The 144,179-nt window shown below is 44.5% G+C and overlaps 1 protein-coding gene across 2 annotated transcripts; it reads right to left on the reverse strand.

Moving 5' to 3' along the window:
* Positions 1 to 6,790: 6,790 nt before the first annotated feature.
* On the reverse strand, positions 6,791 to 73,724 carry Wars2 (tryptophanyl tRNA synthetase 2, mitochondrial). 2 transcript variants are annotated; one of them, XM_048351869.1, is made up of 7 exons: positions 72,012 to 73,724; positions 41,879 to 42,136; positions 29,575 to 29,655; positions 27,276 to 27,361; positions 20,910 to 21,028; positions 18,503 to 18,971; positions 6,791 to 6,801 (listed from the first exon to the last, which is right to left on the reverse strand). In XM_048351869.1, the coding sequence occupies exons 1-6, from the start codon at positions 72,099 to 72,101 to the stop codon at positions 18,523 to 18,525; spliced, it is 1,083 nt and encodes a 360-aa protein (XP_048207826.1). In that variant the 5' UTR covers positions 72,102 to 73,724; the 3' UTR covers positions 6,791 to 6,801; positions 18,503 to 18,522. The 2 variants fall into 2 exon arrangements, with proteins under 2 accessions (XP_048207826.1, XP_048207825.1); XM_048351868.1 differs by lacking the exon at positions 6,791 to 6,801 and having other exon boundaries at positions 18,462 to 18,971.
* Positions 73,725 to 144,179: the final 70,455 nt, after the last annotated feature.

Raw genomic sequence — 144,179 nt, forward strand, 5'->3', positions numbered from 1 at the left:
TATTTCAGTAATGTCTCAGGTTTTTCATGACAAGGTAGAGGGGAGAGGGCTGGGCTGGCCAGGGTGCTAGCAGCCCCTCCTCCAGCTTACCTCCCCACCTCCAGTTCACCCCACCACACTAAGCTGGATACTCAGCCTCAGCAATCCCCCTTCTCTCAGGCTGCACCCCTTCCCCACCTCTCTACACCTTCTCTCCCAGCATTTCTTGGTCAAAGACAAAGTCCAACGTCCCGGTGGGCAAATCAAGCCACCAGATCTGTTAGCCAAGGCTGGGGGGGGGGGGGACCCCTGGCAAAGAGGAACATGCCCAAGCCCCAGCCAACAGATGTGCCTTAGCCCAGGACCGGTGCAGACGCAAGCTGGGAAAGTGTGCCTTACCCCTGCGCTCGCAGAATGACATTAGTTCCCTCGGACCTTATCTTTTGCACAAAAAGTTGAATACATTTTTTTTTTTTGCTTTGTGAGATCAAAGTAGCCGTTTCTCGTGCATCTGGGAAAGTGGAGAGGAGGAGGAGGAGGAAGGAGAGCGGTGCAGTCACGGTTACTCAACTTCAAAGTACCCTCAGCCTCGATCTTGGCCATAATATCTAAATTCTCTTCCTGTCCCGGTCTTCGCCCAGCAAAGAAGTGCACGGCTGCACCCCGTGTTCCGGCCCTTACTCAAAACTTTGTTCGTACTTCCCTGACCACCCGCGGGATTGAGGGCCCTGAAGCGGCCGTGGAGGTACCCGACTCGCGTGGAGTAGGGGATTGGAAAGAGGGAGGAGGGCCGATCCCAAACTATGGAGTTGCCAAGTGCCAGAATCAGATGTCACAAAATCACCCTCTGCCCCCTCCTCCTGCCGCGAAGGGCTTCTCCCTGGCGTCCCCGAAGCTCTGTCCGGCTACGTTGCCCAAAGGACCCGGGAGAACCAGGGATTCGCATGATTCGGAGGATCGGGGTCAGTCCCTGGCCGAGGTTAGCGCCTGGCTGATGTTCGGAGCCCCGGCCCACTGTAGCTGTGCGGGCCAGGTACGTAGGGCCACAGCCCCCACCCTCCACCCACCACGAGGTGGGTTTCTGAACCCCACACTGGCAAGCGCCGGCCACGCCGCCAGTGGGGAGTGCAGCCAGGCCGCCCACGGGGAAAGCCACGAGGAGGGTGCGGGGAGTTCTTGCAGAGAAAGAAGCTCCACGCAGCCTGGGCACCGGAGCCCACGGAAGCAGGCGTCCTCCTAGCGGTCCCTGGAAATGCTCGGGAGCCACCAGCCAGACGCCGTCTCTTTCTCGCGCATGCTGAGCCTGCCTGGCCGAACTAGGGGGCCGGAGGACCGGGTCCTTGCCCCGGCTCCCGGCGACGGAAGGCAGGCCCGAGGGGGAACCGAGCCGCAGGACTCCTTTTTCTCCCGAAGCGCTGCGTTCTTGGAGTGCGCGCTGTCGGCTTCGTGGCGCGGGTCTGACTGGTCCCTGCCCAGCATTGCCGACGCTTCCCATCCCAAGATTTCCACCCACCCACCCATGCCGGCGCGCTTTCGGTTGTTTGCACCCACCTTGCCACACCTCCCCTAGCACCCTCCAGACAGCACCTCCCGGGACTGAGTCCTCCGTCCGGGGAGGGGCTGGGGCACAGGGTGGCATTGTTCTCCTCGGTGAACTCGGTGAACCGGGGTGAAAAAGTCCCCTCTACGTCGTGCCCGGTCCCAGCTTCCAGTGCCACGCAGTTACGGCCTTTTGCCTCATCACATAAACGTTTGGCTTCCTCCCACTCCTCGCCCTCCTCCCGCCCCCGGGGTCGCCGGGCCAGGCCGCGGGCGCAGTGGGCGCGGGCCGGCGCACTGGGCCTCGGCGGGCGCGCCCGGCGTCTCACCTGAGCCGGGCAGGTGCAGAGGTGGCGGCACGGCCGCCGCGGGTCGCGGGGCCGGCAGGGCGGCGGGAGGAAGCTGGGCGCCTCCGGCGGCCCGGTGGCTGGGGAGTCAGAAGAGGGGGAACCGGCTGGGGAAAGCGCCGTCAGCGGGTCCGAGCTCCGCCTCCCGAACACAACGTCCAGGAAAGCTTGGAACTTTCCCCATTGTCTGTCTGAGGCACTTCGCCGAAGGATTCGTCCCCCACCCGGGCTCGGTCGCGGAGAACAGCGGGCCTGGCCGGGCGTGCTGCAGCCCGGACCCACGGCCTGCCTGCTGGGGAGGGAGCCGACCCGGAGCCCGCGGGGGGAAGCTCCGGGGGTATCGAGGCCAACTAGCTCCGCGAGCGCGGCGAGGACTCAGTAGAAAGGGGGTCGGCGTCTGGACTTTGGGGTTCCAAACAGGCAAAGGGTTGGAGTTCGTGAATGCCAGGTGGGACTGCCTTACAAGTCCCGTGTCGGGCCACTCAGCTGCCCATCCCTAGCCGCAGGCTTCCAAGAGACTCAATGTAGCCTGATCAAGCCGGTGGTGCACGCCTGGCATCCCAGCTCCTCGGGAGGCTGAGATCTGAGGATCGGCCTTCAAAGCCAGCCTGGACAAGAGATTGTGTGGGCCTCTTCTCTCCAATTAGCCAGCAAAAAGCTGGAAGTGGAGCTGTGGCTCAAGTGGTAGAGCACCAGCCTTCAGTGAAAAACCTTGAGTTCAAGCCCCAGTGCAAGTACACACACACAGACACACTCATTTTGGCTGCTACACAGACTCCCATGTCCCACTTTTTCTAGTTCGAGGTTCCTGCAGCACGCACCTCTTTTTAACCCCACCTTGGAGGCCTATCCCTGGGGATCCAAGGACTCCACAGATTCAAGACTTCTATTCTCACCACCATGGGTAGGAAACTGAGTCGGGAGCTAACGAACCCTCTATGCACAAGTCTGCTGATTACCAAGTCCACGCTTCCCATTTGAGAACTTGGGGCGACGGGCAGCCTTGGTTCCCGCCAGCTGTGCGCGGCATCCCAAGCACCGAGGATGTGAGGACCCGGCTACATCAGGAGCCATCACCGGCCCACCGCAGCCCTGCCTACCCGGGCCTGTCCACCCCGCAGCTAACTTTCCTTTCCCGCCTTTGCTGCGGGATGATTAACGACCCCAGATAGTGTAAGGAATTCGACTTCTCAAGCTCAGCATTTTCAATTCCTTAATTTGTCCCTGGGTGACCGTTAGGGACCGCAGCTGTAGATCACGTGCGGCCTGGCCAGGTAGAGTGAACAGCTGATTCAACACTGTTGAACCGGGGGTTGGTTTTGTTTTTAAAGGCGACTCCGAAAGTAGTCCCCGGAGAAGGCCCAAGAGGCAGCTAGCAGGCTGCGGGCCGCACTGGCTTGTCACCGCGCTCTTTATTTATAAACAGCAAAGGGGAGCAGATCGCTGGCTGGGGGCAGGGGCGCAGGCTCAGGCTCCGGCTCCCCTGGCCCTGACCCTAGCTGGAGGTCACGCTGCGTTTAGCCACTTTTCTACTAGGATTCTTTTTTTCTGTTTTCTTTCCTTTTCTCTTTTTCTTCCCTCATCTCTTCCTTTTTTCCCCCTTCTTTCCTTCTTCCCTCCCTCCCTCCCTCCTTTCCTTCCTTTCTTCCTATCTTTCTTCCATTCTTTTCTTTTTTTTCTCTCTGTGTGTGTACTGGTACTGGAGCTTGAACTCAGGGCCTAGGAGCTGTCTCTAAGCCTTTTTTTTTTTGCTCAGAGCTAGTGCTCTATCACTTGAGCCACCGCTCTGCTTCTGGTGTGTGTGTGTGTGTGTGTGTGTGTGTGTGTGTGTGTGCGCGCGCACGCTGGTTAATTGAAGGTAAGAATCTCATGAGCTTTCCTGCCTGGACTGGCTTTTTGAACCTCTATTCTCAGCTTTCAGCCTCCTGAGTAGCTAGGATTACAGGTGTGAGCCAGGGGTACGGGGCTCTATGCAGATTCTTGATTACTCTGTCCCCCGACAACTGGGCCTGTGCTGAGGTGAGCAAGGGCTCTCAGCATGACACTGAGGTGAGCATCTTAGTACCAGGTTGGGCTAGAAACAAATGGGACATTGTGGCTACACCTGCTGTTCTTCTGCCCCTGTGACTCCTGACCATCCTTCCATCTCATTTAAAGAAGGGAAATTGTAGTGGACAACCTCCCCCATGCCTGCGATCCTAGCTACTCAGGAGGCTGAGATTTGAGGATGTTGGTTGGAAACCAATTGAAGCACACAAATCTGGTCAACTCTTATCTCTAATTACTCACCAAAAAGCCAGCCCTGAGATCAAGCCTGGTACTGGTGAGAGCACATAAGCACACTAACACATGCACACATGCAGTGCACACTTGCACACACATGCACACATAATTGTCTCTTGACAATGAGGAGTCCGCAACATTCTAACTTGTCCCAACAGCTACTACCATCTTTTTGGCAGTTCTTACTTTATTTACATTTTAAAGATTATCTTTAAGTACTTGTATTGAGGGGTTTTAATTCAATGTGTCAGTTTATGAGTACAGTGCATCTTGATCGGTGTCCCCCATCCATCGCTCTCCCCCATCTCTCCCAACCCAGTTGTGGATTTAGATGGTGCCTTAAACACATTCTCTCCCTGATTTCAGGTCAACTCTCAAGGAGAAGACAGAGATGGCTGCTCTGGAGGCAATACATTTGAAAGGACTCCCAAATGCTGCAGGGAGGATGCGAGAGGGGGAATATAAGAGAGAGCCAAGGGGGGAGGTTAGGAAAGGAGGAGTGTAGGGGAAGGAAGGGGGCAGCTCTGTCCGTGATTTCCTGAGCCTTGGGCAGACGTTTGCTTGTTGTCTTTTCCTGTGGTGACTGGAGTAGTGGTAGGCTCTTCCCTCCAGCTTGCTAGCCATCCTCACAAAGTGATGGGGAGGTGGAAAGGGAAGAATCACCCTCCTTGTGGGTCAGCAGGCCCAGCTTGACTTCCACGGCAAGAGGACTCCAGGAAGACCACTGGGCTCCACAGCTTGCTTTTTCTCTTTTCATTTTCTTTTCTTTCCTGGTACTAGGGCTTGAACTCAGGTCCTGGGCCCTATTCCTTAGCTTTTTCTACTCAAGGCTGGTACTCTACAACTTGAGCCACAGTTCTATTTCTGGCTTTTTGCTGGCTCATTGGAGATAAGAGCCTCGTGGACTTTTCTGCCCAGGCTGGCTTCCAACTGCAAACCTCAGATCTCAGCTTCCTTAGTAGCTAGGATCACATCAGCACCCAGAAAGGGCTCTAAGTCTTGGTACAGACTTCCCTAGAGTGCCTGGATTATAATTTCTTGAAGCAGTTTTATTCTATTGTGATTAAATACTTGCCTTTCTAAGACAGACTTCAAGTATGAAACTAGTCTTAGGTAGAAGTAACTAGCCTTTCTGAGGCTCACAACTGAAAAGGGCACTGCTGAAACTGCTGGCTAAGGCAGTGGCCTGTGACCTACAGGGCAAACCTCCTGGAGAGTGTGCAGGAATGGGGTAGCATGGAGTGAAGTCAGCCCAAGGAGTGATCCAAAAGGGAAGGAAAGACAGGGAGAAAGTCATTCATTTCATTGAGTGACTCAGGCAATGGTAGGTCTGGCAGCTCTACCAAAGGCTGCTGATACCTAAGTCTCTGGTAGGGAGACAGAAGATTAAAAAAATAAAACAAAACCTCCTACATTCTATGCATAGTTATTTGTTACATATATATTATAAATGCATATACAAGAAACACAGCTTGGTCAGAAAAGATAGGCACAGTTCATGCACTCGGTAAGCAATGATTAAATGTGCTCCACGAACAGAAAATTGTATGAAGCTGACCCGCCCCCCCTGCATGAATATATGTGTGTGTGTGTGTGTGTGTGTGTGTGTGAATACAAATTGAACCTGCCCATGCCAGCCTAGGTTTGTGGCAGGCTTGTGAGGCACAGCACTTGGCTGCCAGGGAGCCAGGTCTGATTTGAGAATGGACACACACACACACACACACACACACACACACATTTTGGGTCAGTGTTAGAGGAGGTAGTGAGGCTGCTGGTGCCTTGGGAGTTCACACACATCCTCCTGAGCATGCACAGGAGTGGAAAGGGTCGGTGGCAGCTCCAGCTTCCAGACTACTGCCTTTGGGCTAATTCTGAGAAACAGTGGATCAAAATCCTTTTCAAGAAGGCTTTTCATCCCCAGATCCAGCTCTGTTTTTCTCAGACCCCAGTAAGGAGTTAGGGGGACCACAAGCCTACAGTTGGCCCATTTTTTTTTCAATGTATATGGTAGAGAGAAGGAAAGGTTAATTTAAGGCTCTTTCTGCAATAAGATACCCGTGCAAACAAATAAACAAATGAGTGAGCAAATTCAGTTGTACGAGTGTGATCACACCTCAAAATAAAAGGACACACACACAAAAGAGGGGTTTCCCTAAAGTTCAGAAATCCCAGGCTCCAACCATCATGTTTTTCTGTGGGATAGTTAAAGTTAACGGGCAGAAATTGCACGCTTGTTATGCAAACCATGTTTGGTAATACGCAAACATTCTGGAATGGCTAAATGGAGCTAATTTCTATAGCAATAACTCACATACTTTTTTGTGTGATGAGAACACCAAAAGTATTCCCCCTCAGTAATTAAAAAAGTATTGTTATGATAATGATGTACAGGGGGGTTGCAGTTACATAAGTCAGGTAAAGAGTACATTTCCTTTTGAACAATGTCATCCCTTGCTTCCATCCCTCTCAGTAATGTTTAAGAATAAGATACATTAACTACATCCCCATGCTGTACAATAGATCATTTATACTTATTCTTCCTAGTTATACTTAATTATAATTTCATAGCATTTGAGGAGTCACTCAGCCTTTTCTTTCTTTTTCTCCTTTGTTCCTTCCTTCGTTTCCTCCTTCCCTCCCTTCCTTCTTCCTTCCCTTCCCTCCTTTCTTTCCTCCCTCCTTCCTTCTTCACTCCCTTTTCCTTCTCTTCTATCTTTCTCCCTCCCTCCTTCCATTCCTTCCGCCCTCTCTCATTTCCTCCTGGTCTTCCTTTCTCCTTCCCTCCTTTCCTACCCAATCTTTTCTTGGAGACAGGGTCTTGGTAGGGCAGCCCAGGTTTCCTCTGAACAGACTAGCTCCCACCTTCCAAGAGTAGGGATTAGAGGCACACGCCTCCACACGCGCCATCATTCGCCTTTTTTTTTTTTTTTTTACAATCATTTCCACGTGCTCTCCCCGAGTTATCTCTTCTTTCAGTGCAGACACCTTCCTAGGAATACGGGGCCAACGAACCCCATCTGCTCCAGAGTGGGGGAAACGACTCGGCGTCTTCCAGCCGCTCACACCGGGCCCAGCAGAGCTGGCGAGGGCGCAGGGACAGCTTCGGTGTGCGCGGGGCGTCTCTGCTTACACAGGTTTTTAGAGGGCTACTTGAAATTCCACCCGGCTGGGGGGAAGGTGAAGGCCCACGTGGAGTGCCAGCCAAACTTGTGCAGCCCCCGGCTTAACCCTCAGGTCGGCAGAATTCTCCTACGGCAAGGGCAGTGAGGAGGGGGCATTGAAGACTTTGCTTTTGTGGGTTTAAAGGATGCTCTGGACCGCGCAGAACTCCCTTCGCAGTCCACGGACCTAGCTACCTCTCATAAAGCATGCGATAGAGGAAATAACGCGGCTCTATCAAGCCGAGGACAGTCTCTCTCTCTCTTGTTCTCTCTCTCTCTCGTTCTCTCTCTCTTTTATCTTATTAGTGAACCAAACAGATTTCCCTTTTTTCTTGAACGCCGCTAGTGTCCCTACTCCGTCTGGGGGCGCAGCTACATACGACCGACCGTTCAACCTGCACGGTGACACAGGCGTACCTTTTAGGGTCCCCCATCCTTATATTACTTAACCGGCCGTTAAGACTCTTGGGGAGCCCCGGCCTCGCCCTTCCTCCGCAAGTTCTCAGTGGTTCGGCCCGGGAAGGGAGGCTGGGGAGCTGTGGGCGCTCCGGAGCTAGGCCGGCAAAGCCGCGTCCGCAGACACGATGCAGAAAGCCGGGGTGCCAAATGCACGCCTCACCCCTCAGTGCTTTCCCCGGGTCTCGCCGGGGAGCAGTCTCTTAAATCCTGCTCTAATGGCAATCTGGAAGCCGAGGCCACGACAGGCGGACACACACCCCGCCAGCCGCCTTTGTTCCAGGCGGGCGCCACCGCCGCAGATCGCGGACCCCAGCTCCGTGGCCTAGGGCGCAGGGGTAGAATGGCGGGGCCGGGGAGCGAGTGCTCCTTTTCCCGTTCCAAACGGGCCTAGAGCCCAAAACACTACCGCTAGAACGAGGCCAGTCCCCGGGAGCGGGTGGCTGCGGCCGGCGCGGAGGCGGCGTGCGGGAGCGGCCCGGGCACCGGCGGAGCTCAGGTTCTCGGCCTGATTTCCCTCCTCCACAAACTCCCCGCTTCCCTCCCCTCGAGACACCCGACTCGACGGTCTGCGGAGGGCGACGGGGGACAGCCAGGACGGGGAGGCGAGATCTGGCCCTTGGGCCCAGGGCGTCGCAGCTCGCTCGGCCGCAATCCTGGGCTACCAAGACACACAGGCCCCCAAACACGCAAAGCCCCACGACCCCGGAGACCCTCCGCGGTGAGCTTCCCCCTCGCGCACTTTGATCTTCTGGCGCCCAGGGCATCATCAGTCTCAGCCGGGAAGGTCCAGCAAGTCTCCCCGCTCCACGCTGGGAGCCACCCGGATGGGGTCCGGCTGTGCCACCTCGCCCTCACGCCCTGGGGGTTCGGAGAGGAGGCAGGCGTCTTTAGCAGACTCTTGCTTCATTGTTGGTACCACCAAGGATGCCTGGACCTACCAACATGCCCAGATTTGGGCCAGGGAAGGACCAGGAGCCAACCAAGGAGCGCACACGCCATCCATCCATCCACCCACCCACTCACCACGCATCCACTCACCTACCCAACACATCCAGCCATCCACTCACCCACTCATCCATGCATCCAGCTATCCACCCAAACATCCATCCATCCATCCGCCCATCCACCCAAACATCCATTCACTCACCCACTCATCCACCCACCCACCCACCAAGTCCAGCCATCCACCCAGCCAGCCAGCTACCCACCCACACATCCTCTATCCATCCACCCATCCATCCACCCACCCACCCACCCACCCAAACATCCACCCAAACATCTGTCCATCCACATCTACCCCTACCCACCCACCCACCCATCCATTCATCTATCCATTTGTGGGATTCAGTAGTATCTCAGGGCCAGTTCATGTCTGTGTGCTCCCATCTTGCCACATCCTCAGCCTTTTGCATTTGAAGACCCAAAGGAAAACTATGACCAGTCTACAACTTCCTGAACACTCACGTCCATTGCCTTAAGGCTAAGGAGTGTGTGTAAGGCTTAGTTACTAAGCTGCCTTCCCTCAAACTCAGATAAAGAAATCCATCACAGGGAAAGAAAGTAGTAAAATCCACACTGGTGAGGTAGTGAATTTAACAGTCACAAGGCTGCCCCCTGGTGATAGTTTTCCAAAGTAACACTCTGGGCAGCTTTCTGATACTTTCCTCCGGCCTAACATATCATCTGAGGGTGGAAAAGCTATTGAATCCAACCGTTCCTGCAAGGAAAGGAGGGATAGCTTTGAGAAATCCCCTGTCCACAGACTGAGCATTTGTTCAATTTGTACTTTCAAAATGAAACTCTCAAAAAACAGACAAGGCCCCACCCATGGACTTTTTTTCTTCTATCCTCCCGCCTTTCTTCCTCATTTCCTCTCTGCAACAATAGCTGCGGCTGCTGGAGTCAGTCTGATGATATAATTCTGAAGGCATGCACCGGCAAACCAGAGGCCCAGCCGCCAAAAAGGTTCAGCTTCTTCTTCTTCTTCTTCTTCTTCTTCTTCTTCCTTCTTCTTCTTCTTCTTCTTCTTCTTCTTCTTCTTCTTCTTCTTCTTCTTCTTCTTCTTCTTCTTCTTCTTCTTCTTCCTCCTCCTCCTCCTCCTCCTCCTCCCCTCCTCCTGTACTATTCAGGAAATTTGGTAATTATTTTTTCTCAATGTGTCCATGTAATTGTATTGCTCTCTTCCTTTTGATATTAGATCCTCTATGGACCCCCAGCTTCATGCAGTAGAGAGAGGAGAAAGGTGAAGGGACTGAATTATGTCCCAGAATGTTCTTTTCCTTCATGGTTTCCCTGTTGCTGATGTAACGATGCAACAACTGAGGCATTCCACAGGAAAGGAGTCCAGAAACAGGCAGTATCGGCAAGCTTCTAGAAAGAACAGATGCTCCTGCAACAGGCAGAGACAGAGGAGACAATTCCACTCAGACTCTTGGGGTTTAGCACCTTACTCCACCAATATACTTAATATTTTCATAACAGGATTGAAAAGACACATCAAGAAGGGAAAAGAAATATAACCAATTAGTATTTTTATGTTAAGAAAAAAAACACCTGTTAGGCCGGACACTGGTTCTAGCTACTTGAGAGGCTGAGATCTGAGTGAGGATAATGGTTTGAAGCCATCCAGGGTAACAAAGTCTGAGACTCTTATCTCTTGAAAACCAGAAGTGGAGCTGTGACTCAATGTGATAGAGTGTTATCCTTGAGCAAAAAATCTCAGGGACAATGCCCAGGCCCTGATTTCAAGACCCACAACAACAACAAAAGAACTTTGTTTAGAGCACCTGCACCTTACACTGAATTGGTGGGGTTTATTTTTTGGGGGGGGGAGGAAATGGTGTTGATTAGTTTTAATATCCTTGGCATGATGGTATATTATAATGTTTGCTATGGGGTTTTTTTTTGTACATAACAGGCAGAACTCAACAAATATTTTGCAACTGAGCTCATGCCTTTATTCCCAGCTACTCAGGAATTTGAGATCTGAGGATTGAGGTTCTAAGCCAGCCTGAGTAGGAAAGCCGATGAGACTCTTTTCTCCAATTAACCAGCAAATAACCTGAAGTGGAAGTGTGGCTAAAGTGGCAGAGCATTAGCTTTGAGCAAAAAGCTCAGGGACAGTGCCCAGTCCTTGAGTTCAAGCACCAGGACTGGAACACACACACACACACACACACACACACACACACACACACACACACTATTTTCCTATGGAATGTTTGAAATATATAAAGCAAAAAAAAAGTACAAAAAGGATGAGATGTTTGATTCTATGCACTTAAAAATCCTTCCATAATGCATTTCTTAAGCTAATGGGTTTTACAAAGAAAGACCATTTGTGCCAGATTGTGAGGGGCTGGCTACATTTAATGAGTTAGAGATTTGTCTTTCCTACCAAACTAATGCACTGAGATCAGATATTCAACCTGAATACTCTATAAACTACGTCATACATATTACTCAATAGAGTGATTAGTCATCTTGGAGAATGGTGATGGAGAAGACCCAGATTTAGAGGGACCATGTGGCTGGGCTGCAGTGACTCACCCCTGTAATCCTAGTTACTCAGGAGACTGAGATTTGAGGCTGAAGGTTCAAAGCCAGCCCAGTCAAGAAAGTCTGAGGAACTCATCTCCAAGTTAGCAGCAAAAAGCCAAAAGTGGAGGTATGGTTCAAGTGGTAGAACACTAGGCGTGAGCAAAACAAAAGCTAAGCAAGGGTATGAGGCCCTGAGTTCAAGCTCCAGTACTGGTACACACACACACACACACACACACACACACACACACACACACACACACACTGGAACATATCAAGTGAAAAAGGAATACATAGATGTTCCTTAACTGCCAAGCCTCATACAGATTAGCAACAATGGTCCAGGAGTGGGGAAACTCCTTCAGCCATGGAGGATTTGGTTGCAGCCCCAGTGATCTTCTCCTCCTGCCCAGGTGAGGGTGTGAAGTCATAGGGCAGGGGCTGACTATTCCCTGATGCCTTCGACATGGCTCTTCTAGCTGTGTGTAGAACTCTGTCATGCCTGCTTAGTTCAGAGGGTCACATGGGATCACCTTGAAGGTGCTGTTCACCCCACCCAAGCACTATTTTGGTCTATTCTAAACACACCCATGATAACCTCACCTCTCTAGGTATGCCATGTGACAGGCAGGTCATGTGACTAAGGAGATCCAGAGGAGAGGCATGCTTGATATATGTTGGGGTCAGCTGCACCTTTAAGGGGCCACAGCTGACCTCAGCCTGTCCCTCCCCTTCCTGTCTTTAACAGGAAGAGAATGAAGTCTGACATCACTTGAGGGACAGCCCCTTGGGACCAATCAGGGGCCTCTCTCTTGTGCCCGCCTTTGGAGTATATCTGGGAGGCTCCTCATTTGAATAGACAGAAGCCCTAGAGGTTTTCTCCAGGGGCCCACGTGTCCGTGTCGTTCTTGGCGGTTTTGGGGCACCCTACGACCATACGCCACCGAGGCTACCCGTGGCCATCGCTCCTGCGTGAGCAATAATGGACCACCTAGGAAGGGGCGGACAAGCCCCTTCCCCCCCCAAGTGAGGGGAAGTCGAGAGAGAGAGACACGAGGCTACCTGTGGCCATCGCTCCCATGTGAGAGCGATAAAGGACCACCCAGGAAGGGGCGGACAAGCCCCTTCCCCCCCCCAAGCGAGGGGAAGTCGAGAGAGAGAGAGAGAGAGAGAGAGAGAGAGAGAGAGAGAGAGAGAGAGAGAGCCCACAGATATACACTCACAGAAATTTATATTTTTTAGTAAAAGCTATGCCAATCAATAGTTTCCCATAAGAGCCATGGCATAAAACTGAAATAGACTTGAAGTTGAATTTACCTCAGGGAGTTTCCTGAACCCTCCTTCTTACTTTTTTTTATTTTTGCCAGTCCTGGGGCTTGAACTTGGGGCCTGAGCACTGTCCCTGAGCTTCTTTTTGCTCAAGGCTAGCACTCTGGTCACCTTTGGCCTTTTCTGTATATGTGGTACTGAGGAATCAAACCCAGAGCTTCATGTATGCTTGGCAAGCACTCTACCACTAGGCTACATTCTCAGCACCTCCTTTTCACTTTTAAAACATATTTATTTAAAAAAATATTTATATTTTAAAATATTTATTTTTACTTGGTGCCATATTGGGGCTTGAACTCAAGATCTTGAGTGCTTGCTTAGCTTTTTCACTCAAGGCTAGTGTTTTACTACTTGAGCCACAGCTCCATTTCTGGCCTTTTGCTGGTTAAGTGAACGTAAGAGTCTCAAAGACTTTTCTGTCCCAGCTGGCTTTCGACTGTGGCCTGAGCTTAGATCACAGCCTCCTGAATAGTTGGGGTTACAGGCATGAGCCACAGGCACCTGGCTTCTTTTTATATTTCATAGACTGTTTTCCCCATGGCAAACACAAGCACTGGAGATCAAGTTGGTGCTTCCCAGAGCGAAAATCTTCCCCTCTTTTGAATTGCTATCTTACAAATACCCTGTAATTACAAGTGAGTAATTCCCAATAAGCAACCATTTAACATGCTGATCTTTTAATTTTTAGCAATAGTTCATTGTTTGATGGCTTATTACATGTCTGAATTATTATGCAAAGAGGCCTCACATAGCTGAATTGTATGTTGAATAAATTAGAAATCAGAAAGTACTGGGCTTAATCTTCTATCCAACAAATCAGAAGTGTTTTGTCTCAGCCATACATCCTGTTTATTATCACATAATGGTGAAGAACAACCACCTGCAAGGCTAGGCTCTTGCCTTTGATCAGTTACAAGGTTTTAAAGAATTCAAAGACTGAAAGCTGAAACAGAAAGTAATGGGGCACATATATAATGTCAGGATTTATTTGGGTCAGAGGAGCTGTCCCTCGAGGAAGTTGCCCTGATATTCTAGCTGTTTGGAATGTCTCTTTTGAAAATGACTTCATGGACTGTTGAATAGCTACGTAAGAGACTCTGGCCCCATGCCAGTGGCTCACTTCTGTAATCCTAGCCACTCAGGAGCCTGAGATCTGAGGATCATGGTTCAAAACTAGTCTAGGCAGAAAAGTCTATGAGACTCTTATCTCCAATTAACCACCAGAAGACTGAAGGTGGAGCTGTGACTCAATGTGGTAGGGTGCTAGCCTTGAGCAAAGGAACTCAGGGACAGCACCCAGGCTCTGAGTTTCAAACCCCTTGACCAACAGAGAGAAAGAGACACAGAGAAAGAGACAGACAGGTAGACAGATAAATACAGAGACTGAGCTGGATGCTGGTGGCTCATGTCTGTAATCCCACCTACTCAGGAGGCTGAGATCTGAAAATTGAAGTTCACAAGCAGCCCAGCAGGAAAGTCCATGAGACTCCGGTCACCAATAGCCACAAGTAGAGGTGTGGCCTGCCAGCCAATGGAAGCACATGAGAGATGTGATTCTTGTCCTTGCTGGGGTGCAACAGGGCGGTATGCTGCAGCCTGACAAGGAACCCCTCTCCACTCTGCCCACACAGTTCAATTTACCCCCCATAAAAATGCTATAAAAACCTTGCCTCCAGACTGCTGACTACTTCTGATTCCAGATTATTTGGAATAGAAATCCTGGCTGACAGTGTGGTTTTGGAAAGAACTTAAAGCATCGTTAAAAAAAAAAGGGGGGGGGGAAGAGGAGGAGAAAACGGCATCACTGTCATTTCCCAAGCCTGATGGCAGTGAAGTCACTGTATGTTTTTAAAACACACGAGCCAGGGCTAAAATGATTTTTACCAGGGAACAGCAGGCACCTGGGATAACTTTTGAGTTCCAGTGGGTGAAGGAATTAAATCCTCTCTTCTAACCAAATACACACACACAGTTTTGTGGAAGCTGTAAAGTACTGTCTGCTCCCTCTTCATTTTGATGTCCCGGGTTTGGCAAGGATTCGGAGGCTCCAAACACTTCTCTATGTTGGTTCTATCCAAAGTTTTTAGCTGTTATGCCAGATAGAGGATGGGTTTGCTAGTTTCCTGTGTTAAGCTTCAGATTTGTGTTTGTTTTCGGTTACAGTAACAAAATATCTGTGACAATCAACTTATAAAACAGAGAGACTGATTTCAGCTTATAGTTTCAGAAGTTGTAGAAATAAGTCATGGACTTGCTGCTTTCGAGTCTATTGACAGATGGATACTGCAAAGCTCAAGCAGGGAGACAGACAGGAAAAGGATAGGGCCTGGCTCCCCAATCCCTTCGGGGGCAGGCCCCTCATGGCCAAAAGACCTCTCATTACACTCCACCTCTCATTAGGTTCTACAGATCTGGGGCATCTATCAGGCCTGGCGATCAAGCCTTCAACTCCTAAGTCTTTGAAGACACTTACCAAAACCATAGGATCATCTGCAGATTTCAATCATCTGAGTTTTTTTTTTTTCCTTCTTGCCTATGAGAATAATGGCATTCTGGCTTTAATCCTAAAGCTTTTATAAATTGTATCCATTTTCTCCCTCATTTCCTCTGCCTTTAACATACATTACCTGGAAAGTGTGCAGAGACTTTCATATGAAACACACTAAGTCCACGAGTCTTTATTCTCACACAGTCTACTCATCAGTCCATCACAAATCCTTGCACAGGTCTAAGTCTCGATGAGCCTCCTGTTCTGAGCACTGCAGCTGATGGGTGAGGCGTGTTGACAGAAAAGGTGGCAGCTCCCTCCTATGACACTTTCAGAAATAATTTGAACATTCCTAATTTGAGCTTAATGCAACTTTATGACTTTTTCACTCATAAATTTAATCCATGCTCAGTTGTTTTTATTTCTAGGCCATATAATGCTTTACAAGGTAATAAGTACTGTAATTTTACTACTCACTGTATAAAATCACTACCCCTTCTCATTTCTCTCTCTTGGCTTTAGGAAAGTCACATTAATGCTAATATTGTGATCAAGTCTCTGTCTATTGACAAATGTAACCAATTACCTCCCCTTTTAGGATCTGCATAGACCCAAATGACCTAAAATGTTGTGCTCCCCATAAACAATCCTATCTATAAATAAAAACACCCTAAGCTCAATTACATTTTTATTCGCTTTCTCTCCCTCACCACCCCCCCCCCCCGCCTCCCCAGCACAGTTCTCAAATATCTGGACTTTCAGATACTCTGAAGATCAACAGCAATAGCTAAGCCTAACTGCCAGTTTCTCATTGGGTTGTACCTGGGGGTGGAGCCTGGGGCTGTGCTTATCCATGGGCGCGTAGGTGGCCAGTGCTGTTGGTCTGGGGATGGACAGGGAACCAATGCCTCAACAGCCGAAGGCTCTCACAAAACATTGATTACACTGGATTGAAGCAAGCTGCTGGGGGGGGGGGTGTCATTAACTAAAGTGGCTGGTGTGTTCACTGGGGGAGTAGTGTAAGGAAACTTAAAAGATGCTGTTGCTGGGCTCTGAACTAATTCGAATCAAATCTCTAACTGTGTATCTGGGCCTGTGATCTGAGCTGTTCTCTGCTGCAGTCCTTTCGCTATCACCTTTTCCAGAAGGAAAGAGAAGGTTCAGATGAGCATCTCGTGTGGGAGGCAAACTGCCCCCAGCGAACATCCAGCATTGCAGGAGACCCCTTGTTTTGTTCTGTCCCCACAACTACACGAGGACGCCTCCAAGGACAGAGCCCGAGCTCAGGGTCCAGCAGGCTGCACTGGGACCCAGGACAGTGAACTCCGCAGGCCTTTCTCACCCCACCCAGATTCTCCCCATCCAACCCAAGGCCAATGTCTGCACCCACGGGACTGGTGATGCTCTGAGCGCCGTCTCCACGGCTGCCGTGGAGACAATCTCCTTTCTCCGCGCTTCTCCTTGTCTCTTTCTGTGGCTTGTGGGGCCAGGGCTGGACCTAGCTTGGGACTCCTGGGGTGTGAGGTCTGGGGTCTGAGAATTGAGTTTCAGTGGTTAAGATACTATACCAATGAGAGCCCAAGGAAGTGAATTAAAGATGACAAAAGTCATCTATCATAAAAAGGCAGTGGGTAGTTCAGGGGAGAAAGGTAATATAGTTTGTCAAGTTTGGACACTTTGGCTGGTAGGGCAACTTGGCCAAGCTTTCCCTTGGAACTTCCGGTTCCTGGCTGTGGGGTGAGGAGGAGATCCTCTAGAAGAGATGTGACTTGTTCAATGCACACAGCACTTCTGTACTTACCCCACTGGCTAAGGCTGGGATATGCAGGGTCTCCCTGGGGCTCTGCGTACCACCAAACTTCAGAGTGGGGAAGAAGCCAGGCAGCAATGGCTCAGCCTGTCATCCTAGCTACTCAGGAGGCTGCGATTTGAGGACCAAGATTCAAAGCCAGCCCAGGCAGGAGAACTGGTGACTCTAATCTACAGCTAACCATGAAAAAGTCAGAAATGGAGCTGTGGCTTACTTGGTAGAGAGCTGATCTTGAATGAAAAAGCTAAAGGGACAGTGGCCAGGCCCTGAGTTCAAGCTCCAATAACAATACATAATAAATAAATAACCAAACAAATAAATAAATACAAGAAAGACACAGAGAGAGAGAGAGAGAGAGAGAGAGAGAGAGAGAGAGAGAGAGAGAGACAGAGAGAGAGACAGAGGGAGAGAAAAGGCAAATTCTTTCTTAGATATATTTCAGGAGTTTGGTGAGAACAAGCTGAGCTGAATGTAAAAAAAAAGTCCTTGTTGCAATCAGAATTTGGGAACCTGGACTCTTTTACTATATAATAAGTATATGACGGTGAAATAGTTCTGTGCTTTTAGAAGATGACAGCCTGTGTGACTGAATTAAAGAACACAAATACTTCCTGGAACAGGCAGGGCTCCCAGAGGCCACTCCCAGGGAACACATGCCCAGGAAACACGCTGAGCAGCATACATGAAGGCACACATGAGTGCAGATGCACTTTATAACCATCAGCCCACTGCTGTGTGGTGAGAGAGAACATACACCAAATCAACTAGTATTCCCAGGAGAAGCCTGACCCCCTCACCTTTTGTCTCCTTTGTCCCCCGCAGCCACGGAGGGGCCTCCGCCTCCACACACAGCTTAGTGGTTTCCTCTTAGTACTGGAGACTGTACTCAGGACCCCATGACTGTACACCTCAAGCCCCACACCCTACTCCTTTTGCTTGTAGTTTGTTTTCCAGGTAGGGTCTCACACTTTTCTCTTGGACTACAATACTCCTCCATCTACCTCCCAAGCAGCCGGGATGAGAGACAGGCACTACCACACCAGGGCTTGAACCCAGAGCCTCAAACCTGCTCAGCTTGCTTGCTCACAGTGTGTTCTACCACTTGACCCAGGCCTGCAGCCAGGCTTTTTGCTGATTAATTGGAAATGAGACTCTCTAGGACTTTTCTGCCCAACCCAGCTTTACACTTGGATCCCACAGATCCTAGCCTCCTGAGTGATTAGGATTATGGGCGTGAGTCACTGGTGACCATTGGTGACATTCACAAAGCGGTCAGTGCTCTGGAAAGCGTGTGCGTGCATGTCCAGCCTCCCCCCATCCCCACTCACCTCAGTCCCATCTGCACCTACAGAGGTGCATCACCAAGTGCGCTGCCAACAACTGGGAAAGCCCACAGCCACACCTTCTTTAATTTTGTTTCCTTCGAATTCCAGCATTTTGTGAATGAGATTTGGGTTGTTATTCTATTTGAAGGCTACAAAACAGTACTCTTCAAGAAAGCTAAGAATCAACTCTACAAAACCGAATTTCCCGCACTGTAACTGTGTCTGAGGTCAGTTGACACAGATGACAGGAAGGAAACCCCTAGTGCATGCCTAGCCGCTTCTTCACCTCCTGGCACACTGGGTGTGCTAACTCTTTGGCTTTGGCAGACCCAGCTTTTAGAACCTTGTGCAAGTGGTCCGGGTCTCGCTTCAGTTTTTCAATCTCACTCTGAATTGGCGCTAGCTTCTCAATGACGGCTTCCGCCACCTGCAGCTTGTAGCGGGCGGTGTCCAGGTCTGAGCTCCCACGGACCACCTCCTCCACGGGGAGCCCACTCACCGCCGCGTGGATGGCCACCAGGTTGGAGACACCCGGGCGGCCCACGGGGTCGTAGGTGACCTCCGAGGTGAAGTCTGTCACTGCCTTGCGGAATTTCCGAGTGATCTCCTCGGGGCTGTCCGTTATTCTCACTGTGGCCAGGTTGTCAGGGTCGGATTTGGACATTTTAGATGAAGGATCACGAAGAGATTTCACTTTCTTCATCGAGGCTGGGTGAAAACAGAAGCACGCACATGCCAAAACAAACAAATCACTGCGAGTGTTACTGTGTGTGTATATTTTCTTTCTGTGCTAGTACTGGGGCTTGAACTCAGGGCCTGGGTACTGTCCTGTAGCTTTACCAAAAAGCTCAAGGCTTCCTACCACTTGAGTCCCAGCTCCACTTTTGGCCTTTTGTGGCTAATTGGAGATAAGAGTCTCATGGACTTTCCTGCCCCAGCTGACTTGGAGCCATGATCCTCAGATGTCAGCCTCCTGAGTAGCTAGGATTACAGGCATAAGCCACTAGTAGATGGCCGATCACGTCCTTCTTGCCTTATCTGGATTATGTATGATTCAGTAATTCCCACGCAGCAGCCCAGGGAGGATGGCTGGAGGTGCTTGGTCAGCCAGGCTGGTGGGACCTTGGCGCCCCAGAAGGTAAGATAAGGCCCATGTGTTTTGAAGATACATGAAGATAGTTTAGTTTGAACAAATGTTTCCTAGAAGTTTGTCATAGAAGATGGTTGGAAAAAAATGACTAAGAGGGCATGGGAGTATATAGGTGAATGCCCAAGTCCATTAGCTGTGGTGGTTAAAATACTGCATTACTTGAAGTGATTGTAACTTCTTAAGAAGAATCCCTGATAACTCCAAATGGCTGGGGGATGTGGCATGCTATGTTTTGTAAGGAAAAGTGAAGAATTGGTGAATTCTGTTCAGAAGCAAGTGATGAAGATTAATTTGCTGTTGTTAATCTTAATAAATATATGTAGAAAAAAAGATCCAGTAATTCTCACTCATGCCTTTTCTTCTTATTATGAACATTCAGAAAGGCAAGTTACACGGGCATTGGCACCAGAAGAGTTTATATAGCCCAGCTCTGCCACTAATGACTGACACATGACTGACACAGGCAAACTTTGCCAGCCAGGCTCCAGCTCACGCCTGTAATGCTCCTACTCAGGGGCAAGGAGAGTCCAGGCCAACCAAGGCAAAATGTTCCTAAGCCCCCTTCTCAACCAAAAAAGCCAAGTATGGTGGGGTATGTTTGCCATCCCAGCCATGTGAGAAGCACAGATAGGGAGATCATACAATCCAGGTCAGGCTGGGGAAAAATGGAGACCCAGTCTCAAAATTAACCAGTGAAAAACAAGGCTAGAAGTGTGACTCAAGTTGCAGAGCAAGTGGGAAGCCCTAGGATTAAAGCCCCGTATTGCCTCTCCCCCCCCACAAACCGACAAAATCCACAGTGAACCTTGCCAAGATGGAAATATAGGAGAAAGAGGTTTTCCTTATATTTAAAAAAAAAATACAGGCGGTTCACACCTGTAGGCCTAGCTACTCAGGAGGCAGAGATCTAAGGATCACAGTTTGAAGCCAGCCCAGGCAGGAAAGTCCATGAGAGTCTTATCTCCAATAAACTACCGAGAAAAGGCTGGAAATGGCCCTGTAGCTCAAGAGGTAGAGTGCTAGCCTTGAGCCAAAGAAGCTAGGGACAGTGCCCAGGCCCTGAGTTCAAGCCCCAGGACTGGCAAGCACACACACACAAAATACAAAGCACTTAACATATATAAAATAGGAAAAGGTATTTGTTGTGCCACTGTATTAAATTATAAAATACTTCCATTAAAGTTCTTTAGTTTCTCCCATGTTTTCAAATATTTTTACTTATCTTTTCCAAATCTAATAAACAATCCCAGTCCTGCAGGACAGGAAAAAAAATTAAGGATTTTACTACACATCTTGCAGCCTGTCCAAGTTCAGTCCCATGGAGGCCCCAAGACTCAGCTCTCTGCCCAGTCCACCCATCTGTCCCCTGACCAGTCATCCCAGTGTCCAGTCCACCCATCATATTCCCTGACCAGGCATCCCAGTGCCTGCTCCACCCACCTGTCCCCTGACCAGTCATCCCACTGCCTGGTCCACCCATCATGTTTCTTACTTACTAAGAATAGATTTGGGCACTGGAAAGAACTCTCCGTACTTCTTGTTGAATCCCTGTGCAAGATCCTGAACGAGTTCCATGTGCTGGATTTGGTCCTCTCCAACGGGAACGTGTGTAGACCTTTAATAAAAGACAGACACACAGACCTCAGTCAGCAAGGTTTCTTCTTAGCCGGAATCCATATTGCAAGTGCCTATATTTCCTGTTTTCTTCACTGTTTATGTTCAGCAAACGTTTCCCAGGTACAGAGGGGTTGTAGAGACCCACGTCTTTATCTGTGCATCAGACATCCCAAGGACATGCTTGTGGCTCCGGCTTCAGACTCTTCCCCAGGAGGAGAAGGCAGCCTTCATTGCAAGGTGACAGGGCTGGGCGAGGCGGGGTGGGGCAACCCTCCACAGCCCACGCTCCACACGCACTGGGCTGCCCAACACCTGGCCCCACACTTGAAAGATGCTCTACCCCACTCTGCCAGAAGCTCTTCAGGCAAGGTTTTTTTCTCCTCACATGGGGAGCAGTTCAAGATCTTTCAGGATTGTGTTTCTCTGTTTGCAAGTACATCGCAGTCACAGGACAATTCACCTGTAGGGAGCTTAAATGAAAGATATCACTAAGTGTAACACTCACAAATGTCAAAGTGAAAAAAAGCAACTTCCAACACAACATGTAGAGCCCATTGGCACTTTGTAAATTGGAAAAACACACACACACATATTATATATTGTTTATAGATGCACAGATTTGGAGTTACAAATATAAAACATCCTAAAGGCTGGGTGCTGTTCAGAGAAGTTGGCTACCAAGTGCAAGTGAGGCCCTGTGTTCAATCCCTACCACTGCAAACAGAAAAAAAAAAAATAACAACCGGGTGTCCTGGCTCACATCTAGAATCCTAGCTGCTTGGGAGTCTGCGATGGGAAGAACTGAGGTTTGAAGCCAACCCAGGCAAACAGTTAAGAAGAACCCAATCCAACTAGTGAAAAGCTGGGCACGGTGGCACATGCTTGTCATTCCAGTATAAATAGCAGGATTGTGGTGCAGGTCAGCTGGAGAGGCGGGAGCAAAGCCCTATTTGAAAAATAACAAAAGCACATAGGGATGGAGGTGTGTCTCAAATGGTAGAGTGTCTACATAGCAAACACAGGCCTTGAGATCAAATCTCAGTGCTGAAAAAGAAACTTCAAAAAGATTTCCCCAAGTTCATGATTACAATTATGACTGCTTCTAAAAAATAAAAAAAGAAGGAAATAGGTCTGAAGAAATGAACAAAGGAGATTTGGATTTGATTTGTAAAGTTTTATTTCATTAATAACAGCTGGGCATGGCAGTGCCCGCCTGCCATCCCAGAGGCACAAGGAGAACGGAAGCCAGGCATAACACAGAAGTCTTACTCAAACATCACCCATGCGAGAAGGGGCTGGAGGCATGGCTCAAGTGGTAGAGCACCAGCTTTGAGTGAAAACTAAGGGACAGAACCCAGGCCCTGAGTTCAAGTTCTAGTACTGATACAAGAGAAAAAAAAGACCCTATGAAAGACCTTGGTATAGAATACAAGTGACTTTTTCTCCTGTAAGCTTATTTTCCTTCTTGATAGCAACAAAATAGAAAAGTGTCAATGTGTGATCCCAGGGCTGGTCCCAGACCTGGGCAGCAGAGCTGATTCAGGCACAAAACACATCTGAGACCAATAATTCACCTGGCAGGCCAGGTGTTGGTGGAATCCTGGGGCTGGAACATGGCTGGGTGCTGTCCTTGAGCTTTTCTGCTCAGGGCTAGTGCTCTACCACTTGAGCCACAGCACCACTCCCAGCTTTTTTTGATACTTAACTGGAGAAAAGAGTCTCATGGACTTCCCTGCCTGGGCTGGCTTCAAACCTTGATCCTCAGATCTCAGCCTTCTGATTAGTATGAGCCACCAGTGCCTAGCTCTGAAGACTCTTTAAAAATTATTATTTCCATACATGCATACAATCTTTCTACATTCTCCCACCCATTGCCTCTCTTGTCCCCATCTCCCTCTGTTGTTGTTGTTGTTGTTGTTGTTTTTGCCAGTCCTGGGACCTGTCAGGGCCTGAGCACTGTCCCTGGCTTCTTTTTGCTCAAGGCTAGCACTCTGCCACTTGAGTCACAGCGCCACTTCTAGCCATTTTCTATATATGTGGTGCTGGGGAATTGAACCCAGGGCCTCATGTATACGAGACAAGCACTCTTGCCACTAGGCCATATCCCCAGCCCCTCCCTCTGTTTTTCCTTCTTTCCTTTTTGTTTAGATTCTATAGGCAAGAAAAATGTGTGCTGTTTGTCTTTTATTACTTCATGTAATAGTTTCATGTAATATCATGATCTCCGTTTCTACCCATTTCTCTGTACACATGGTCTCATGCTTCCTTTTCTTAATTTTATGATATTTAAATAGTTACACAAAGGGGTTTCGAGCCAACATGTCAGGTTATGAGTACAGTGCATCTTGATCGGTGTCGCCTCTCCCACCGTTCTTCGTCACAGCTGAGTAATACTCCTTCACATATACAGATCACATTTCTCCGCTTCCAGCCTACGGTTCTTGTAGCCAGCACTGCTGTAACCCGGGGTATGTGGGTGTCTCTATTATTACTGACTCGGATTCCTTTGAGCATGTGCCCAGGAGTGGCAGAGCAGGATCACAGGATAGCTCTTAAGGGAAACAGAGTCAGAGCAAAGTACAAGACCATGACTAGATGGAAAGGATCCTCCCTTCTTGTAAGGCCAGTACGGCAGTGGAGGAAACTCTAGGATGACCGTGAGGGCCACGTCCACAGATCTTGGAATGGCAAGCTGGTTTGGTGCCCAGAAAACACAAGAATATCCCCTTTGCAAGTCCCCTCTGTGCCCTCAGAGGCTCAGCACTGCCCATATCTTGGCCAACTTCTCGTCCCTGACTGGACATAGCTACCATCACATAACGTCACCGAGGCTGACTCCCCAAACCAAATTAGCCAACAGGGCAGCTTAAAAAGCAATTACAGTAGCCCAAAGGAAATCACAACGGACTGCAACGAACACAGAGAAAACAATTACCATAATCAATACACTTTAAGCACATCAAAATGAATATTTCCACATGTCAAAATGGTTCCAGACTCACAAGGCGACCGAGCGAAACAGAAAACACATTTGAGTTTTCACAATGGTGCTGAATACATTTTTGCATTATGTCCATTCTTCCTTCTTCTTTCTCTTTTTCCTCTCCTTTTTCCTTTCCTTCTTCTCCTTCTCCTCCTCCTCCTCCTCCTCTTCCTTCTACTTCCTCTCCCTCCTCCTCCTCTTCTTTTTTCACAGTTCTGGGGATTGGATTGCTTTCTTTCTTTAAAGGATTAACACATGCTAATTTTTTTCACCTGTGCTGTTGTTCCACGTGGTGTGCGCATCTGACTTTCGTTTGTTTGTTTCGGGTCTTTGCTCCCTCTGTGCCTCCTATAATTTATCCTGGCCTTTAACTTTTCAGCCTTGGAGTTTACACTTCACATGAATTCAGCCTGTCTTTGATCCCACTCACTTGCGGGGCTGATTCTCGGCACGTTCTCCTCCCGTTCCTCCTTTCACTTCAAATAATTTAGTGCTGCTCTGTTACAATTTATGCCCTACATAATGATAGCCATATTAATATAGCCACCCTTTTTCGCCTTTTTCTTTCTTTTTTTGCTGCTTACCCTGACTGTGCTTTCTTCAACACGACATAAAACAAAAGTCTTTCATAATTTTGATTGTTATAACTTCTGTCACATAATAATGCGTCTGATCTTCTTCTTTAGTGACTAAACCATTTTTCTCTCACTTAGTTCCTCATTGCAGCAATTCCTTGGACCCTTTCACCCCTCTGCAGGATTAGTGTCCAAAGAAATAATCATCGCCTCCCTGGAGACTCCTTTCTCTCTCTTCTTTTTCTCCTCCCTTCCCTCTCTTCTCTCCTTTCCTTCCCTTCCCCTTCCTTCTCTTCTTTCCCTCTCTCTTTCTTTTCTATTTCTTTGGCTATGTTTTTGAATTTTCATTCTCTTGTGGAAGAGAGGCTTGGCATTGTCTATCCAATAAAGGATGGGACCCTTATCTCTGGCGGTTACTGGATATGCTATGACTTCCTTCCTTCCTTCTTTCTTTCCTTCCTTCCTTTCTCCCCTCCCTCCTTCCTTACTCCCATTTGTGCCCCCCCAGTACAGGGCTTGAACTTTGGGCCTGACCATCTGTCCTTTAGCTTTTTTGCTCAAAGCTGGTGCTGTACCAATTGAGCCACACCTCCACTTCTAGCTTCCTTTTGGTGGTTAATTGGAGATAGGAGTCTCCCACACTTTCCCATCCACATTAGTTTCAAATCGCAACCCTCAGATCTCAGCCTCCTGAGTAGGTAGGATTACATGTGTGACCTAGGATTACAGGCATGTGTCCAACTAGGAACATCATTCTTATCTGTTTTTCTGAACAAACTCACCTCAATGCAGATGAAGACAGGTGAGACCCCCCCCCTTCCTTTTAGAGGAGGAGAATGTTCTTAGAATAACTAGATCAGTAAAAGTTAAATGTGAGAATTTCTTTGCTCCTAAGGTAGCCTAGGAAATAACTGAGACAAAAATAGGAAGGTCCATCATTAGAAATATGAAATGTTTTTATGTGAGAATCCGGCAGTCAGACAGACAAGAAGACATCAGAATGCTCTCAAGGTTTACCTCCCATGTCTGAAATACTTATGGTTTTTGTAGAAGATAAAAGGATATTTAAAACTTCAGGCTCAGCTTTAAAAAGGGCAGCACATAAAACAGGTTTTGAAATCCTAAGAAGCTGGTTTTTGTTTTTTGCCAATGTCAGCATTTTAAAGCTTCCTCTTATATCAAATTTTTTCTACTAAGTTTATCCCGGGTGATATGAATTAATATATAAACTGCTTAATAGCCCCGAGTTAGGGCCTATAAATTTATAGACAAAAAGAATGATGGCATCTTTTTGCATTCTGCCAATTCAATTTTGCAAAGTTGAAAAAAATAAATCTATACAAGTTCCCCCTTATCCAGTTCTAATTTCTGCAGTTTTACTTATTCGGGGATCAACCATGATATAAACATTAAAAATATTAGGTAGGAAATTTCAGAAATAAACCATTATGACATTTTAATGTGCATGGCCTTCTATAATCTCTCCCTCCCGGCCCACCCCCTGTCCTGCTCAGGCTGGGAATTGCCTCCTCTGCCTGACACTGTGTGCTGTACACAAAACCCTCTGCTCCTTCACGTGGTAGCTGTCTGAGTGATATAAGACTGACAGTTGCGTGGTTCAAGAGAAATGTACTCTATTTAATAATGGCCCCAAAGTTCAAGGGGAGTGATGCTGGAAATTCCCACATGCTACAGAGGTGCATTCTGCATTAAAAAAAATAATAATAAGGTGAAAGTCTTCCATTTCAAGAAAACAGAAAAAACAAAAACCTCATCTTATGCTGCGTTGCTAAGCTCTAGAGTAAGAACCAATCTTCTATCCAAGAAATATGCAGAAGGAAAAAGAACTTTATGTAAGTTTTGCTGTTGTGATTTGAACTTCAAAAGTTAGAACAATGGGATGATGGGGACCATCTTTCATTTTAATCTTCTAACAATCCTGGTACAAAATAATGGAATCATTTTACAGGTTAAAAAAAGTTAAGATTCTTTATGGAATCTTTTTATGTCAGTACCCTACTTCTCTAGGACTCTATTATTAGATGTTTCTCTTGCTACCTATTAGAGAAACATAACCTAGAATTTCTCAAGGAAAGTGGAAAGTATATTAAACATAATATTTTCAAGATTCCAGCATTTAAGTGAACACAGACACTTTGTGTGTCCCCATTCTCGGAAGCTAAGCAGCCTCTCTTCCAGATGATTCCTTTATCATGGTCTGAGGAGTTTAGAGTCCTGTGGGAAGGCACCAGATAACATCACCTCCAAGCGATGGGATTTACAGGTAAAGAGCTCAGCTCACCGAGGAAAGAATCAGAGCCTGGCAATGGGAGAAAGAAAGGGCTGGGAAAGTTCTCATGAGCAAGTACTGCACATTACCAAATTTATTTTTCTCATTTCAACTTCTTAGAAAAAGCACTCAGGTGGCTGAGATCCAGAGGATAATGGTTTGAAGCCAGCCCACACAGAAAGGTCTATGAGATTCCATCTCCAAAATAACCAGCAAAATGCTGGGCTAAAGCCATGGCTCAAGTAGTAGAGCATCAGCTGAACAAGAAGGCTGGGCACATGCAAGGCCCTGAGTGCAAACCCTGGTACTGGAAAACAAACACACAGTCCCAAATAAAACAACACTCTCTTTCTTGTTGGCATGGGTGTGCATGAGCCTGGGTAGATGCTCTCCTTACCTATAGGACAGAATGTCTGCTGCCTGGAGCACTGGGTAGGTTAGCAGGCCCATTGTTCCTTCCTGCTGCTGCTTAGTGCTCTTACTCTGTGGGAGATGAGAAGATGGGGAAAATCTGATTTGAAACTAATTATAGGACTCAAGACATTTTAAAAACAAGCAGATTATGATTTGGCCTACCTGAAACCATATAATATTTCAATTCCTTTCTAGAAATTATAGTCATCTTCTGGGAACTCATCTTCATTCTCTACGCTTAGGCAGAAATAAGGTAAATCAGTTTGTCTGTTTGTGCTGGTACTGAGACTTGAACTCAGGGCCTGGGATTTCTCCCTTAGCTTTTTGTCACTCAAATACCACTTAAGTGGTATTCTACCACTTAAGCCACAGCTCTATTTCCAGCTTTGTTCTGGTTAATGGGAAATAAAAGTCTTATAGACTTTCCTGCTGAGCTGGCTTTGAATCATGATCCTTAGATCTCAGCCTCCTGAGTAGCTAGGATTACAGATGAGCCACCAGCACCCAGCTCCCTTTATCTTATTTATTTCATTTACATTTGGTGTGGGAGACTGAGCCTAGAGCCTCCCTCATAACTCATAGTAAGCATGTACTATACAACCCAGCCACACCCTTGGCCACTATTTCTTCTTTATTTCATTAAAGACAAAGACATATACTAGGCTCCAATATCAAATACATTTCAGGTTTTACAAATAAGGTCTGAAATGACAGTGAACTTAAATCTCTAGAATTAGTTAGCATACCATTTTGCTGTGTCCATGATAAGAGCTCTTATCACTGGGAAAAACCATCAACTTTTAATTTGGGAACCAGAAAATAGGCTAAGAACTCAATTTTGCAGGGTGTCGGTGATTGGTGTGTGTAATTTTAGCTACCCAGTAAGCTGACACCTGAGGATTGAGGTTTGAAGCCAGCCTGGACAGAACAGGTTATAACCTGGACAGTTGATCTCCAATTAACCACCAAAAAGCTGGAAATGAAGGTATGGCTCAAGCAGCAGAGCACCAACCTTGAGTGGAAAAATGAATGAGAAGGCAAGCTCCCATTATCAGTACCAAAAAACAAATAAGGAATGCAATCATGTCATTTGTAGGAAAATGGATAGAAATGAGATCCTCATGTTAAGTGAAAGAAGCCAAGTTCAAGAGGACGAAGATCACATAATTTCTCTTATAGGTAGAATCTAGACCTAGAACCTACCTATATGTATATGATACATGCACACATGTACATACAACATGTTTGTAACTGTGAGACTGGGAAGAAAAAGGGGAAGTGGCGAGAGGAAAGAGAATGATGTGGGGGAAGGAGAGATAGCTGAAATTCATCGAGTCGGTGTATGCAGTTGGTTTAATGAAACCCCCAGAAACCTGTAGAAAAACAGTGGGGTTTCTGAGACAGGGAAAGAGAAAGCAACAGAGGGGGTTAATCTGCTCAAAGTACAATGTATTCACGTGTGAAATACCATGGTGAACCCTCTTCGTATAATTAATATACAGTCATGAAAACATCCGCTACTTTCTACAAGGCATGTGAAGGCTTTGAAGACCAATAGGAGTGGAAATCAATAGCCCTGAAAACAGCCTCAAAAGAGGCTTGAAACTGAAATTGGTGTTGACATTGGTGGGGGCTGCCTACCCTCGAGTTATCCAATTGCAGGAAGAAATGGAAGTAAAGTACTGCAAATTATCCAATTTCTCTTTCTCAGTTCAACTTCTTACAAGAAGTACAGCCATACTTTTTTTTTTTTTTTTTACCTGTGGGTTTGAACCATTGCCTGAGCTCAACTTGTTTAAATGTTAAGTTTACGTGTTGTCTCTTCTGCCAGTTAGTTGGAATAGGAGACTTCAAGACCAGTCATCCACAAATGGGGCTTCTTTGTGTCAATTATAACATGGTGAGTTCGAAATCACAGAAGAAAAGGAGCAAGACTTGTAAGTCAGGTGGCATCTTTTTTTTTTTGGCCAGTCCTGGGCCTTGGACTCAGGGCCTGAGCACTGTCCCTGGCTTCTTCCCGCTCAAGGCTAGCACTCTGCCGCTTGAGCCACAGCGCCGCTTCTGGCCGTTTTCTGTATATGTGGTGCTGGGGAATCGAACCTAGGGCCTCGTGTATCCGAGGCAGGCACTCTTGCCACTAGGCTATATCCCCAGCCCTCAGGTGGCATCTTGATGAGCCCATTCCCTTTCCATTTAATGCCCAGAGCAGAGAGATAAAAGATGCTGGCGGTGGGTACCAGACAGGGAGGATTCTGGTTATTAGGCAGATGGTAGGCCTTTACCTTCCACTGATGTAAGTGCTGTAATCGAGGCAGTCTCACCATGCAGGTAAGGATCCAACTTAGTTGTGTGTGCTCAGACACCTGAGGAAATACAAGAACATTAGCAAAGATGGCTCACATTGTCTTACAAATAAGTGAAGTTAAACAGACAGCAAGTGTTATCTTAAAGGATTGAAAATGCCTCAAGATTTAAAAAAAAAAGGGTGCAGGGGGCTTAGTTGTGATTCAGGATGCACAGGGCCTTAGGTGAAGAAGAAATCATAAAAGCCAACTGATATAAATATATATATAGTTGATAGTTTTGTGCTGTTATGGGGCTTGAACTCAGGACTTTGCATTCTAAGTTCTCTTGCTCAAGGCTGTGCATTCTACTGCTTGAGCCACGCTGAATGTCCAGTATTTTGCTGGTTAACTAGAGTCTCATGAACTTTCTGCCCAGGTCAGTTTCAAATTGTGATCTCCCAGGTCTCGGCCTCCTAAAGTAGTTAGTAACTATTTAGACATGAGCCACTGGCACCGGTGAATGTAATGTTCTCAGTCCTCTACATTAACATCCTTAGCTAGGCGTGACCAGTGTCTTCAACATCTCTACTGATAAGGTGTTTTCATGTTCTGGGCTCCCATTCCATTCCCTTCACCTCCTCCCTGCCTGTTTCCTCACTCAGGTACTGGGGTTTAAACTCAGGGCCTGAGTACTGTCCCTTGGTTTTGTGCTCAAGGCTGGTGTTATACCACTTGAGTCACTTCCAGTTTCAGTTCTTTGCTGGTTAATTGGAGATAAGAGTCTCACAAATTTTTCTGCCTGGCCTGACTTTCAACACTGATCCTCAGATCTCAGCTTCCTGAGAAGCTAGAATTATAGGCATGAACTACAAAAGCCCAACTCTTTCTCTCTTTCTCTTTCTCCCTCCCCTCCCCAATGCACACACATAGGTCCCAAGTCCTTTCTGAGTCACTTAAATAGCTATAATTCCTTATGTGTGAGTAGGATAAAAAGGCACTAAACATCACATTAAAGCTTAAATTCTCTGCATTAAGAATGATCTAGAAGGGCTGGGAATATGGCTTAGTGGTAGAGTGCTTGCCTCACAAACATGGGGCCCTGGATTGGTTGGAGTCCTCAGCACCACATATATAGAAAAAGCCAGAAGTGGTGCTGTGGCTCAAGTGGTAGAGTGCTAGCCTTGAGCAAAAAGAAGTCAGGGACAGTGCTCAGGCCTTGAGTCCAAGCCCCAGGACTGGCAAAAAAAAAAAAAAGAAAATAAGAATGACCTAGAAATTAGGAATCACTTTATCTTCCCACCATCCAAAGGGTGGTTATTTTATAGTTGCTAGTTCCTTCTCCTCTTCCATCTCCTTTTCTTTTCTTTTTTTTTTTTTTTTTGCCAGTCCTGAGGCTTGACTCAGGGCCTGAGCACTGTCCCTGGTCTTCCTTTTGCTCAAGGCTAGCACTCTGCCACTTGAGCCACAGCGTCACTTCTGTCTGGCTTTTTCTGTGTATGTGGTACTGAGGAATCAAACCCAGGGCTTCATGTATGCGAGGCAGACACTACCACTAAGCCACATTCCCAACCCCTCCATCTCCTTTCTTTTACCCCTTGCCCTCTTCCTTTCCCCTCATTCCCTTCTCCTTTCTTTCCCTTCCCTTCTTCCCTTTCCTCTTCTTCTTCTTCCCCCCTTGTATCCCCCTTCTTCTCTCTTTCTCCTTCCTCTCTCTCCTATCCTTTGAAGAAGAGGTCTAGTCAACAAGAAAATATAAGCTTCCCTCAATTTATTTTTGTTTGAATCAAAGCTAATCAAGTAACCAAACTTGGTAAAAATGGGACTAATCTTGGTTCTAGGCCACATTCTAACTGATGACCTAAATTTAAGTCCACTGGGGAGTCCCAGTCCTTCATCAACTGTAGCTTCTTTGTGTCCATATGATTCCCTTAAAAAGCAGACACTGTTGCCAACTCTACAAAGTGGCCCCAAATGTGTTCTTTGTGGGTTTGCAAAAGGAACATAAAGGAAAGGCGCTGAACCAGCCGGGGCTATTTTACTAGCAGAGAATTGCCATCTGGTGTGAGGCTCTCTCTCTCTCTCTCTCTCTCTCTCTCTCTCTCTCTCTCTCTCTCTCTCTCTCTCTCTCTCTCTCTCTCTCTCTCCCTCCCTCCCTCTCTCCGTCCCTCCCTCCCTCCCCCTTTTCCTCCTTCAAGTTATAGAGAGGGAAGAGTTGTTTTTCATGCATTTGACCAGGAATCACTTTTAATGCCTTGCCAGTCACTGGGCCAAATCGCCCATCCTTTGTTCAAGATGCATTCGGGTTTCATTGAAGACAATGGCTTTGACAGCACTGTCCAAGAAAATTGACTATTTCTGCTATCCATAAACAGTTATCAGACACAAACAGTCACCCGGGATGTGAGCAAGAGGATTAGAGTTGCTTTCAATTATCAGGCAAAACCCATTCCCAGTAGAATGAATGCAGAGCTGAGCTTGGGCATGAAGAAGTGTGAAAGAATGCTCCTTCTTCCTTCCTGAGTTGGAGAAATGGAATGAAAACACAGTAAAGACCACGGACATGTGGAAAGAGACCAGACAGCTCCCTCTCAAAACTCTGCTTCAAATGCTTGGCTTTGGTGCTACGCAAACGCTAGCCCATGTCACCACAACGCAAGCATTTTCCTTGGAGTAGATTTTTGTTTAGACATGTGGAATAAAACCTCATATTCTGTACAGATATTCCTGGTGTTTCCAAATTAGAATGCATCGGATTAATTCAAATTATCATCATATAGAGAAAGCAGGTAGTGGGCCAGAGGCAAGTGATCTTTTTTTCCCACAATGCATCTTTAATAATTACATAAGAAAAGTATTATTTCAGGATTTGGCTTCTCTTCATATTCATGAAGAGAACGCTTTTTCTTCTATTGGAAGAAAAATGTGTTAGGCATTTTCACATACATCATCCTAGCTACTCAGGAGCCTGAGATATGAGGATCAAGATTTGAAGCCAGCCTGGGCAGTAAAGTCCACAAGACTCTTATCTCCAATTAACAAGCAAAGCGCCAGAGTAGAGGTGTGGCTCAAGTGGTAGAGCACCAGCCTTGAATGAAAAAGCTAAGGGACAGCACCCAGGCCCTGAATTTAAGCCCAAATACTGCCACAAAACAAATGTTAGATATCTAAAAATAATATTTTCCTATGTGGTGAAGCCAGACAAAACAAGCACTGAAAAAGGAAGGGAGGTGACAACCATCCACAAACAGCTCAGCAGTAGTAAGCAGAAAGGAGCAGAAGGTCTCTGACTAAATCGTGGTAATGAGTGAAGATGTGTGATTTTGTTGTTTGTTTGGGATTTAAACTCAGGGCCTGGGCACTGTCCTTGAGCTTTTGTGCTCAAGACTAACACTCTACCACTTGAGCCACAGCTCCATGTCTGGTGTATGTGTGTTCCTCAGTTACCAAAGTTTTCTCTGTCTTGTTCACTCCAGTAGAGGACAACCTGGCACACTGTATGTGCTCAGAAAGTGTTTGCTAAGGTCAGAACTCTGGAAAGGCTGCAGAAAGGGACAGGTAGAACTGGCAGCTGATCCCGACCAAAGCAAGTTCCAGGGATTGGAATAGAAACTAAATTTACAAAGAGATGAAGAGCAGGACCTAGATGCAAGATACGAGGGCAGACATACAAGAGGCTGAGCAGTGTCATATCTTGGGATGGCGGCTGCTAGGATCTGAATGCTAGTTCTGCCACTTACTAGCGAGTGACCCAGAGCAAGCAACTTAACCTTGCTGTGTCTCAGTTTTTCAAGCTCTACAATGAGATTAACCACAGTGCTGAGCATAGTACCTAACACACAGTAAACCATCAGTACTTACTGACACTTTCAAGAAATACTTTTAACTTTTATTTTGAGGTAATTGTAGATTCATCTATAATTGTAAGAAATAACACTGGCATTTTGTATATCCTTCAGTCAGTTTCCCCCTTAGCAACGTTGTACATAACCACATACTTCAGTTTAATGTTACAACCAGGATATTATTCTGCATATTCTGTTTAGATTTCTCCAGTTTTGCATGCACTCATTATGCAGAAATGTTTGGCTTTATGCAGCTTAATCACATGTGTCAGACATTTGTTTTTTAAGAATAGAGATGGGGGTAACAGGGAGGGGCTAGAGAGTAAAGAAAATCAAGGTAGTTTAGACACTAGCAGTAGAAGAATCACTGAACACTGAGCAGAATGGAAAAGCCAATGTTCAATAGTCCTGAAGGAAGAGCTGGAATGCCCCCAACAAAGGTGAAAGAACAGGTGACTGAGCCAGACACTGGGGGCTCACACCTGTAATCTTAGCTACTCAGGGGTCTGAGATGTGGCGGATCAAGGTTCAATGCCAACCTGGGAAGAGAAGTCTTCAAGACTGTAATTCCAATTGATCAGCAAAATGCTGGATAGGAGGAATGGCTTAAGTGGTTGAGCACCAGCTGTGAGCAAAAAAGCTAAGAATACAAGGTCCTGAGTTCAAGCCCTGATACTGGTGCATGCACACACACACACACACACACACACACACACACACACACACACAAACTTTCTCTCTCATATACACACACAAACACACAAACACACACACACACGGGGTAAGAAATATACTACACTGGGCTTCTGGTTTTGACAGAGTCCGCAAAGCTGGTGTTGTGTGGGTGTCTTTGTGAGCGACAGGGAAGTGACATACAGTCTGTACTAGCGGGGAGCCCCGATATTTACCACGCTGTACTGAAGCCTTGCCAGGCCATACCATCCCAGACAGTAATCTGCTCAACCCAGCTCCTGACTCTGCTATTTTCCCATATGCTTTGCCACCTTCTAATATACTTTATGTTTTTGCTTTCTATGAGTATACGTATATACAAAATATGAGTTAGGTTGATTCCTTGGCATTGGGAACACGAATGTTTATTATGTCATTACCTGTAATTTTTTCCAAAAAATATTTTAATTCAGAAAGAGTACAGGAAAGCATGATTCTGCGATGCACAGCTGCTGGCCATGCGGCCCTCAGTCACCTGCTCAACAGGTAGCTGGATTAAATCCCTAAGGTACTCTCAATGTCCTCTAGGATCTTCCTATTGCCTGCACCCATGTTATCTTCCCAGGAAGGGGTCCTGTGAGTTTTACTTAAGACACTGGGAAGACTCTTCAGACTTGCAAGTTCCCCTTTATTGCTTCCTCTAGGAAACTAGCAATTTCATGCTGAGTTATTTTTATTAGACTCATATCATCCCCATGACAAATCCTTTAACAAGAACCTTGTTTGGGGATCTGATTTTAATTAAAAGAGATCTGTATCAATGATACACTCTCACTCTCCTCAACTGGCCTGCCTCTAGTCGAGACCTGTATGCCAGCGAATATCTGCCTGGACACAACTGGAGTTCCCTAAAGTTGTGATCCAATACTTCCGAAGTTGAGCAAGGCACGTCCATCATGAGCTTCGGGCTTATAAGTCACTGCCACCGAAATTCTATAGATTACACGGGATGTCAGGGAATGCATTGCTCAACTTCAGAAGTTCCTTCCGAAGTTCAACTTCAAAAGTTCCTTCCGAAGTTCAACTTCAAAAGTTCCTTCCGAAGTTCAACTTCAACTTCTTTGTTCCTTCTGCCATTATACCCACCGGCTTTTGTTAGGCCATACTGGGTAACAAATGGCCCCAAGATTTAAGTGGTTTAAGGAAATTGTTTCTTTTCTATTCACACTCCATAGTAATCTGTTGATTAGCTTAGTTTTTCCTTGTATTTACCTATCTTTTCATTCCAGCATCCAAAGTGAAGTAGTAGCCCCTTTCTGATGTACCCCCTTTTCATGACAGAGGAAAAAGAGTAAGAGTGCCGAGACAAACAGGGGATAGCATTTTAAAAATTAGTCTCATAGATATAAAAAACAACACAGATACAAAAAATGATAAGGAATTGAATTTGGCAGTACATCAGTGGCTCACGCCTGTAATCCTAGCTACTCAGGAAGGTGAGATCTGAGGATTGTGGTTTGAAGCCAGCTCAGGCAGGAAAATCTGTGAGATTCTTATCTCCAATTAACTACCCAAAAGCCAGAAGTGGGAGTGTGTCTCAGGCGGTAGAACACTAGCCTCAAGGAAGAAAAAAAAAAGCTCAGAGACAGTGCCCAGGCCTTGAGTTCAAACCTCAGGACTGGCACACACAAAAAAAGAAGCAAGCAAGCAAACAAACATCGAATCACTGGAGTAGACAACAATAGAGAAAGAAAGAACACGGGAGCTACAAAGCATTCATTAGACAAATAATGAAATGTCCGTATCTACCAATCCTAATCTTGAATGTAAATGACTAATTCTCCAATCAAAAGACAGAATGGCTGAATGGATTTAAAAATAAAAAGCAAAGTCCAACTGTATACGGCCAACAGGAGACCCACAATGGCTTTAAGGACACATCCAGCCTGAAAGCAAAAGCCCAGAAGCGATTCCACGCAAATAGTAGCTCAGAAGAGCAGGTAGGGGCATACTTCTGAGAAAAGAACTTTCAGTGCCATCATGGTCCCTGCTTCCCATGGGCTGAGGGAGTCCATGGGTAAAGTCCACGTCAGTGGGAGGGGAGTTGCTCCTCTCCCAGGATGCCTTGCCGGTCCCTCGGCACAGGGGACACATCCACCCAGTGGTCAGCAACCCTACCCTGAGGACTATGTCTCAAAATGGTACTTCCATTTCATAAAAGCAGTGAAATTACAAACAGAAGGAGAATGAAGAAGAGGAAAAGGATAAAGATTTAAGAAGAAAGAAAAGGGAAGAATTCTTTTTAAATGGGAGACAAAATCTGGGTATTGATGGCTTACACTTGGAATCCTATCTACTCAGAAGAATGAGATCTGAGGATCAGAGTTAGAAGTCAGAAAAGCCCATGAGACTCTTACATCTAATTAACCAGCAGAAAGACGGAAGTATAGGTATGGTTAAAGTGATAGAGCACCAACCCTGAACAAAAAAAGCCAAGAGAGAGTCCAAGGCTCTGAGCTCAAGCCCCAGTACCAAAACACAAAAAATAAATATGCAAAAGAAACAATACAGATTGTTTATGGCCACATCATATGAAATGAAGATTTAAACACATATGTAGGAATGATAAATATCAAATAGGTAGGGTGGTTACACCTCTGGGGAGCAGAGAACAGAATGAGAATTGAGTGAGCAATAAGAGAGTTTCTATTATATTTGTAATGTTTTATTTCCATTTTAAAAAAAAAAAACATAAGCAAGTATTGCCCAAAGGTTAGCATTTCAAAAGGCAGTCATCCATCTTCATACTTTCTGAGTGGTTGCAATATTTGTTTAAAAAGCCTCATCCTACCTTTGCAAAAGAAAAAAAAAACCTTAAACAAGAAACTCTTCTGAAAATATTTTATTATTGAGGATAAAAAGAAGCATTGTCATAAACCTACTGTTCTTCTTCTAATCCTACTTTATCCTTATATAAATCCTTTATAATGTCAAGGAACATGGGGATGTGGGGGGGAAGGAATATATATATATATATATATATATATATATATATATATATATATATAATGGGGTACAGTGAACACACTATTTGCCAAGTGTGGCATATCATTTTATTTAAATAAAATGGAAATTTGTTCCTATTCATACGACCAGATGCCGGTGCCTCATGTCTGTAATCCTAGCTACTCAGGAAGGCTGAGATCTGAGGACTGAGGTTTGAAGCCATCCCAGGGCTGATAAATCCATGAGACTTCCCCCTGCCCCCCACCAGTCCTGGGCCTTGAACTAAGGGCCTGAGCACTGTCCCTGGCTTCTTTTTTGCTCAAGGCTAGCACTCTACCACTTGAGCCACAGTGCCACTTCTGGCCATTTTCTATATATGTGGTGCTGAGGAATCGAACCCAGGGCTTCATGTAAAGGAGGCAAGCACTCTACCACTCGGCCATATTCCCAGCCCCTCATGAGACTCTTATCTCCAATCAACCAGCAAAAGCCAGAAGTGGAGCTGTGGCTCAAGTAGTAAAGCACCAGCCTTGAGCAAAAAAGCTAAGGGAGAATATCCTGTTCCTAAGTTCAAGCCCCATCATTGGTGCACGTGTGCATGTATGTACACACACACACACACACACACACACACACACACACACACACACACACACAAATCCATACTCAAGGATGTTTCCAAAAGTACCAGAATAAAAGGAAGGCAACAGAGACTGTTGGATTTTAAGCCTTGTTTTCGCACCTTTAGGGAACTTTTGTTTGTGCACTGTGAACTAATTAAGTAAGATTCCTATGGCCAGTTCCTTTGGCCTTTATTCAGAAACACATTCCCCTGGGGTCGTCTTTTATTTATTATCATTGATTTCAGTTTCCTGGGAAACAAAACAAAACTCTGATCAGAGAGCAAGTCCTCCTCCCAAAGCTGCAGATTCCACTCTGCCCCCTGGACTCCCCTGGACTGCTCTGGACCTCTGCAACTGCACGTCTGATGCTTTCCACAGTCCCAGCTTTCCTGGCCTCGGTAAAGAGCCAGTGCTGAAGGCTGAGTACCCGCTCTACCTCCCATCTGCAGGGCAACAAGGCTGCAGGAAGGCAACAAGGGAGGATGCCAGACCCGGGCCTCAGCCGGCTCTCGGTCTCAAACCGCACTTGGGCTGGCTGGAAATAAAAGACCATTGACTTTGGCATTCAGATGAAAACCTACGCCAAACACACACGCAGGAGTGCTCTCTTTCACACACACACACACACACGTATGCATGCATACACATGTACACACACACACACACACACACACACACACACCTTTCAGAAGCAAGGATCTGGAAAATTCCCCACATATGGCAAACATATTTTTGAGGAAGCACCATGTCTACAGGCCAGTGGGAGAGAAAGAAAAAGAAAATAATAAGGGGGAAAAAACACTTCAATTGCTCCAAACTGCTGAGAAAGAATGTAAAAGATTGGAAATGAAAATTATTGGTAAAATCAGTGTCAGGAGAGAGCTAAATTCTTTCCCTACTTCAACTCATTACTAGGAGTTTTTTTTTCTGATGTACAATGATAACACATAGGAAAACTATCTTTATACTTTAACAGAAGGACATATTTATAAAAAGAATAGTTTTCTCTAGCTCACAATTTCAAAAATTCTTAATTTTACATTTTATGTTGTTTGTTTTGCTTGTTTTTGTGCTGGTACCAGGGTTTGAACTCAGGTCCTCACGCTCTCACTTGGCTTTCTTGCTCAAAGCTGGATACCATTTGGGCTTTATCTCCACTTGTGGGTTTTGGTGGCTAATTGGATATAATAGTCTTTCTGACTCCCTCCCGCTCCCCCACTTGGTTTCAATCCAAGATCCTCAGATCTCAGCTTCCTAAGTAGTTAGGATTTTAATAGTCCTGAGCCTGGCTAAATTATCTGTTTTGTAAGTTAATGATTGATTTATCAAACTTTGTCAAAATAAAACTAGAAGATGTTCTTCAGCGAAGAGTAATTGGTAAGAGTAAATCAAATCAGGGGCTCATTTAAAAAAAAAAACGATAAGAAGTCTCAATACCTTCATAATAGAGTGAAAGAAATGCTGGCCTCAAGCCCTCTGGGCTTTCTAAGGCCTAAGCTAATTTGAGGTTGAACTTTTTACTTGAGGGAGGTGCTGATATAGATGTCATAGAAATAAGATCGTGATGCGGAAAGGCGCCTGAGCCACCACCCTGTGAGATGAAGCATGGAGTGAATAGTAATACAATTGTCCAGGCTAGAGAGAAGGAGGGCACTGAGAATGCCCTAGTTCCCACGGCCCTGGGCCAGCAGCTCCTGAGGCAAGGGCATGAGAAGGGCGAGCAGGTAGGGGTGGAATGAAGTCTCTTACCCCAAAGGCACTAAAAGTGGTGCTGAGGGAAAGGGGGGACAAGGATGAACAGATGGATAGGTGGCCTGCCACCTATTGCTGTATGGTCTCAAGGGGCTAGGATTAGATCCCACACTGTAGCCTCTTTGACTATTAAACAGGCAGTTTAACAAGCAGAACATTAAAACACAGAAAGTTAAAACACATCTTAGCTAGATAAAGATGTGGTTATTAGCTACAGTCACCACACTGTACAGTAAGTATGCCTTGATCCTCCAGATCTCAGTTTCCTGAGTAGCTAAGATTATCAGTAGGGGCCATTAGTACCCAGATTGAAGGTGTGTGTGTGTGTGTGTGTGTGTGTGTGTGTGTGTGTGTGTGTGTGTGTGTGTGTGCTATGTTCTTTATCAGTAGGGGCCATTAGTACCCAGATTGAAGTGTGTGTGTGTGTGTGTGTGTGTGTGTGTGTGTGTGTGTGTGTGTGTGTGTGTGTGTGCTATGTTCTTTTTTTCTTTGTGGCATTGAGGATTTCACTTATGACCTTACACATACTCTACCACTGAACTACATCTCCAGCTCAACTGTATATTTTTGTTTGTTTATTTGAGTGATTTTTGTGCCAGCACTGGGTCCTAAACTCAAGGTCTGGGCACCATCCCTTAGCTTTCCCACTCAATCTGTCACTCTACCACTTGAACCAAAGTTCTACTTCCTGCTCTTTGCTGTTTAATTGGAGATAAAAGTCTTGGGGACTTTTCTTGCCCAAATTGGCTTTGATCTCAGCCTCCAAGGTAGCTATAATTACAAGTGTGAGCCACTGGTGCCAGACTACTATATCTTTTTTGGTTCTGTGTGAGTCATTATGTTAAGTTCCATAGGTATCAAAACATATAGTAATATCATAAGAAAAGCTTATGACCAAGGAAATGTCATTCATTGGCTACATTCTGCTGTAGGTTAGAGCAGATATACAACAATGGCATGACCATGTCAGAATTTTTTTCTTCTTTGCCCTGTCTCTGGGCCAGGCTATCTGCTTATCCAGGAGTAGACCAATGTATTCACAGTGAAGCTAAGACTCAAATATCTTGGCTCTGTTCTGAAGCCTTTCTTGGCTTGGAAATAAGACACTGGGGTTTGTCTTCCAATTTCCCATCTTGTTTTATCAACTCTTCTCAAAAGCTATTATACAAAGAATGAACAATGGGAATTATTCAGCAGGTCTTCCAAATGCAGGAGCCAAGAAAGCAACAATGGAATTACATAAAACCACTGGTAAGAAATGTTATCCCTGCTCCTTGGGAGATGACTCAACAGCACGAAGTCATCTGTTTGCATGTAACCCAGCAGAGAAAAACATTTCCCAGGCCAGAATTATTGATGAGCTATGACTTTTTGGTAAATGTAGGACTACAAATCTACCTCATGGGAGAGAAGTTGAAAAATATGATTGAAATATAAGGATATTTAAGGATAAGTATATGGGCAGAACAGTTGAGTACCAGTGGCTCACACCTGTAATCCTAGCTACTCAGGAGGCTGAAATCTAAGGATCACAGTTTGAAGCCAGCCCAGGCAGGAGAGTCTATGAGACTCTTATCTCCAATTAACCATCAAAAAGCTGGAAGCAGAGCTGTGGCTCAAGTGGTAGAGCACTAGCCTTGAGCAAAAACACCTCAGGGACAGTGCCCAAACCCCCAGTTCAAGCCTCAGGACTGACTCTCTCTCTCTCATTCTCCCCTCCTCCCCCCAAAAATATAGGCAAAACATTAAACATGACCAGTTGTATTTGACAGTCTTGAAAAATAAAAAATAACACCAATGGAGCTATGGGAACAATTCAAATCTTTCCCAAATACTCTGAAAAAAAAAGTTTTCTTGGTTGTAATCTGGATTTTCTTTAAAGGGAAATACCTAGTACATCAGCATAGCATCCTATGATCCCATAGATGTGAGTTTTTAAGTGTTATACAGGAAGTGGTGCTGTGGCTTAAGTAGTAGAGCACTAGCCTTGAGCAAAAGATACTCAGGGACAAGTCCTAAGCCCTGAGTTCAAGCCCCAAGTCCCAGGACTGGCATAAGGCAAGCAAACAAAAAATATCAGACAAATAGTTGTACATAGAAGTTTCGATTCAGCATGTCAGGTTATTAGTACAACCCATTCAAATCAGTGTCACCCCTTCCATCCCTCTCCCCGCTCCTCCCAACCCCACCCATCCCCTCAAGTTACCTGGTTCCATTTTCACACATCTATTGAATAGGATGATCCCATTCACCCACCCTCCCTCCATTCCTCTGGCCCCTTCCCCTTGACCTTCCTCCTGCCCATCACATGTTTCAGCTTCTCCGTATTCATTCTGTTCAACTCTGAGCTAGTTGTTCAAAGGTGTTAACAGGAAAAGAAAAGTGGTTGTCATCTGGGAAGCTGACCTGAGACTGCTGGAAGAGAATGCTTTTCTCCGGGTTGATGCCACAGGCGAGAAGAGCCGCAGTCATGTCCAGAACGCTCTGTCGGAGGACGGCGGGGTCTTGGGGGACAGTGATGGAGTGTAGGTCCACGATGCTGTACAGCACTGAGTCATACTGCTCCTGCAGCTTCACCCAGCTTTCGATAGCACCCAGGTAATTTCCCAGGTGAAGGATACCTGTAGGTTGAATGCCAGAAAATACTCGCTTCACGCTGTCCTTCTGGAATGAAGAAAAACAAACAGGTTTGCCTTTTGAGGCAGGAGCTGTGAACCTTGCTCTCACGTGGAGCGCTCTACCATAGCTAGTTCTGTTTCTGTAAACTGCAATCTTACAGACAGCCATCATCACACACATTCATTTTGTGCCAAGCCGATCGCTAGGCTCAGTCCTGATACACATCGGTGGATTTACTCCTCACAAAATCCAGTATGGGAGGCACAGGGTCACTTTTACCTGCAGGTAGGATCATCCCCCAGATCTTAAGAAATTTCCCATGGTCACTCAGCTAGTTAATGGTAGAGCTGGACAGGATTTCAACTTGAGTAGCAGGGTGCTTGCTTGGCAAGCACAAGGCACTGAGTTCAAACCCCAGGACCGCCCCCCCACCAAAAAAAACACACAAAAAACCAACAAACCCCAATAACAAGAGGATCTCACAGAAGTTGAGAATGGAAAAGTAAGCAATCAGAATGGAGGAAAGTAGGGAGAGAACGAGACTGGGAAAAATTAATCAATAGATGCTACATCATAGTCTCATAGTCACATTCTGGTGTGTTTTTGCACAAAGGGTGACAAGAAGAAAATAGATCTCAAAAAGCTATAAAAAGCGATTGTGAATCCCTCACTATGAGTAAATGATCAATGCTTGAAGAAATAGACATGTTCCATCCACTTGCAGTTTTTTGCTGGTTAATTGGAAATAAGTCTCTCAGAATTCTCTGTCCTGGCTGGCTTCTAATCGCTACCCTCAGATCTCAGCTGAGATCTGGATTCTTTTTTAAAATTTATTTATTGTCAAAGTGATGTACAGAGGGGTTACAGTTTCATACGTAAGGCATTGAGTACATTTCTTATCCAACTTGTTACCTCCTCCCTCCTTCCCCTCTCTCCATCCCCCGCCCCATGAGTTATATGGCTGGATTACAGCATATAGTTTTGTAAGTATTGCTGTTGCATTGGTTCACCTTCTGAGGTAGGCATTATTTCCCCACATGGAGATCTGAAGATTGTTTCCTTCCATTGCTCTGAAGAATCTGGAAAGAATATTGTCTATTGTTTCTGTTTTAGGTCCAAGATTGGGATCTGAACTCAGTACCTGATGTTTTGCTCACTAACTAGCACTCTCTATTTAAGCCACATTTCCAACCCCTAAAAGATTGGTTACTTCTCTTCTTTCTTCTTTCCTTTTTTTTTGGTCTGAGACTAGGATTGAAACTTGGAAAGTGTATTGCAATTTGCTTTACAGAGAGAGAGAGAGAGAGAGAGAGAGAGAAAGAGAGACAGAGAGAATGTGTGTGTGTGTGTGTGTGAGTCCTGGGGCTTGAACTCAGGCTCAAGACTAGCACTTTATCAATTGAGCCATAGCTCTACTTCTTGGTCTTTTCATTTTTTCCCATTTGTCTGTTTGTCCTTATCTGTGCTAGTATCGCATTATTTTGTAAATAAATATTGGGACCAGGCCCCCCTACTTTCACTTGGCTTTTTCACTAAAGACTGGCACTCTACTACTTGACCCACACTCTACTTCTGGTTTTCTGCTGGTTCCCTGGGCATAACTGTCTCTTGGGTTTGTCTGCCCAGGCTCCTGAGTAGCTGGGATTATAGGAGTGCACCACAGCACCCAGAAGATCTTTTTCTTTTAAAAGTATTTTACCCACCAAGGAAACCTGTTGTGGACAATATTTTTTAGAGGCTATGTTGCAGGAAGTGTGAGGGAGGAGTGAAATTGATTATAACACAGTATAAACACATGTGAAGATGTACTCATGAAATCTCCCCCCATATAACTGGGATAAACCAATTTGACAAAAAAGAAAAGCATAACAACAATAAAAAAGACTATCTTACTCATCCTGGTCCTTCATACTTCTCAATACATTTTAGAATTTCCTAGTCAAGTCCCAAGGGGAGGGAGGGGGGGACTGATTTTGACTGGGATTGCATTGAGTCTTATCATTGTAAGTAAAATAAATGTCTTTATCACATTGGACTGTCCCATCCAGGAAACCATACAGCATATTAAGGTGTTAGTCCTTCTACCTAACACTGGAGTCTACCAACCTACTTTAAACAAGTGAGTCTCAAGGATATATAAATCTTTTTCTAAATTCTACAAATACTACAAATAACAGCTTATTTCTTTTCCCTCCTCCAAAGATAACAGCTCTAAGGTAGAAGGCCACATCATAGTTCCAAGGGTGCTAACTGAACTGGATCCAAGTCCTCAGGAAGAAATCCAAAAGACTCAGAGCTCTAAGGGTATGAAAAATATCATCCAAATGTCTGAGAACAGCTGGGTGCCAATGACTCACAACTGTAATCCTAGCTACTCAGGAGGCTGAGATTTCAGCCCAGACAGGAAAGTCTGTAAACTGGAACTAAAGCTGTGGATCAAGTGGTAGAGTGCTAGCCTTGAGCCAAAGAAGCTCAGGGTCAGCACCTAGGCCCTAAGTTCAAGTCCCAGGCCCCAAACAAAAAACCAAAAAAGAGTGACAACAAACATAATCTAACCACACAGAAGCACGCGCATGTGCACACACACACACACACACTCATACTAGGCCTTTAATGTTTCAAACCACAGTTTAGAAATAGTATTTTAAAAGGAATTTCCATTTGAAGTTTGGAGAAAAACAGAGTGTGAAAGAAAACCAAAGAGAGAACCAGAGAGAGAGAGAGACAAAGAATGAGTACATACCAGTTTAGTAAGGTTTGCTCCAGAACTGGTTTTCACCAGCCCTGGATCCCTGATATGGGAATAAGCAAAAGAATTTTCAGTACCGTAGGAAATGATTAATGGCTTTTAGGGCTGATTGATGAAGAGAGAAAGCAAAGCAGAAAAACAAACTCTGAACTTAATAAATGGAAAAGAGGGGAAAAAAAAGAATTCATCCAGAAATACTTGACCTAGGAAGATGAGAGGATATTTCTGGTAACGTAAAGGATTATGAAGGCCAGAAAAAATAAGCTGAGCAAAGAAAAAAGAATAGGAATATGTCTACATAAATTCCCCTATGGTCAGACAAAGAAGTTCTTCCCCAAGGAGAATTGGAGAAAACAAATTCTTAAGAAAACTAGGAGAGAAAAACACGAAAGGAGAGACTGTGGGAATAAAAGACCTGTGAGCGACAGGAAAGGGTAGGAAGGAGCTAGACATGATCTAATAAATCTCCATCCCCCAGTTTCTCTGTCCATCAGTGCAGAGGAAAGAATATCATCAAGAAATAAAAGCAACAAGAAATGTTTTGTTCAGTTTGCAAGAAGCTAAGAAAAAAAATACAGCCTCAAAAAATAGGCCCTGGATCCCTGGTCTTAAAAATATACAGAGAGCAAGCAGCTTCGCTGCAGTGAGTTTACGTTCCTGTCCATCCTCAGCACGAGTCGGCGGGTGGCCAGCCGCATGGTGGGGAGACATGCCTGGCACCATGAGAGCATGGGGTTGGAATGTGAAGTTTGGGTGGCGGGAGGGGTTCTGTGTTCAAAAGCACCAGAGATGGAAGAGAATGAAAACGAAAGAAGCCGGAAATCACAGTAGACAGGAGGCAAACCACAAAGCAGTGCCACGGCTCCCCCACAGGTGTGGGCCTGGGGAGGGAAGGCTGGCTTACCATGCCTTGTGGTAGACACCACCAGGTCGTGATACCAGGGGTACATTTCCTTAACAAATGCCCCTGTCCAGACAATGCTCATCTTGGCCCATTTCAGAACTAGCCCTGCTGGTAGGCAGTTTTAGACCTAAGACTTAATAAAGGCCAAGACAGGTTGGGTGGGTGTTCAAATCCATTGACTTAGCAATTTCACAAACAGAGCTGAAACTATACCTGTGTAAGGAATATTACCTAAAAAAACTTTCTTTCTTTCTTTTTTTTTTTTTTTTGTACCAGTACTGGGGCTTGAACTCGGGCTGGGAGCTGTCCCTTAGCTTTTTTGTTCAAAGTTTGCACTCTGTCACTTGAGTCACAGCTCCACCTCCAGCTTTTTGGTGGTTGACTGAAGATAACAGTCTCATGGGCTTTCTTGCCTGAGCTGGCTTTGAACCTAGATCCTCAAATCTCAGCCTCCTGAGTCGCTAGTATTACATGCCTGAGCCACCAGCATCTATCTTAAAACAAACAAAAACTACAGTTAAAGGTAAACAAAAACAAAGCTGACAACCACCTTGCCTCCCCAGTTCCAAAAGTGGTATTTTATCACAAACTGCAATCAGGAAAGTAACCAGTAGCATTACCAGCTAATTAAGATAGACATCTCCATAGGTCCATTTATGTTTTTAATTGTACATAAATGAAGAATACCATTTAAAATCCTCACTGCTTAGCTCTTTACTAGTATTTCTCACATAGGCCAAGCCTCAGGTGCCTGAAATACATCTTCAGCATGTTATTGCTAATACCTCTATTAGCAATTCAGGATTGAAGAGCTGGAACTAGGAGAACACATGTAGGAAAACAGCATTTTACTCCTGGTTGGAGGAGCCAGGTGCTCCTGTTCCACTTCTGTCACAGCCCAGCATTGTTCTGTCTCCAGGAAGTAGGCAGACAGCCACGGTCTGTGGAGAAATGTTCCCAGAGCTCCAAGAAATGTGGACTTGGATAGAAACAGACACTCAGACACTCTGACTTAGTAAGAGAGAAAGTAGGTCTTATATTGCTACCAAAGGAGGAACAATATGAAGATCAGAAAAATTTTTAATTGCTTGCAAAAAGAAAGAAAAAATGAGAGACTAAACCATTATATTGTGAGCTCATTGCAAACATCTATGGAAAGGAGTTCATGTGCATTGCTAGTTCAGGGAGGGGGGAGAAGAGAGAGGGAGAGGAGGAGGAGGGAGGGAAAGGAGGAGGCAGCAACCACCACTGGGTGCTGGTAGCTCATTACTATAATCCTACTCAGGAGGATGGAATCTGGGGATCAAGGTTTGAAACCAGTTCAGGCTGGAAAAACCATGAGGCTCTTATCTCCAAGCAACCAGCAAAAAACTGGAAGTAGAGGTGTGGCTCAAGTGGTAGAGCACCAGCCTTGACTGCAAGAAGCTAAAAGAGAAGTGCCATGACCCTGAGTTCAAGTTCCTTGAAGCATTTCCTAATCTCAAGAGTCCTATGGCGTGTGCTTTGCACCATGTGTGCTGTGTTCTAACCCTTCAGGGCATCAGCCCACGTCAGCAAGCCACCGCCCTTCCTAGCGTGGGAAGCACCTCACAGAAGTGTGCCCTGGCCTTTCGGTGCCTTGTCTAATTGGGTGGTGGAGTCCCTGCATCACGTTCCGGCAGAGCAACCATGATTGGAGGCTGCAGGTCCTGGGCAGGAACCAGCACCATGTCTGGGGAGGGCTGCCCTCGCTTCCCAAGGGTCCACTGCCGCATGCTCCGGAGGGCAGACCTTCTGTTTTCACACGGCCCGCCGGAAGGGCTTTCACCCTGGTCACTTCACCAAGGGCCCCAACCTTTCTTTCCTTAGTACCAGCACTGGGCTTGAACTTGGGACCTCGTGATCTTGATTTGCCTTTTTTAACTCAAGGCCGGTGATCTACCACTTGAACCACACTTCTACTTCAGGATTTTTGTTGGTTGACTGGAAGTAAGAATCTCTTGGACTCACCTGCCTGGGCTTACTCTCTTGTACTACTCCTTCCCTGTGTCCTCCCCACATGCCTCTCTCACCCTAGTATGCAGCAGCCTTTCTGCCTGGAAAACTCCTGGTGTTCTTCAACTCCCAACAATCTCCCTGATTCTACACCCCTCAAACACTAGCCCCTTTTCCACACCCAATGCACACACGTGCACCCCACCTCACCAGCACCCCACATCCAAACGCAGAACAGATCCCGCTTTTATCCGTTTTCCTTTCTTGTACCTATCACACTGGTAACTTGGTAAATATTTTCTTATTTGCTTAGTAAATATTTTCCACCTAGACTCTGAGCCCCTCTAGGGCTTTTTTATCTTTATATCCCCAGTAAACAGTGCAGCGCCAGACCCATGGTGGGCCCCTAATAAACGTTAGCTGAATGCATGACAAATCTTCCCTCCCCCATTGGGCTCCAAGTGAAAAGAGCAAAATAACCACACACAAAATGAACCAGAGGCTCCAGTGAGAGGCAGTTGCTACACCAAATGTTGTTCTGAGAGTTTGTTTAAAAGTTGGTTTTCTGAAACTCTGAAACTAAATCTTTAAATCGGGGTGTACGGATGCTGCTTCAAGCCACGATGCTCCTGGAGAATGGTTCTAACAGTGGGCTTTCGACTGTACCCAGATATTCATAAACCTGGTGAGAAATCAAACTTTAAATCTGAGTTCCACATTGGGACAGGAGAAATCTATGTAGCCTTGGGCCCAATGCTGAAACAGAGGGACTCTCTGAGGAGTTTGCCTTTGCAGAAAGAGTAAAAGGTTCATTCCAATGACTGCTGGAGTAGGGGGTGGTAACATGTTAGTCTCCTCCAGTATCCGCCATCTTGTACCGCTGGATACTCCACTATAGAATGATGCTCTGGCTGAACAAAAAGAAGATGAAGATTAGATCTGAGGTCTTCGGCCTATGTCCTGTACCAGCAGCATCACCATGATGGGTCCACTCCTGGACCTACTAACTCAGGAGGTGTAAAAGTTAAAGATGGGAAAGTTTTGCAATCTGTGTTTCCAGGTGCTTTTAATGCACGCTGAAGAGGGGCTTTAGAAACCCACAATCTGTTCTTAAAATTCACTGCGACTGCATGAAACAATGTGCAGGTGAGAACACTATGCATGAAGAGGCACTCATTTTCAGACCTACAGTTTTCAATCTTGGCTGTGCAGTAACCCCGAGCTTTAAAAAAACAAAAACCCAACCATCTGTAGGTCCCACCACTCAGGGGTTTTGATTTAATCAGTGTTGGATTTGTCACGAGCACTGAGAAATTTCAGAGGACCTCAATGATTCCAATGCAAGGCCCAAATGGAAAGAGCAGAACTCAAAGTGAACTGCTACATCGTTATTCTCCAAAGCTTCCAGCCCACTGGGAAACACAGAAACCCCACCCCCCACCCCAACACACACACACACACACACACACACACACACACACACACACACACTACTAACAAAAAGACCATTGATATAAGTTTGCTTGCTTATCTTTTACATTTCAGTCTCTGAAACAATTATTCAGCTGTATAGTCAGAGGCTGTTCTGGCTCGAAGAAGTTCAGATACCACATTTGGCCAGCCATACACACCTGAGGAGGAGTGTCAAGTGTGGCTGTAGCCTTGGGTGGTGAGCAAAGACACCCTGCTGAGCCAGCCAGGCACTCAAGAGTTAGGCAGACTGACCTAACTCTAACCCATATGGCGGGGGGTGGAGAAGCGTCCAGAAAACACAGCCTGGAATTCGCCAAGAAAATAATCCCACTAAAACAACATAATTGCAGTGGACAGAAGAAACACTTTCTCTGTGATATTCTTCTCTGCCCATCTCCCTCTGCCCTCAGCTCCTGGTTTTAGCAGAGAATACAGATGGACACTACGTAGCTAGAAGGGGCAGTGACTACTTAGTCAGTAATAGACCAAAACCCAGACTAGCAACACATGGCTTAGCCAAGGGAAGCTGACATGCCAGACATTCTTACACAAAATATGCTAAATAATAGCATGATTATCTCAAGTGTTCTGAGTCTTTGGGAGAGAGACAATGTGAGTTTCTTATGAGAATCCCACAGCCAAAGAAAAAGATTTTTAAAATATTTTCCCTAGGGGGCTGGGGATATAGCCTAGTGGCAAGAGTGCCTGCCTCGGATACACGAGGCCCTAGGTTCGATTCCCCAGCACCACATATACAGAAAATGGCCAGAAGCGGCGCTGTGGCTCAAGTGGCAGAGTGCTAGCCTTGAGCGGGAAGAAGCCAGGGACAGTACTCAGGCCCTGAGTCCAAGGCCCAGGACTGGCCAAAAAAAAAAAAAAAAAAAAAAAAAAAAATTTTCCCTAGAATGAAGATAATTAATGAAAAAGGGCTCTCTGTGTCCACGTACACTTCTACCAGCGGAAGTCAGTCTCTCCTTCCCTTCCTCCCTCCCTCCCTTTTCCCCTCCTTCCTTCCCTTCCTCTTTTCCTTTCATCATCCTTCCCTTCCTTTTTTTCTTCCTTCCCTTCTTTCTTTCTCTTTGTCTCTCCCTCTTGCCTCCCTTCCTTCCTTTTTTTCTCTTTTTTTCTTTCTTGTGTCTGTGTTGGTCCTGGAACTTGAATAAGCCTGCCTGCCTTCTTTCCTTTCCTTCCTTCCTTCCTTCCTTCCTTCCTTCCTTCCTTCCTTCCTTCCTTCCTTCTTTCCTTCCTTCCTTCCTTCCTTCCTTCTTGTATTCTTCCTGGGGCTTGAATACAGAGCGTGGGCTCTATCCCTGGGATTTTTGTGCTTGAGGCTACCACTCTACCACAGTTCTACTTCTGGCATTTTGTAGTTAACTGGAGATAAGAGTTTCATAGACTTTTCTTGCTTGTGCTTGCTTTGAACCATGATTGTCAGATAGCAGCCTCCTGAATAGCTAGGAATAGCAAGTGTGAGCCACCAGCCACCCCTCCCCCCTGGGGCTCAGTCTCACTTTCTGGCTCGTCATAGCCATCAGCCCTTAGAGATGGGGACCATCCTTAGGGCAGTTGTTCATCCATAGCATTCATGTATGTTCAGGCCCTCCTGTCAACTCAGACTTAACTTCAGAGTGAGTCAGAAAAGCGATAGTTAGGCAGGAAAACATGACCTGATAACTAGTTTGGTTATTAGCCATGGTTAGGAAGCAGGGTCCAGTGATGTACTGCCGGGACTCACTCAAGTCTCCACTTTATGACTTGAGTATTCTTGAGCCCATGTAAAATAAGGGAGGGCAGGAGGATTGCAATTTAAGCACACCCTGTTGGCAGGTAGGATGCACCTCATTAACTATCTAACCCTTTGTGGGGGACATCAATTTGATTTGTTTTGGTCCAGCCATTCAACACCTGGAAGTCTGTTCTATACTCACCCAAGAGTATAAGGCTAGACAGTGTCCCCAGAGGATAAATTCTACTACGAAAGAACTACAAGCAATTATATTCATCTGGAGGGACATCCTCAATCAAGGAAAGCTTTCCTTTGAAACAGGGGAATACTACTGAGCAAGAAAGAAGGGCGTGAAGAACTAGTGACTCTGGAGCCGGCTCTGCGTTTCTGTGCCAATCACACGATCTGCTTGTCTACAAAATAGGAAGATTAACAATAATTTCCCAGAGAGCCTCTGGCACTGCTAGCCCACCGAGGTTTACTGTAAACGTGTGTAAAATAACTCGCCACTGACAAGGGTGGAAGGATACACAACAAAGGAACTACTGGCTACCTGTAGCTAGTAGCTTACTTTTTGATACTGTACAGCATCATTTGTTTTTCCAGTGTGTAAACATTTTTGGTCACTGAGTTTAAAAACTCGCTACTTTTTCTGCACACAGCTTATTAAATGAATGGCATGTAGAGTCTTCTAGTATAAGAGTCTTCTAGTAACAGAAAGGTAAGGGATTAATGATGCCCAATTTACCTAATGGCAGATAAAGGCAAGTTATTTGTAAAGCTGGCATGTGACATTTTATTTATTATTTAGTTATTTTTTGTGCTGGTACTGGGGCTTGAATCCAGAGCCTTGCCCTCACAATTGTTTTTTTTTTCACTCAAGTTAGTGCTCTACCACTTGAGCCATAACTCCACTTCTTCCTTTTTGCTAGTTAATTGAAGGCAAAAGTCTCATGGACTTTTCTGCTCATGTTGGCTTTGACCACTTGAGTAGCTAGGACTATAGGTGTGATAGGAACAAATCTTTTTATTTACTTCACTTTTCTATTTTTAGGCTGGAAATAATGTAGTCTAATCTAAAGGGAAAAAGCTTCATGGGGTCACAGGACATTAAGGGCAAATTCCTTCTACTTTTTTCACATGCCATTTATCTGTTGATCATCTGCTGAGTCTACCCCAGGATGCACTACAGTCAGAAGTGGTGAATGCATTCTCTCACTTTGCAAACTCCAGTAGGGTCATCCTTGTTTCAGAAATGAGAAGACTGAGGCACAGAGGGGTTAAGTGAGTACTGCACAAATGGTAATTAGAGGAGGGAAGAGTCAAACCACTGAGCACTGATAGTTATGTGTGTAATCCTAACTACCACAGGAGGCTGAGATCTGAGGGCTGAGACTGAAAGCCAGCACAGACAAGAAAGTGTGCAAGAGTCTTATCTCCAATTAATAAGCAAAAAGCCAGAAGTGGAGCTGTGGCTCAAATAGTAAATAAAACACCAGACCTGAGCAAGGAAGCTAAGGGACAGCACCCAAGCCCTGAGTTCAAGTCCCAGTACAGGCACAAAATGACGATAAAGAGTTGAACCCAAGTAGATCAATATCAGCCATGTGGTGCCAAAGGTGATCAAGAAAAGCAGAGCTCTAGCACTTAAGCCCTAGCATTATTCTCTTTTACCCATTCAATCCACAAAGTGCCATACCTTTTAGCAGGTGTGATCTAAAATGGACTGAAATCTTATGTGCTGATAATTCCACAGGAATGGATGACTCTCCCTCTCCCTCCTACACGCCTTCTATGAAGGGTAACGGCTTGATGTGCTGTTTCCACTGAGAAGTGGCGGGCCATGCCAAAGCAGGTGACAGGGACAGGGCTTCTTATTCATCTGGGCAGCAGCTTCAGTGCTAATTCTAAACACAGGTGGTGAGAGAGACAGCCAACAGGAAGGGGGAAGGAACGGCCGCTGACACGAGTAACGAGGAAGATGGATGGTTTCCCTTTCTCTCTCTCCCCAATGCACCAGCCTGGGGGGCAGAGATGTAGGAGCCGCTGCGCTGGGGACGGTAAAATACACAGCACAGTGTCTGCCTTGCTGCAAGGCTGATTAATGAGGCCAAAATGACACCAAACCCAGGCAGTGCTTCAGGCGGGGAATTCACAGGCTTTTCTTTTTTGAATGATTTCAACAAACGCAGTTCCCATAAACTGCCAGGTTTGAACTGGAATACCCTGTGGTCCGAGCAACGCAGGAGTGCATTTGGTGGAAAGTGTGAGATAGAAAGGATGCAGGCTGTAATACTCACTTACGATCATCTGGTTACAAATCTGTCACAGAGCTCTTCTGTCTCCGATTGGCTGGGAGATCCCCTGGACACAACTGCATTTACTTCCCTAACTAATGGACAAAGGACCTGGGAATGCATTATCACTAAGACTTCCACTCTTTTAGAAGAATTCTTCTTTTTAGAACTAGAAGACAGGATTACTAACCTTTCATGTTCTGCTGTGCTTCCATAATGTATACATTAAAAAAGAGAGAGAAGCACACATAGAAGATGAATGTTCACACACCAAAAAAACCGTTTCCCAACCCCACAGCAACCAATGGGGCATCTCCACTTAGATTTCCCACCTTTGGTTCTGCATGCCCATACGACATTCAAACCCGATTATCTGGTGAACTCTCCCCAGGAGCACCCTGCCTCTGGATTCCCAGTCTGGAATGACCCTGCCAGCCAGCCTCCTCCCCAGCGCCTTCTCCCCCACTGCATCCTATGGGCTCACTTCCTAGCTCCACTAATCACGAGCTGTGCAATCGTTTCAGGTATTTGGCTCTTGATTTCCTCATCTGGAATTAAAAATGAAATGATACAATTTTATGGGCCATTAGTATATAACAAGGGCTCAAAATAGACCCTACATGGGAAATGCTCAAGAAATATTAGCTATTATTATATCCATCATCTTATCAATTACCAAGCTAAAAGGCATGATTTCCCTGCCCCATCTCTATTCTTGTAGTCTAAAGTCATCCCCAGACTGTGCTGTCTCAATAATTTCACAGCAACAGTACATATATCTTCTCAAAATAAGAAGTTGCCACTGTTTCCTGGTCTCCCACAGGTTCAAGTGGAACCTTTAATTTACTGTACAAATCCTTCACAATCTGATTTCACACATTACTGAAACATAGCAGAGCCAAGTATCTCCATGAATTGATGTTCATTAAGCAAGTGAGAAAGCCCCAGATGAAACTGCTGCTTACTGTTTTTATGTATTGTTTTAAGTGCCCATACTGGGGCTTGAATTCAGGGCCTTCTTTTGAATTCAGGGCTTCTTTTGCTCAAGGCGGGTATGCTAGCACTTGAGTCCACACCTCCAATTCTGGCTCTTAGCCGGTTAACTGGAGTTAAGAGTCTCATGAACTTTTCTACCCAGCCTGGCTTTGAACCGTAATCTTCAGATTTCAGCCTCCTGAGTAACTGGGATTACAGGCGTGAGCCACCGTGCCTGGCTGTTTTTACATTTTTATATCCTTGCATAAGTTAATATCATGTTCAGAAACACCCTAAGAATAATCAATAATCTTTAGGCTCTATAGACTAAAAGTCCCAAATGGAAAAAGTATTTATATAACAACTTATTTTTCTAAGTAAGATTAAATTTTAAATGTTTCTATTGCTTGGTGTAGTGGCTTAATTAAGTATATAACCCCCCCCCCCCCAATTAACATCTTCCTGAACTTGAGACTGTAACCTTATTTATAAAGAGGGTCTTTGCAGATGTAATCATTATGATGGGATATTGGATTCAGTTATAGGGACATTGGATTAGAGTGAGCCTTTAATTCAGTGATTAGTTTCTTTATAAAAAGTGGCAACACAGAATTGCAAAGGGAAGATGGTTGGGAAAAGGAAGAGATTGGATGATGCAGCTACAAGTTAAAGAATGACAAGTTCTACAGGAGCTACCAGAAGTTAGGAGCAGGCAAGGACGGCTTCATCCCTAAGGCCTGCAAATGGGACCAACACCCTGACTTCAGATTCCTATATTCCAGAACCCTGTCAGAACAAACTTCGGTCATTTTAAGCCATCCAGCTTGAGGTACTTTTTGTTATGGCGGCCTTTGGAAACTAATACACTTGGCTAATGACAAGAACTGATACAGGGAGTGTTACTAGCTACTATCCATCACTCCTGCTGGACAATCCTGGGCCAGGTCCCTGAGCTCTCTTCCACTGGGCTCAATGTTGGGCAACACAGAGTGGAATACAAATTGCACTGATCACTGTGCTTGCTGAAAGCATAACTGGCCCTGGGTATTGTGCTGTGCTGCAGAAAGCAAACAAACCAATAACCCAGATCAACAAAAGAACAATAGTAATGAAGGTGCTGTAATTTCATTCTGGGATCCATTCGAAGGTCTAGGGCCATACCTTCATTGATTTAATGGTTACTTATTTTTATCAACTGAAATGTCACCACATTCCAGGAAAAACACAAATGTGGACCTAGCAAATATCATTTACTGTGATGAAAAAAATACTGATCATATAACACTTTTTCCCTGAAGAAATAGCAGAATACACAATGAACTGCCACAATCTACTGTTCTTCTGAGAGGATGGTTCTTACTTTTTTGTTTTTTTAAATTAATTTGTTTTGCTTTTTATTTTAAAACATTATTCTTATTTTTGTGTCACTGAGAAATAGAACCCAGGGCCTTATGCATGCTAGGCAAGCACTCTACCACTAAGTCACATTATTCTCTAATAAACATTTAATAAAACATTATTCTTTAATAAAGACTATTTCATATTTTATTGAACAGGATAGCATTTGTCAAATGTTCTTCTATGATATAATCTTTTTAAAAGTTTATTTCCTATTGTGATTATAAAGGTATATACAGAGGGGTTACAGTTACATAAGTCAGGTAATAAGTAAATTTCTTTTTGAACAGTGTCACCATTTCCCTCATTTTTTCCTAGTTTTTCCCTCCTGACCTCCCTCTCCCTCAAGTTGTATAGTTTATTTTCAATATATATGTATATTGACATGTATATATATGTATTTCAATGTATAGTGAATGTCATTGCTACATTTGTTCAACGTTGTTTTTACTATTTATTTTAATCTTTGGAAGATTAGTAGGTTGTATTTTGGCATTATTACCCTAGCCTAATTGGTTTGGAGATAAATATTTTCTTAGAAAATAAACAGTGAAGTATTTCTATTACATTTGAGATGCAAGTACACATGTCTATAAGTTTTCTTTGAAGCCCTTTTAAAAGAATTCTTAAGACACTGTATGTAATCAATAAACTTTTGAAGGAAAAAAAATCAAATTTGCAAATGAGTGCCAGCTGATCATCAGTTCACCCTCCTTCTTCATGTTCAAAAGAGCAGGTCACCAATCTCTGGGGGCTCTCAACGACAGCCCATAATGTTAGGAGAACTAATAGTTCAATCTAGCTTTGACAAGCCAGATCTCTTCCTGAAGGCTGCATCTTTGGACCTCCTATAAAAGTTTTGAGACACTAAAACCTGGAAATCTATGTACAGATGAAGGGAGGCTGTTATCAAAGAAGTGTCAGGATCGGACACATTGCAAAGTTTTTGATTCCTTAGATTTACTAATAAACCTTAGAACTTTACACATGCAAGTATTTAGCTCTTCCTCTAAAACCCTGCCACCACACTTGTTTCTACTTGTGCTCAGTGGCACCATGCTGATTTTAATTTGCATCCACTCTGAGAGTCCGTGTGTGTGTGCGCGTGCGCGCGCGTGTGTGTGTATAAAGTTGCTCCCAGGAGTGGGGAGACTCCAGCCCGTGGTCTATAGACACCTGAGAAATTACTGGGTGCACAACAAGACAGACATATATGCTTCTTTTATGCTTCTTGTGGTCCATCTGCCTGTACTGATCATTGTGGATAGTCTGTGAACTATTTTATAAATATCCAAATGGGCACTGGCAGAAAAAAAAGTTCCCCACCCCTGCCAGTCTCACCGAGCCAAATAAAATTGTACAGTATTCTATAGACAGTCATTCCTTTACCCATTATTTACCTAACCAAAGGCATTTTCTTCTTCTTCTTTTTTTTTTTCTTGCACCAGTACTGGGGCTTAACCTCAAGGCCTGGGCGGCTATCCCTTACCTTTTTGGCTCAAGGCTGGTGCTCTACCCCTTGTGTTACAGCTTCACTTCCAGCTGCTTAGTGGTTTTTTGGAGTTCATGAAAGTCTCATTGGCTTTTCTGCCTGGGCTGGCTTTGAACTGTGATCCACAGATCTCAGCCTCCTGAGTAGCTAGGATGACAGGCGTGAGCCACTGACACGTGGCCGACTTCCTTTATACCTCTCTTATGAGGTTAGTCAACTCTCCTTATAAGGTGGGCAATCCTACTTAAGGCTCCATTTTCACATGTGCACATTGAGTGAATTATGTGATTTTCAGGACCTCCCTTGCTCTCACCTTTCCTGCTTGCTACTCCTTAGAGAACTCTCAGGAGAACTCACGATCTCTTCATTTATAATAATTAAGGAAAAGTTCTCAACACTTGGCTAAGGTAGGAGTTAACATATGTCTGACTGCTTTTTGTTCCTGGAACAAATAATCAACCTAATAAGGGAAAGGACTAATGCTGACTCAAGGTCTCAGTGTCTCAGGGCACTTGGCCTTGTGGCTTTGGGCCTGTGGTAACCCGGTACATCATGGTGGATGTGACTCTCTGTTCCACCCCAGGAGCAGGGCTGGGAAGTGTAGGGCAGGAGGGCTGAGTCCCAATGGCCCTTCAAGGGCATGTGCTATATGGCACACCTTTTAGTACCTTGGCCAGAGTCCAGCAAAAGCTTCCCTGGCTTCCTCAGTCAGACTTGGAGATTTGTAGATTGCCTAGATTGTAGATTGCTATTTGGGCTGCACCTTGAGGATGGATCTCGTTGACCAATAATAATAATGTGCTTCTCATGGCTGGAGTCTGGCAAGTTTTCCTGCCATCTCATTTCCAGTGTAAATGACTCAGTGGCAATTTCCAACAATCCTACCCATTGTCGAAGCTGTATAGTCATCGTTGAGTGCATTCTGCCAGGCTCTAAACCAACGCCTGTGCATCAGGGCTCAGAGTTAGATGGCCCCCAGCTACCTTAAAATGCAGCCATATGCTCCTCAGTATTACAAGTCCTATTATGCAAGTCTTCCCAATCCCAGAGGAGACGAAGACACGCCACTGCTGTTACTTCCTACTCTCATTTTAAAGAAACAGAAGAAGAAGAAGAAAAAAATAATAATCCAGCCACAATTGGCTCCAGTTGGTGTGAATAATGAGATTTGGTTGTCAGATTCCTGGAATACTGCCAGTGTGATTATTAGCTGGCCAGATCCTAGACCCACTTACAAAGAGGACAATGAATACCAATTTAAATAAGATCAGTCTTAAGAAGATATAAAAGTTGGTACTTTGGCATGGAATGTAACAATCCACAAAATAAAATGATTCTTATAGCAAGTCCTGTCCATAAGCAAGGAGACAGATTGGGATGACCTTGGCCCAATTATAATTTAGGCCTTTTTTGAAGTCTCTGATGGAAGAATCCTAGCTTTGACAAGTTGGCAGTAACTCTTGTGATCTATTTTACTGGGATATATATTGTCATTGCAAGAAAATAAAATCAGACCTAAGTACAAAACTGGAGAGCAGAGCAGACCTTGCCTGTGATCATTAGACAGACTGGACTGAGGGCCTCAAGCCTTTGATGCCCTGACATATTATTTTCTGGATAGTGTCCAGCAACCCAATGCAGAATAGCTTTTCCTCTAATGTATCCAGATGGCAAATGGAAGAGATCAAATTCAGCAGTTTTGGGGCTGACCTTAATGGATGGGAAAGGCTGGCTCCTCTCCTAGATATTTTAGGGATCTCTGATACAAAAGAAAAGAGAAAAGAAAAAAAGGTCTTTGAACCAAGAGACAAATAATTGTGTTTCTCTCTTTCTCTCTCCAGTCTCTCTCTCCCTCTCTTTCTCTCATCTCTACAAAATTAAACGATGGATATGGCAATCCGGTTCAGATCCATTGTGTTTGAAAAAGACAGCAAGTATCTGTCCCTCGTAATCACTGACAATCATATGATACCGGCTGTGGAGCTCAGTTGGATGTTACTATTAATATTCTAGAAAGCCTTTTTTGTTTTAAATTCCCCTCAGGCAAATATGTCTACATTTTCTCTATTTCCTTCAAAACTTCAGTCAAATATGTGTGCTAAAGGTAGACAGCACTGTATGTGCTAGTAAGATTCGCTCACTGAAGGCCTAGCATCAGCACTGGCTAAGGTGAGCATGAGACACTGGGGCTATTGTGCAAGCAGATACCAGGAAGTGCACTGAAAAGCCATTTGTGCATGGAGGAATGTGAGGGGAAGGTCTGCCTTGTACACTGAGAAGAGGATTTACTTACAGACTATAGGAACTATCTGGTCATTCACAGGCAAGTCCTGTAGGGCCAATTATAGGGTTGGCTTCTGAGTTAGCAAGAGCAGGAGAGAACTGTGAGCAGGAGGGGCTGCTCTTTCAAAGAGGAATACCTTCACCTCCCATGAAATATTCTATAAAACATAGACATGTCAACATAAAAAAGATGTGTGTGTGCGCACGTGCATATGCGTGCACGCCAGTACTGTGGTTTGAACTCAAGGCCTAGTGCTCTCATTTGGCTTTTTTTACTCACGGCTGGCACTCTATCACTTGAGTCATTCCTCCATTTTTAACTTTTGGCTGGTTAATTGGAGATAAGACTCTCTCAGATTTGTCTGCCACCTTGGCTTTGAATCTTGATCTTCAGAACTCAGCCTCCTGACTAGCCAGGATTGCAGGTCAGAGCCACTGGTGCCCAGCTAAAGTAGTAGTTATTCACCTGGGTTTGCAGACCTGTGAATATGTACATGAAGCATTGAGAATGCACGTCCACATTTCCAAGGTGGAAGAGCCACATTTTAATCAAGGGACACAGGGACCACACCTGTCACCAAACTAAGAACTCTGAGGGAACAGAAACCAGATTAGCTTGGTTCCAGTGGTGGGGTTGACTGTTACCTCCTGTTAATCAGCAAAGAGCTGGAAGTGAAGGTGGAAGCCTTGAGTGAAAAAGCCACATGGCATCTCAAGTTCCTAAGTTCAAGTCCTAGCTCTGGCACCAAAAAAAAAGAGGAAGGGAAGGAAAGACAAGGCCTTTAAGCATGCTGGTCTCATTGCTGTGCCTCAGACATTCCACGTTAGTCTCCAAGCACAGCCCTTCCTTTCTTCTCTCCTTGTCCCAGAATGTTCTTCCCCCAGATACCTGCCACATGCTCTCTCTACACTAAATTCCATTATCGAAGAGTGTTCAGTTATCAGGGATACCACCCGTCCAGTAGACCTTCTATAAATACATATGGTAGACATTTTCAGCTTCAACAGTTATTCTCTTGTAATGCCCTGGAATGTTATTATAAAAAAAAAGTTTCTCCTCTTTAACGTGATAAGAAAGTTGAAGACTATGTGTCTTTCTAGATGGTCTTCCTATAGAAGACCCAGATTTTTTTTTTTTTTTTTTGGCCGTCCTGGGCCTTGAACTCAGGGCCTGAGCACTGTCCCTGGCTTCTTTTTTGCTCAAGGCTAGCACTCTGCCACTTGAGCCACAGCACCACTTCTGGCCATTTTCTGTATATGTGGTGCTGAGGAATTGAACCCAGGGCCTCATGTATACAAGGCAAGCACTCTTGCCACTAGGCCATATTCCTAGTCCCTCCCCCACCCCCCAGATTTCAGAGCGATTTGACCCAGCAGTGATGATGATTTTGAAGATTCACTGCTCTCTGTCCTCATTCCTTCTAACAAGTGGTCTAGTAGAAAATAGATAACTCTATTTTCACATGGTTGATCTAAAGATGGATATGTGACTTTTAGGACAAGAATCATAGAAACTTAATTTTTAAAAAGTTTTCCTGTTAGACAGGAAAGAAAAAAAAACCCAAAAACAAGACCAGAGTACAAGCTGTGTCTCTATTTGAGCCATAGATACATTAATATATTCCCAATCAAAATTAAGGACACGTGGTCCACCAAACACTTTCTGCTCCATTTTAGAATGTGAAAAATAGTGTTAAATGTCATATAGATGCTGAAACTCTGGAATTTCCAACACATTTTAGATGATTTATAGAACTGGTCCTGGATTTCATAAGATACTTGGCCACTGAAGTCATAGACTGAAATAGAAAATGTTTGTGTGCCCCTCTCCAATTCCTATATTGAATACCCCAATATGATAATATTTAGAAATGTGATTTTGGGAGGTGATCAGGTTATTACCAAGAATAAGAGTTCCTATAAATGAACCCAGAGTGCTCTCTTGACCCTTTCACTATGTGAGATTGCAGGGAGAAGACAGACATGCATGAACTAGGAGGGAGGCCCTCACCAAGCAAAGAATTTACAAGCACTGCAAGGGACTGGTGGCTCATGCCTGTAAACCTACCTACTCAGGAAGCTGTGACCTGAGGATTGCAGTTTGAAGCCAGCTTGGGCAGGAAAGAACATAAGACTCTTATCTCCAATTAATCACTAGAAAACTGGAAGTGGTGCCATGGCTCAAGGTGGTAGAGCACTAGCCTTGAGCAAAAAAGCTCAGAGACAGCACCCAGGCCCTGAGTTCAAGCCCCATGACCAACCAAAAAGAGAGAGGAAGAATTTGCAACCACATCGATCTTAGTTTCTCAGTCTCCAGAACTGTGAAAAACAAGTGTTTGTTGTTTAAGCTTCCTAGACAATGATATTCATTATAGGATCCCAAATAGAGCAGGGTACAGATTCGTCCAGAAGACCTTGCAATCTATTCTAAAAGGTATGATATTCCATGATAATTTTATTACATGTTTTATTAAACATGTAAATGACACCACATAAGTAAGCATAGCATTAAGCTTTCCTGAGTAACGAAGAAAATACCAATAGTGTCTAAGATAATGCCAATAGTGTCTTTAAAAGAAAGGTTTTGTTTGGTTTTGCTTTTTGTCCTCAGGCTAGAATTCAAGGTCAAATGTGGTCTCTTACTGTTGTCTACAATATTGAAGAAATAGTCTCGTCAAGCAGGGAACTCTCCCTCCAGGTGCCAAGCCTTGGTAAAAAGACTTCATTTGTATGGCAGGATGCGAAATCTACATAAAATGACAATAGTGTACATATTCACAATTTGCTGATGACTAAACTTGAGGTTTGAGGTTGTGCAACCTGCTGGGGATCACACGGACATACAGTGGAGCCTGCACCCCTGCATCACACAGTGTTCTTTCTGTCAGTTTGTCTATGTACAAGCTCTACAAGCTTGCTTCTCAAAGGCACTGGGTCTAGTCAGCACCAAGTGGTTGAAAACTTGCTGGCTACTAGAGCAAACAACATTGTCTGCAGACAGGGGATTTTCCTTCTCCACCAAAATGGCCAGGTGACTAGCATGCACAAGGGACACACCTGTCTCTCTCTAGAACTGACAAAGAGATCTCTTGTAAATCCACCTTCGACCTGCACATTTACCTTCAAGAGATTTTTTCCCTTTTCCAAAGATGTTTTTGTGCTGGGTCCTGGTGGCTCACATCTGTAATTCTATATTCTCAAGAGGCTGAGATCTGAAGATCAAGATTCAAAGCCAACCTGGGCAGAAAATCCATGAAACTCTTCAATTAAACGGTAAAAAGCCAGAGTACAGATGTAGATCAAGTGGTAGAGCACTAGCCTTGAGCTTTCTAAAGAGTTAAAGGACAGCACCCAGGCCCTGAGTTCAAGTCCTAGTATCAGCATATGCGCATGCGCGCGCGCGCACACACACGCACACACATGCACACATACACAATTTTGAACTGTCAGTTTAGACCATTCCTCCCAGAGGGAGGGCAGGAATTCAAATCAGGATCTTGAGCAAATGCTTCCATTTTCATTCGCTATTATATCTTCATGCCTTGTAAAACAGGTGCGAAGTAGCCCAGGGAATCCAGTGTGGGCCTGGGTGAGGAGGAGTGGTCTATCCAGTGTCTTCATGAGGAGCCCTTGCTTGGTATATAAAATTAACCCTGCTCAATGGTGCTAGTTTTATAGCCTCATCAGCATCCTAACTGATGCAGTGACTGGTAATAATTCACTTTAATACTCTATAATTAGTGAATTACAGACTCTTTAAGAACTCTTTCAAATGCAAATACTGGAAAATAAAGTTCTTCCTTAGCTGCATGCCTGTGGCTCTGCAATTCTCAAGACTCAGGAAGCTAAGATCTGAGGATTGTGGTTCAAAGCCAGCCCAGGTAGACAAAGCTAAGACTTTCATCTCCAATTAATGAGCAAAAAGCTGAAAGTGGAGGTGTGGCTCAAGTGGTAGAACACCAGCCTTAATTAAGAGAATGGGAGGAAAAAACCGGGAGAAAGCAAGGAAAAGGGTGACATTGTTTAAAAAAGCAATGTACTCTTCACCTGTTTATGTAACTGTAACTCCTTTGTACATCACCTTTATAATAACAGTAAAAAATTAAAGAAAATAAGCTAAGGGAGAGTGTGAGGCCCGAGTACAAGGCCTAGTACCAGCACGCGCGCGCGTGCGCACACACACACACACACACACACACACCTTATGATCTGTTATAGAAATGGCTCACAGCACTAATTACTTTTATATCTCACACCTCCCATGTAGTGTTTCTACTACTTTCTTAAGAAGATATTTGAGCCATAAATCGCAACAAGACCCTAGATAGAGGCGCTTTGGTCATCTGTTGGGGCGCCCCCCACCCCCCACCGCTCACCTGAGGGTCCTGGGTGGCTCTTTCAGCAATGCTCGTGTGTACACAGACCTACCAGCACAGTGGGACTCACGTGTTTAAGCCCTTCTTTTATGCAGGTAATATCAGTAGCAGTAGCCAAATAGAGACATCGAGGTACATTTACAAGACTGACTTACTCCTTTCTCATAATTCATCCAGACAGACAAGACCATAAGAATAGCAACAACAAAGGCTGCTTTATAGTTTTGCCTTTGTATGTCACTATGGCAAGATATGGAAGTGGCTTTCGGAGATAGATTTAAAAGTTGCAGGGCAGTTATCATATTAACATATATAATTTGTTTCAGGACTTGCCACTATTATATTGTTAGTGTATAGGGTTCAGAATAAGAATATCTGAGTTTAGACTCCATGTGTGTGTGTGTGTGTGTGTGTGTGTGTGTGTGTGTGCTGGTCCTGGAGCTTGAACTCAGGCTCTGAGTACTATCCCTTAGCTTTTTTGCTCAATGGTGCTTCTCTACTACTTGAGCCACATCTCCACTTCTGGCTTTTTGCTCGTTAGTTGGTAAAAAGAATCTCATGGACTTTCCTGCTCTAGCTGGCTTTTAACTGTGAACCTCAAATCTCTGCCTCCTAAGTAGCTAGGATTACAGATGTGAGCCACCTGGTCTGGCTTCAGCTCTGACTCTTGCTAGCTGCATGGCCTTACGTATATTTTTCAAAGAAGTTTGTATATTTTCATTAAATCTTGAGTATAGCATATGAAGTTCCACTAACTATTAACTGTTTATTCAGAGTTTTTATTCACTGATTAAAAACTTACTGTCAGACCTTTCCTTCCTCCCCTGCCCCCTTTCTGTCTTTGCTCTTTTTTCCCCTCCCCATATCCTCATCCACACCATGGGAATAATATGAGCACTTAGATTACCAAGTTCTTATCATGGAATAAGTAAAGGTGCACCAGAACTTGGAACTGTGAGTACTTAGCACATGGTAAGGGCCTAATGTTTGCTAATATTACATCCTGTATTACTGTTGTTTACAAACAGCTGAAACTATCATAGGCCTATCAGATTAGGGTTCCAAATGAATTAAAAATAAGCTCATTTTTATTTTTGGTGCTGGTACTAGAGCTTCAACTCATGACCCTTCACTCTCCCTTAAAACCCCTATCCCCAAGACATCATGATACTCTACCACTTGAGCCATGCCTCCAGTTCCTAAACATTAAACTAATTTTTAAAAATACAAACAGAATAGTACCCACTGAACTAAAGCTTGAAAGAACACTGCTACTGACTTAGATTTATCATCACTATTGAACAGGTTAGGAGAAAGAGGGGAAAAAAGAGTAAAGACAGAAAGGGGGCGGGGGAGGAAGGAAAGGTCTGACAGTAAGTTTTTAATCAGTGAATAAAAACTCTGAATAAACAGTTAATAGTGGAACTTCATATGCTATACTCAAGATTTAATGAAAACATACAAACTTCTTTGAAAAATATACGTGGTATTAAAACATGATCTATTTATTAGGAGAGCAAATGGCATTGAAAATGTTTTTCGAGGTGAGATTTGTTGTTTTTATTTCTCCTTCCAGTCTGCCTTGTTGAAACATCCTTGACAATCATGCCAATGGCCCAGGACAAGCGGCCGCGGACCAAGGTCACGGGGCCACAGCCCCAGGGGCACAGGGGATCTTACAGGGGGGGTCTTACGGAGCAGCAGAGAAGGGTGAAGTTCGCGATGGTCCTAGATGGGGGACTATCCTGGCACATAAACTGGGAGGAGATGTGAGGAGTGCTGAGACTCCTGGGTTGGGAATCAGGTTGGTGTGACTGCCTTTGAGGGCAGAGGGGAAGTCATAATGGCAGCCAGCAGTGAGCTCAAATGGACGTAGAGCCTATGTAGCTGAAGATAAACTGCACATTCTATTTCAGTTGTAACATGCATGCATACCAGAGGTGTGGCTCAAGTGATAGGGTGCCAGCCTTGAGTGAAAACAACAACAAAACAAGCAAAAACATCAGGTCCTGAGTTCAAGCCTAAATACCAGCACAAAAAAATAAATGCATGCATATCAATGTGAATACTTTGAAACCACTCATTTGAAGGAAAGTTCCTTTAAAATAATCCATCATACAAGTTCATGAAGGAAACTACCAATTTTCTTTTTATTAAAAAATTTTTTTGACATGGTGTTGTGCAAAAGGGGTACAGTTACATAATAGGGCAGTGTTTACATTTCTTGTGATATCTTACACCCTGTTTTTCTTTCCCTTCCCTAGATCAGGTAGACATCTATACAATACACAGTGTACCAAAAACATATACAGTAGCCACGTGGCCTACGCCAAAGGAAATTCACCTAGGACTTTAAATGTAACCTCAACAATACAGTTTGCTCATCCTTGTCTTATATGAACATACACACATGGATTTTGAGCTGTTGTGATCCACTGAGAGGTCAATTTTTGACCTTTATATGTTGAGTAGTTGTTTGGTTTTAGTTACATAATGTAGGGTCACTGATCCAGACCTGTGGGAAATACCAATTGACAAGAAGTTTTTGTTTTGCAGACCCCTTCTCGACTGTCTCCCCCTCCCCAACCTTAACAATCATATATCAAGGAGATCATGCCCCTTTGTTTTCTGTGTTCTAGGCTTGTCTCACTCAACATTATTTGTTCAAGCTCTGACCATTTCCCTGCGAATACCAATATTTCACCATTTCTAATCGCTATGTAGTATTCCATTGTGTATAGGTACCATATTTTTTTGATCCATTCATCTGTGGAGGGGTATCTGGGTTGTTTCCATATTTTGGCTATTGTGAATTGTGCCGCGATAAACATGGAAGTGCAGATGTCTTTTGGATATCTTGAGGACTGTTGTTCAGGATAGATGCCTAGGATTGGTATGGCTGGGTCATAGGGTATGTCTATGTTGAGCTTTTTGAGGAACCTCCATACTGTTCTCCAAAGTGGTTGTACTAATTTGCACTCCCACCAACAATGGAGAAGGGTTCCTCTTTCCCCGCACCCCCTCCAGCATTTGTAGTTGCCTGAGTTCAGAGTATAGGCCATTCTAACTGGAGTGAGGTGGTATCTCAGGGTTGTTTTTATTTGCATTTCCTTTACTGCCAGGGATGTTGAACATTTCCTCATATGTTTCTTTGCCATTTTTATCTCTTCTCTTGTGAAGTCTCTCTTTAGCTCCTTTGCCCATTTCCTAATTGCTTTATTGGGCTTGGAGGGGCTTAGTTTTTTGAGTTTTCTGTAGATGACAGATATTAGGCCTTTGTCTGTTGTTGTGCTGGTAAAGATCCTTTCCCATATGGTTGGCTGTCTTTCTAGCCTGGTCGCTATGTCTTTAGCTGTGCAGAAACTTTTTATTTTGTAGTAGTCCCATTTGTCGAGTCTCTCCCCTATCTGTTGTGCCCCTGGGACTATATTCAGGAAGTTCCTTCCTGTGCCTCTAAGTTCTAGCGTCTTTCCTACTCTGTCCTTCAGTAGAGAAACTACCAATTTTCAAACTACATCCTAAGAAATCTAAGGGGCCCCTGGGCTGTGTGAGTGGCAGGGGGCTGGGAGAGAGATCAAACAAGAGGTTGCTTCTTTAGTCATGAAAGCTCTGCTTTCCTTTATCTAACAAATACCATGCAAGATTTCATCTGATTAGAGGTGACTAGTGCTCAAGTGGCAGAAGCAGAGACAACGCTGGGTCTGAATCCTGGTACGGCTCTTTACTACCTCTGCAGCTTAGAGAAATGACCTCATTTGAGTCTTAGTCTTCTCCTTTATACACAGGTAGAACAATGTTTATAAGATTGTGGGCAGAAGAATGAGAAAATATGCATAGCATAGACCATCACACTTTATAATTGGCCTCACCTATATGTTAGTACCTTGTCCTTCAGATATACACAATCATCAGTTTTTGCAGACAGTCCCATGAGCACTGGTGGCTCATGCCTGCAATCCTAGCTACTCAGCAGGCTGGGATTTGAGGATCAGAGTTCAAAGCCAGCCCAGGGAAGCAAAGTCCATAAGACTCTTATCTCCAATTAACCACCAAAAAGAAGCCTGAAGTAGAGCTGTGGCTTAAGTGATAGGGTTCTATCCTTGAGTGCTGGTGCCCAGGCCCCAAGTTCAAGCCACTATATTAGTGCACACACACACACGCACACACGGACTGAAAAAATGTCATAGACTGGAGAACATACAGAAACTGAATGCAATGTGGGATACTGGCTTTAATGCTAAACAGGAAAATGGCTAGTAGAAAAACAAGCAATGTGAACTAATTCTATAGTACTAACAGTACTACACATATTTTGTTGTTGTAGTAACTAGGAATGAAACCTGGGGCTTCATATATTGCTAGGCAAGTGCTTTATCAGTGAGCTACATCCCCAGCCCCAGTTACTGGTTTTGATAACTCAGTTATGAATCCATAAGTTTGGTGAGTTTATATACAAAGTCTCTGGACCAATTTCATAATTTTGAAAATCTGACATTATTTGAAAATAAAACATTAAAAAGCTCTTCAACTGAAAACTAAATATAGGATCAGAAATTTAACACAATGGCTACTATTTATTTATTTACTATATGTATTATCCCTTCACTTAGTGTCTGTGCTTAGTGATTACTAGCGGCAGAAATAGAACATCAATACTGGCTAAACCTCAGCCGAGAGTGGCGAATAATGAAGCATGTTGTTCAGCTGCAGTGAAGTGTCCACATTTTTACATTGCAACTGTATAACAATAAATATTCTTGCTAAGTATTCTTGCAGAAGTCTAACCAACAGTATTTCACTCTTAGTGCGATACAATTGTGAATTCTGTATTCAGTCAATGATGACAGGCTTAAATTTACCTAATACTATCAGCATTTAAACAATAACATGTCAGACTTTCATTCCTCTGTCTCTGTGACTACTCTCATCTCATCAGACTTCAACAGTTTTCTGTCAAACAACACCTGGCAAAATAAACCAGCCTCACACAAATTGGAGACATCCCACGAGTATAATGTGAAGCCTTGCTATGCCAGTGCCTGCCCCTCCCTCCACTCCACGGCACCCAGGGCCTCCCCGCTCCACACAAGTGTTCCACCACTGGAACACATCCCTATGACTTTCTCTATTTTGAACTTGACATCTAGCCTTGAGGAGCAAAAAGCGGCATCTGAGATAACTAAGGATTCCCACTGATTAAAAAAAGAAATCTGGCAAGCATTAAAACAACTTGGGCGCTCAGTTCTCCATCAGTCACAGCTCCCAACAGAGGCACATCCACTCCCTCCACTTTTCCTTTCACCCCAGAGGCCAAGGGCACAGTCAGAACCAGTAACAAGAAACCTTAGCTATTTCTTGGTTATGATAAAATCATCCATATGATAAATATACATTTCTCTCTATTATAATACACACTTATAGAATAATTTTTGTGTTCTACAAAGGTTATGAGATATCATAAAAATGTCTAATGCATCTGGAGTAGGAATCCAATTCTTCCTTCACATATTTCTGCATCTGTTCACAAAATCCCTTTGACTTCAAAGGAAGCTTTTCAAGAGAAAGAGAAGATACACACAGGAAAAGTGGCTATAAATTTTTAGTAGTCCTTCTAAGGTCATTTTAATAATGGCAATATAGGACAAGTATCTCTCTCAGAGACCTAAAATGCCACAAATAATATCCATGTCTACAGGTTTGCATGGAGATTTATGCTTTCTTTTTTACAGGTTATAAAAGTGATATATCTTCTATTTAAAACTTGTGAAAAATAATGCTCAAAGAAAACTTCAATTGCTTTGAATCCACAACTTAGAAAATACGAAGTCCAACAAAAAAGAATGGTTCTTTCATTCCAGGCTTTTTTTCCTCTGTATATAAATAAATAAATATATATATATATAATTGTAATCATCAATCATACATCTTAATCCTTTCCCGTTAATCTTAAAAAAATTTCATTAGTCGTTCAAGCCTTCATTTTAATGACTAAACTAACATGGAGTTTTATACCTGGGGCGGGGGGAACCTCACAGTTGGGTTTTGGTGGCTCATCTCTGTAATCCTAGCTACTCAGGAGGCTAAGATCTGAGGATCATGGTTCAAAGTAAGCTGGGGGTACAAATCCAAGAGACTTTTGTCTCCAACTAACCAGAAAAAAGCCAGAAGTAAAGGTATGACTCAAGTGGTAGAGTGCAATCCTTGAATGAAAATGCCAGGCAAGACTGCAAAGTCCTGAGTTCAAGCCCCAGCACTGTCACACATGCATGCACGCGCATGCACACACACAGTTTCACATGTAATTCTTACTCTACTAAGAGCTAAATTTTGAATTTTGAGATACTAATCTGTTCTAGAAATTCTATACCTTGAAACAATTTATAATAACCAATTACATTTAAAGTTGATCAAACTTTAAAAATAACTTAAAAAATGCCCCTGAACACTAGAAGTTTAAGAATTTTTTCATCATGATTGTTTTTTTTTTCACTTATAATGATTTAGTGTCATAAACATCCCTGGGCAGTCATTAGCAGGCTCTACTTTGGTTTTCCTTTTTCTTTTGTTGTTTATTCTCATGGCATCAGGAATTCTCTGGACTGAAGGGAAGTTTGTGTCTAAGGCTTAATCATTTTGGTAGCACACACTTTAATATTTAATATGCTATTCTATAAAAAATATAATCAATTATGGTTTGCAAGAACCAACCCATAAACTTCAAAGAAAATAGTATTTGATGATAAAAGTTGGAATCAAGTCTTATCTAACATTATTTCTTTAAATGTAAAATAGCATTTGAATAGCTGTTTGCTGAGAAAGAGACTTCTGGAATATTGCTTTCTTTATGCTGTGGGAGCCAGGTGAGATGACTCATGCCTGAAATCCTAGCTACATGGGAGTCCAAGACAGAGAGGATCACAATTTGAGACGGGCCTGTGCAAAAGGTTCAGGAGATCTCATTCCAACCAATAAAACTAGAAGGTCCCGGTCCTGGCACCTGTCATCTTAGCTATGGGAAAAGCCAATACAGAAAGACGCCGGTCTAGGATAAGGGCTTAAACAAGGACTCTGTTAAAAAGAAAAGAAAATGAGGACATGGCTTCAGTGGTAGAACATGCATATGCACAAGGCCCTCACTTCGAACCCCAATACTGGTAAGAAGGAAAAAAAGTAACATAGGAAGTCCAGAAATAAGGGGTTGGGAATGTGGCTTAGTGGTAGAGTGCTTGCCTCGTATGCATGAAGTGCTGGGTTCGATTCCTCAGTACCACAAAAACAGAAAAAAACTAAAGTGGCGGTGTGGCTCAAGTTGTAGAGTGCTTAGCCTTGAGCAAAAGCCCAGGGACAGTGCCCAGGCCCTGAGTTCAAGGCCCAGAACTGGCAAAAAAAAAAAAAAAAAAAGTCCAGAAAAGAAAGCCATTTATGAGGTGGCTGGAAAAAAAAGTGAAACTTAGATTTTGGCTTTCATACACTCTCATTGCTACTCTGCCTTCAATAATCATGGGGCTGTAGATTTTCCAGAATTTGAAAGCACATTCCGTGCCCATCACCAATGTGCTAATGACCTGACGTCTGGAGAGCTTGCGGTCGGCCTTGCAGCACACCTGGCGGGTGGCAGGAAGGGCCCGGACCTCGGTGTCCTAACACCGGGGCATGCACCAGCCGTCCCCGTGTCGCCCCTATACCCCGACCACACGGGCGACCGTGGGGCCACGGAACCTCCGCCCCTCGGGGCCTCACCCCGGAAGAGCTGCAGGAGAACCCCCGTGCCCGAATCTCAGTCCCCGTGCCGTTTCGTCATGCATCCCGGTGAATTCCCAATGCCGCCGGAGTGAAGGCCCGGGGACAGGCAGCAGGACGGCCGCGGGAGTAAGACCCATCCACACACCGGCAGACACGGCCGCACCCTGCTGGGTCCCCCAGCCCGAACCGGACTCTCCTCCCATTTCTCGGCTGAGCCCTGGGCTTGATGCGAGGGAAAGGAGGGAAAATGACCAAGGGAGTATCCGCGAGCAGCGTCCCGCGTTGCCCAACAACGGAGGCGCGGCCTACCCGGAAACAGATCGCCGCCACGCGCCGGGCGGGGGCGCGCGTCCCTTGTACGTCATCACGTACAACGCCCCACGCTCCCGGGTAAGAGGTCAATCAAAGACGAGCGGACCTCAGGAGGGACCTTTCTCTCGAGGAAGCAGGGAAACGTCAAGAGATGGAACGGGGAGGGGAAAGAGCTTGCGGGACGGGGAGCTGCCGGGATAAGGGCCAGCTTCCATTACCTGGGGAACCGGAGCAGCTTCGAGTCCTTTGTGAAGTGCCCGGATGAAGCGCCAGCATCCATGAGCCTTCCGCATTGAGTGCAGCGCCATGTTGAGAGGGGCGGAGTCGTCGGGCCTCCGATGACGCCAGCGGCGCTGGGCTTGCTGCGCTTGCGCACGCTATCATTTCCCCCGCCGATGGGGACCTGGGCGGGGCGGGGATTGGCTATCCCTCGGGCGTTGCCGGGCGGCTTTGCGGCTCCGTTTTCGCGCGGAGGCCGCCGCGCCGAGGCCCACTGGTTCGGCTGGCGAATTCCGCTTCCGCCCGCGCCGCGGGCAGGGCTGGACGCGCGTGGGTGTAAAGCAAAGATGGAAAAGTTAAGCCTTGCATTTACGGCCCGATGGGTAGCGGACACCCGGGCGATGCGTACGGCTGAGTCACCGAAGCCGGGACAGGTACGGAGAGGACCGCGCTTAGAACCGGCCCGGCCGCAGCTCCGGGAAGGAGGTGTTGATACCTGGCCCAAGAGGTGGTTCTGTGTCGAAAGTTTGAGAAAAACATTAGTGTACCTGAAAGCAGCGTCCAGCGTACGAATCTCTCGGCCCAGCGACTCACACCACCCAGCCCTGGAGCCCAGTATGGGGAGGACTGTGACTTAAGGCCAGCCAGGCAAAACGTTGGTGAGACCCACGTACCAACAAAGCCCTTCTCTGCTCCTAGCTATGCGGGAGATATGTAGGGAGGTGGATCCAGGTTCAGACAGTCCCCTGGGCAAGACACTGAAAAGGAAAATAGGCTGGAAGTGTGGTTTAGGACTATAGAAGGCTTGCTTACAAGATGGGGCCACGAATTCAAACCCTATTAGGATTGCCACCCCTCCCTCGCCCAGAAAAAGAAAGTTGTGGTATAAGTTAAGAGGAAGGGATGTATCACAGTTCCTGTGTGTGCTTTCTACATTACATTCGTCCAGTGAGCGCGTATTGGAAATTCAAGATGGAAGAGATAAAAGAGGTCTGTACTATTAGGGAACTGAAACAAAACCACAATACTCTCATAATTTCTCCTTAGTATAAAAATAACTGGTGATGTTGGAGCACAATTGATGTAATTAGAAGTAAGCAGAGATAGAATATATATAAGAAGGAGAGAAAGCTAAGGAAATCCTGTTGGATTTTGGTTTTGTGGCTTCCAAATGTGATGTCCATTTGATATATACCAGGTGGAGGTGGGAGAGAAGTTAGGACAACAAAACATGACAGTTGTAGCCAAGGAAACCTTTGGAACCACCAGAAAGAATTTGGAGACTAAAAGTGCTCAGAGGATAGAGGTAAAGCAGTAATAAATTGTATAGCCCTGAGAATGTCGGTTCCTGAAGCTAATGAAGGAGACACAGTGCTAGAGGAAGGGAATGCGGTGTCCACTGTAAAAGGCAGTGTTTACAGAGCATTGTAGCACAGTTTATAGATACATTTTCAACCAGTTTCTATCACCTAGGGAATTGGTATAACATGACATCAAAGTGGGAAATAATACCTAGCAGGAAGCTAGAGTCATGGCTCAAATGGGAGAGTGCCTGCCTAGCAAGCTCAACACCCTGATTTTAAATGTCAGTTCTGAAAAACAAAAGAGCTCCCATGCAACTGGACCTGAGTGTCTGAAGCTGTCAAAGGTGTGGCCAGTTGGTTTCCTGGGGCAGCAGCTCGCTCTCTGCTGACACATCACTAGTGTCGTTCTCATAGTGTTACAGGGTTCGAGGGAGGGGATTCCCTGTCCCTCCAAGAGTCCACCACTCAGAGACAGTCTCAAGCAAAAAGATGGATTTATTGGGGAAGCAAAAAGCAAACTGACCGGCCAGATTGCAACATAGACTTGGGAGCTGAAACTGTGACAGTGAAAAGTGGGCTGACCAGCCAGGGACACAGTGCAGACTCTGGAGCTGCCACGGTGACCTGGAGCAGCCCTCAAATTGGGGTTTATAAGGGTAAAAGCGTAGCACAGATGTAGGGATTGACGGGGGTAGAGCAAGCAACAAACAAGCAAGCCATTTCAGGTTGACCTAATCTACTCCCCCTAGCATTTCCTACCATGTTTCCCTAATCAAGATGGCATCTGCTGTATTCTCTACAACAATAGGAGATATTTCCAAGACACAGGTTCATCAGAGCACTTCTCATCCCTTCAATATGATTTTTAAGTATAATGAATTGCAGGTATTAAGAGAATTAAATGGTGTGGGGGTTTTTCCCCCACACCATGGTGGTCGCTGAGTTTCCCTGGAATGTTCCTTGGCTGGACTATTTCCTAAAGAAGGACCATGCAGTTTTTACAGTTGTATACAAATTATTTAATTCTTCATCCTTCCCTAAGAATGTAGAACAGCTCTTTACACAGAGTAACTGCATCTTTTTAAATCAAAACTTGATTGTAACAAATTATGTGACTTAGAGTCAAAGACTGATACACATTGTAAGAATAAATAAATGGCAGCAGAGAAGGCCAGGACCTGTTGAAAATCAGCTCCTTTTGTACTGTACCATAGTATTGAGAGAAACAGAAGCCACCATCGTAAGCATTTTCTAACAAGCAGTATGTAGGTTCTTCAGCTTATTTTTTTTTTTTTTTTTTTTTTTTTTGGCCAGTCCTGGGCCTTGGACTCAGGGCCTGAGTACTGTCCCTGGCTTCTTCCCGCTCAAGGCTGGCTAGCACTCTGCCACTTGAGCCACAGCGCCACTTCTGGCCATTTTCTGTATATGTGGTGCTGGGGAATCGAACCAAGGGCCTCGTGTATCCGAGGCAGGCACTCTTGCCACTAGGCTATATCCCCAGCCCTTCAGCTTATTTTTTTTAAAACAATAATAACCACGAGTCTTCTGGAAGATTATATTTTCTGCATTGTTGAAGAATGGAAACTATGATATAGTTTTGAAATGTGGCTATTTTTTTTTTTTTTTTTTTGGCCAGTCCTGGGCCTTGGACTCAGGGCCTGAGCACTGTCCCTGGCTTCTTCCCGCTCAAGGCTAGCACTCTGCCTCTTGAGCCACAGCGCCGCTTCTGGCCGTTTTCTGTATATGTGGTGCTGGGGAATCGAACCTAGGGCCTCGTGTATCCGAGGCAGGCGCTCTTGCCACTAGGCTATATCCCCAGCCCTGAAATGTGGCTATTTTTAAATTTATGTTACACAGTGGTAAACTTGATTCTGGGAAAAATTCACCAATGAAATAACTCATCCTCCAACAGGATTGTTTAAGTGGCACATTACTGTATTACTAACAAGATTTGAACCTTGTACTCATCTGGGTAAGCTAAAGAACTTGAATAAAATGAGTTAGAAGTGTTATCTTAAAAGCAGCCTTTACCTAAATTGAAGATGCAAAACTTTTATAGTCCTTCACTTAATACTTTGCACTGTGTGTGAACATATGTCCATGCTTACAATTCTGAGCACTGGTTCCAAGCTTGGTTCCTCATCAACATTTTTATTTTATCATAAGTTCAGGTAATTTTGCTCTCTTCTTAAAATTCTCCGCAAATCCTCTCTTGCTAGAAGCAACAGATTAAAACCAGACTGGCAACTGAAGAACTGTTTCTATTGCAACCATGTGTGTCAGAAAAAAAGGATTAGGTTTCTCCATGTGAGGACATCAAGGGGAGCCTCCCTTTCTGAGCACACACCTCCACTCCTTGGTAATGGAGAGCTTACACCTAGTTAGATTTAAATGGGATAAGGGAAGGGTTTAAATCCACCCTTAGCTCCAGTAGGATAATCAGCCCTCAAGTCTCAAAGTATCCAATTTTGTTTCTCTAATTTAATTCTAAGTGTCAGGTTGGTATTAGATGATGATCAAGGTAATAGAGAGTTGCCCTACACATTTATTCACTTAAAGAAGAATTTTGCAGGCTACAAAAAAAAAAGAAAGAAAAAGAAAGAAACCTAGATGGTAATTGTGTTCAAAACCTTCTTGAAGCACAACCCATTCACCCCTGACCTATCATGTATATTGAATATATTTTTCTAATGGCGAGGAGGAGATTCTATGATAGAAGCAAACATTTCTCTGCTCCAGTTCTTTGGCTGTATCATGTTAGGCTAGATGAGTTAGAACGACCCACAGTGAGACAATTACCAGTGGGATTGTGCCCTTGGGTGAGACATTGTCCAGGAGTCCCTATGTGTGCAGGAAGTTAAAAAAATGATTGAGTGATGGTTTGTAGCTCTGGCTTACCTCTAGCTCTATCATTCCTTTTATTCCTGGTGAAACTGCAGATACTGGAGCCACAGTACTGTATCCAAAGCCACATGATGAATAGGAGCAGGAGTAACAACAGCACAGCAACAGCAAAACTCAGTCTCCAGATGAGTGCTTTATGTAAGTGGGATCTCTACAAAGCCAAAGAAGATGAGATGAGGTTGGGAGGCACCACGTGAGAAGAGGTCTCATGGAAAGGTCCATCCTTGGGCTGGGCTCCAAGCCAAAACAAGTCATTGTCTGTTTTTTAAGTGATGCTGTTCTCTCCATCCCTGAAATGGAAAGGTGTTAGTGTTTGGGCAAGGGAAGTTATCTCAGTGAGAGAACAATACTTGAGCCTGGTCTTGTACTTTGGAGGATTGCTTAGCAGTTCTTTTTTTGTTTTTTGGTCGTGAGGCTTGAACTCTGGGCCTGCGTGCTCTGTCTTTGAGCTCTTCAGCTCAAGGCTAGCGCTCAACCACTTGAGCCGCAACACCACTTCTGATTTTTTGGAGGTTAATTGGAGATAAGAGTCTCATAGACTTTCCTGCCTAGACTGACTTTGAACTGCAATCCTCAGGTCTCAGCCTCCTGAGTAGCTTGGATTATAGGCATGAGCCATCAGCACCTGGCTTGCTTAGCAGTTCTAAGAGATGCACCATCATCCCTTTCAAGAGGATGTCATTTAACAGAAGCAAGGGAGAAATGGATGTGAACAATGAATGGAGATTTTTTTTCCCCAAAATAATTTCTTAGAGTGAAAGGTTGAGGCCATAGTTCTCGTGGATGAAGGCTTCTTGGATGGGTGAGGTTGGAAGGGATGAGGAAGAAGGAAGAAAGGGGTGGCATGGGTGAGGACGTGTTGTGCTCACAAACAGGCGTGCTGAATTGAACCCCTTTAGACAACTATTTCAAAGCAAATGATTTTTTTAAGAACGGATTCTTGATTCCTCCTGTACAATAAGGTATGTGTGTGTGCGCGTGTGTGTTGGTAATGGGGCTTCACCTCACAGCCTCACACTCTCACTTGGCTCTTTTACTCAAGGGCAAGTGCTCTGCCACTTGAACTATACCTCCACTTCTGGCTCTTTAGTAGTTAGAGATAAGTCTCTCAGACTTTTTTGGCCACGCTGACCTTGAACTTTGATCCTCAGATCTCAACCTCCTGAGCAGCTAGGATTCCAGGCGTGAGCCACCAGTGCCTTTCTAAAGAAGGCATTTGATTTAGTTAGCAGGTGGGAAGCATGGGAGCATGCTCAGTGAGTCACAGGGATTTTCAGGGCTCTGACTCAGGGGTGTGCTCTGCACAGCACCTGGAGGAAGGGAGATGACATGGCTTGTGAAGGCTCTGGGCTGCTAACACTGTGCTCACTCACGACTTTAAAGGAAATGGGGAAGTGCACCTGTAACTGGCAGGACGACGGGAGGACCCAGGGGTTTGTGGACAGTGTTGTCTTGTTCCCTCATCTCCAGCTGGGGCCTCTGGGGCTTGTGTTCCATGGAGGAACTGGAACTTTGAATTAGCAACATTCAGCTTTGGAGAGAATATTTCACTTTTTATGTCTCCCATACATGGAGTATTCCCCCCAGATGTGCGCACACCCTAAAGACAAGATCTCTATGTTCCTTGCAGATATTCTAGCTTTAAATCATCTGTGGGAGAATGATGGAATGAGTGACCTGAAACAAGATGTGTTGTCCTCAAACTGACATGTTGAATTGAAACCCTTTTGGATACTCCTTAAAGATATAATTTTTAAATATTAAAATACAAGGAAATAATCATCCTTAGCTCCCAGCTACTTTATGACTGAGATCAACAGGCTTCCTACTTCCCAGCTTACGTTTTACAGAGAAGCTTTAAGCAAGGGCTCCAAAATTCTCCCCAGAGTGGCTTTTATTTAGGCTCTTTTCTGTCGCTCCTATTCAAGCTACTTTAGACCTCTCCCCGCCCCTGCCTATCTGATGTGGTTCTAGCAGCCAGCCTGTGACTACTGGAAGTCATACATAATGCTTAGATCTCTATCTTTCGAAAAAGAAGATCAAACGATATTTTGATCCTGCTAAAAATAGGGTATTAATTTCACTGTCTCAGTAAATTCCATTTCAGCCAGCCACAATCCTTTGGACTTCCCAAAACCCACTGAGAATTACAATCAGCTATGTTGTTATCCACCCCCCCCCCCCACTTTTCCTGCATAAATAGGACTGAGCATGAACTTAGAGAATAGCTATATGTTGAACTAGCCCTGGAACTGCTCTCAGTAAGCTCATCAACCTTCAGGTTCCTCGTTTTCCTGTCCAGCGAGAGAGTATGGATGGAGAAGTAACATAATTCTTGTGCTTCTTTTTTAAAGAATTTCTACATCATATATTTGAGGTATTTCAAATTTAGAATTATTAGAGCTTCTTATATAACCATTTTTATTATCTTTAAGTAACTGTACAAAGGAGTTGCCATTTCACAAAGCAGTTTATAAATAGAATACGTCTTGATCAGTGTCACCCCTCCAGTACTCTCTCTCTCTCTCTTTCTCTCTCTCACATACACATATGCACTTCAACCTACACCTTCCCTTTTCTTAATTTCGTGAATTCTGACTGCACTTGTACTCCTCTGTTCTGGAGGTCACGATGCAGCCCCTAGGGAGATAATTAAGGAGTACAGCACAGGGATTATAGTCCTCATTCACAAATTTAGGATTCAGGAAGATAGAGAGTATCAAAACTGTGAGCCAATAATAAACACTACACATCACCCTACAAATCTCTTTTCCAAGGGTCAGCAGGAAAAACACCTTGCTCTTCATTCTCGGGTTTCACACACACACACACACACACACACACACACACATTTAATTTTTTAAAACAATTTTGTGCCAATGTTGGGACTTGAGTTCAAGGTCTGGGCTTTGTCCCTGAACTTCCTTTGCTCAAGGCTGGCACAGCTCCACTTCTGGCTTTTTGGTGTTTTATTGGAGATAAGAGTCTCACAGACTTTCCTGCCCAGGCTGGCTTCAAACCATGACCCTTAGATCTCAGCCTCTTGAGGAGCTAGGGTTACAGGTGTGAGCCACCAGTGCCTGGCCTACAGATACTTTCCTCAAGCCATCTTCAAATTGTGCTCCTTCTGCCTCAGCCTCCCAAGAGTGGAAATCACAGGTGTACATTACCATTTTCAGCCCTGGTCTTCTTGTCTTCATTCTGTCTAGTGACTTGAGGTAGAAGTTCCCTCAGATTCCCAAATATTTTTCTTTCTGTTCTTGTTGTGGGGAGTTGCTGGGGGGGGGGAGTAAAAAGTACACTGTTACTCTGTTACTGTCAGTTACCATGACATGTATGGCATCTGCCAGCCTAAGAGCATGCTGAGGAGACAGTCAGTGCCCACTCACAGGCTGGCCAGTGTGGAGAGCAGGGGGATGTGGGCAAAGAAAGGTAATTATCCTCTCTCCTCTCACCCTTCTGGGATTTCATAGTGTGTGTCATTTCCCAAGACCAGAAGCACAGAACAGGAAGAACATGGTAGATGGTGGGTAGGAAATGTCTAATGGGAATTCTCAACTCCGAGCTAGAAATGTAACTGCGCCAGTTGTGGAAGAGAACTAGCAATGTAACTGTAGCACTGCAGGAAAAAATTATGAATCCTAAGATAACTTCTCACCAGGCATTCACCTTCTGGAAGGGAAGATCATCATCTTAGACTAGGGAGATAACCTGCTACATGGAAGATAAGCTCAATATATGTTTACAGATTGATTTTAAATGAACACACCAACATGGGTGAAGGAGCAGGAGAGAGATGTGAGGCGGGTATTTTAAAGATATACAGTGTAGGGAATGGGAGGGAAAACAGGAGGGATTTTTGAGAGCCTAAGATAAACCCTGGGAACATTTCTCAATCCTCTGATACATGCTTACTTTCTTGTGGTTTGCTCTTTCCTCTTAAAAGCCAGAGCGCATAAACCATTCTGGTTACGTGGGTTTATTCCTGGAGTTCCAGCTAGCACTTCCCTATAAATCTCTGTGACTGCTCTTCCTCTATTTTCTCTCCCTTTCCGTTTGGCGGAATCCCCAGAGGAGCACAGAACATTCCTGGGAAGAGGAGCACCATTTCTATGGAAATGATTGGAAATCCAATTTCTGTAAACAAGAAAATATGTATTTCTGGATTCAGCCAGATGCTTACATCATCTGCCTACTTATTGTCAAGTTCTCTCTCTTTCTCTCTCTCTTTGTGTGTATGCATGCTTGTGTGAAGTGTGTTCATGTGTGCTAGGATTGTAGCTTGAACTCAAACTTCACACTCTACTTAGCTTTTTGACTCAAGCCTGGTGCTCTACTACTTGAGCCACACATCTGCTTCTGGCTTTTTGGTGGTTAATTGAACCTTTCTGCTTGAGTTGGCTTCAAACCACAATCCTCCAATCTCATCCTCCTAAGAAGCTAGGATAACAGGCCTGAGCCACTGGCGTCCAGCCAGGAACATTTTCTGAGACCTACTTTGAGTCCAACCTGGAGATGAAAGAGAAGTCTTGAACTACACACATTTACACCTGACAGGGGTGAGGCAGAAACAGGATTCCCAAGGCAGAAGTTCTCTAAGGAAGGGAAGCAAGCTTCTGCTGCGTGGGGGACAGTGTGGAGCAGAGCAGAGCAGAGAATTCCAAACAAGCTCCTGGAGCCGTCTAGTCCCTAGCAGGCTTCGGGCCTTGGACCTCGCCTAACCAGAGCCAGCTGTGCTAGCAGCTCTTCCACTCATCCTGAGACGCCAGGCCCTTCCTCTCACTGCCTCTCACGCCCTGGCCTGACATGGGTCTTTTCCAGCTCTTTCCCAGGAATCTATTTGCAGTCAGCATCCTGTGTAGATCATGAGGAGATGAGAGCAGGAACGGGGCAGAAAATGCCATAGACATGGACAGAGAACATGCATGTGGCCACTGGCTTTTCCTAAACAGGATGCTTCCACACCTGTGTCTCCCCCAACCCAACCCCAAAACATAAAGCCACCTGAAACACAGGCTTCTCCCAGCTCCCTCAGCAACCACCCTTCCATCTTTCATCCTCTACCCTGCCCCACAACACTGAGCCTGTCCATTGGCTCCAGTTCTATCTCAGGAGCAGGAACCAGCCTGGCCAGAAGCTGGCTGCCCTTGGCAATCCCGAGGACTACAATTGCTCAGGAAAGCATTGCCAATTTGAACTGCGTGCAGGGGAAAACCCCAGTGGCACAAATGTGGGCAAAATTTGAAACCTCTGAAGACCAGCGCTCATCTTGAAAAGCTGGGGGAAAATAGTTTTTTAATGTTAATTGTTTAATTTTCAAAAATAACCCCTGAAACTCTTGCAGAAGCTCTTAAATAAATATTTGCCACTGATGTTTTCAGCTTCGTTTTGATAGGTCAGAATGGCTGTTGTTTTGTCCATTATGAAACCTTCATTGAGTAGACTGCATAGAGCCCAAAACACTCCAGCGTTTCCATGCTGAAACGGCTCAGGACAGCAACACAGATTTCAACAACTCTTTGGAGAGCGAGACTGTTCAGGTATCCACTTTGGATAGTGGTCTCTGCCACTGACTCACACCTGTAATCCTAGCTACTCAGGAGGTTGAGATCTGAGGATTTGTAATTCAAAGCCAGCTGGGCCAGAACCATTCCAGTGAGACTCTTATCTCTAATTAACCACTCAAAATCCAGAAGTGGAGCTGTGGCTCAAGTCGTAGGGTGCTGGCCTTGAGCACAAAAAGGCTCAGGAACAGCACCTAGGCCCTTAGTTAAGACTTACAACTGGAAAAAAAAAATTAAGTCAAGCAAGCGACAATGACACACTTGTGTATGTATGCATATGTGCATGTGTGTGCACATGCGTACACACACATGTGCTGGTATTAAGGTTTAAACTCAAGCCCTGGGTGCTGTCTTAGCCTTTTCACTGAAGACTAGCCCTCTGACACTTTATCCACAGCTCTGCTTTCAGCTTTTTGCTAGTTAATTGGAGATAAGACTTGCCTGGGCTGGCTTCAAATCGAGATCCTCAGACCTCAGCCTCCTGAGTAGCTACGATTATGGTGGGAGTCACCAGCACCAGGTTTATAATCGTTTTTAAAAGGAACATTTCATTTGTGAAATAAAAGCCCAGAATAGAAGACCATCATTCATCAAGGGAGGCGGAATACCACAAGCTCATGGTGGGGAAAGGGCTGGTATGTGTGGCTGCTCAGCTGTATGTACAGCAGACGGCCCCTCTCCAGCATCAAATCCTAATGGCTCAGAGACAATTTTACTCCCCTCAATGTGGCTGCCTGCCCCTGGGGTCCTTGTCCCTGGGCAAGAGGATGCATCCATAATACAAGAGGCAAGGATCCTCTCTAAGGACAGAATATATGCTTCCCACTTAAGTTCTTCTTTTAAAAAGGGTATATGATTCCTAATTTCTTCACACAGACTTGAAAATGCAGGATGTAACTGCAGGTTTACATATTTTCTTGACTTTAGAAATTCCCCTGCTGGGCACTGTGGCTCACACCTGTAATCCTACGTATTCTGAAGGCTGAGATCTGAGGATCACAATTTGAAGCCAGCTTGGGCAGAAAGCCCATGAAACTCTTATCTCCAGTGAACTACCAAGAAGCCAGAGTGGAGCTGCGGCTCAAGTGGTAGAGCACCAATCTTGAGTGAAAAAGCCAAGTCAGAGTTGGAAGCTCTGACTTCAAACCCCAGTACACACACACACACACACACACACACACACACACACACACACACACACACGAGGAAATAAAAAAAAAGACATGGAAACTGAGCTCATGTAACACTTAACCTTGGAGTTCATAGTGATTGAAATAAATATCAAGAAAAGGAATGTACTAGATGGATTAGGAAGCTTCAGTGTGGATAGCCATGTTATGTAATGTTCATACATGGGTCTTTAATTGGGTATGATAGCATTGACACAAAAAAGTAATCTTTTAATTTTTCAGACACATGTTGAAGTACTTAGAGCTGAAATGTCCTGATAGGTGTAACTTATGTATGGCTCAGCAAACAAACAACCTCTTGATGTTTTGTGATTTTAAGTTTTTCATGCAGATGTAAAATCCATATTGAGTTAATTTTTGGCATATGGTGTGGAGTTATGCACTAGAATTCACATTTTTTTCAAATGAATGTAAATTGTTCACATATCATTGATTGAAAGACCATCCTTTCTGTACTTCATAATCTTTACTCCTTTGTCAAAGTCAGTTGACCATGTGTGTCTATTTCTAGACTTGCATGCTTTAAGGCCCTATTAGTCTTTTTTTAATACCAATATGATACTCTCTCCATCACTATAGTTTTAGAATGTGTCTTAAAATGTCAGGCAGGTGAGTTCTTCAACATCGTCCTGCTTTTCCAAAGTGATTCTGAGTACTCTAAAGCCTTTGTTTTGTCATATGGAATTGATTTGTCAATTTCTCCAAAGAGAAGCCAGTAGCCATTAGGATAGGAGATGATTTGACTGTACTGATTAACTATTTTTTGGGTTTTTTTTTGTTTGTTTATTTTATAATGCCAGTACTGGGGCTTGAACTCGGAGCTTCAGCACTGTCTCGTTCTCAAGGCTGGAGCTTTACCACTTGAGCCACAGCTGCACTTCTGGCTTTGTACTGGATAACTGGAGATAAGAGCCTAATGGGATTTCCTGCCCTGTTGGGAGCCTAACACTGCCCAGGCTGGCTTTGAATCCAGATCCTCAGATCTCAGCTAGGCTTACAGGCATAGGATACCAGCACCTGGCTCTCTTTTCTATTCTTGACCTCCCTCTTCTCAGCCCCCTCCTAGCACTCTTCATCATCCTTAGAAGTCTCCTTTACTTTCTGTCTATCCCCTTCTTCTTGACCTTCTCCATCTCTAGTAACCATAGTAACCATCCAGCACTTCTGTTTTCCTAACAGTTTGTGATGGTTGATCATTTTTCCTATACTTGTGGACCCTTATGTATATCTTCATTTGGGAAATGTCTGTTCAGAGGCTCTGCCTGTTTTAAGTAGGTTATTTGTTTTCCATATCTATTTTAGATATTAATCCTTTATCAAATTTATGCAGGTCAAATTTAATTCTTCTGCCAGTAAATCAGCCATTTTCCTAGCACCATTTACTAAAAAGAATATATTTTCTCCATTGTTCTTTCTTGGTATCTTTGTTGAAAACCAATTGGCCATGAAATGGGTTAATTTATCTCTGTGCTCTCTATCCTTGCTTCGGTGGAAAGTAGAAAATAATACCCACACCACAATGACCACACAGCCAGCAGGTAGCGCCTCTGTGGCCAGAAGGCATACATAACATCCTTTGGGGGTTAGGGCTGAGCCTGTGGCAGGAGCAGGAGTGTAAGTCCAGGTTGCCTTCGCAGGGGAGACAAGCCTGGATCCATGGACAGTGCCCAGAGTTTCTGGGACTCGCCCCCAGATTCAGGCAAGGTTGGGAATAAGCATCTTGTGTTTTCACAAGAGCTTTTAGTCATTAATCATTGACTCTTGTCCCCATGAGACTTTTGTGGATGGGAAAGACAACGCAAGCCTAGTTTGTAGCTGGACATACAGAAGCAGTGGTATCTGCTGCTATTACACGATAAAAAGCTAAAAGCAAATGTTAGAATTTGGAGATCCAGGCCAGAAGTTGGATGAATTTTTGTCCTACCACAGAAGTGATGTGTTGAGGTTTTTTGTTTTTCCAGTCCTGGGACTTGAACTCAGAGCCTGAGCAGTCCCTGGCTTCTTTTTGTTCAAGGCTAGCACTCTACTTCTTGAGCCACAGCATCACTTCTGGCTTTTTCTGTTTATGTTGTGCTGAGGAATTGAACTCAGGGCTTTGTGCATGCTAGGCAAGCACTCTACCCCTAAGTCACATTCCCAGCCCTATGCGTTCAGTTTTTAACACAAAATAGACTTACTTTTTTTTTGTTTTGAAAACAACATGAGAGATGCTGAGGTACAATGAAGAAAACAAAAAAAGAAAAAGAAAAAGAATTTAAAAAAAAAAAGAAAGTCACTGATGGCTCATTCCTATAATTCTAGCTAGTCAGGAAGCTAAGGTCTGAGGATCCAAGTTTGAAGCCAGCCCGGGGAAGAAATATCCACAAGACTTATCTCAATGAACCATCAATATACCAGAAGTGAAGCTGTGGCTCAAGGGGTAGAACGCCAGCCTTGAGTGAAAAAGCCTAGTCAGAGTGTGAGGCCTTGAGTTCAAGCCTGAGGACTGGCACAAAAGTAAAAAACTTTAAAAAATAATTTTGAAAACCCCCATCTCTTTATATGATTATAGTCAGAAAATTCCCTGTAAGTATTATCAATAAGGTATGTGTGTGTGTGTGTATACAGGTACTGGGACTTGAACTCAGGGCCTGGGTTCCTTAGCTTTTTCACTCAAGGTTGGCACTCTACCATTTGAGCCACACCTCCACTTTTGTTACAAGGTTTTATGAAATCTAAATGTGCACCTGAGTAGTAAAAGATTTTACATATAAACATATAAAATCTATGTCACTTTTCCCCAACTGGCTTCTGGCTCTGTGATATTTTTTGTTGTTGTTTGTTTCAGTGCAGATATTTAGGGCTTGGACTCAGAGCCTTGAGCTCTGGCTTGGCTTTTGTGCTCAAGACTGGTGTTCTACCTCCTGAACCACACCTTCACTTTTAGCTTTTTGCTGGCTAATCGGAGATAAGAGTCTCATGGAATTTTCTGTGTGTGCTGATTTCAAACTGGATTCTCCAGATCTCAGCCTCCTGAGTAGCTAAGGACTATAAGTGTGAGTCACCAGTGCCTGGCTCTGAACTTCAGATCTTATTTCTCATCGTGTACCCTCCTAATTTCAGAGGTTGGCATTGTACATGCATTCACACTCTAATATCATGCTAATATGATGTGTCTTGCTCAAGTAACTTACCAGGTGAGAGCAGCCAGTGATAACCAGACACAGTCATCAATGTGTGCTTAGCAGTCACTTCTACAGAGAAGTGGTGGGATTTGTTCCAATCTACTCTGCCACTGGGGAATGTGCCAAGGGGAATTCAGGGATGTGTTAACTAGTTAGTGTCCAACACTACAATTCTGTAACTACACAAAAGACATCACCCCCTGCACACCTGGAGACATGGAAAGGACTCATGCTACCAGCATGGGAGTCAAGTGCCTCTCCGTGTCTATTTCAGTGCTGAGGCAATCCTTCTCACTCTCCTGGCAATTCTTGCTCAAGTGAGGAGGTGATGGCTGGGTCTTATATCTAGGAGATTTTCCCAATGAAGTCAGAGGTGAGGCAGGGTTCCTTGGCAGTACTGAATACTTTTTTCTTTTCTTTTCTTTTTTTAGGTCTGGAACTGGGACTTGAACTCAGTAACTGCCACTTTTGCTCATTGGCTAGCTCTCTATCAACTGAGCCACGCCTCCAACCCCAGAAGTACTGGATCTAAATGAGACTGATTTGTGTGCATTTGATGATTTCTAAGGAACAAGACTCACCATTGTGTGTGTGTGTGTGTGTGTGTGTATGTGTGTGTGTGTGTGTGTTGCTATTTTCTTCCTTGAAGCATTGACTTCTTAGTGAAAATGCTGTGATTTACCTTGCTCCAAATTCTTTCATCTGTTCATCAGGAAAAATCTTTAGTTGGAGGAGTAGCCCTCCCCCGCCCATGCACACAATAGGGATGGCAGAGGTCAGCTGGTGGACTCATCAGACCCACCCCAGGGCCTCTCCACACGGTCCTGGGAAGAGACATTTTTGGGGGTCCAGCAAGAGTTGGGAAAGCAGGGCTCATGGGGTGGTGGTCATTCCAGAAATGTAACCCCTCAGAATTGTGCCGCCCAGACTCTGGGAGAACGGGCAAAGCAAATAAAGCTGCCGCCTATTTGAAACATGCCGGCTCCCTCCACATCTGCAGGACATTTAGCTCCTTGCATCTGGTAGTGTTTGTGCAAATATAATTCCATATTCACTAATAATTCCTGGGGCTAAAGGCCCCCCCCTCGGGTAACCTTGTTAATATTCTCTCAAGGCCTGGTGTGAACGCTTCATAGCATTTTGATTAGAATTCAATCTTGTGTTTTTCTCCCCCCTCTCTCTGTCTCTTTCTCCCTCTCTCCTCTCCTGCTTTTCTGGCCCCTGGTTTCCTGGCCACCCACATGAGGAGACATTCTCCCTCCCTTCCACTCTCCATTCTCAGTTTCAAGGAATTTCCTTGTGTCAAAGGCAAAGTGTGATTGACATATTTTTTCTCTCTCTTAAGAGCATTCATCTCAGGATTGGATTTAACTACCTCCTTATGGGTTCACCCCATCGTTACCTGGGTAAGATGGACCTGCTGCGTACCGTCAGAGCCCACTCAACATGCAGCTCAGCAATTTTACAGACTGCTTTCCTTCTCCTCATTTCTTTTTTCATTCTTTTATGGGGGGGAGAAGGTGTTAGCACTTGCAGATATCCCCTGGCAAGTTGTAAAAACTTGAGATTTCAAGAATTTTAGTAATCTACTAGCAGGTAGACCAGTTGTCTCCTCTCAGAACCCCTGCCTACTAAGAGAGGGATTTGTTCTTCTTCAGACCCAAGGAATAAAAGTGAATGCAGAATGAGTTCTGTAGCTTTGAGTTCACTATCTCTGGGCAATTTTGTGTGTCACTAGTTCTTAAATTTGTGTGTGTGTGCATGCTCACACATATGCACCTTTACTAACTTTGAACTCAAACGCAGAGGCAAGGCACTATCCCTTAACTTTTTTTGCTCAAGGTTAGCGCTCTACCACTTAAGCCATACCTCCACTTCTGGCATTTTAGTAGTTAATTGGAGATAAGAGTATCACAGGCATCCCTGCCTGAGCTGGCTTAGAATTTTTATCTCCAGATCTTAGCTTCTTGTGTTGCTAGGATGACAGATATGAGCTACCAGTGCCCTACTCATTAGTCTTCTTAACTGGTTTCTTTGTCTCTCAGAAGAACCTAGAAAACCAAAATGAATGCAAGCCAGCCATATCCTGCAGAGTTCCTGGTAGGCAGTGTCTTGGTATGGAGTGAGGTATGTGGGAGTGTGGGCTTCTTCTTTTTTTTTTTTTGCCAGTCCTGGGCCTTGGACTCAGGGCCTGAGCACTGTCCCTGGCTTCTTTTTGCTCAAGGCTAGCACTCTGCCACCTGAGCCACAGCGCCATTTCTTGCTGTTTTCTACATATGTGGTGCTGGGGAATTGAACCCAGGGCTTCATGTATAGGAGGCCACTAGGCCATATTCCCAGCCCCTTCTTTTTTTTTTTTTAACCAGTCCTGGGGCTTGAACCCAGGGCCTGGGCTCTAGCCCTGAGCTTCATTGCTCAAGGCTAGCAGTCTATCACTTGAGCCACAGTACCAATTCTGGTTTTTCCTGTTTATGTGGTACTGAGGAATCGAACCCAGGCCTTCATACATGCTAGGCAAGTACTCTACCACTAAGCCACATTCCCAGCCCAAGTGTGGGCTTCTTTCTGTCTCTGTGTCTCCAGGACAGGCTACCTCTTCCTCCTCCTCCCCCCCTCTTCCTCCTCCTCCTCCCCCTCCTCCTCCTCCCCCCCCTCCTCCTCCTCCTCTTTCTCCTCAGATTACCCAGAGTTCCAAGGGCACCTGCCTGAAGGGCATGAACCACATGACCTTAGAACGTCACTAGGAGCTTTTGAATTCAGTAGCCTTTCCCTTCTTCACCATCAAGGGCTACATTTCTCACAGGGTTAGAGCTGATGGTCTTGAGGGAATTATTCACATTTTTCCAGAAGCAGCCCGCATCAGGTCCAGCCATTTCCCAGGCATGAGTCACACCTTTTGTTCTTGACTATGGCATGTGCCTATTCTTGGCAGCTCTTCTTAGGAATGTCTGTTGTCCCCCATCCCAAAATCTCACTGTTTTAGAAGGAACAAAATACTAGAAAACAGAGGCTTGAGATAGGTGCCAGTGACTCACACCTGTAATCCTAACTACAAGAGGCTGGGATCTGAGGATCACAATTTGAAGCTAGCCTGGGCAGAAAAGTCCATGAGACTCTTATCTCCAGTGAACCACCAAGAAGCCAGAAGTAGAGCTGTGACTCATGTCGTAGAGCACCAGCCTTGAAGGAAAAAAAGAATCCTAAGGAAGAGCTCCAAGGTCCTGAGTTCAAGCCCTGGTATACACACACACACACACACACACACACACACACACACACACACAGGAAGTGGGGAGAGAACTTCAGTCTTTTCCAAGCCTCATTATAAACATCTATCCAGCAAGGCTTTGAATGTGGCTGAATGATTAATGTCTTCACAACTCCAAGGATCATCCACATTTTGTACACATGAGGACATAAGGAAAAGCAAGTGTCTACTCAGATTCATGAGCGCATCAGTCTGAGGAGGGAGAAAGGAGATTGAGCCCAGAGAAGGGCCTGGGTGATGACACCTGTCTCCAGGCCTTGAAACCCCCTCACCACCACCACCCCCCCAGCAGCTGATCTGAGCTCCTAAGGCAAAGACAATCTAGGCTGGTATCCCAGGAACAAGACATCCCGGGCTTCAGACAGACAGACAAACAGACAAATGAGAGACAGACACACCTAGCCTTTTGTTTGGAGATCTCTCTTCTTGTTTTTTTTCCCATTTCCTTTTAAAATTTCATTTCATTTTACTTATTTTTGCCTCTCTCTTCAGCGGCTCCCCTGGCATTTGAACTTGTCAAGTTACTTGTATGTGCTAACTGCAAGCCGGTCATACTGTCAGTTAGCCAAAGGACACACATGGAGGGTTTCTCATCTTTCTGAACAAACCAGTCTTTCCACGCTATTTAATCATTCTGGCAGTTCTTTTCTGACTGCTACCCAATTTTCACATAAGCTAAATTCCCTACCCCTGTGGATTTAAAAGTAGGGTGTTGTAAACCCACACAGAGCGAGCTTCTAGAGGCAAGACATCCTGATGTTTTCCTCTCTCCATTCTGTTTTCCTAAGCAATGTGGACTATACAAGGCCAGTGAAGGTAGGAAGAGGGGAAATAATTGGCTGCCAGCACATACATTGTAGTTATTTGAGGGTTTAAAATTTTTTTATTGATAGCTGAAAGTTGAATCTGGTTTAGAACTAAGAAGGTACAAAAGCAGATACAGTGAGCAGAAAGTGTGGCTGCTACTCCTATTACCCAGCTCACACCACACCAGGGAGCAACCAACTTCACTTCTTTCTAAACATACCATTGTATGTTATTGTGTAGCCAAGCATGTATCTATCTGTGTTCATATGTGTACATCCTGCTTTCATTTTATGTATGCATATACATATATGTGTGCACTGTGTATAAATATACATACATGATAAATATCACATGCACATTTATTATATACATATACTCGTATATATAACACAAATATACTTGTGTACAACTATATCTACATACATATACCGATAACTATTAACCACACACATATATGCAATGTATTCTGGAGATCTGGAAATTGATCTACAACCACACATGAATAGCTTGTTCTGTACATTTTGTGACCATGTAGTATAGACATATGATAATTTTATAGCTCTCAGTTCAGGCATGTTTAGGATCTTCCCTTGCTATAGTCACTACCAATAAGCAGCATATAGTAGGGGACACTCTCCCCATTATAGAGGCAAAATCCTCCTGAGTACTCCATCCACTTCCCTGTGGATCTGGGGACTATTCGCCAGGGCTGGTGGGAGAAGAAGCATGTCTAGCTCACTGTGAGACACTGCCTGCTGCCCTTGCACATGGCCATTTCTGGGCCTCGCCTGGGTCTCTGGGCTGGATACACACGTGCCTTTGAAGATCTGGACCTGCCCTATGCATGCTCATATTCTCTCTCATGCTCCCTCTGTGCCCACTGGCAGCCTTGCCATCCCCACCACCTGCCCCACCTCCTCTGGTTATGGAGATCCCTGGTCTCTGCTGCCCTCACCTTCCTTGTGCTGTGTCCTTCGTCTCCCCCAGTGCAGGCCTTGGGGTTACACTGTTTCTTTCCTGGCTCTCAAGATTCAGTGGCGTTGTGTCTAATGTTAAAAAAAATTTTTTTGTACCAATACTGTGGCTTGAACTCAGGGATAGTGCCTAGGCCCTAGCCCTTAGCTTTTCCACTCAAGGATGGAGTACTACCACTTGAACCATAGCTCCACTTCTGGCTTTTTGCTGGTTAATTGGAGATAAGAGTTTTGTGGACTTTCCTGCCTAGGGTGACTTCAAATCACAATGCTCAACTCTCAGCCTCCTGAATAGCTAGTATTAGAGGTGTAAGCCACCAGAGCCCAGCTTGCATCTTGATCAATAATCATTCTCCCCCCACTCCCAACTCCACCTAGGAATAAATTGATATCTGAACAGTTGTTTTGCTTCTGCTCTAGAAGCTGTGTTGTTATCCTGCCAGTCTTCAAACTCAATGCAGTCTTTATCCAAATCGAAATGGCCAGCTCACCAATAGTTTGGAAATGCAGAACTTGCACTGGATTCTTTCTGTGTCCAACCATTACTTGAGAAAAGCTTCATTTACTCTTTGCCTTCTTAAACTTTCTTTCCAAGTCTGGTGCCAGTGGTTCATGTCTGTAATCCTAGCTACTCAGGAAACTGAGATCTGAGGCTTGCAATTTGAAGTCAGTTTGAGGAGAAAATTCTGTGACTCTTATCGCCAATAAACAACCAAAAAGCTGGAAGTGGAGCTGTGGTTCAAGTAGTAGAGCACTAGCCTTGGAAAAAAAACTCTAAGGGACAGTGCTCAAGCCCCGGGTTCAAGTTCCAGTACTGGTGTGCACATGTGCGCTCAAACACATGCACACACACACACACACACACACACACACACACACACCTGTCCCTTGGATTTATATTTAATCAACATATGGCATAGATGGCACAGTGGCTTTACCCGGAAACATATCAAGATAGTTTCTACTTGGGCAAATTTCATTCTTCTGATAGGATGACGTATTTCCAGCATTCAATGCAGCCTCTATGCAAAGGGCATTTATTAAGCAGGGAAGGGAACATGTCAAGAAGTCAGAACTTACAAAGCTTATATCTGAGACTGATGAGAACTTTTCTAGGCCATGTAGATTCACTGAGAACCTACTTCCTCCTCCTAAAACATTATTTTATTTTATTTTAAGAGGAGCAAGGCTTGAAACACTTTAACATTCCCTTAGAGACAGTTTGGCCATTACATAGACCATAAAAAGCAATATTTGGATGATTTAAGGGGAAATGAATCAGAAATTTAAAGGTTCCTTGTATAACACAAGTTGTGCCACCACCCCCAGAGTCAGTATAAATGGCCCTTTGGGTAAAACACATCTTGGATTTTATTGAAACAAAAAATATTATTTAGTCATGTGGCTATAGTAATGCCTATTTAAAAAATATTTTCATTTAAAACATTTACACACTCCATCTTAGATTTTTTTCCATGAGATTTAGTAGTTCTGCTATCTGCAGACTGCTCTCTCTTCTTTCACTGAACTTGGCGGGTTACATTTTTGCATTTCAGAGCAGGGTGGAAATACAATCTAGGTTCCCCAGGGAGCGTTTTCGTGGTTTCTCTCCAAAGCTATTTTCGGCTTCTCAGTTACCCACCGAAACAGTGGATCATGGTGGAGTTCAGAGTATTCCTGAAATTACTTGGCAATGTTTTCAATGTCCCCATTTCTTGTGGATTTAACATTTACTTCTTACCATAAAGCAGATTTTTATTTAGACATTGGACTCATGTGATGGGTGCATTTCTAGATTGGCTAATGAATGGCTTGACCTTTCACTGCTGTAGAGGAAATGGAGGTCAATAAATCTGATTTCCTCTCCTGGCCCTGCAGTTACATCCCTGACTGACAACACAAATTGTGTCATGTTTCCAGGTCTCACTATTGTCCGTGAATACTGGTGCAGGTGCATAGACAGTATTACTAATTACCTAAAAATTATTCATGACATGCTCATTTTTTGCCAGTCCTGGGTATTGAACTCTGGGCCTGGGCACTGTCTCTGAGCAATTCAGCTCAAGGCTAGCACTCTACCACTGAGCCACAGCACCACTTCCAGGTTTTTGGTGGCTAATTGAAGATAAGAATCTCATGGGGGGCTGGGAATATGGCCTAGTGGTAAAGTGCTTGCCTTGCATACAAAAATCTCATGGGCTTTCAGCCGGTCGTGACCACGGTTCAGGGGTGACCTTACTATGCTGCTCTCCACTCCAAAACCATTCTGGTGAAAATGGTGAGCCTAGCTGGGACAGGTTTCTCCTTCAACACCAAGAGAAGCCAACTCCGAGAGAAACTGACTATTTTGCATTACTAGCCAATTGTGAACAAAAAAGTCCTCTTCATGAAACAAACAAACAAAAAAAAACATGCTCACTCTGAAAAATGGATTAAAAATGAGTCTTATTTATAAAGGAGAAGACTGAGGGTGGGGATACTGATTGAGAAATCCTGCAGCATATAATAAAGAAGACGAAATGGTACAGCCTCACTGCCTCCTTTGATTTGAAGGCCATTGTGAAGGGAACAATGCAGTGAAAGGAAGGTCTTTGGGACAGATAACGTTCTACCAGCTATTTATCTTTCTGGATATTTTTATAGCCATTAATAAAAAGTATTAATTTTTTTTAAAAAAGAGTCTCATGGACTTTCCTGCCTCAGCTGATGTTGAACTATGATCCTCAGATCTCAGCCTCCTGAGAAGCTAGGATGACAGGCATGAGCCACCAGCACCTGGCTTGGTAATTATTTTTTAAAATTTCATGTGCTTATTGTAGGGACTTGGAGCTAGGAATGAGCATCCCAAGAAACAAAATATTCATACGGACAAAAGTAACAGGAATACAAATATGCGTATTATACAGGAGAAAAATACCTACCTTGCCAATTACCTAACTCAGTTTCTTAAGAGAAAATGGCTGACACAGGACAGCCAAGACCAAGAAAATAAGCTGAATAATTGTGAATAATAGACTTACACTGTGAGCTGCATGGAGTTACATGGAAACTAGTATTTATAGAATATTTAGCTTATAACTTCTAAATACAGTCCTTACTTTAATTCTACTCTGGACTTATTATTGGTAACATTCCTTTTTGTTAAGGAACTTGATTTATAGTCAGTACTGGGATATTTTGGTTTTAGATTTTTTTCTAGGATATTTCATGCACTAACATCTTGGATAATTACTAATAATCTTTGCAAAAAAATCTATGCAAATATATTCCAGATGTCAGCATGGCATTTTTTGCCTCAAAGCGTTTGGACTTTTGTCTGGCCTCACTATTTATTATTATCTCAATTTCTCCATTTACAAAGTGGGAACAAAAGTAATACTATGGTGCACAGTTAGCGTGTGTGTGTGTGTGTGTGTGTGTGTGTGTGTGAGAGAGAGAGAGAGAGAGAGAGAGAGAGAGAGAGAGAGAGAGAGAGACTGGGACTTGAACTCAGGACCTCCAGCTCTTGCTTGGCTGTGCATATGTGCCAATACTGGGGTTTGAGCTCAGGGCCTAGGCACTGTCCCTTTGGTTTTCATTCAAGGCTGCTGCTCTACCACTTGAGCTATAGTCCACTTCTAGCCTTTTGCTGATTAACTGGCAATAAGAGTCTCTCTGAGGGGCCGGGAATATGGCCTAATGGCAGAGTGCTCGCCTTGTATACATGAAGCCCTGGGTTTGATTCCTCAGCACCATATATATAGAAAATGGCCAGAAGTGGCCCTGTGGCTTGTGGCAGAGTGCTAGCCTTGAGCAAAAAGAAGCCAGGGACAGTGCTCAGGCCCTGAGTCCAAGACCCAGGACTGGCAAAAAAAAAAAAAAAAGAGTCTCTCTGATTTTTCTACCCAAGATGGCTTTGAGCTATGATCTACAAATCTCAGCCTCCAGAGTAGCTAGGGTTATAGGCACAAGCCACCAGCCCCTGGCTTATGCACAGTTCTTTGTTGTAAACAAGAGAATCCATGCTGACTAGTTTACACAGAAATATAACTTTAAGGAAATCTGAAGCAAGTCACAGAATCCTCTGGAGAGCAGCAGAAGCCGAGTTAGGAATGATGAGGCCAGAAATAACACCAAACCATACCACAGAGTATGCTCCAGAGAAAATGCCTCTGCTGCCAGGGCTCAGCAAAGACGCTGCTCCTTGCTGAGAGGCTGCAGCTGCAACGGCAGTGCTTACTCATGGTGCCAGCAGCTCAGCCCTTCAGCCCTCTGGCTGCATTCCTTTAGGAGGGACACTGTTGATGCCTATCTCCTTCCAAGCTGAAGGCTTACATGGATGCCTCTGACTGCCAAAGCTTGCTTTGTGATGTCAGCAACAAGGGATCTAGGGACATCCTACCTTACGAGGCATGATGGATGAGCGTTGTAACCTCAGAAAGGGAGGTCAGAGGGCATTAGACTTCCTTTATGAACCCCCTACCTGAGAATCCATTAGCGCCCACCCCAATACAATACCCCATAAGAGATGAATGATAATTGTTACCTTCCAAACGTTAATACTCAAAGAAAAGCAAGGCAGGTGAAGCTTATAAATGAAACGTTCTAGGAAATCTAGGCAAATGTGCTTTAAAATGTTCTAATATGTTTATTACAGACGATTATAAAACAGGTTCCCATGATCAAAAAAATTAAGTATGGCCAGGCGCCAGTGGCTCCTACCATAATCTTAGCTCTAAGGATCCTGGTTCCAAGCTCTCCTGGGCAGGACAGTCTACAAGACTCTTATTTACAGTTTAAAAAAAGCAAAACTACTTACGTATGAAACTGTAACCCCCCTGCACATCACTTTGACAATAAATAAATAATAATTTTTTTAAAGCACAAAAATAAAAGTCAGAAGTTGAATTGTGGCTCAAGTGGTAGAACACTAGCCTTGAATGAAAAACAAAAGGACAATGCCCAGGCCCTGAGCTCAAACCCCAGTACTGACACACACATGTACTAAGACCTAAGCCCCTTACCAAGGCCGATTCAGACTTCCTTGAACGGCCCTGCCTTTTTCTTCTTCCCTGTCTTGCACCAGATTCCCTGTGGCCCTTCTTGTGCACACACTCTGCCCAGCAATGTGCTCCCACAAGCCCCGGCTTTTCTAGTCTCCATTCATTCTCTCACTGAAGCTTTATTTTTTTAATGTGGTGATTTCCAGCAGGTATCCCTCTGTGACCATTCATCTCTCCCTTTCCTTTCTTAGCACTTACAACATGTGTAGTGTGTGTGTGCGCGCGCGTGCATGCGCGTACACAGGTTGGTTAATAGCCGCCTCTTAGCTCTAAGAGAAGCTGTGTTGTTAGATTCTTTTAGTGTAATATTTTGTACATCAAGAGTTGCATGTAAATATTGAATGAATGAATAAATGGCTCCCATTCGCATGGTGGAGACAGACAGGAAGACCATAGTAAATGAGAAGTAAAGCCAAGACAGATGTGTGCCAAGAGACACGGGTACACAGTGGAGAAAGACTTCACTTGTGTCTCAGAGTTGCCCTATCCATGGCACTGTGTTACTGGAATTCCTTCTCATAGCCAAGACGAACCCCTCAAATGATGCCCCAGGAGTCCAGATGTGTTTCCTCCATCAGTTTGTGAACTGAATGTAAGACAGTGTCTAACATAAACAATAAATCCATTTGGAAGTGAAAAGAAAGCTATGGGGGGAAAAGGTAACAAGACTCTTTCTCTGGAGAAGGACCTCAATGATGAGTTCAGTAGTGTCCCCCCTTTATTGTATATTAAGTATACTGTAAAGTACATCATTTACAGCATGGGGCATCTTCCCCGGGCTCTGCACTGGTGGATTAATGGCTTGTATATCTGCTGCCTCCGCTCTTTCCATCAGTTGAGTGGGTGCCCAGGGCATAATGGGAAGAAGAAGCAATGGAGTAGGAGCCCGAGGCACTATTGGAACAAGAAGTGCCATGAGGGCCCGTGTGTTATCTGCCAGGTGTTATGTCCACCACTGTTTCTCCCTCTCTCCTTAACAGTTCCCCTTTCTTTCCCTGGTTACCATTTAACGTACAGCAGAGGAGTCAGCTCCACTCCCAGCATGAGACACGCAAGTCACAGGAACTGAGACCCACAGCTCCGGTTCTTAGCTCACCCACAGAGCACAATGGAAGCTCTGAAGGGAAAGACATGCCTTGCACCCACAAGCCCTGTTTATTTTCTCCTCCAGAGGAGGGGGTACACAGGTCAGCTGGAAGGGAGCATCTTGATGAATATTTATTGACCCAAAATGTCATGCTGACAGACACGTGGACGGGTGGACAAAGGATTCTGTTACAGAGGCCCCATTCCTCATGGTTCTGACAGCTCAGCATTTGCCTGCACGGGTCCTGACTTCTGCAGCTGTTCCTGGGGACATCGGTGTTTCTGACACCAAACCACAGTCTTTCATGAGGACTGACGCCAGGCCAGGCCTTTACCAAATGGTGATGTCAGGTGTTCATTTCCAGTTCCTTCAACCAACCCCCTACACTGTCAATTAGCCTATCTTGAGCCCAGGTTTTTCTCCAACTCACCTGAATTCTATCACAAATTTTGCATGATGAACTGTGCATTTAAAAATTATTATTGTTGGGGGCTGGGGATATGGCCTAGTGGCAAGAGTGCTTGCCTCGTATACATGAGGCCCTGGGTTCGATTCCCCAGCACCACATATACAGAAAATGGCCAGAAGGGGCGCTGTGGCTCAAGTGGCAGAGTGCTAGCCTTGAGCAAGAAGAAGCCAGGGACAGTGCTCAGGCCCTGAGTCTAAGCCCAGGACTGGCCAAAAAAAAAAAAAAATTATTACTGTAAAGGTGATGTACAGAGGGGTTACAGTTACATAAGTCAGGTAATGAGTATATTACTTTTTCAACAGTGTCACCTCTTCCCTCATTTTCTCCCAGTTTTTCCCTCCTGAACCCACCCACAAGTTGTATAGTTAATTTTCAGCACCGTGTCCAGTGAGTATCACTGGTGCATTTGTTCACCCTTTGTCCCTCCATTTTCGTGCTCCCCTTTGCCCTCTCCAAAACAGATAAACTTACATACAAGACAAAAGGTACAGAAATCAAAGCACAGTGACAAGGGCGGTGGGGGAGGGGGGCAAAATAACAAAAACCTCTTCTTTCCATTTCTTGGACTTCATTTTGATAAGTATCATTTTATGTGATCATATGTACATAATTATTGAGCCTTTATGATCCTTTCCCAAGAACACCCTCCCTTGGTCACACTGTGAATTTTGTGTGTATATATGTTGGTACTGTGGCTTGAACTCACATTCTCCCTTGGCTTTCTCGCTCAAGGATTACAGGAGCAAGCCACCAGCACCGAGCTCATTCTTTTTTTTTTTTTTTTTTTCTCAAATTTTTATTATCAAACTGACGTACAGAGAGGTTACAGTATCATACGTTGGGCATTGGATACATTTCTTGTACTGTTTGTTGCCTTGTCCATCATGCCATTCTTAAACATTGTTTTCATTTTGCCCCTTTTTTCTAGTGTATCTTTTAACTCTCTTTTAATCAACAGGACTCTCCTCCAATTCTATTTTTCCTCAGGGTTTATTTATTTATTTGAAGAAATCAAATCACTTCTCTATAGACAACCAACTGGATTCTGCACATTGCTTCCCCTGTGCCTTTAGCCTGTTTCTGATTGCATCTAAATGCATACTCTAGGGTTTTGAGTGGCTTCTTGGTTTCTGGTTTTGCTTTAGTTTTTGCACCCTGCGGGGGAGGTGCTCTTTCCTCAGGGGAACACATGTTCCAAAGACATTTTGTGATGTTACTAGTCAATGATTCTCAACACCCTTTCCCTAAGCTCATTAGGAGTGCATTGATAGTCCAATTCTATTGTGCTTTCGTCATAAATTTGTTGAAATGCTCAAATTAACTACCCATGTGGTTTTTGTTTCTCCAGTGGTACATTTTGCATAGCAAAAGCCGGATAATAACAAAAGTTGGACTTTAAAATACTTTTAAGTAAAAAAAATTTTTTTTCTCTAGAATCTTTTCTTGTGCGTATGCCAGTACTAGGGTTTGAACTCAGTGCCCCATGCTTTTGTTTGGCTTTTTTGCTTAAGGCCAGAGCTGTACCACTTGAGCCATAGCTCTACTTCCAGCTTTTTGATGGTTAATTAGAGATAAGAGTCTCACAGATTTTCCTGCCCAGGCTGGCTTTGAACCTAGATCCTCAGATCTCTGCCTCCTGAGTAGCTAGGATTACATGTGTGAGCCACCAGGCCTGGCTTGGGAGGCTATCTTATTCCACATGCTAACTTTATTTATGGAGACAGCAAGTAAGTTTCATCCATCATCAACTGCTAGGCGGGTATGATTGCTTTAAATCTAATCATATTGAACTTCTGGCACCTTAGCGATGATGGTCAGTTCTTTTTTTAGTCAGCGTCAATTAGTTCTCCATTGCTGGTTTCAGTTTCCTACTTGATAAGCTAAGGGTTTTGAATCCATCTTGATTAAAGCATCAAGGCCCCAACTCCATCCTGCCCGTTCCCTTTGAAGTTCCTGTACACTCTGTATTCAGATCAGCTGCCGAGGGCACAGAGAAAGATGAGCTATGAACTGTGACAATGTGAGGGCACTGGGCCAGATGCTGCAGGCATTCGGCCTCCTTCTGGGAGCAGATCACTGGGGGGTTTCATCTCTCTGGAATGGCTTAGGTGTGGTTGAGGGCGGTGGGGGAGCACGCAAGAGAAAAAACAAGATGCTCCCTATTTCTTGTCCAATCCCACTGTCCAAATCTCTATTAAAGGGGGTGTCTGTCTTTCTGATGCTTAGGTTTACACAAATCTAGATTTAAAAAAAAAAAAGATGTTCCATCTTTGTTACAGGGCTTCTTCATTATGAAAAGAATGTACTCCATGGTTCTTTTTTGTATGTGTGCACTAAGCAGTCTGCTTCTTGCACTCTTGTGAGTATGTCTGTGTGCTTTTCCCTTTTTCTCCCTCTGTGTCTCTCTGCCTCTGTCTCTGTCTTCCTTCTTTTGCCCCTCCCACTAAATGCTCCTCTCTATAAGCATTTTCAAGCGCAAAGTTCTGTCTTGAGACAAACATGTCTGTATTTTCTTTTGTTCGGTTTTGCATGCTGGTCCCAGGGCTTGTGCTCAGGGCCTTGAGCTATTGCTTGGCTTTTTCTGCTCAAGACTGGTGCTCTACCACTTGAGCCACACCTCTACTTTCAGCATTTTACTGGAAAATTGGAGATAAGAATCCTCCAATCTCCCTGGACTTGATTTGAACCACAGTCCTCAGATACCAGCCTCCTGGGTAGTTAGGATTACAGGTGTGAGCCATCAGCACCCAGCCAGACACACTGTATAAACAACACTCCTTTTTTGGACAATGAACACACTTTAGACAAAACACTTTCCATTTTTGTACAACACAGTCATCTATTTTCTTCTAATGTTAAAACTCCAGGATTCTTTGAAATACTTGATTTGCTTAGATAGTTCAGCTTTCTTCTCAGTCTCTAAAACCTGTGAAAAGTCGCTGTTGTAAGTGATGAACCATGTGACAGCTTACCCCATTTTCTCTCTCTTTGGGGACATTTTATTCTGAATCCATGCTTAGAAAGTTGAGCACAGTCGTGGACACACTCCCTTGTCCAGAGCCTAAGAATTTTAGCCTAAGAATTATTCTGCAGCACAGCTTTGGAAATCTCATTCAAATCAGAATTAAGTATCCAGACAGGGTGCTAGTGACTCATGCCTACAATCCTAGACACTCAGAAGACTGACGTCTGAAGATCTCAGCTCCATACCAGCCAGGGCAGACAAATCTGAGAGACTTTTATCTCCAATCACCCATCAAAAAGCCAGATGTGAAGACATGGCTCAAGTGGTAGAGTACCACGCTTGGGAGAAAAAGGAAAGCAAGAGTGCAAGGCCCTAAGTTCAAGCCCCAGTACTACCTCCTCTCAGAAGAAATTAGCTATCTGGGGAGGAACAAGGAAGAGGAGAAAGCTGGAAACCACAGCTTTGAAAAAAGAGGCTATGTGCTCTCCCAATGCCTCTATGCTCTACGATCTGATCTCTATTTTTAATGTTATTTCCCCAAAAATCTAAGAGGGCACCCCTCCCCCTAAAAGGAGGAATGATTTTAATTTTCCATATGGTACGTGCTAGAAATCCTGGCATTTGACTGCACTTATGTAAACATGCAGAGATACCTATAAATTATTGGGCTGAGCCCCGTTTGAGTTTCCAGCTATGTTCTGTAATCATGACAGCTGTTCTTACTTTAGCCTCGGAAGGTATTTTTGTCCATTTATATGGCTGATTAGTCATTTAATCTGTAGACTACATTTATAGCATTGTTTGGAGATGGGGAACAGAATAAATATTTGCCAGAGGCCCTAAGGTTCTACCCTTCTGAAGCCAACAGCTCTTTAAAGTGTTGGAGCACTGATGTCCCGAATGCCAACTGGCCATCTGTCCCCCACGGCCACTTTGGGCTTTGAGACTGTGGGAACACAAGCAATCCATCAGAGCATGTGAAGGAGAGTGGAGGCCAGGAGAACTAATACCTCACTTGAAAAACTCTGGGCCATATCTCAGAGTTCTGGGACTTATGCAGGTTGGGTTGGGAGGGAATATTGGCACATCTTAATAATGATGCTGGGGGAATCTTGGCGGTAGACATTGAAATGTGCTGCCTCAACCTCCCACCCATCCCCACTGCAGATTTCATGGCTGAGCTCCAGTCCCTTGAAGGTCACCTGGGGTGGGCATCCTGAGTCTAGCCTGGAGCCAACCTGCAGGGGGCGCCCTCATGCAACAGCTGCCTTCCAAAGCTGTACTGCTCTGGTACATGAATGTGTTTTACCACTGGGCATTGTAACTTAGAATTGACCACGCAGATCACCTGAATAATCTCCTCACGCGTTCAAGTAGTGTTGAACATTTTGTGTTGTTGTTGGTGGTGAATGGCTTCGTTGTTCAGGCAGGAATCAGCACGAGGGAGATGCAGAGACACAGAATTCCAAGGAGACCATCTCCATTTCTCAGTCTGTTATGCTTCACCACAGCAGGGCTTTACAGCAAGGATAATGACAAACAGAAAGCCCTTCCCCTGTCCCTTTTATTTTCGTTCTCCTCTTTAAAACGTTGACGGGCTTTATTTACGTCCATCCTCCCGAGATCAGTTTCTATGAAACTCTAGTCCATTACTGGCTGCCCTCCATGTCCCAGCAACATGGAGTCGATCTCCAGCCTTGCTCTGATTTATTCAACACATGGAGAGTTGTTATCAATGTTTCTTCAGAGCCTGGGGGAGGGGGATAGTTGTGGATGATAAAGTTCACTTCCATTTAGCATCATTGTATCCCCAGGTCTGAGTTTGGAGTCTTTGATTTTTGTTGTATAAATGTCAGCTGAGGAGAATACACTAAACTTGGTTTGTTTCTGAGCCAGAAGAATGGAGGCCAGAATGATACACACACACACACACACACACACACACACACACACACACACACACACTTACACATACATACAGACATACATGGTGGCTTTGAGCAACTTGGTGGAAATTTTCACTTGAAAAGAACTCAGTGCCAGGCACTGGTGGCTCACGCCTGTCATCCTAGCTACTCAGGAGGCTGAGATCTGAGGATCGCAGTTAAAAGTCCATGAGACTCGTATATCTAATTAACAACCAGAAAACTTGCAGTGGCACTGCAGCTCAAGTAGTGGAGTGCTAACCTTGAGCTGAAGAGCTCAAGGACAGCACCCAGCCTGAGAGTTCAAGCCCCACAACTGGCAAGAGAGAGAGGGAGCGGGAGAGGGAGAGGGAGAGGGAGAGGGAGAGGGAGAGGGAGAGGGAGAGGGATAGGGAGAGGGAGAGGGAGAGAGAGAGAGAAAGAGAGAGGGAGGAGAGAGAGAGAGAGAGAGAGAGAGAGAGAGAGAGAGAGAGAGAGAGAGAGAGAGAGAGAGAGACCAGTGTGGATTCTGACCTCTTCTGAGCTGGGAGATGTTAGACACACCGAGACTAGACAAGATTTATTAGGGAGAAAACCTGTGGAGGAGTACCTTCACCCAAATCTAAGGGTTCATTGTCCCTTACAGGTGGGTTCATGGGAATACTAGCATGATTGGGGAGGAGTTAGTAAGAAAGTGACTCATAGTGAGACACAGATGATGTGCAAAACTGGTCACAGCCTGTGGAGGGGAGGGCCCGTGTGGGAGGTCTGTTGTCTAAAAGAGCTGTAAGTCCTGGTTTGGTACCAGCTACATGGGGCTCAGCAGTCAGGAGGAACGGGAGGGTAAGAGTGTGTGTAAATGAAGGCACTGGCTATTCAGAGAGAATAGAAGAGGTCACAGACACCGTGGACCAATTTTGGCTCCAGGTACTTGTTTCCACTGAAGCAGAAAACTAGACCCAGAGAAGTGAAGAGAGTGGCAGAAATCACACAGCGCTTGAGCAGCAGAGCCGAGCCAGGACTGAGACACAGAGAAAACACAGATTTCTCCCAGACCAGGGAGAGCTCATGGTGGAGAAAGTGGAGGGAGTGTCAGGTGATTTATTCAATTGGGCCAAACACAAGGGGACCCATTGCAGTGGTGAGGAACCCCAGAGGACTCTGCAGACAAGTGGAGAAATCCCCATTCCCACGTCATGCTTGGAGGAGCCAGGATCAAGGCTCCTGGGATATCCATACAGAAAGAGCCACTCTGAGAACATCAAGAATACAGGCAGGCATTGCAGAAATGGCTGTAGGCCACCAGTCTAATTGGTGTTCCAAGTATTGTCAGCTCCGACTTCCACCAACTTAACTTTACCACTTTGACCCTCTTTAGAGGTGGTTAGAGGGGAAACCTACAGGAGCACTCTAGAAAGTATACTAATTTTGTTGCAAGGTCATCAGTACAGAAATGTATGCAATATCACACAGTAGAATAATCATGGTTGTAGGTACCATGGACATTAGTGAGACATATAGACTCCACTTGGGATACACGTGCGGTTCAACATGAAAAGGTAAAAAATGTTTTCATTGAAGTTATTTCTTTTTTTTTAATTTTTTTTATTATTAATTGAACATAAAATTTTTTTTACAAGGTGTTGTGCAAAGAGGGTGCAGTTACATAGTAGGGCAGTGTGTACATTTCTTGTGATATCTTACAACCTGTTTTTCCATCCCTTGTCTAGGTCAGGTAGACCCATATGCAATATACAATGTATCAAGCACATATACAGTGTTCACAGACTTGGTCTCTACTGTCTCTCCATCTCCCTTTGTTAACAGTCATATATCAGGGAGATCATGCCCCTTTGTTTTCTGTGTTCTAGGCTTGTCTCACTCAACATTATTTGTTCGAGTTCTGACCATTTCCCTGCGAATAACAATATTTCACCATTTCTAATCGCTATGTAGTATTCCATTGTGTATAAGTACCATATTTTTTGGATCCATTCATCTGTGGAGGGGCATCTGGGTTGTTTCCAAATTTTGGCTATTGTGAATTGTGCCGCGATAAACATGGAAGTACAAATGCATTGAAGTTATTTCTGACACAGAGAAGCTTATTGAGAGTATTTTCTGTCAATAACACATATCAAGATGATGGGTGAGGTTTTGAGCAGGAAGATGAATATTGCGGCTATCATTGGCTTGAAAAACAAACACATAAAGGACCATAGCTGCTTCTTTTTTAATCAAATAGCAGTGACAAAAAAACGCTGATCTATACATCTACAAATACTTGGATTTTAAATGTGATTCTGTGCACTAAACTTGTAAAGTTTATGTCAAAATAAAATGTCTCATTTAAAAAGAAATAAAAAGGAATAATAAGGAAAGATGGTGCCAAGCACAGTGGTTTATGCCTGGCATCCCAGCTACTGAGGAAACTGTGATCTGAGGATACCAGTTCAAAGCCAGACTGGAGAAGAAAAGTCTGTGAGAGTATTACCTCCAATTAACTAGCAAAAAGTGGGAAGTGGAGGTGTGGTTCAAGTGGTAAAGTGCTAGCTTTGAGCAAAACAAAATTTCAGAGGCAGCATGTAGGCCCTGAGTTCAAACCCCAGGATTGGCACAGAAAGAAAGAAGAGAAGAGTGAGAGAAAGAGACAAGGAAGGAAAGAAGGAGATCAATAGGACCTTAGTTTTTCCTTTCCTTTTTATGGTAACCTCAAAATAGATCATGGAGAAGCATTCTTAGCAAACCACAAGAAGAAACTTAAAGGACTAGAGAGAGAGAAGAGAAAAAATAGCCCCTACTTTGGAGGTAGCAGTCAGAGAGGGAACTTCTTGTTATGAGCAGTGGTTTGAGAATGGGGAGGGAGAAAGGACAGATAGACCCATGAAGGAGTTTCTATTGATCCACCAACGATTTTCTGTTGATCCATCTCAGCCTTGTGCTTGGGAAGCTGAGCCTGGGGCACAGGGGAGGAAGAACCTCTGCTGCTGGGCTGAGCAGCCTGCCTACAGCCCCCTCTGTCCTGTCCCTGGGGCAACCAACAGTGGAGGAGGCAGCAAATGGTCTCTGGGACTTGGTGTCTTACAGGAATCAATGGAATTAGAAATGAGATACTAACTTTAATCTGTTACATATGCCTGGGTTCTTTGCCCCTAGGAAAAAGAATCTGGAACTGTGGCTACTCAGGAGAAGGGAAACACATCCCAGGAAGGTACAGGAAGGTCTGTGCCCATGACTGTGGGCCGCCCTTGTCTGTCCTCCAGAGGATGTGAGGCAGACGTCCCCTTGTGGTCTGGTCTGTGTGGCCGGCTCTGACCAAGCCTCCCACAGGGCTTTGCAGAAAGTCTGCAGATTTCACTGCACAGGCAGAAGAGATGAGCGGAGCTGACACCTGGAGGCTGGATGCAAGGCCTTCCCTTGCCCCTGTCCTTTGTCTTCTGAGCTTGTTCCTGAGATCTGGGCTGTTTAGAAAATCAGGCACAAAGTGAGGTGATGGTTTGTTTTTATTATCCTTTTAGTTGATAAATCTAAATCTACCCACCATGCGCAGGAGGCTCAAGCCTGTAATCTTAGCTGCTCAAGAGTCTGAGATCTAAGGATCGAGATTGGAAACCAGTCCTGACAGGAAAATCCGTGGGACTCAACTCTCCAGTTCATTACCAGAAAGCTAGAAGTGGTGCTATGGATCATGTGGTAGAGTGCTACTTACAAAAAAAGGGGGAAAGAAGCTCAGGACAGTGCCAAGTCCTGAGTCTAGGACTGGCACACACACACACACCCACGCACACACACACACACACACAGCAACATCAAACACTAAATCTACTAATTAATCTGTAGTGCATGTATGTGTGCACATGTGTGCATATGTATGTGTATGTGTGTGTGTGTGTGTGTGTGTGTGCATGTATGTGCTGGCACTGGTGCTTGAGCTCAGTGCTTTACACTCTCACTTGGATTTTTTGCTCTCGGCTGGGGCTCTACCACTTCAGCCACAGATCCACTTCTGGCTTTTTGCTGGTTAATTAGAAATAAGAGTTTCACAGACTATCCTGCCCAGCCAGACTGGCTTCAAACATCAATCCTCAGATCTCAGCCTCCTGAGTAGCTAGGATTACAGGTGTGAGCTATCAATGCTCAGCTTTCAACTCCTTCCATTTTTCTAAAAGTATCTTTCATTAAGCCACTATACATACTTATTCAAACTCAACAGACCTGCAATAAAAACAAAATCTCAAGTTACATTTCTTGCTAACTTTTTCATGCTTTAATTTATGATTTTCACTGAAAGTTGATTTTATAGCTCTGAGCCTGTGCATTACTAGAATGCTCTTAGTAGATTATTTATTTACAGTAAATGAGTGTGAATACATGTACACATAAAATACACTAATAGAACTTCTAATTTATTATTTTATTTTGGTGCTGGTTCTGGAGCTTGAGCTCAGGGCCTGGGCGCACTTGAGCCACAGCTCCAAATCTGGCTTTTTTTTTTCTTTTTGTGTTTAATTGAAGGTCAGAGTTTCATAGATTTTTCTGCCCAGGCTGGATTTGAACCACAATCCTCAGAGCTCAGCCTCCTGAGTAGCTAGGATTACAGGCATAAGCCACCAGGCCCCAGCAACTAGTAGAACTTTTGTACATCTATGTTTCAGAATCCAAAAGGAAGCAAAGTTAAATTTCTTGAGAGATTCTAACTCCTAGGTCTAGTCCTACTATAATTTTATGAATCAAATTCACATCATTTAAAAGGAAAGGAGTGCTAGGTGTTGGTGGCTCATACCTGTAATCCTGTTGTTCAGGAGCCTGAGATCTAAGGATCCCAGCTCAAAGTCAGCCCAGGCAGACAAATCCCTAAGACTCATATGTCCAAAGCCAGAAGTGGCCATGTGGCTCAAGTGGTAAAATGCCAGCCTTGCAGGAAAAAGCCAAGTGAGAGCCCCAGAATTGGCACAGGGAAAAAACAAAAGAGGAAAGGAGGCACAGGAACAGGGAAAAACGAACAGAACAGGCCAGGAAGTCATTGCTGGGGAGTGCACAGTAGAGGAAGTGCTGGCAGCCCAAGGTTGTAGTAAAGTAACAGAGTCATGGCCAGGTAAGAGACTAGCCCAGCATCCTAGGCTCCTTGAGATCACCAAGTCTCTCTCCAGCATTCTTGCATCCCTCATACCTTCTACAGAGTTGGCACACAGCAGGTGCTCAGGTGAGTGAGCAGTGAATGCCATCCACAGCTCCCTTGAAGCTGCCATGACAGGTAAGTGAGGCCTGGAGAGGGGCAGGGAGCCACACACCAGAGCCTGCTTCCCCCTGTGCCTTCAGCTCCCAGTGACTATGCTTGCCTGCCTTGGGCAATCACAGGCCCTCAGAGGAGGCCCCTGGCAGGCTTCACTGTGCCCTGCCCCCTGGGAAGGACAGCTGTGGTCACTGTGGGTGCAGCCTCCAGGAATCAACAGAATGCATGTCCATTCATTCACAAAGGCCGGGCCTCTGCAATTTCTCATGATTTCTAGGGAGGATCAGGGGCCACTTCCCATTCAGGAATTAACCCTCTCCTCTCCAATCCAAATGCTGTTCTACAAGAAATCACCAGCACTGGGCCTCTGCTGAAAGAGGGGGACATTACCTTCCTTGAGACTGTAATGTTAGGAAGGCTTAGAGTGACGGCCCATGGAGAACTGATATTTGGGGCACACACTTTTTCAATTATGGGCAGCTCAAATCCAGTGTTGGTCCTCATCCATCTCAATCTGAAGGCTGGTAGGGGAGGCTGCTCTTAAACATCTTTGCACACTTAATCTCAAGCCCCACTCCTGCAGCGACTAACTTTCTAAAAATTAATCAAACCGAAGTCTTGTAAAGCACACACTTTGATGTATATGACTTTTGGCAAACAGGCAGACCAAGCAAAAATCTTGTTAGTTGGATCCGACAGTACTGGGGGGCTGGGCCCTGGCAAAGGCTATCACTGTGCCAGTTTCCCAGAGTGCTAGAAGCTCCCAGCACCCAGGAGGACTCAGAACTCAGTGCTGGATTAAGCCTGTAGAATACATGGCAAGGATGAATGCTCTCTCATCTTCAGACTTGTTTTGCAAGCCATGGTCCCATGAAACACAACCCCAGGAAATCAGTTCTCAGGAGAAATGGCGTCAACGGTGCTCAGATGCCATCATAAAGAACACAAGGGGGCCTGGGGATATGGCCTAGTGGCAAGAGCGCTTGCCTCGTATACTTGAAGCCCTGGGTTCGATTCCCCAGCACCACGTATACAGAAAATGGCCAGAAGTGGTGCTGTGACTCAAGTGGCAGAGTGCTAGCCTTGAGCAAAAGATGCCAGGGACAGTGCTCAGGCCCTGAGTCCATGGCTCAGGACTGGCAAAAAAAAAAAAAAGAACACAAGGAAAGGGGAGATGGCATCATCCTTTCTGGCTCAAGCTCCCATCTTCTTGGAAGATCACCAGCTATCCACAAGCCACAGGCAAAAGATGGCAGTGAACTCATACTTGATTCACGCCCTTTTGATATGGTCATACACAAATGTACACAAACATATGAACTAGCTGTGGTAGGTGCAGGGTTGAATTCCAATGGTGTGGATCCTTTTAGCAACTGACTTAAGAGCCCCAACACAATGAATACCAGGAAGCTGGAACTTGAGGTGTTGATAAGGAGTAGGCTAAAGAGAGGAGGGTGGACAAATGGAGAAGGAAGGGTGGGCACATGTGGTCATTGTAGTCAATGTCCATCTGTGAGCATGGAAGCGGGTACCTTGGGAAGATGGGTGGAGTTAGAGAGATGGGGGGAATGATGGAAGGGGTGACATTGATCAGGAAGCGCTGTACTCATGAACTAACATGTTGAATTGAAACTCCTTTGGATAACTACTTAAAGACGATAATAAAGTAAGACAAAAATAAGCCCTTGTTATCTCATAAGGACTATCACCATAATGAATTGATGTGGAAGAAATCGGTATAGGATGGTAATACATAGAGTTAGGCCTGGAACAGGTTCAAAGAAATGGGTTACTCTTCCAATATATGCAATCCCCTGCAGCAAATTAACCTTGGCTTTGACCTAAATCTTCAGCAAACCATAAAGTTGTCTTCAGAGAGTCCTGGCAGTGTTACCTGAAGTCTGCTTGTTACACAGGTGTCATCTCTAGGGTCGTGGTAGATACTGAAGGTGCAAAGCTGACAAGATGGCTCTTTCTACCAGCCTGTGGTTGTTGGAATGTGAAGCAGTGTGAACTCACTCCCAGGGAGGCGCAGAGGAGAGGATAGATAATTCTCCTACTGAGAGTATGAGAGGAAGGGATTTCAGAGGAAGCAACAGTTGAACAGAGCCTAGGTTGGTTCCTAGGTGGAGAAGAAAGGCTCCTCAAGACGGGAGAAGTTGAGAGGCACCACCAATGCTTGGGGGAGTGTGGTGGGTTTCACAATGGGCTACTCAAGGCTACAAAGGGAGTGTGGAATCAAACTGAAGGCTTCAACCAGCTACCAGAGAGTTTCTAGACATTTTCTGGTGTGGCAACGGAAGCTGGGTAGGGAACCCAGATAATAAAATGAGCAATTGCCTCCTGAGACAACCAACACAGAATTCAATTATCTTCTGCTCCATGCATTGACAAGCATAACAGATTTTAAAGTCAGAGAGATTGGATTTGAAACCTACACATGTTTAAACATTGGACCTTGACCAATTTATTTAACTATAAAAGTTTACTGGGTGTCAGTGGCTCAGACCTGTAGTCCTAACTGCTCAGGAGGCTGAGATCTGAGGATCATGGTTAGAAGCCAGCCTGGACAAGGAAATCTGTGAGACTTTTTATCTCCAATGAACTGCCAGAAAAGCTGCAAGTAGAGCTGTGGATCAAATGGAAGAGTGTCATCCTTGAGCAAAGAAGCTCAGGGACAACCCTTGGGCCCTAATTTCAAGCCCCAGGACCAGCAAAAAGAAAATGAAGAAAGTTAAGTATAGCAATCTCGTGGAGTTTTAAGGAGAACTGAAGAAGACATTATTAGTGAAGAATGTGTTATAAAGCACTATGAAAATGTTAATTATTAATATTGCCATTTGATAAAAAAGGGAATGTTTATACAATGTCAGTTTATTTTCTCCCTTCTATTTTAGCAGTCCATATGCCAAGGATTTGCTTTCCATAGGTCATAAAAACACTTCTAAATTAGTCCACAGCTTAGCATCTACAAGATACTAAGAAAAAAGAAAACTAGCATTGATAAAAGTGATTTCAGCTGGGTACCAGTGGCTCATGCCTGTCATCCTAGCTACCCAGGAGGCTGAGATCTGAGGATCATAAGTTGAAACTAGCCCAGACAGGAAAGTCCATGAGACTCTTAAACAGCAAAAAGCCAGAAGTGGAGCTGTGGCTCAAGTGATAGAGCACAGGCCTTGAGTGAAAAAGCTAAGCAAGAGTACAAAGTTCTGAGTTCAAGTTCCAGTACTAGCACAAAAATACATAGAAAAGTAGTAACTTTTTTCTTGGGATTAGCAAAAAGACAGTGAAATATTACTTTTTTCCCCCTTTTTTTGACAGTCCTGGTGCTTGGACTCAGCCTGAGCACTGTCCCTGGCTTCTTTTTGCTCAAGGCTAGCACTCTGCCACTTGAGCCACAGCACCTCTTCTGGTCTGTTCTATATATGTGGTGCTGAGGAATCAAACCCAGGGCTTCATGTGTATGAGGTAAGCACTCTTGCCACCAGGCCATATTTCCAGCCCCTACATTTTTTTTTTTAAAGTGGAGGAATCTCACAAGTACCTTCAGTGTCAAGGTAGGAAATTTTCATGAAAAAGACAGTGAACGGTCCCTTTTAACACCGTGTATGCAAGAGTACAAAAGGCCTTTTAAAGTTAAGATGTACAGTCATCTGTATTTTTATGTGTGTGCTAGTACTGGGGCTTGAACTCAGGACCTGAATGCTCTTTCTTAGCTTGATTGCTCAAGGCTGGTTGGCACTCTACTGCTTGAGCTAACACTCCACTTCCAGCTTTTTGGTGGTTCATTGAAGATAAGAGTCTCACAGATTTTCTAACTGGGCTGACTTGGAAACTTGATTCTCAGATCTCAGCCTCCTGAGTAGCTAGGATGGCAGGTGTGAGCCACCATCCTTGGCACTGGGCTCAGCCCGATGAAGTAGCATCTGTGAATGATCAAGTGGCTCAGGTCCTCATCATTCAAGGGGCAGGAAGTCATCTTCCCCAGAAACACTTAGAAAAGGAGCTTTGAGCTGAGCTGCACTGAGCTTGTGGCCCGGTCTGGGCAGTGTCACCCAAGGTGGGGTGAGGAGGTGGTTGGGAGCAGGAAGTAAAGGATGCCTTCCCATTGGTCTTTCCAATAGCAAATGGCTTTGGAAGAAGCAATCATGCTGTGGTGTGTGTGTGTGTGTGTGTGTGTGTGTGTGTGTGTGTGTGTGCGCACGCGCGTGTGTGTGTGTGTGTGTGTGTGTGTGTCCCAGGCCCAGGGCTGGATTAAATGGAGGAATGAACACGCCTCCAACCTCTAGAGAAAGAAAGGGCAACAGCTGTGAACATCCTTGGAAGGAACCAACCCAATATATGAGGTTGTTGGGGGCGGGGGAGGCAGGAAGCAGTGCATTCCCATTCATTTCAGGTTTGAAAACATGATAGTTTCATCAACCAAAATTCAGGAACTGGTTCTCAGTGTAGGAGAATGTGCTATCTAAGAAAGAGCAAGGACGTGAGGCTTTGTCTTCAAATACAGAACTCCCCGCCTCCAATATTCCCTGCCCATGGGGGCAGGGCTCCTGGGACGCAGCTGCAGAGGCCCCAGCGCTGGGCTGGCCGACTTTTCCTCGCGTCCACTTCAGCAGCTGTGGACCTGGATAGACTCTTCCAAAGATGGAAATAGAGTGCGCATTTTCATCTTCCTTGGTCGTGGCTGGAGGATGAATGATCAACCAAGCTATCAAGATGGTAGAAGAGCCAGGTACCAAGCTAGTGGTTCATACCCGAAATCCGAGTTCTCAGGGGCTGAGAGGATTGTGGCTGGAAGGCTGCCCCAGGTAGAAAAGTCTGTAAGACTCTTATCTCCTGTTAACCACCAAGAAACCTAAAAGAGGAGGTGTGGCTCAAATGGTAGAACATCAGCCTTGGGGAAAAAAAAGCTAAGAAGGAGAGCGGGCCTCTGAATTCAAGCCCCAGTCCTGGCACAACACAGTAACAACAAATGCAAATGTGGCCTGTCTCCCTCAACTTAAATATTTGCTACTTTTGACTTAAAATTTGCTGCTCTCCACAATGAAGTTCTTCCTCTCTAAATGTCCACAGCCCTTATTCCACAACTGGAATACATCGATGGACCAGAGATTAGGAAAGGCGACATGTGTGCCGCCTTGGCCACCGGCCAAGCGGACTAGCACTTCAGATGGAATTGGTGGTGGATGAGCCTCACCTCCATCATGGATGCTAACGCGATTGTTGATTTCTTCCTTCCTGTATCCACCCACACTGTACACGTTTCCATGTATCAATGGCCCCCTACCTCCTGCCCGCAGGCTCTCCCATTCTAGAACGCTGCCAGATCCATTTTGCCAAAACATCCTTTTACAAATGTCAACTCTCATTCAGGAAAATTCCATTGATACAAGGTAGCATTTGGGCTGAGACTAGGATTGTCTACTGAGCTACCTGATGTGGAAAAAATATTCACAGTATGTTATGAACATTTTTTTAAAGCTAGCAGGCTACCACATACATAGATGTGCTCTTGAGTTAGGAATGCTTTATTTTCCTTTTCCTAGATATAGTTTCTAAATTTTTTGCTATAAATTATTATATAAATTAGGATAAAATGTAGAAGCAGTGCTACATTTGGAATGCAGGATCAAGTGTGTGCTAGGCAAGCACTTTACTCTCTGTATCATATCTTCAGCTGAAATGGTAAATCTTTTTATGATTTGGTTTTCTTAAGAGACAAAACAAAACAAAACACCTTGTGTTGGCTTCTATTGGCCTACAAGATGGAATCTAATCATCTTAGCTTGACAGTGAGGGTCCTCTGTCGATCCTCATGCTTTCCCACAGAGACTCAACCTCTACCAAGCTGTTTTGAGAAGAGTTTAATGCTTGTGTCTCACCTCCATTTAGTACTGAAAACAAGGGCACGTTAGATGATGGCAGGCCCTTGGTCACATGGGTGGCCTTTGAACTTGGGACCAGCTAGCTTGCTGTGTTCCCAGGCAAAGCTCACCCCACTCCTCCCAGCTGGCTTGCCAGTTGTCCTCCCTAGCCCCCAGGACTCTGGAGTGTGTACCTTTGTCTTTGCTCATGCTGTTTGCCTTTCTTGTGATTTTCTAAATGATGTCTTATGTCTTCAAGAGGCCATTGTTGGAGCCCCATTCTTAAAGGATCATCCTGAAAAAAAAATTACCTACCAAAACATAGTAGGTAACATTTTCCAAGATCTCGAGCCCTCTCTCCCTGCAATTCTTTGTGCTGAAGGTCTGCACAAAGCCGGCTGTGCTGTGTCTGGACTTCTCAGTGTGTAATCTGCAAGCAATGCCTCCAGTTGATGAAACTGATGATAGGGCAGTCTCAAGATTTATCTGTGTGTGCGTGCATGCATGCATGCCTGTGTGTGTATGTGTGTGCTGGTTGTAGGGCTTGAATTCAGGGCCTGGGCACTGTCCTTAAGCTTTTTTTTCTTTTTCACTCCAGGCTAGCACTCTACCACTTGAGCCACTGCTGGCTTTTTATTGGTTAAATGGAAATAAGAGTCTCACAGACTTTCCTGCCTAGGTTGACTTTGAACCAGATCCTCAGGTCTCAGCCTCCTGAGTTGCTAGTATGACAGGCATGAGCCATCAACTCAACATATTCCTGCAATGTAAAAACACTAATTTTTCCAAAAGAGGGGCTAGCATATAATATCTATTATATGACTGATATGCCTGTACTTTCCTCCTAATTCTCTTTCTTTCTTGTTCCATTCCCTCTTTCTCTTCTCTCTTTTGATTCAGGTCAGCTGCTATGTCCCAGAGCTTCTTTCTTTCTCCTGCTCTTTCCCATCTCCTTGGCCAGAGACTGGCCTTGACTTTGGGTCTCTTCTCCATGGAAAGGCTTGTCCTTGTTTGGGGTATTTGTCTGGCACCCAGCTCGGGGGGGGGGGAGGGTTGGTTTCCATCCACCCCCCACCCCCAGATCTGCCGGCCTCACAAAGGAAGCCGTGTCAGGCTGCAGAGAACTCTCCAACATCTGCACCACACATTTGGGTCTCTCCCAGCCCCTCTTCTCCCACCCCACCCCCCTTCCCACCCCCCTCAAATTCTCCAGACTGATTCTTGTGGTAAAAACTCACACATTTTCTCAATCTATATGCAAACCAGGTAAGATTGACAGCTGAAGAAAGCTGCACATGGCCTGGGCTTAAAGTTATCTGTTCTCCCTCTGAGGAAAAAAAGAATCTTTGAGTTCTGTGACAGTGCCTCCAAGCCATGGCCCTTGTCCTAGGCTGCCCTGGCCCAGGCAAGCGCTGACCCCTGCTAATGTACAGGACCTTTAGCAGAAGAGGGTGGGGGTGGGTGTAACCAGAGCCTGCTACATGCCAGTGATTCATGATCTCTGAAAGGATCAGAGTGTTACTAGAAACCTTGCCTGCCAAATGCAAGGCAAATGTAACCAATTTATTAATGCTGAGAAGCCAATGTGTGAAATTGGATCAAGAGGGGAGGGGCCAGACTGCCCCCTCTCCTCACTTCCTGCTTGCTGCCCATGGCAAAGGGTGATGAGGTACAAAGGGTTCTGTCTTCAGTAGAAGAAGGTTGCCGTCCCAATCACATGTGATAGTGACGACAAATATTCCTGGCTGGAGCTTCAAAGGCTAGGAGATCATTGTCTCCACCATCCCCAGCCAGCTGGCTGCCTCAGCCTACAGCCAGGAAAAGTACCAATTTGGTCTCCTTCAGTCCAGGTGAGAAAGAAGTAAGACTATCTGTCAATAGCTACCATGCCCTTACTGTCAATGGCTACCATGCCTTTATTATCAGTGGCTGCTATGCCCTTAATGTCAATGGCTACTGTGACCTTTTTGTCTGCTGATGGCCGAAATTCATTACTCAAAAAATGGTTTTAGATTAACCTCCATGTTTTCTGGCTGTTGTAGAGTAGCATAAATTTCTAGAGACCTTCATGCCTCCGAGTAGTCCTCTCCTGAAGGTAATGGCTTACTTGAAAAAGATATTTCAGCCACCATTTTAAGAAAAGATTACTAGATAGATGTTCTTATTCAACATTGTCTCATTTACTCCCCAGTACCAGCATGAGGTGTGCTGTGCTTCATTTTCATTTGAAGACAATGCATTCGGTATGTTAACCAGCTTGCCCAAGATGGTGAGTTTTAGTGCTTGGGATTCAAGCACAGCTCTGGTTAACCATGTACTGCTACAGAAGGGATAAAGGGTAGAAACTCCTTCCAAGTTCCTGGGTAATCTGGAAGGGTTATTAAGAAGCACAAGCAGATAATTTTCTTGTTAATGCTACATTGGGAAGTTTTATATTTCAGACTGTCAATTTTCCACTGAAGTCCCTCAGCACAGATTTTACAGAGGATAAATGAATCTTCATCATTTAAATAAATTTTAGAATTGGGTCATTGTCATTGTATAAGACTATGGGGTAAAGAGACAAGATGTCACTATTTAGAAATCCTAGTTACTTAGATTCTTAGTGAATATAATTTATCCTGTGATAAGCCATTACTTCATTTCCAATAATAAAGGCAGAGGTTATCAAACATGACAGTTTGGGTAGTGAGCGCTCCATGAGAATCTTGCAGGACACTGCTGGCTCACCTGTGTGGTTTTAACTACTCCAGAGGCCGAGATTTGAGGATAGCAGTTCAAAGCCAGCCTGGGCAGAAAAGTCCAATGAACTAGCAAAAAGTTGGAAGTGGAACTGTGGCGGCTCAAGTGGTAGAGTACCAGCCATGAGCAAGAAATCTGAGTGAGAAAGCCGAGTAAGAATGCAATGTCCTGAGCTCAAGCCCCAATTCCAGCACAACACACAGAAGAATCTAGATTTGGGGGGACCACCAAAAATGGCCAATACCTGTTAACTCAAGGTAGCCTTTTCAGGTGATTATGGATATGATTATTTGAAGATGTTGACTTCTCTATTCCTGGATGCTATTAAGCTCACACGTTTATCTCTTCTTGATGTCCTGCAATGAGAAGGACTGCTGTCAAGGTGACCCTCCTGAGGGGCAGAGCTTCCTTCCATTCTCGGGAATCTTCCTTCCTCCAGAAAGCTGCTGGTTGCTGCACCCAAGCAGGAGTAGTCACCTCTTCATTTGGAAGAAATATGGGTTCATTCTGCATTGCTGAGATGTGGAAAAATAGAAACCATTTTGCTGTTCCTTAGCATGATGGTGGTGGAAGACTCCTGAAACATAGGAACTGAGATGACCTCTCAAAGCCAAATTAGGAAGCCTTGATTTCAAAGCAGTCTGGCATCTAGTATAAGAAGAGTGATGGGGGCTGAAGGCATGGCATGGCTTAGGTGGTAGAGTACTAGCCTGTGAGCAGAGCCTCCAGATCCTCAAGTTGCTAGGCACTAGTGGCTCATTTCTGTAGTCCTAGCTACCCAGGAGGTAGAGATCTGATGTTTGCAGTTTGAAGCCAGCCCCCACAGACAAATCTGAGAAACTATGTCTCCAATTAACCAGCAAAAAGCTGAATGTGGAAGTGTGGCTCAAATAGTAAAGCACCAGCTTTGAGTTGAAAAAATCAAAGGACAGTGCCCAGGCCCTGAGTTCAAGCCCCATTACCAACATAACACACACACACACACACACACACACACACACACATACACACACACACACGGAGAATTGATTAAACAGAGATACTTGTATAAGCCAGTAAGAATGCCTATTATTTATAACATCAAGTTAATAGGGAGGCAATGAATACACTTTGTTCTCACAATGACTACTTTGTAAGGAAGAGGTAGATCTACATATAGTACACAGAAATGGATGGAGTCTGTCACGTGTGATGAGTTACAGCAACACACACAGCTGCTATAGTAAGTAGTATAACCTCTATATACATATGTGCCCAGAACACTCCTCAGGGAATTCATGTTTAAATCTCAGTGCAGATTAACCCTTGCTGGTGTTTTGGCTGGCTGGTTGATTTGATTGATTTATTGTGGTACTAGGGCTTAAACTCAGGGTCTTATACTGACTACTCCTACATTTATTACTTGAGCCACATTCCCAGCCCTTTTGGCTTTCATTTATTTTTCAGGAGGGGTCTTGTGCTTTTGCCTGGGGCTAGCCTCAAACCATAAACCTCCTATCTTCACTTGGGGCTAGCCTCAAACCATAATCCTCCTACCTTCACCTGGGGCTAGCCTCAAACCTTAATCCTCCTTCCTTCACTTGGGACTAGCCTCAGACCTTAATCCTCCTACCTTCACCTGGGACTAGCCTCAGACCATAATAATCCTACCTTCACTTGGGGCTAGCCTAAGACCTTAATTTTCCTACCTTCACCTGGGACTAGCCTTGGACCATAATCCTTCTACCTTTGCCTCCCCTATAGCTAGAATTACATAGGCCTCTGTCATCACAACCAGTCCTTCATTTATTTTATAAGTACATTTTTATTGTACAAAACAATGGGTTTCCTTCTAACATTTACACAGATGCATTCAGTATGTTTTAATCATACACATGTCCCCAGCCTCAAATACACTTAACTGTTAGAAAACTGAGCCATGAGAGTAGGAGAGGAAAGAAAAAGCAGAAAAGCAATACCAGCAAACCAGATCAGTTCCAATAGAGAGCCGAAGTGGGAGCCATGGTGACCTCAGGAGAGTCAGCCGACACAAAGCATGGTGCAATGGCACCTGAGCTGGTTGGGGCCTAAATAGGGCCATGGGCAGGGGCAAGTCCCTGCCCCTGCCTCTAGGAATTCAAGCATGCCCGTCACCTGGGGGTGGGACTTCACCTTCAGCTGCCAAGAACACAAGATGGCACCTGTTAAACCCAGTTCCCTATTGTCCACCATGTTGCCAAAATGGTGCCAGTCACACACGGAATCCTTAGTTCAGTCCTTTTATCTTTTTTTCCTTTTTTCTTTTTGGGTCCATCATAGAGCTTGAACTCAAGGCCTGGGCACTGCCCACTGCTTTTTTTACTCAAGGCTAGTGCTCTACCATTTTGAGTCACAGCTCCACTTTGGGCATTTGAGTGGTTAGTTGGGACTAAGAGTCTCACAGGGACTTTTCTGTCCCAGCTGGCTTCAAACTGTGACCTTCAGGTCTCAGCCTCCCAAGTAGCTAGGATTATAGGTGTGAGCCACAAGTGCTCTTTTTTAAAAATCTGTTTTCTCCTTTGTGTTTTTGAATGTATTTGTAGATTCTGCATATGAGAGAAAACATAACATGCTATATATCTAGTTCCACCCATTTTCCTGAAAAAGATGTATTTGGTTATTCTTTATGGCTACATAATGTTCCATTATATACAAATACCACAATTTCTTTATCTGCTCATCAGAGGATGAGCACTACATAGGATAATTCCATGAGTTAGCTCTTATACATTGTGAACTAGCATATTTATTTACTTTTTTTGCACTGTCTTCCAGGATATGTGGGAGGTGGGTATAATGAAGGTACTCCTTCTACTTCATGTGCCTTGAAGTTACTTGGACATTTTAGAATAATCACACAGCACTCATATAATATGAGAAACAGCATTAACTCTCCCAACACAAGGAGATGCTGCAATGCTGATTTTAGCAGCCATGCTATACATCCAGGACTCAGACTGCACCCTGTGGCTTTGTACAATTATCATATGTCCATTTAAAATATATTGCTGACAGCCGGGTGCTGGTGGCTCACACCTGAAATCCTAGCTACTCAAGAGGCTGAGATCTTAGGATCATGGTTCAAAGTCAGCCCAGGCAGGAAAGTCTGTGAGACTCTTATCTCCAATGAACCACCAGAAAACTGGAAGTAGCACCATGGCTCAAGGGATAAGAGTGCTAGCCTTGAACAAAAAGAAGCTCAGGGACAGTGCCTAGGCCCAGAGTTTAAGCCCCACAACTGAAAAAAAACAAAAAACCAAAACATATATGCCTATGTGTATATATGTATATATATATATTGCTGACAAATATACAATTAACATTAAAAAGGAGAAAAATTAGGTCAATAATTAGGCTATGGAAAATAAAATGTAATTAAAGAGTGAACACTGAAGGCAGGAGAAAGGGCAAAGAAGATTATGTAAGCACAGAGAATGGAGAATTATACTCCTAAGGGCTCTGTGAGTGGTTGCACATAGTGTGTGTGTGTGTGTGTGTGTGTGTGTGTGTGCCTGTGTGTGTGCATGCATGTGTATGTATGTGTGTGTGAGTTCTGGGCTTTCACTCAGGGCCTCATACACTCCCTTAGTTTTTTCACTCAAGTCAGAAGCTCTACCACTTGAGCCATATCTCCATACTAGTTTTTTGGTTGGTTAATTGGAAATTAAGAGTCTCAAAGACTTTCTGTCCATGCTGGCTTTGAACTTTGATCCTCAGATCTTAGCCTCCTAAGTAGTTAGGATTACAAGCATGAGCCATGAGCACCTGGCTTCACTTTCTTTTCAACTATGTCATGGGGATTAGAAACATGGCTTCCTGTAGTGAGGGACCTTTATTCTTGGCATTTTTCTCAACAAAGACTGGGGTGAGATTTGTGCATTGATGAGGAAGATGGCAAGAAAGATAGGGCTTCTCCCCAGACTGGAATTGAAATACAACCTCAATTAAGTTAAGAAACCCTCAATTAAGATGTCTAGCCACAGCCTTGACACCTTTTTGAAGCTGTGAACAGAATCTCAAAATCCAGACCAGAAGTAATTTGGAATAAAATTCCTCTGACATTTACACTGGCCTGTGGCTCTTGGAACAAAAGTTCTGCAAGAAAAGTTGTTTTCCATGTAATTCCATTTCTAGATTTTCTTGTCTCTTGAATGGTAGAGGGGAAATAAAAAGCAGTATGTAAAGAAAAAAGCACGTAGTATTTTTACCCTGGTTGTGGAGTACCAGCAACAAACATTACGTATGAAGTCAGTCCACATTTTTCAAGAATGTAATCACAGTGGATTCTATATTCTTGTGGGGGATGGTAAAGGAGAACATAAACACATTGTCACAAATCCTGCATATACTATTTACATAATAACGTGGAATCATGAGTGAAATGACAATGACAAACTTCCTCTGCTTTAACATATACTGTTTTTTTTTAATGGAAGTAGAGATGTGGCTCAAGCAACAGAGCACCAACTTTGAACAAAAAAGCTAAGGAGGGAAAACAGCACATGAGTTCAAACTGCAGTACTGGCCCAAAACAAAACAAAAACCCATACAGTGTTTTTAAGCAGGAGGAAATGAAAATAGCCAAAATACAGTATAAAGTCACCTTAAAATTTCAGTAATATTTATCTCATCAGAAATTATTCATTGATTGATTTTAAACTTCTGTAAGGAAAGATAGCTTTTCTCTGTGAACCTAATTAAATGTATTTAGGCCCCCAATAGAAATTCTTGCATAAGTTCACTCTGTGTTAGAAACAATAGTTTATTATTGTATTTATGTGTGTGTATCTACTGATGTATGTTTATATGCATATATGTATCTATCTATCTACATCACTGTCTGTGTTCCAAGAGGAAAGATAATGAACACTGCCTGCTCTTGTTTGTTGTTTTTATTTTTAATTTTTATTGTTATTATAAAGGTGATGTACAGAGGGGTTATAGTTAGTCAGGGAATGAGTACACTTCTGTTTGGATAATGTCACCCTTTCCCTTGCTCTCTCCCAGTTTTTCCTGTCTGTCCCACCCACAAGGTGTAGAGTTCATTTCATTGTCTGATGTTGATTGAGACACTTTTGGACCAACAAATGAGCAAAACCTGACCTGAGTCCTATTCCATGAGAGCCCAGCTGGCAAACCCATAGAGCAACCCCGCTAAGATCCATAAACCCTTATGGAATAAATGTGCAGTTGCTCAGTAATCCAGCTGTGTTTGACAAGTCACTGTGTGCAAAGTGTCACAGCTGGGCCTTCCCGGATCACCCACACCAGGACATGAGCAGGGTGACTTGCTTTCTTGGCAACAACTTCAAAACTATGATTATTCACATCACATTGGTTCACTGATTTATTCACACCAATTAAAACAAATCAAATAGGCATTTGTATTAAATTTATCTATTTATACACTTACAACTATGCATATATACTTAATACATACTGTATATATACATATATACATACATACATATTCTATGGTCGGAGAATGAAGGTATAAAATACATTCTCTGTCAGCAAAGCACTGAAAGACAGGGAGAGACAGACTATGTTTAACAAAGAATCCAGATTTAAGTTCTATAGCATACATAGTATGGTGGAGACAACGGAGTGGTTATTTAGCTTCTTGGAGGAATGTGAAAGAGTTTCACAGAAAGTGGTACCATGGCCATGTGGCTCGTGCCTGTAATCCTATCTACTCAGAGGCTAAGGTCTGAGGATCACAGTTAGAAGCAGCCTAGGGAGGAAAGTCTGTGAGACACTTATTGCCAATTAAACACCCCAAAGCTGTAAGTAGAGCTGTGGTTCAAGTGGTAGAGCTCTAGCTTTGAGTTAAATAAAAACAAAACAACAACAAACCAAGGGGCAGCACCTAGGCTGTGAGTTCAAGCCCCAGGACAGGCACAAAGAAAGAAGAAAATAAGATATTTTGGGTTTCACCCTCATCTCTGAGGTGGCATATTAGACACTTCCTCTTACTGACCCTTTATACAAGGCCAATGTGACATCCCCTTATCCACCGGACACCCACCAGGCTGAGTCTCGCAGGCACACACAGGCATTAAGTGGCAGTCAGGATTCAAACCAAGGCCTGCCAGATACCGTCCTCACCGTCTTGCTCCTCAGTCAGCAAGGACTTAGTGGATGATAAAATCCTTCCCTCCCTCAGGGCTCCATCAGTGCCTCACTTTCCTTGGGGGAAAGTGGTTTGTGAGCTCCTGGCCTCCAGCCACTCTGGGGAAGATGGCTGGGGCAGGCAGCCTTTGTGCAGGGAGAAGTTTGCCTGGCCAGCCACAAGCCTGTGTTCACTCTGCATAGGTCTGTCACTGCTGCAACAAACTGTGTGAACTTGGTGGCTTAAAGTCCTACACATTTATTATCTTACAAATGTGTAAATTCCAAGGCTGACAGGGGTCTCACTGGGCTAAGATCAAGATATCTATGGACCTGAATTCCCTTCTGGGAGCCTTACGGGAAGATTCATTCTTTGAACCAACTGCTAGAAGCCTCTACCTTTCTCCACCATTGGCAGGTGGCGTCCCTGTGAGATCATATCACTGGGGACCTTCAATCTGCCTCCCTCTGCTACTTTTAGGGAGCCTTGTGTTTCTCCTGGGTCCCCCTGGATAGCCCAGGAGAGGTGCCACAGTTGAAAGGGCTGGTGCACAGCAGCTTCAATTCCATCTGCAACCAGGATTCCTCTTCACCATGGAAGATACGTATGTTCTGCCTTCTGCTCTTCTGCTCTTGACAGTGGTTTAGATTTGACTCTTGTGTGGCTAGAAACTTACAAGAAGAGAGTCGGAGGAGCAGTTGTGAGTAAAGAGTTAAGGAGCCACCCAAGAGGGTGCTGAGTGCGGAAAGCATGGACCCCTAGGCCCAGCGCTCACAGCTGGGGGGAGGCAGAAATGCTCACCAAGCCATGACCAGTGTGGGGCAGGCAGCAGTCACCCGGGAAACCAAGTAAATAATAAACACACAGCCATCCGTCACTGTCATCTGGAAGAAATCGGGTGGCCCAGTCTTCCCGCTGGGCCATGCTCCAGTATTTATTTGTGTAGCTGGAGATGGCAGACCAGCCTTTCTGTCAGCGACGCCTTAGTGGAGGGCACAGGATTGGATCTCAACCTGGGAGTCAAGCAGACCACTTTTCCATGTGCATATGAATGGAAATGTGTAAATAGTACCAGCAGACAGATCACTCAAAAAAAAAATAGCTGTCCATATTATTTACAAGTCTAACGATCTCTGAGCTCAGACAACACCTTTAGACAGTCTGGATTCCCAATGAGTGGTCAGCGTTCTTGCCCTGTCCAGAAACATGGTTCTCTGAGTGCCACCCTGCTCAGGGCCTTCAAACGCAGTGTGTAGACAGATAAAGCAGGCTCACTTTGGGTCCCCTCTCATCCCAGAGTCCTTATGGTTGACCCAGAGTGTATGCCCAGCTGTTACTTGGTCTTGGTGGTGACAGATTTGCTCTGTGCCCCCAAGTGGTTCAAAACGTATTTACAAGGTAGCTGCCTAGAGCTGGAGCCAGTCAGAGGGAAGCGACGCACACAGGGACCAGACCTAGGACCTAGGCTTGCCGCGTCTCAGCTAAGGGTGTCCCCTAAAAGAGGTCCCTCACACAGACCCACAGCCAGTGCAGAGACGCCCACAGCTGCCCAGCAAGCAGGACAGACATTTAGACCAAATTTGACTTGTGTTCTCTTACTAAAGAGGCGCCTGTGGGTCCCTCAGAGGGCCCGAGTGAAACCCATTCTCCCTGGCCTCTGGGTTGCACACACTGGTCCTTAGCCCCAGCCTTGGGACAGTTCCCTCTCTTGGGGGCCTAGACTATGTTGCTATGACAGAGACAGACCTTGACACAAGCAAAACTATGTTGGTAAAATGAATTTAAAAACACTTGAAGTTAGGCACTGGTGTCTTACATTTGTAATCCTAGCAACTCAGGAAGAGGAGATCTAAGGATCATGGTTCAAGGCCAGCCCAGACAGGAAAGTCTGTGAGACTCTCATCTCCAATTAATCAGCAAAAAGCCAGAAGTGGAATTGTTGCCCAAGTGATACAGTGCTAGCCTTGAAAGAAAATGCTAAAGAACAGCAGCAGGCCCTGAGTTCAAGCCCTGGGGCTGGCACTCAAAAGAAAAAACAATGCTAGAGAGAATCTTTACAATTTAAGTAAGATTTACTAGGTGAAATACAAAAGGCATAACCCGAAAATGAGAAAAATGGCAGAATAGAATTTCATCAAAACCAAAGTCCTCTCATGTGGGCATTCACATCTCAGAATATGTAAGTATACTTTCTCTAGTTTACACACATAGACTAGGAAAAGTAATTTCAAAACACATATCTGAAAAAATGAATGGAATCCAAAATATATGGAGAACCTTCACAATGCAAGAATAGGAAAACCCAATAAATCAAATTTGAACTCAGGCAAAACATGCAAAATAATACCTCACTAAAAACAACACATGAATGATAGAAAAATACACGTGGCTGGGTGCCCAGTCACATCAGTGAGTAGCTGGGTGCTGTGGCTCACACCTGTAATCCTAGTTACTCAGGAGTCTGAGATCTGAGGATCATAGAATTGAATTACATGACAGTTTGGAAAATACAAGACCCAGAATAAAACAAATGAATGGCCGTTTAGGGCAGAATTTGACAATAAAAGAGCATGAGAAACATATTGGGTGAGGAAAAAGTGTAACACTTTGATTGTGGTGCTCAACTGTATTGCTATGTCAGTCACTGCACATACAAAGGAAAGATTTCACAACATCATGCTAATATTCTCCAATGGCCTGGACAGCTTTCCTTCCTTCCCTTTCTTTCCCTTTCCTTTTCCTTCTTCCCCAAATGGTATCACTCCTTCCTTCCTTGCTTTTTTCCTTCCTTTCTTTCCTTCCTTCTTTTCTTCTCTCCCCTTTCTGTCTTTCTCTCTATCATTCTCTCTGTGTCTATCTGTCTGTATGTCTCTCTCTCTCTCTCTCTGTCTTCCCCTCCCCCTTCTGGTGCTGGGAAATAAATCTGACTTAATACAAAGATAAAAAGATTTTTGACAAAGGCAGTTTTTCTTTATTAGGCTGAAGAAGACACAAATATAACCTCATTCTTCCTGCTTGACCCCCTTGATAGGAAACAGAAATGGTGAAATAGATATTTACTGAATAGAAAAAGAAAACATGAGGTTATTTTAAGTGTAGAAAATTAAGTATAAGTTTCAGGTAATGAACTAAGGGTGCATTGTGATAACTGAATTACGAGTTATGACAAGGGGAATGAGAAAGGATACTTGAGAAGTGTTTGAAAACATTCTCTTTTGAGTTTGGAGTTACCAGGGATCCTAACTTAAGAATTAAAATTCACAGAACTGGCCTTTTAAATGTTTTTATTTCATTTTGAGTCAGTATCTTTTCCTTTTGGCTAAAAAAAGCCTGCATCTAGGGTTTCAAGAAGATACTTTTCAAGCAGTGTACACTAGTTCACTTATCATTTGAGTAGAATTGTCGCTTTCAGATATCTCTTTATTAGTAAAGACATAAAGGAAAGGCTTAGGAAATGTTTGGGGTATGTGATTTATGGTGATAGGGAATTCAAACATATTTTAACTTACAGATAATCATATCTGGAAAAGTTCAGAAGTCTTCAGAAGATAACATTTTACAATTGATAGAACTTGAAAAAAAAAAAGCCACAGTTGGAGGTACTGGAGTTTGGACTTGGTGCTTCCTCCTCACAGGATGGGCAATCAACCACTGGCCCTGCGATGCCCAGCCCTATGGCTGTAACTGCCCTTCAGGCAGGGTCTCAGCTTGCTGGCCCAGGCTGGTCTGAATCCTGTCCTTGCCCTTGGGTAGCGAGGATCTGGTGCTCCCAGCTCCACCTGGGTTGATTGGTTGATATGGAGTTTCATCAACTTTAGGTTTCATCAACTTTTCGCCTGGGCAGCCCTCTAACTTCAGTACTCCGGATCTCTGCCTCCCAGGCAGCTGGGGTTATTGGCTGTAAAATAGTTTACAAGTTCTTCTCATTTATTTGTTTTGCCCATTTTGGGGTTTGAATTCAGGGCTCCACACTGGCTAATGAATGCTGTTTACTTGGTCAGTGCTCTACCACTTCAGCTTTACCTCCAGCTTGGAGTTTTGCTAGTTACTTTAGAGATGGAATCTAGTAGTCTTTTCTGTCTGGCCCAGATCTCAGCCTCCTGAGTAACTGGGATTATAGGCCTGAGCCACTGGTATTCTGTTTTATTCAAATTTTTTAAAAGTTGAAGTCAAATAGATAACATAAGAAAACAGAAACAAATTTCAAACAGGCATTATTTAAATAAGCAATAAATATCATACAGAATATCTGAAAATGAATTTTGGAAATTTAAATTTGGTCAGGGCCCTGCAATTTTCTCACATTTTCTATTTCATGTCAAACCAAAGTCAAGTGTTATTGTTAAAAATACTACGTTCCTGCCAAGGATTCCGACAGACAGAGGTGGAGAGGCTGAGCTGGTTGTGAGTACAGGAGTTTGTCTCTCTTTAGGGTCAGGACACATTGTAGTCTCTGTAAACAAATATATTTACCACTGAGAATCTCCCCTGAGCCTCAGGGCCCAGAGATGTGGCTAGTATTTCACGACATAAGCAAGATTGATTCGGTCATTGACAGCTCATGGAACTCAGTCTCCAACTTTCTCCCCAGAGACTTGGCTGACCCAAGGCAATTCTTCTAATTACCTTGATCTCTCAGTAGACTACTACCCATCCCAAGGCCTCATTAGCACAACAAAGTTGTTCCTGGCACTCACAAGAAATTCCAATGGGACCAAGAACAAATAGAGTTGGTTTTTTGTTTTTTTGTTTTTTTTAATGATCTAGGTTGAATACCACTAATCTATAGAAGTAATTTTTAGACAATAGAATCAATTACAAAAGGCTTTTTATTATCATGAAATAGGACAAAGGTGTTGTACCTATGCAACTGGTAATAAAAAGCAAGAAGCCAGAAATTGGTGGAATATGCCTGTAATCCTAGCTATGTGGGAGGCTGAGACGGAAGGATTGTGGTGCAAGGCTATAGAAGTCCAGCTCAGCCAGAGGCCGGGGTTCAGTGGACACTACGTCCAGCACACAGCCCAGGTGCCTGGGGTGGTGGCTTCCTCTCTTCATCTCATCCTGGCCCCTTCATCTCCTTCCTGTGAACCCAACCTGGTGCTCCATCTTTTTGAGTTTGCCTTCCCTTGATCGAATCAAGTCAGCAATCACATGAGCTGGGCCTCTCTGCATTCTTCAGTAGTCAAGCATCTCCCTGCTTTCAAAAGTGATTAGGTAGTTGGGCGCCAGTGGCTCATGCCTGCTATCCTAGCTACTCAGGAGGCTGAGATCTGAGGATGATGGTTCAAAGCCAAGCCTGGGCAGGAAAGGCCACCAGACTGTTATCTCCAATAAACTACTTGGAAAAAGCAGGAAGTGGCCCTGTGACACTAGTGGTAGAGTACTAGCCTTTAGCCTGAAGAAGCTCAGGGACAGTGCCCAAGACTCAGGACAGGCAAAAAAAGTGATTAAGTAATGTCTTCCCTCTTCCCACTCAGGTCAGGGAGAGTCCAACAAGCTCTACCTGCAGCCCCTGAAAACTATTGTTGACCCAGGAAATTACAGTATAGATTGGGAATTGCTATCTTGCCTGTCTACTCACCCACCAAAACTTCCAGAACAAAGTTATCTCCTTGCTCATTCACCTTTTGTTTTTGACAGTATCTAGTTTAGATATTCTTTTTTTTTGCTATCCCATATCTAATCTATCTATCTATCTATCTATCTATCTATCTATCTATCTATCTATCTATCTATCTATCTATCTATCTGTCTGTCTATCTATCTTTGTCTTTCTATCCTTCTATCTGTCTATCAGCTATCTACCTATCATCTGTCTACCTACCCATTATCTACCTATTATTTATCATCCATCTTCTATCATCTATCTACTTATCATCTGCCTACCTATTATCTATCATCTATTTCATCCATTAATCTATTGATCTATATTTCCATCCATCCACTGACTCCTAAATTGTATGGTACTTAAGAATGATGATCGTCTTTGAATCTATGAAACTTCACATTATTATCTACATAGTAATTGACTGCTAGTTGTCTAGTGAAGACAGTGATAATGAGATTATCTGAAGGCTATGGGAGGAGGTGGAACAATTAATGGGGAACAGCCTTATTTCTACCATTGGTAGTAGATGTCTCATAATGTTCCCACTCCAGGGCTGGGAATGTAGCTTAGTGGTAGAGTGCTTGCCTAGCATGCATGAAGCCCTGAGTTCTATTCCTCAGTACCACATAAACAGAAAAATCTGGAAGTGGCCCTGTGGCTCAAGTGGTAGAGTGCTAGCCTTGAGCAAAAGAAGCTCAGGGACATTTCCCAGGCCCCGAGTTCAAGCCCCAGGATTGGCAAAAAAAAAAAAAAAAAAAAAAAAGAATGTTCCCACTTTCTACCTCTAGTTAAATGCTTTTGAGTGTTATCCTTGAAGCATCCTCTGGTCAGTTCTCTTTCTGTGGAGAGCCTGGGTTCTTCACATTAAGGGTTCCTCTGTGAGGCTCTGCGAGGTTGAAAGGTTGTGTTCTGATAAGCTTTGTGAGCATGGACCAATTTTTGTCCCAATAAATGCAGGTCATAACAATCAAAGAATGGTGGACTACCCATCTGGAACATTGTGTTAGTATTAGCCACATACCTGACAGACCATGGTGTGTGAGGGATGGTAAGATGGACTGTCTGTGTTCCCTCTGGAGGCTTAGCTAATGGCAGAATGTACAGTGGGGCTGGGCCACAGGCATGACTCCTGGGTGGCGCCTCTGTGTAGCTCCCCCACAGTGCCTTCTCCTCACACTGTGTCCTTCACGGAGGCTGCATGTGGCAGAGTAGGTGATCATCACTTAGGGATAGAAGCATGCACTGGTACCCCAGGAACTTCATACATTGGTGGAGAAAAACCTCAGCCTCCTGGCATTATTGTTATTGTTATTATTATTATTTTAATCTCAGTGTTTATGTGGGAAAGAAAGGAGAACTGTTAGGTAGATAAAGATAAAGGGTGGCAGATATAACACAAGGTAAATAACACATGGGCCATCATGGCACTTTCTGTTCCCACAGTGCCTCAGGCTCCTACTCAACCACTTCTTCCCATAATGCCCTGGGGGCCTGCTCAATCAATGAGAAGAGCTGAGCTGGGTGGTGCTTGCACAAGCTGTGCAGCAATCAGCGCAAAGCCCAGGGGCCCCCAGGTCATAATAACTACCCTTCAATGGGGCCATTGAACTTCTTTTTGGGGTTCTCTCTGTGGAAAGCCTCACTACTTTTCCTTTCATTGCTTTCCTTTGTCTGTCACCTAAACTCACTCTATGTACTTTAAACACTTCTTTGCCTTTCATTCTTTAATGGGTAGAGAACAGAAACCCCATCCCTAGTGCCATGTGGATGACCACAGTATTGCAGACCCTTTAATTCAGCACAGAGAAGGCACTCCACAAGTTTCTATTGCTTTTTACATCTGCCAATCACATTCTCTCAGGATCAGAACGGGGCTCTGAAGTTATTAATCCACCTCTCCAGTGGACCATTGCTCATTGTTTTAAGGGCCTCAGTGACTCCAACCCAACCAGCTTTCTATCTCTACTGAGCGAGCCAGAAACACAAAGACTAAAGAATTCTAAGATGTGCATTCCAGGGAGGAGATGCACAGAGAGCGAACTTGTTTTTAATAACAGCCTCAGAGTTATGAATTAAAGCATTAACAAACACCCTGTGGTCTCTTGGAATGTGACCGCCAAAAAAAAAAAAAAAAAGAGCCCATTGCCACAGGGGCAGGTCTGGGTTGGTTCAACAGCTTTCAAATGCCGGCTGGACTACAGGAAGGGTTTGTTGCATTAAGTAATTTATGGGGTGCTAAGAAGTTCCTTAAGCTAGTATTAAAAACATGCAAACCCCTCCCTGGTTAGACCTCTAGTAAGTCAGACTTCTAACTAAGCAGAACTGATAGGCCGCTCTTTTGAAGTTTAATGAGTTCTGTTGCACATGTGAGATGTGATGGGCAGGGCTGGGTGGCGATTTACTGGTCATGAAACAGAATGATGAGATCCCTCCCTTGGAAAAAAAAAAAAAAAAGAAAATGTTGCCAAAAGACAGGTCCTGCCCTCCCCTCCCCCCCCAACCAGGCCTTCCTCTCCCACCAATCCCTTCCCCTTTCTTCTTCATGCATATGTTTTTGATTTCCTCAGCCCTCGTGCCTCTCAGCACTGGGATCGTTTCCATTCAGGCACACACAGAACACTACCAACTAATTAGCCTTGGATCCAGCCACAGGAAGTCAGGCTGCCAAATCCTCTTTCCCCCATAATTCCTCAACTTTCTCAGCCTGCCTCAGGCCTGCGGCCTTGCACTGGGCCTCTCTGTATAAGTTGCCAGTTCTAATTTTGCAATTTCCCTTCTCCTTATCAAATGTGGCCCTCGCCTGCCAGTGGGTGGAAGAGGAAGGCTTTGGAGTCAGTCTTCTCCCTGGAACTTTTTTTCCCTCTGGCTCCATCTCTACTTTCTGATCATTATTGGAGGGTCTTGCTTGGATACAATTTCAGTGCTGACTTGTTAATCTGACCTTGGTTAAGGCTTTTTAAAAGGAGCGCATACAGCCACAAAATCCAAGCATCTCCCAGCCCGCCCACCTCCCACCTCCACCGCCCAGGGGCCCTGCACCTTCACCTCTTCTCGAAGGTTAACACATTTCCCCACAAGCAGTAGGTGTCAACTCTTCCCTACGCTCTTTGACTGAGATGGAGAGGTGTTGAGCTAGCTCTGAGATTCAGGCAGGAGACACATAGTTGAGGCTTCTCACTGGGATTGTGGCTTAAGTGGTAGAGCACCAGCCTTGAGCAAGAAAGCTAAGGGACAGAGCCCAGACCTTGAATTTAAGTTCAAGTACCAGCGCATGCATGCGCATGCACGCGCACACACACACTCTTAGCAAATAATTTTCTATTTTGGTGGCTCAGTTATGGCCTAGTTTTCTGCCTCTGCTTTCACTGAAGAATCTTCCTTTCAACTTTCTGTTGGTTAATTGGAGATGAGAGTCTCATGAACTTTCATGCTGGGGCTGGCTTGGAATGGCAATCCTTAGATCTCAGCCTCCTGAATAGCTAGAATGACAGGCGTGAGCCACAAGGCATTCTTGATTCATACCTTGCCGAGATTCCCAACACACCTCCGTGAAATGCCTTGAGCTTCATGGTGCACAGCTCCAGAGAAGCCAGTGGAAGGAATGGCCGTGGGGAGCACCATGGGGTTCAGATAGGCAGCAGGAAGCTGGACATCTCGAAGGGACCAAGAGGAATGGTGCTGCCAGCAACTCAAGTCAGCCAGCGGCCAGCTATCAGAGCCACCCTGGGGGAGGTATGGGGCCGGAAGGGCTCCTCAGCGGGAGCTGCAGCCCCGCCTAGCACTCACTGCATGGGAAGCATCAGTCATACCGCTAGGTGGCACCAAGCTCTTACTGAAGGAAGCGTGCTGAGGCCTCCAGGAGAACACGCACTTTTTGCAGAACCTTTTACAGCCCTTGGTGGGTTAAAACAAAACCAAAGCCAGGCCCTGCTGTCTCACCCTTGTAATCCTAGCTACTCAGGAGGCTGAGGTCTGACCATCATGGTTCAAAGACAGCCTGGACCAAAAAAGAAAGAAAGAAAAGAAAAAAGTCTGTGAGGTTCTTATCTCTGGTTAACCATCAAAAAGCTGGAAATGGAGTTGTGGTCCACTTGTGGTACCGTGTCAACTTTGAGTGAAAAAGCTCAGAGACAGTGCTTAGGCCCTGAGTTCAAGATCCAGGAAGTAACTAAATAAATAAATGTCATTGATGATTTCAATGCCAGAGCTGCTATGAAGGATTTTATTCCAAGTATTATTTTGTGTATGAAGGAGCTGGTAGATGAGAATCTGCTGCTGCAGCCTGCCTGTTTATAGCTGTCTCGGAGGGTTTGTCAACATCCCCCAAAACAGTGAGAATTCACTCAGTGCCACGCTTGCTCAGGGGGAACCAGTGTCTGACGTAACCTCACATTCTGAATCAGTCCCTTGCTGAAGGCCTGCAGAATCTTCCAGCCTCATCTGTCCCCCAGGTGCTGAGCTGTGGGGCTCTGCCCTGGCCACCATCCCCACTTCTGATTCCAAATTTGGATGACGCACCACGCCAGAGGCATGGGCTGGGCTTCCTCAGGGGACACCCAAAGGGTCAGGTCTCACAACCCACAAGTGTTGGGGAATTGCTTCCCACAGGCAGAACTTGAACAAATTGGATACAGAGGGTGGGAGGGGAGCCAGAAGATGGATTCCCTGTCCACCTCCCCCTTTGATGGTCACATCCATGGCGGGCGTGCTTCACTGCACTGCAATGCTGAGCCAGCTCCGACGCCCCATCCGTGTGTCTTGGTAATACAACACTTTGATTGTGCTCTCCCGTTTGTCCTGTCTCACTCCTCATCCTGGGATTGAGCCCCTCAATAAACCACTAACACTCAAATCTTACTACGGACGCTGATACCCAGAAAAACCCTCCCTTGGCTTCTTTCTTCCCCCACTCCTCCCTCTCCCCATCAAAGCTGGTGCTCTGCCATTTCTGCCACATCTCTGGCCCCACAATGCATTATCTTTTCCAACTCATTCCTTTGTATGACAAAGGTTTTCATGGCTTTATTTCTGTCCAATACCAGGAAAAGAAGTCTGCCTGATGGGCACTGGTGGCTCATATCTGTCATCCTAGCTACTCAGAAGGCAGAGATCTGGGGATCAGGGTTTGAAGCCAGCCTGGGCAGGAAAGTCCATGAGACTCTTATCTCCAATTAACTACCAGAAAACTAGAAGTAGTGCTGTGGCTCAAAGTGGTAGAGGACTAGCCTTGATTGGAAAAGCTCAGAGACAGTGCTCAGGCCCTAAATTCAAGCCCCAAAACTGACCAAAAAAAAAAAAAAAAGCAGTTGGCCTTTGGCTCACCTCCCTCCCTCCAGATCAACAACTTCCAAGTCAGATGAGCAATCACACGGGGGGAGGGGGGCAGAAGGGGGTGGGGAGGGGGGCTGCTGGAGGCTAATGTGTCATACAGGGGAGAGGCACCCACGTGGACATGGGTCTAGATGAGCCCACATCAAACTGAGGATGTGTGCCCCACAGTGAGAACTCAGATTCCGCCTTGTGGTTGGCAGGAACCAAAATACTTTTAGACAGGACACTGAGAAAATCAGAGCCACATTCTGAAAATGGCACTTTGGCACTTTAGTCCAGTGTGACAACCTGGCTTTGTTTATTGCTTTCCTTGGAAGGGGTTTATATATGTGTGTGTGTGTGTGTGTGTGTGTGTGTGTGTGTGTGTACGTGCACATGTACTAGGGCTTGAACTCAGAGCCTGAGCACTGTCCCTTAGCTTTCTTGCTCAAGCATGGCACTCTACCACTTGAGCCACAGCTCCACTTCTAGCTTTTTGGTGGTTAATTGGAGATGAAAGTCTCATGGACTCTTCTTCTCTGGCTGCCTTCAAACTTCAACTTTCAAATCTCAGCCTCCCCAGAAACTAGGATTACGGGCCTGAACCACCGGTGCCTGGCTGGGGTTTATATTCTATTATGAATTAGGATGAAATTGGTGCATATTCAGTATTAGAATTCAGGAATCGTAGTGCGAGAGAAGGATGGAGAAGGAGGGCAGATGGAGAGAACTCAGCCACTGAAATCACATCAGAAGATGGCTCTACGCTGGGTTTCCATACTCCCTGAACCCACCATCCTGCCCTGTTCTCCAAAGGAAAACGGTCCCTGAAGCTCCCCCTGCCCCAGGTCCCGGCCTGTGGGTGACGGCTTTGTGTGGAGAGCATGAGAGCACCCACTTCCCCGCCTTTGCCGTGCGGGCAGGATGGGTCACATGTCAGCCACGTACCCACTTCTACTGGACCTGACATCAGCTTGCTAGAGGCTACAGCAGCTATTTTGCACTGACCTGGCCATCAGTAGGTTTGCACTTCTGGACCCCAGCTTCCTTTCCCATTGGAGAATTGCACAGGTAGGCATGGAGGATTTCTTTTCTTGCTCGGTGCAGCTATATTCAGCTCTGGCTGAACCTTCTGCCAAAACCATCCTGATTTTTGCACTTGCTTTCCTCCTGTCCAATCTGGGGACTTCAAATAAGTGCAGAAGGGGGCCAGTCTGGGTTTGAAACATGTTGCTTTCATCTGGAGGAAACTTTGCTTCCTCAAAGACAATATGGGCAGCCCTCGCCAACCCAAGACCCTGGGTTACCCTGGCCCTGGCCAAGGAAGATAAGCTGGCAATGCCGCCTGCAGGCAGAGCCCACACGCCACTTAACCTGTTTCTAGAAAAAAAAATGGTTTTGTTTAGTACTGGGGTTTGAACGCAGGTCCTTGAGCTCTCCTTTGACCTTTCACTCCGTGATGGTGTTCTACCTTTTAACCACATCTTTACTTGTGGCTTTTTTGCTGGTTAATTGAAGAGTCTTTTCTGCCTGGGCTGGTTTGGAACTGAGAGCCTCAGATCTCAGCCTTCTGAGTAGCTAGGATTACAGAGGTGAGCCACAGGTGCCTGCCTTACCAGAAAAAAAATATTTTTTAAGCCATAAATCTTCTCCTGTGTGCAAAGCAAGTGGTGTAAGCTGTACAACAGTCCCAGAGGCCCGTGCTTCTAGCTCATCTTGAGCTCAGATTGTGTTCAGAGCTGGTGTCAGGGAAATCTTTCCATGGAAATTTCCAGGCATCCACTTGAGCCCTGTTACTCATTTCCCAGGTGCAACCCAATCCCAGGATTCACCTCCATGGCAGGTGCACGCACCTCCTTCACAGAGGGACATGGGCCTTCTCCCAACCTGGGGACATGAGCAGATTCCTGAACCCATCAGACAAGAAGCCCTTTGTTGTCTGGGAGGTAGAAAGGGTGGAGGGTTGTAGGTTGTGTTCATAGGGTTGTGGATGTTCACCACAATTCTTTTGTCAGGTTCCATAATTGGAAAACATATCTTCTTTGTGTGCTTAGGGATCCTAAAAGCCCCAATATCCACACAAAAAAAAGACAAACACAAAGAAAAAGTAATGGCAGGAGAGTTTTCCTTTATACAACCCCCTTCCACCACCACCCCTTCCACTCCCATGCTATTTCTTTCAGGGATAATATTAATTGGGGGAAAAAAAATCCAGGAACCAACTGTAGTTCTTGTTCCTGGGATCTCGGCTCTGCCTCTCAGCTCAGGCGGCCTTAGGGACCCTCATTCTCAGGCAGTCTCCTCTCCTTGTGTGTACACTTTCTGCAGAGAACTGTGGAAGGATTCCTTCTGAAAATAATCTTCCCTCTTCTCTTCCTCTCTTTCCCTTTGTCTCTCACTCTCCCAGGAAAGGGGAATTGATGAAACAGAAAAATGGTTTCCTTTGGATAAATATAGGATGGAGGAAGTACGAATTGTCTTCAATGTTTGTTCCAAATGAAAAATGAAGAAATTAAGACAAACCACAAAATGTTCAAGAAAGTAGCAGATGGTATATGCCTTGAGTTTTATAAAATAGAGTTTATAAAACAGCAAAATTGGCATGTAATTGTCTGAAATTTCAATCTAAGAATTTTCCTAAGGTCAAAATTAATACAGTGGTGTAAAACTATTTTTACTAATATCTCTGTTCCCCAAGTATATTAAGCCGCCTTGGATACAAAGCTGGCAAAATACCAAGCAGGCTTGCATCCATGTGTTCCTCATTGTAATCCAGAAGACTCAATGGCATCTACCACACTGCCAATCTTAATTACTATGCAATGGAAATAACTAAATTGCTTAATCAGTTGTTGTTTCAAACTTCCAACCTAACTACTCTTTAAGTCTCCTGGCACTGCAGAGTTAATCCTCTGAAGCGTTCAAATCAGCCTCATGGAGGAGTTCCTGAGCCATCGCGTAACAGCTATCTCTCAGCTAACAACCTGGGAACATGGCAAAGCCGTTCTGATGCTCTAAAGTCTGAGAATATAAGACCCCTCCTCCCCTTGTCAACCCACATCAGCAGAAAGTAGCCAGACAAGATGGTGACGCCCCCTTCCCTCTTGATTCTGATGCTTTTCCAGAATCAGGAATGATAGAAAGTGACTTAAGCTAAGGCCTTCACATCCCTGGTGACAGCCATATCTTAAAACTGTCCTTGTGGCCAACCCTCTGAGCCATCTCCCTCCCTCCCTCCTGAACCAATGCACCAGTGATTGTGGACAAGAGCCGGAGGCCAAGGCCATGTCTGATGCCCCTGGTGGACACGTGTGCTGTGGAGACCTTGAAATCCCTCAGTCAAAGTAACGTGGCTCACCTACCCTGCCTCCACCAGACTCCACTCCCATCTTACTGCCTAGTATTACAGGCACTGTAAGGGCTAACCTGAGAACCTGAGTGACTAAATATAAGTTTTAGTGTTAAAATTATAACAGCTTCTAAACCCTGGTGATGACTCCATGCTAGAGGGCTGTACCCCCACCTGTGAGACTAGTTTGTTGTAGTTTGACATTTAAAAATATAGGGAGCCCTCGTTCCCCTCTCTACCTAGGTAGCAACCATGGTAACAGACAGTGAAAAAATGATCATAGCCATAGACTATAGAAATAACCATAATAATAGTAGAAAAGCATGGTAACTTGGGTTGGTTTACTTATGATTGAGTACTGGATTGTTTTAGCTCGCTCATGCTTGCTTAATGGTAATGGGAAAACATGGTAGCAATTGTTAAAATAAAGTTGGTACTAGGTCAGTCTGACTACAAAATTCTGCTTCTGTAAAAGGCTTGCTTAACCCATTTGTGACTTGCTCTACCCACTGTGTTAACCCCCTGCATCAGTGCTACATGACCACCTGCTGTCAGTTCCTGATACCAAGGCCAGTTCCAGGTATCAAAGCCAAAATAGATAACTGGAAGAGTAGATAACCAATAGAAATAGAGCAAGACTTGCTTGCTAAATGCCATCCAATCAAGTACCTGCCAAGTTGGAAATATCCTGCCCCTGTTGTAATCACAATAAAACACCCCGCCTATCTGAGGGTCTGGGCTCTCAATCCAGATCCACTGCGTCGGTGATGGTTGAGAGTCCAGGCTTAAGTTTGCAATAAAGACTCTCATGCATTTGCATCAGAATCGGCTCCTTGGTGGTCTTTGGGGACTGGAAATCTAGGCATAACAGGACCTTGTTATAAGGGGGGGGGTCCCATTTCCCCTTCAGCTGGGCCGAGAGGGACATGGCCGCCCCTCCCAGGCTCCACTCCTGAGTGAAGCTCGTGGGTCTGTTGAGTTTGCCCGTCCTGCTCATTTTCTTTCCTTACAAGAGGGCCTTTGGTCCAGTGCCAATTCTTAGCGGTTCTGCACTGAGTCAGGTGCTGGGGAGGACAAGGCTGCACCCTGCTTTCCACCTCTGCCTCTCTAGTTCTGCCTCACTCCCTCCTTGACAAGAAACGTTTGTGTCCCCTCTTGACTTTGTGACCATTTAGGCCAGGGAAAGGCAGCAGAAGTGAAACTCCAGACCATGTTGATAGGCCAAATGGAAGAAAAGTGGGGCGCCCCCACCCACCCTTGCCACCTTACCAGAATTTCTGGCCAGCAACCTGGACCAATGATTAATTGACTTTGTGCATCCGCTGCCTCACACACATCAACCCTGTTTGTCTCTCCAGATGACGTTATTTAAAGCAGAAGAATCGCTCCTTGAGCCCAGTCATCCTGGAGCACCCCAAGTTAGTAAAGCCATCACTGTTTTCTGTCCCTACGTTTTGGGTAGTTGGCTACCTAAAATGGAGAAGACAAGCATGATATTAGACAATAGTACAAAAACATGAGGATGCGTGGTATGCTGGGAGATTAATACATGCTCCTCAGTTGAGGTCTTGATGGGAGGAGTTTCCAGCTTCAGAGAAGATGGGCTATCCTGGACAGAGGCAAGGGCACAGGTGCAAGCAGGTGAGAGCGAACCCATTATGGAGGGAAGCAGATATGGAACCAACCCAGATGCCCCTCGGTTGATGAATGGGTCAAGAAAATGATACACATACACACATGTGCACACACACATGTGTGCGTACACACACGCACACACACACACACACACACACACACACACACACAATGGAATTCTAGGCTTCCATCAGAAAGAATGGCATCACCCCAGTCATAAGGAAATGGAAAGACTTGGAAAAAATCATATTAAGTGAAGTGAGCCAGACCCAAAGAAATATAGGCTCCATGGTTTCCCTCATTTGTAATAATTAGTATATGTCTAGGGTAGTCCTAGCAGAGGTTCACAATAACCCAATAGCTGTGTATATATGATTACATAAAATGATGCCAATCAAAATGACATCCACAATATGGAAACAAGAGGGTTTTCTTGGTGGTTGTTTTGCTTGCCTTCCTTCCTTCCTTCCTTCCTTCCTTCCTTCCTTCCTTCCTTCCTTCCTTCCTTCCTTCCTTCCTTCCTTCCTTCCTTCTTCTTCTTTGCACTGTTTGCAGTTATTTCTTTTGTCTTTTGTGGGTTTTTTTTCCTCCTCCAGTTTATTCCCCGTGGTCACTATTTCGAATTTTTTGGTACCCTTTGTCTTCTGTACAAGTTTATCTGATTTGGAGAAGGAAAGGGGAATCACAGAAATGGTGGGACAAAGAGTGAACCAATGCAACAGCGATACTCTGTAGACACTATGTTGGAAACGAACTTTACAACTCGGGGGTGGGGAAGTTGTGGGGAGGAAAGCAGGAGGGGTAACAATGTTTGAAAAGAAATGTATCCATTACTTTACTTATGTAACTGTAAGCCCTTTGTACATCATCTTTACAATAAAATTTTTAAAAATTTCAATGTCAGCCAGGCATCAGTGGCCTACACCTATAATCTTAGTTACTGAGGAGGCAGAGATCTGAAGGTCATGTTTCAAAGCCAAGGCAGAAAACTCCATGAGACTCTTCTCTCTAATAAACCACACAGAAAACCAGAAGTGGCACTGTGGCTCAAGTGGTAGAGCACTAGTCTTGAGCTAAAGAGCTCAGGGACAGCAACCAGGCCCAGAGTTCAAGCCCCATGTCCAATAACAAAAAAGAAATTTTAATATCATTTTATTTATTTATTGTTATTATCTTTAAGTAGTTGTTCAAAAGAGTTGCCATGTAACAAAGCAGTTTATGAACACAACACATCATGACTGATGTCATCCATTTCAACATTCTCATCCACCCCTCCCTTGCCCAGCTCTTCTCTCACTCTTCTTTTATAGGATAAATGGGGCCTAGAAATACCCTAGAAGACTTCAGAAATATGAAGGCTTTATGACACACATTGACTCCATACCTTAGATGCCAAATAATGCTCTAGTGACTACAGGAAGGGGGGGGGGTGTCTTCATGAAGTGCTAGTTATGGTACACATACACACAATGCATATTATTCCGCCCTAAAAAAGAACCAGATCTTGTGGGGCATTACATTATGTTAAGTGGAATAAGTTTCACACAGAAGCAAAACTATTGTATTCTCTCATCTGGAGGAGGAGGAGGAGGAGGATTAGGAGGAAGAGAAGGAAGAGGATAAGGAGGAGGATTATTTGCAGTACTAGGAATTGAACCCTAGGCCTTACATGTACTAGGTAAGCATTCAGTTTCTTGAGCTACATCCCTAGCTCTATTTTTTTCAAGTGGTGTTCAACCACTTGAACCATATGTCTATTCCCAGCTTCTTGCTGGTTAATTGAAGATAATGGGTGTTTTATACATGTCTGCCTGGCTGGCTTCTAACCATGATCCTCACATCTCAGCCTCCTGAACAGCTAGGGTCACAGGTATGAGCACCAGCACCTGGCCTGTTTATTCTGCTTCACCCCAGCACACACCAGGCTCTGTGCCTGCCTTTCTCCCATTCTAACCTTTTCTCCTACTCTCAGTTGTGTTTCCCAAATGGGCCTCTCAGGCACAGCTCAGGCACAGCTCATCCAGGGACCCGCAGCTCTGTTCAGACGTGACCCCAGCCACAGGGGCCTTTCTTCCTTGGTCTGCAAAGCAAGTGGAGACTCTGACAATGGGTCCTGCATGTTCGAGAGCCCTGGTGCATCTTGGGAAACTGACTAAATCATTTCAAATGCATCCAGTGGCTTGGTAAGTACAGCCATGATTCCAGATAAGATTCATAACAACATTAAGAGTGAAATTGGTTGACAGACCCCTTGCAAGACTTACAAAAAGAAGAAGAGAGGAGACTCATATCCATAAGATCAGGGATTCCAATGGAAAAATTACAACAAATACACAGGATAATCAATCAATTATGAGGAAGTATTTCCAGAACCTTTACTCATTAAAAAACAAAAATTTTACAGAGATGGATCAATTCTAGAGAAGTATAAACTGCCCAAACGGAGTCAAGAAGAAATAAAACAATTAAATGAACCAATAACCTACAACGAGGTACAGGAAGTAATCAAGAGTCTTCCAACAAAGAAAAGCCCAGGCCCGATGGATTCACCAGTGAATTCTATAAAACCTTCAGGGAGGAGCTAATACCAATACTCCTCAAACTCTTCTGCGAAATAGAAACAGAGGGAGAAATCCCAAACTCATTCTATGAAGCTAATATCATATTCATCCCCAAACCAGGCAAAGACCCAACAAAAAGAAGAGAATTACAGACCAATATCACTTATGAACACAGGTGCAAAACTCATCAACAAAGTATTAGCTAACAGAATCCAGAAACTGACCAAAAAAAATTATAAACCACAGTCAAGTAGGCATCATTCCATAGATGCAAGGCTGGTTTAACATTTGCAAATCAATAAATGTAATTCACCATATTAACAGGGCTAAGACCAAGAATCACATCATCATCTTGATACCCAAAAAGCCTTCAACAAAATATAACACCTATACATGTTAAAAGCCCTGGAGAGAATAGGAATAGAAGGAACATTCTTTAAAACAATATAAGCCATATACAACAGACCAACTGCTATCATATTAAATGGGGAGAAACTAAAAGCCTTTCCTCTAAAATCAGGAACAAGGCAAGGACGCCCACTCTCCCCACTTCTATTCAACATAGTGCTGGAATCCCTAGCCATAGCAATAAGACAAGAAGAGGGCATCAAAGGGATCCACATTGGAAAAGAAGAAATCAAACTATCCCTATTCGCAGATGACATGATCTTATACCTGAAGGACCCAAAAAACTCAGCCCCCAAACTCCTAGAAATAATAAGCCATTTTAGCAAAGTAGCAGGTTACAAAATCAACCCACAAAAATCAGCAGCTTTTCTGTATACCAACAATGTACAAGCAGAAAAGGAAATTATGGAAACAATACCATTTGCAATAGCTAAGAAAAGAACAAAATACCTAGGGATTAACCTAACCAAAGATGTGAATGACCTATTTAATGAGAACTATAAAAATCTAAAAAGAGAAATCAAAGAAGACGCAAAAAGATGGACAGACTCCCCCACCCCCCCATTCTCATGAGTAGGCAGAATCAGTATAGTGAAAAATGGCCATATTGCCCAAAATGTTATACAAATTCAACACAATACCCATCAAAATCCCAGTTACATTCTTCACTGAAATAGAGAAAACAACCCATAAATTCATATGGAACAACAAAAGACCTAGAATAGCCAAAGCAATTCTAGGCAAAAGAAGCAGCACAGGAGGAATCACAATGCCAGACTTCAAGATCTATTATAGAGCCATCATAACAACCAGCCTGGTATTGGTATAAAAACAGACCTGAAGATCAGTGCAATACGATAGAAGACCCAGAAATAAACCCACATACTTACAGCCAGCTGATATTCAACAAAGGAGCTAAAGACATACAATGGAAAAAAACATAGCCTCTTCAACTACTGGTGCTGGAAAAACTGGGCAGCCACATGAAAAAAACTCAAAGTGTACCTTAGCCTATCACCAGGCACTGAAATCAACTCAAAATGGATTAAAGACCTCAACATCAGACCTGAAACCTTGAAACTACTGTAGGGCAGAGTAGGAGAGACACTAGAACTTATAGGCATAGGCAGGAACTTCCTGAACAAAGTTCCAGGGGCACAACAGATAGGGGAGAGACTCGACAAATGGGACTACTACAAAATAAAAAGGTTCTGCACAGCTAAAGACATAGCCACTAAACTAGAAAGACAGACAGCCATATGGGAAAAGATCTTCACCAGCACAGCAACAAAGAAAGACATAATATCCGTCATCTACAGAGCACTCAAGAAACTAACCCCCTCCAAACCCAGTAAACCAATTATTAAATGGGCAAAGTAGCTAAAGAGAGACTTCACAGGAGAAGAAAAAATGGCAAAGAAACATATAAGGAAATGTTCAACATCCCTGGTAGTAAAGGAAATGCAAATACAAACAACCCTGAGATACCACCTCACTCCACTTAGAATGGCCTGTACTCTAAACTCAGGCAACAACAAATGCTGGAGGGGATGAGGAGAAAGAGGAATCCTTCTCCACTGTTGGTGGAAGTGTAAACTAGTACAACCATTCTGGAGAACAGTATGAGGTTCCTCAAAAAATTCAGCATAGACCTACCCTATGACCCAGCCATACCACTCCTAGGCATCTATCCTGAACAACAGGTCCCAGGATACCATAAAGACACCTGCACATCCATGTTTATCGCTGTACAATTCACAATAGCCAGAATATGGAAACAACCCAGATGCCCATTACAGATGAATGGATCCAAAAAAATGCGGTACCTGTACACAATGGAATACTACATAGCGATTAGAAATGATAAACTAATGGTATTCGCAGGGAAATGGTCAGATCTTGAACAAATAATGTAGAGAGAGACAAGCCTAGAACACAGAGAACAAAGGCGCATGGTCTCCTTGATATATGATTGTTTAGGGGGGCAGGGATAACAGTAGAGATCATGTCTGTAAAATTACAAACTTCTTTTCAAATGGTTTTTCCACATATTTGGGTCAGCAACACTACGTTATGTATCTAAAACCAAACAATACTAAATAAACATAAAAAGGTCTAGGACAGACCTATCAGAGGATCACAATAGCTCAACAATAGCTCAATAGCTATGTACATATGATTATATAAGATGAAGCTAAGCAAAATGAACTCCAAGAGAAGGAATCAGGAGGATTTTTATTGTTGTCATTATGTTTAATGTACTAGGTGAATTTCCTTTGGTGTACCCTATGTGGTTACTGTATATGATTTTGGTGCTCCGGATATTGTATATATGCTTATCTGAACTAGGGAAGGGAAAGAAAAATGAGGAAGGGTGTAACAAATATGACAAGAAATGTACTCACTACCTTATGTAACTGTAACCCTTTGTACATCACCTTGACAATAAAATTTAATAATAAAAAAAGAATGTGTCTCAAGGGTCAAATGGCACTGATTAAATAAATTCCCAACATTGGTCATTACATTTAACTACCTCGAACCCCAATTCAATTCATTTAGAAAAAAAAAACCAACAATCTTCAAAAAGCTAAGAATAGTTTTGAAAAACTTGGCAAGAGTGGATAATGCCTGTAACCTAGGTACTTGGTAGGCTGAGATTTGGAGTTCATGGTTGAGATG

This window comes from Perognathus longimembris, chromosome 7 (genome assembly GCF_023159225.1).
Source record: "Perognathus longimembris pacificus isolate PPM17 chromosome 7, ASM2315922v1, whole genome shotgun sequence".
Classification (NCBI taxonomy): domain Eukaryota; kingdom Metazoa; phylum Chordata; class Mammalia; order Rodentia; family Heteromyidae; genus Perognathus; species Perognathus longimembris.

Coding starts and splice junctions, on each gene's coding strand:
- Wars2 (XM_048351869.1), bottom strand. CDS start 72,101: ATGGCGCTGCACTCAATGCGGAAGGCTCATGGATGCTGGCGCTTCATC. Junction 29,656..41,878: donor TTCTCTTCCAGCAGTCTCAG/GTCAGCTTCCCA, acceptor GTATTTCCTCAG/GTGTCTGAGCACACACAACT. Junction 18,972..20,909: donor AGTGCCCAAATCTATTCTTA/GTAAGTAAGAAA, acceptor GTTTTCACCCAG/CCTCGATGAAGAAAGTGAAA.